The sequence below is a fragment of the Styela clava genome, chromosome 6 (assembly GCF_964204865.1).
Source record: "Styela clava chromosome 6, kaStyClav1.hap1.2, whole genome shotgun sequence".
NCBI lineage: Eukaryota > Metazoa > Chordata > Ascidiacea > Stolidobranchia > Styelidae > Styela > Styela clava.
The window spans coordinates 3,572,564-3,700,315 of NC_135255.1; the positions used below are offsets into that span (position 1 = coordinate 3,572,564).

The window sequence follows — 127,752 nt, forward strand, 5'->3', positions numbered from 1 at the left end:
TCGAACTTTCACGAAACTGCAAGGGAGTCATAGAGAACACGCTACGTTAGCAAATAAACTGAAATGGTTTTTATAAAATATTTATTAAAAAGTTATGTGTAAGCTGCTGTTTGAAACAGATTTATAAGTTGGGTTTGGTGTTGGGCATGTGTTTAAAAACGCTCAATTTTTTTCTGAAAATGTAGTTCTTTATCCGCTTGCTTATTTAAACTGTAGAAATAAATTTTCATCAGCAATTGTTGTTATCCTTTTAATGTTATAAAATTGGATATACCTGTTACATGGACATACCTCATGTCGGTTTCGAGGCTCCCTTTTTTGGGTTGGAATAATGTCCCGAATTTGGTCAAACTATAATATAATATATGATTTGGGTATGAAGTTCGAGACATGTCGGGTTGTTTATATAAATGATTTTAATAAATGTTCCAAATACAATCGTATCTACCACACATCACATTTCTTTGCAGTTCCTCTCCAACAACAAGTTTTATTACCATTTGCTAATGTTAAACAAATGCATTATGATGCAATAGCAAATTCTGTTAAGCACAAACTCAAATGAAAATAAAATTATTGGATTTCGATTTTTAGCGTTGAAAATTAGTGCCTAGCAGTGATTGGATTCAATTAGAGTTTAATGAATAACATTTAGGAGTTGGGTTCGGATTGATGACAAAATTCCTCTTGCATCTCCTGACTGACACGTTGAATACATATACAGGTGTAATCGAGTTTATAACAAATTTCAGAGTTCAGCATTTTTTCAAATGTTAAAAGTTAATAAACGTGTTAATCACATTACATCGTTGCAAACCATTTTTGGTAAAATGTTCTAGATTTTCCTAGTAAGGAATAGTAAACAATATGAACAGAAACTTGTGATTGGTATGTCATAGGCTTTCGCCTAAGTGCGGTATTTCCCAGTAACTTTTGTATGCTTATTGGAATTATGGGCAAGCGTCCAGAAATTTTGTAAAATTATGTGATTGATTAGATGATTCAAGCATTAGTAAAATGTACAATTTAATAATAGCTAAAGCGTTGATGAAAGCGATAGGGTGTATGTCTCAGGAGGATCTGGCTTCGACTATGATCATTTGTGGGTAAAATTGGATCTTGGTTAAATCGACATATTTGTATGTTCAATATAACATTTTTAAATCAACAATTGATGGTTTAATTAAATCCTTCAACATTTTTTAATCTATGGTCGATATTCCAACGCAATAGTTATCAATTGTTTTGGCTGTCGTCCCGATTATAACCAAAAATCTCAATTTCAGATGGGTAGGTTCAACATGACGCATTTTAACTGGTAGTGTTTTAGTTCAGTTTTTTGACAGAGTAAGATCATATATAGTTTCGACTGTATTTGTTACCGTTCAATGCTCTTAAAATTATTAAAAACAGAATTAAATAAAATTCTCGTCCTAAATATTGTCTGTACATAATTTTCATTTATCAACATATCATGTTTGATAAGGACTTATCGATGCAATATAATAGGTGGCAAGAACGTATGCGTGTGCCAGACACTTCCGTTTACAAGCGTGACATAAGATAAGGACGATATTTTAAATTCTAAAAATACTAGTGTGAGTATCGGAGAAACCAACAGTATCAGATATGTAGTTTAAATCACAGTTCTAATATATTTTAATGTTCTCATGGGACGAGGGGCATTGAGCGTTAAGGAACACAGTGTACAGATGGAACGTTTATCAGACCGACGTTAGAATAAAACAAATAAAAAAAAACATTAAAAGAAATACGAAAACATAAATGTTTTCTTGGAAGTAAATTAATGTATCAACATAATATAATTATAAAGCAACGCTTTCTGCAAAGAAACGCAGGGCATGGATAAGCAATTTACATTAACTTCGAACTTTACGAAAAATGAGGTCCTCGAAAGTGACTGATTGTTTTGCTGTATTTTATTCTCAGCACGTCATAAGTTGTATCAAATAACCTATTCAACGCATTGTCGCCAAGAAAATTCGTCTAAAGTCGATCAAAATATTTCCGAATTTGCAAACGGCGCATTTCTGACTCATCGTATGGATGAACATCTAAGACAGTCATAGAACATTTGTGATTTTATACATGGCCAATCATGAATCAAAGATACATAGTACTGCCTATAAATTAAACTTAGCACAAGTGAAAAATTACACATAGCACAGTCAGCCAGCACACGTTAAAAACAAAAATAGAGTTCAGATCGCAGAACAACGCGTTTGGCAACAAAGCACCAATGCTGCGTTAGCGTTTTATTGTGTTTTTAGCCGTTTATTGTGTTTTGTCGAGCTAGCTAAACAAAATAGACTAAACAAAAACCATTACTTAGTTGTAAAAAAATCAACTATAGTTCAGATGTATCATGATTGAATAGTCTAAATCACGTATGGCCAACGCATGTCGAAAATCTAGCACCGCGTATATATTAATTTAACTACAAGGAAATGCCATTGTTCTCCCCTTTCCTTTTGACAGTGTTTTCTCTGCTGTTCAAGATAACACCAACGCGAGAAAAAGGGAGATATTAAATTAATGCATGACATCGAGTCGGGAAATCAATTACAATTGATTTAGTTTAAGGCGAGGAGTCAGTGAGCTGTCACGTTTAAATATTATTTTAAATCGCGTTTGAGATTATAGTAAAGTAGTAAAGGCCAATTAAATATTCAATAGTGTTTTGACGTGATTTCATATTCTAAGATAGTACAACGTGTTAATCATAAACTAGAAATTTGAATACTGGATACTTTTACACCATCGGGACCATATCAAGAATAGCATGAGGTAACTTTATATTTCTTTATTGGTCATCTTTAACTGTCACATACTAACGGGTTGCATTTGTGTGATCATTTTAAGTTCGCAGATATAGGGAATGCTTGAAGTATCGCAAGTACTTTCGGAAGCTGGAATTACATGATAAACGCTTTACCCACGTCGTATACACCGTATAATCGCTTGAATTCAAATTTTGAAAACCTAACCATAATCCTGTATTGACCTACAAAACGCTTTCAACAAGCGAAAGTTTTGATATCATGCAATGACAAAGAGAAAACAATGGAAAATCGCCCGCAGCGAAATCCTACTCTTGGGATGAACATTTTATCACATATTATGTGAATTACGATGCGGTATTAGTCTGCGTCCAATTGCGTCTGTATTTGTTTATCTCATAAAAGTAATTGGGAGCGGCATTTTTACAGAGGTACTTTCTAATAGATATAACTGCAGTTCATTGTTCTATCCGCAGCATTGATAGTACGAACTCCAACTAATCATAAGTAATACTTTATAGCTAATTTAAAAACATGCCTACAAATAAAATATTCAATGATTTAAATATGCGAGTAAATGTTCTGGTATTTAAATCCAATGTTATCAAGAAAATTTCATGTTCTACTGTTATATTAAATGTTGAATTCGTTTGTATTTTGATCCCACATTTTAGTTAATGTCAATGCGCCGTATTCTAAATTAATTACTTCTTATTTATTCGGGTTTGCCGATATCTTAACGCTACTTTTTTACGCAAAATTGGATCGCCAATTAGCCAGCAACAGCACTTTGGTTTGTAATTTATGTAATGTTAAACTAGTATCTGCAAATTGAACAAAACGGCCGAAATATTGGACCAGCCAATTTGTTAGTAACTGGACATATAGGATCATGCGATACAAATTGTCTGAATAATTTCCGGCCTAGCCTGATTCACTTCCAGGTATTTGTGTTTTTCCTTGTAAAATCTTTTTTTAACAAAGTAACAAAATTGTGGAAAACTTGCAAAGAGTTCATAACCAACAAATAGGGCAATTTTTCAAGTTTTTCATCTGTTTTATTTAACTCTACAATCGCGGGGGTATAAATTGTTATGGCTTCAAAATATATAAGGGTAAACGCTTTCATATCAATATATAGCCATGATGTTTATGAAATAAAGGAAGCGTATAAACAGGTTTTATTTGCCATATTCAAATCCAATAATTACTAAGTTATATAATTTCTTTTCCCACTGTAAATAGATTCTTATATAACTGAATATCATTCTTTGTCGTGTTATATTTAAAAACCATGAACAAATCTTTCATAATTGCAATCTGGAATAAAATTCACTAATTTCGACTTCCGAAACACATTCATTATGACAGAGGAAAATCAATCGCAAAATGGAACGTGAAATGACTTGGTAAAAAATAAACGAAATAGAAAATTAATTCAAAAAAAATACTGAATGAGTTTGTGAACCGTAGGCATGTAAATTATAGGGACAAAAATCATCTTTTATCATGTATGTGTTTCACGTAATAAGATCGTTTTCTTTGATTCAGTCCCGATTGAAAATAAACCAATGCTCGCTTTATCTGTGATTTGAAAGCATGCCATTAATCACAATACACAAGTTAAAATTGTTCAGGGCATGTAGCCGCCCATATCAAACGTCATATGGTTCGATTTTGGCGCGTAGTAAATAAATTACGTCAGCGTTTGTTATTTTCTCGGCCATATTGTTTTGATAAAAAGAATTATTCGATATAATATACAAATTATCGATTTCTCCTCTGTTTTAGACGGGCAACATCTAAGCTGTGATTATGGTAGTGATATTTGTGACATATATCTGTGAAACAAACACATTATGTTGATAATTAATCTGGTACCTGTCAAGCAGAATGATAGTGACCACGATGTATTGATCAACTGCATAATATGTTGACGATACTTGGAAATATAAACTATATATTAACTATATTTTACTTCCCAGTGGTATTCCAATTATAAGATTTATTATTGTTGATCCAAAACTAAACCTAAAATTGTAGCCAAATTCATGGATGTCGCGAAAATATTTAAAATAATAAACTATTATTTAATTCTACGCAAGAATGAAAATAAATATATCATTTAATGGTATTGATTATACAACGTTTCAGTAAATGACAGAAAATATTATTAACGATGTGATATTCTTAGAATTGAGCCCGGAATATATTTTTTTTATAAATAATGAGTTTTGACTTTGCCGTAGACGATTTCAATTTTTCAACTAATGCTCAAAATCCAATTTATGAAAAAGGTGTTTCATTAATCATGCTGTAAAGACCTTTGAAAATACCGGTCATGTGAAGACGCTATGAAAATTTTTCACGTAAATACATATAGGATGCACATTTCGTATAGTCATCGTTGCAAATTTTGGTTTACATAATGACAGTTGATTGTAATCACTTGTAGTTGCAGCGAATGAACCACAAACCAAAATAATTACCGAGCATTCGCAGTTTTTTATAGTATATATTAATTTATAAAATATTGTAATTGGGAAAGTAAAAATGAACCTGGAATTATCTGAAGTGAAATATGTGCGAGTAACTATCATATAACATTAAATTCATTACTATGTATCGTTTGAGCACGTATTAAAATGATTTTATGGGAATGAATAATTAAGTAAAAAAACGCACTAAACTTGAGCGATATTGAACTGGTCAACGATTGTGTAATAGAACCGCTTTGTCAGTTTTTTTTCAGTTCTGATTTTTAATATATGCTTTGACAATTTAGATAAGTTTTCTCTGAAGAACTCAAGCACACTAATATAAACCTTTTTATTTGGCCTTCGCCTCAAGTAAACAAGTTCCGGGTCTACAAGCGATCGATATACAACTCTAATACAGACTTATCGATCGAGTTTTACTACGATTGGCGCTGAGACCATTACGAGTTCGACATTATTGTGGTGTGCGCAATTCAAATTGTGAAATATTGCATGTATTGAAACTTGAAACGAAGTCCATCTAAAACTGACCACACCTTTGACATAGGAGTAGCAAAATTAGCATTTTAAAGTGCTGGGGCGAGTTATGTCAAGATCGCAAAAATATAAAATGTTTTTGGTAATACATACTATCATATGTTAGAAAGTAGCTCCTGCTGATAACAAGCCATTCCCGTCATTTCTGAAGCCATTCAGCCATTCCTTTCCCAGCTTAAGTTTCAACTTCTGAAACAAATACATCCCGAATAGAATAATGAATCATATAAACTTCATTTTTAGGATTCTTGCACTGATGATCTCGATTATTTTCGTCGCTGAGGTGGCATCGAAGCTTCCAACATATTCTCTATGTGAGCTGACCGGTCCGCGAATAATAACATCCGCAAGAGGGCATATCACTTCTCCAAATTTTCCAAACAATTACCCTCGGAATAAAAATTGCGAATGGCAAGTGATTTCACCAAAAGGAGCTGGCATTCAATTGCGTATTGCATATCTCAACAACAAGGAAGTGTTTGACAACGGACAAGGCGATTGGTAAGTAAATAACATATATTGTGATGGAATTTAAGAAGGTGTGTGACCACGCCCCTTTTTGAATATTGCAGGTCGAAATGAGAAATAAAACAACAACTAGTTTTTGGCACATCAACGGACAAATTTTTTACGATTGCTCCGCTTTGCGAAAAATCTAAGATTTTGACCGAGCAAATCACCTATTGAATAGCACATATACGAATATCAGTTCACTAATGATTCAATGCAAGTGCATTTGACACTGTATTTTCAACAGCGTGTTATAATGTCAGAGATAATCAATATCACTAACATGTTTGATAAATTCTTTGTTATATAACAGACCTTAACACGCTCCCAAAGTTTCTCTAATGTCCTACCTTATAAAACTTTTCTATTGACGTCAAAAAACGATAGAAGCGTGCTTACTCTGTAAAAATTATTCTATTTTTGAAGATATCAATGCCGTGTAATCAATTACATTTAACGGGAATGCGGCATACATATTGCATATTTTTATTTAAAGTTTAGAGCAGTTTAATTACTGACTGAAAGTTGTTTTTTATTTATTTATTTTTTTTTTGCTGGAATACAAATTCCAAAATATCATGACTCAAAGCAATTGTTTTTTAAAAGTAAAACGAACCGAACAGCGTATTTTGATGTGTCATTTCATTATATGCAAATTCAGGCCGTTTGCTGTCATGAACGATAACGAATAACATATATGGTTTGAAATAAAACAGGCAAGGATTGACTCAACACCCCTGTGCGCTGTGATCTTAACGAGCCTCTATGATAATGTTTTTACACTCGGAAAAAAATTGCAAAGAAGCAATTTAACTTCTATAATTGGTTCGATTTTAAACCTTATGTTACCTTAAAACTATAGCGCTTAAAAACGCAGCACTTTTTAAAAATTCGTTCAATTGCAAAAATGTGTTCGAGTTCACACTAAAGTGAGGATTTTGTGACACGTTGCACAAACTTGCATTTCAAGAGAGCCAAAAAAGTCTGTATATTAGGACCTCCGATTGTTTTTAAACATGTTTACGTTCGAGCGCATTCTAAATTCTATTTAAGCACTGCCCTATAATGGAATATTGTAAAAATGCTCACTTCTCTCTTGTAACCTCGAGATTTTATTTTATTTTTGTAATTGATGAAATCAACTTTTCAATAATCCATGGGAATATCGCTAGGTCTTGAGTAAATGATTTACAAAGTCGATTATTTCACTAAATATTTAGAATTGTTAAATCTGCCATTTGGCGAAAATTTACGATATGGAAATTTGGTAAATAATTCTTCTTTCGCCAGAAACGTTTTAGCGCAGAGAAAATTGGACCTAAATGTTTTTATCAGTAACTAAAAATTTATTAAAACCTTGACAACGTTCACGAAAAAGAGATGAACGAAATTATTCTGACGTCTGTTACTAGAGTTGATTTGACAGGAATATTCGGTATTTTATTCGGCTACTGCCATAATATGTGAGCAATACTGCAACGCCGCAGGTAGTCAAAAGCAATATTACTTTGAGTTCCTATCTAGCCTGAGCGATGTCGTCATTCGATATATCAAGCCCATATCCCCTTCAAACGAACCCGATTCCAAAGTTTAATAAAATACGATTACTCCACGAACGTACAGGAAATATTACTTATCTTACAAAACCAGGAAAAACCTCAACTCTTGCACACCAGTCAGCATTTCTTTGTATTTGCATTCATAGTTACGACAAACTTCGTATAGCATCAGGAAAAGTGGGAGATTCGTTCAAATACATTGATAACGACCAACTTTGCGCTAAGGAGGTTGAAGAACTGAGAAAAACAACTTTTGAAATACCGAACAATTCTGCTGATGAAAGTGTCATCGCAAAGATAACATTCGTGTCTGATTACGCCGATGAGAACCCAGGATTTTCTATTTTCTTTCAAGCAAGTAAGGTGTTGATTTGTTCTAGACTTGGAATTTGCCTAAAAAAGTTGGTATCATTGAAAGTATATATTGTTTGTGTATAAAATATCATACCTGCATTTTTGTTTACTAGTCTCAGGAGGGTTCATAATAAATTGGTGTTTTGAGAATATCAGAAATTTGACTTATTTTATTAAATATCTAAAGAGTATACAAAGAGCGATAAGATTTGTTATGCGAAAGTCGCTGACTTCAGGAAAGGCAAACCATTCTTTTACTTCGATGATTGAGTATTCGGCTTGAAACAATTAGCGTAGCCTATTCGACAAATTAAATGAGAAAATTTTTAAAACTGTCATATCAGGCTGTTAATGCCAGTTAATACCAGTTATAATACCAGTTAATGATCGTATCTCGTGACGTAAACACTTAGACAGAATGCAAAATCTAACTTGTCTAAAGTAGCAAGTTCGTTTCGATTGAAAATGACACAAAGATACCTGGGCATTTTCATTGAATGGCATTCGGGTATACTTTGTATATGACCTGCCATCAAGGATTCAGGCTGGGCTTCTAAAATTGAGATTAAAGAATTGCTTCTATCAAAAATGTTATATTTATTATTATACCTTTTCGAAATTTATCATTTTATGCATTTACTCAGCTTGTAACCAAACTCAAACATCGGAATCCGGAATTATAAAGTCGCCAAACTACCCAGAACAGTATCCGCCTAACGCTGAATGCTTCACGGAAATTCGAGCACCATTTGAAAACAAAATCGAAATAACTTTTGACAATTTTAAAGTTGAAGATCAAGTTGCTTGTACAGCAGATTACGTTACAATCAGCGAGGGACCTCCAGGTAATTTTTATTATTTTTTCACTGTTTTTCATTTCTGAAAATGCTATGAGATAAACTCGTCTACTTTATATACAACCTTATGTGCAAATAAACATTTTTAAGTATTAAATTTTAAGTATTAAATTAAAATTCGATTCCAGCCTAGGTTTAACGTAAATGACGCACAACAATCACCTCATTCCTGCATTCAATGGTGGTTATTCAAACGCATGAGTTGAGTCTCCATGTAACACCGATATCATCCATACCCCATTGCAATTATTGCTTTTTGCATAGAAAGTCATTATATGTCGGTTTTGCAGCATTCACTGTTATGATTTGTTGCAGTGGCAATTTTTCTTTGGCAAAGTTTCAAGTTCCTAATATGGAAATGTAAAAATGGCTGATTAGTATTACCGGAATTTTTGGCAGACAATCTCATAATCATATGACAGTTGTGTTTTGTTTGTCTCAATAGGTCAGTACGGTGGTCGTGCAACTACTTACTGCAAAAATAACATCGGTACTATAACAATCGATTCAAATATTGCAACGGTAAAATTTGTCTCAGACGCAAATTTTGAGCAGTCCGGATTTCATGCGACTTGGAAAGCAGGTACATTTTTGATTATCGTGTTTAAATTTATTTTTATTAAGTTTTAAGCTTCAGACTTGCCTATAATTTGTAGGTGGGAATATTTATACGCTGTTATACTAATAAGGGCTTGCTTGATCAGAAAGGATTCAGTATATACAGAGATATGGGCCAATACCATATAAGAACGTAATTGTGAAAACTTATAAAAGAACTCTTACTTAGTTATTTAGGAATATAAATAAGTTTAAAAACAATTTTGAAAAAATACCCCAGAAAGCAGAAGAAATATATGGTACATAAGTATTGATAGTCTTAGCTTTAGGAGACTTATTATATCGCTGTTACGTGAGTCAGTCACTTAGTCACATGTCTAGTAATACGTTTGTGGAGGATTTCAAATTCTCCGATAAATTCAGCTTCAGTCGTTTAGAGAATTCTTCTACCTCAAAACAAAAGCGTCTTAATTGTAGCAAATAAAATCAATATTTTCCTAGTGGCTCCAACGACTCCTGCGCCAACTACAACCACACCACAAGCTACAACATTACCCATGAAGAATTGCAGTTATACTAACGAGAGCATAGAGTGTCAAAGATGGGATTCGAACACACCACACAAGCCAAAATATCGACCAAATAATGATGACATAAATCACAATTATTGTCGCAATCCTGACAATGACAAAATGGGAGCTTGGTGCTACACAACTAATAAAAATATCAGATGGGGGTATTGCGATCTGGATAACTGTAAGTTGGTTTTTATTGATACAGCCTATATAACAAAATTAGCACATTTTAAAATTTTGACCAAGATTTAATCTCAATCAAAGTGCAGCTTCAGCAATAGTAAGTAGAAGGAACAAAGAGATCAAAATACAGTTCTAGTTTTGTTGTAGAAGAATATACAGAACAGAATTAAATAAGAAAAAGTATTTTGCCTTTTGCGCAATTGTTTTATTTTACATTTATGCAACATTTTAGCAAACGAAACATTTTTTCATGGTTTAATGTCATATATTTGGGATTACACTTACTAACAATGATGTCATTTCGAATCAGAAAAGTATTTCGAAAAGAAGAATGGGTTCAAATCTACCTAATTTCAAAAATTAGGTCATGTGTTCAGTTATCAGAATATCTAACACGTAACCTTACGTCACTATATAAGAAAGTTCAAAGGGCGATTTAAATATTTACAAACACAAGATTGCCATCAGAGTATATTCAGTTCAGTTGAGGTCGGGAACAATGATAAAAAATATGCAAAGTACGAAATAAATGACACTGACATAACGCCCTATTTCAATGATGACGAATTCAATATCCTTTGACACAGTTAATTGTACGAGAATGCATCATTCATGTTCTTATGATATACGTAAGTTTGTAAACTGTAACGTTACATACTTCAGCCTTTTTCAAGAAATTTTTACATTTTATAATATCATACATCTGAATTACATTAATCGGTTGGTATTTCCCATGTATGTTTTGCAAACTGACAAAAATAATGGTCTCAATTCGGTTCTTATGCAAATAAAGAATTATTTCTAACATTGAACTTACAGGCGTCCCTGCAACTACTACTATGAATCCAACTATTATTCAAGAAAGTACAGTTCCTATTGAAACAACAGAAGTTATCGAACTAGCAGAAACAACAACAAACGAAACTAATGGTGTCGGTATTATTGACGGTAAGTTTCTAAGTCTGATTAAAAAAACATCGCTGCAATGTAATAAAATTGTTGGGCGAAGGATAAAAGCAATACATACGATACAATGCGCACTTTGGTAAATATCTAACACAGTATGTGCTCTCGCCCTCTCCCCGTCGCTGTATATATACCGGCACCAATGAGGAATTGGTTTTATCAAAATAAAACCATATCAAATTGCGGTCGACAATTAGATTTACTGCTTGGGTCCAGGCACGAAGTTAAATGGCAACTGACCCATTTATCTAGTATTTGTTGGCAATCGAGTCGTTTGTGTTACAGGTACAAATGCGATTCCGGAAAAACAGGTGGGAGATGAAGATGGATCTGGCCTGCATTGGTAGGTGTACATTTTTCCTTGGTTTTCATTTGATGCATTGCTTTTTTATAGCTATTGGTTTTGTAAGCATGTGTTTGTCAAATGTAAAATGATATACATAACTTAATTACAATCATGTGTAACATAATCAAGGAGTGAAAATTTCAATTATCGCTGTTGTAGTTGGCGTTGAATTTTGCATGCTAGATTCTTTTTGTCTGAAATAAACATGTAAACCATTTTCATGCGACGCAAGACTGATTTCATTTTGTAACTGGGGAGTTTAAATATTTAATAAAATCCTTCTTTATTTTATTTATAGGGCAATATTTGTTGTCATACCGATAGTGTTGATCGTATTGGTCATTGTCATAATTTTCATCCTGAAGCGACGACAAAAACGAAAGTCTGGAATGACAATAAGTGGACCGAATGCAGATGATACCGTTGCGTTCAGTCACCAGTTAGATCGAGATGATATGACGGAAAGGGTGAGCGTTTTATTATGCAATTTACGTCAACTTTTTATCCGAAGAATTTGAATTTCTTACTGGGTCCAGTGATTTCAGTTATTTTGCCTAATAACCAATTTACTCACTTTTCATGCCAAACTGTTTGGAAAGGTTTTTTCATCGATCGTTTTCGATCATATTATGTGTATTATCAAATCTGCAACAAATAATTATTAGAACTGATTCGACGACTTCCTTATTTGGATGTGCGAAAAACGTGACATGCGTCATAAGAGTTACTTTCAATGGAAGCAAAGTCCACCTCAGAATGTGATTAATCTAAGATATATTTTGCATCGCCGCAAAAAATTCCACTTCCATAAACTTTTGCAAACTTATTTTTGCAGACCTTAGCAAAACTGTCTGCATTAATGATGAATTTTGTTTTTGTGTGATGAAACCAATAAAATATCACAATGATATTCAAATCATACGACCTCACATATTTATCAACATGTTATTGCTGATCTAACGCCCTTCGACTATATCAATTAGAATTATTTTTAAGAAACTTTAATTTATTTAGACTAGAATTTTCCTACATATGAGTTTGCTATCTCGTGGTAAAAAAGTGCAAACTGTTAATCTGTGAACCGCTAAACAAGCGAATGTATATCAATCTATTCTAAACTTGAATTCGAAATGATGATTTTTTTATGCCCTCTCCCAAGAATTTTACTATTCATACTTTTGTTACAGCCAAGGGAAAACACATACGTGGAAATTCCATTCTTGGGCGAAATACATCCACAAGAAAGTTCTTCCAGGCGTGATGGTGAGTTTTATAAAAGTTAAAGCAAACATCAATTCCATGCAATACAATACCCCATGCAATTAAGATCAAAACTGATAAATCATACTTTATCCTAATGCTTTTGTTTGTTTGACTTAATCTAAAAACATTTGGTTTTGGGTTAATGTTATCTGGCACGGGCAAAAGCAACTTTTTAGGTTTGATGTTTCACGCCATATTATCAACTTCTATCAGTTGTGAAATATAGACATATGCTCTTAATATCTTCATAACAGCTTACTCTTAAATTTGTAATTTATTTTCTAATTAGAGTTAGTTAGCTACTTCAACTTGGATTGGATTTAAATAATAAAAAAAGTAAATAATTACTTCACAGAACCTGATGCTACTTGCGAAAAGAATTTTGTACTATTAAACAACAGAGGAAGTGTGTAAGTATTGGGAGTTTTAAAATAATAAAATTTTGAATAGCATATACTTTTTATATCAATAATTATTGATTACAAAACTATGACAATTTTCCAAATTCAACAGACACGGGTGGAAATACTGAAAACTGAATAGATTTTTTAAATTCCATTATGCAAGTGCCGAGCTGGAGTAATTTAAAGCTTGCTAAGCTATTCGAAATAGGAGTAGTACGGTGCATACCTGAATATATCTTAAAATTAAATTCTTCAATCTTGCTAACTTTTAACACAATTAGATGTTTAAATATTTTTGAATAATGTGATAATATTATTGTTTTCTTTCCATATTAGAAATTCTACTACATCAAGTAATGATTCAATTGCAATTGCGAAAGAAGCTGCCCAAAGAAATTTCTCAGCAATAAATCGTGGCGCAAGTACCTCGGATGCAAATCCGTACTCTGTTGCTGATGATGTGGAAAGTGGTACGAGAGGTAAAGAATTTGTCCTTCAGCAGGGTTTTGGCTATGGTGAAAGAATTACAAGCAGTCTAAATCTTAGTACTTTTTTTTTGGAAGTGCTACAATTGCTGTTACAGAAACAAAATATATTCACTCAACAGTATTCCGTAATATATAAATATATATCATTACAGAATAAAGTTTGGTAGTCCTTGAGACGTGTAAAATGATTTCAATTATACCACCTCTCTGATCTACCTATTTCTGGTGATTAATTGGTTTATTTGAATTGTATTATTTCAGCGCTTCCAGTATCTGAACAGAAAGAAAACGTATATCACTCAATTTTGCCAGGACAAGAAAACAATACAGGTAATAAATAATGGCTAATAATATGGTAATTTAGTGAATATCAGGTTTAGGCAATGTTACACATACTCGACAAATATTTATGACTATAATACTAGACTATGAATTTGAAAAGCTTTCAATGTATTAGTGAATGTAATATGTTATATTTTACCAAAAATATTCCGCATTTGAACTATATCATTTCCAATCGTGACATTCAAATATTATTTTACCGAAGGAAAATCTAGCGGAAGCTCATTCAGTCGAACTCCACTACCACCGACTCCATTTGAAAGAGCGAACAGCAAAGAAATGCAAAGGGACCAAGATTCAGAAAATAAGAAAGGAAAGGGTTGGAAACTCAACTTCACTGTTAAGAAAAACGAACCTGTTAAACCTGAAGGATTTGCAAATCCGTCATATCGTGAAAAAGATGCCCCCCAGCAAGTTTTTGACAGCGCGGATGAAAATCCTTTCGATACAGATGGTATGTAAAGCATAGAGTAATAGGTACCTGGTGACCCAAAAAAGAAACGAACCCAGTCCATTTGGAACATATTGTATGGGTTCCGTTTTTTTTTTTTTCCGTCGCCCTGTATTTGTTTATCATAACATTATATAATACCCATTGTTAAACATAGACAGCTTTAGCATTCTACGTTGCATTTTCTTCAAAATAAATGTTCTTGAACTTTTTTTGTACATCCATCACGGTAAAAAGTATACCATTGTCATATATATCTAACTTTCCAGACGAAACTACAACAAGAACTCCTCCAGTTATGCCAAGAAAGAAACGATCAACGATTGAATCACATGAAGACGAGAGCAATGTATACAATGCACCTTCTGTGATACCTGCACCGCCAGTTTACGAAACCACCAAGGATCTAAATGTGGCTACTTCCACATCACGTGGAATCGAATCTCCATACATGATGCCAAAATCGGCTTCTTCAAGTATATATTTCTTTTTAATAAGATCAGATTCATATTCTTTATGATAATCCAATTTTTATAGTGTTTTATGAAAATGTAAATCGGTACTATCTAGCATTCTGGAAAGGGAAAAAATTATCATTTTCTAGATAGTTTTGTGAAGAACGTATTTTCGCATATTACTCTCTGTGCTTAAGGTCATGACATTTGTCGCAAAAGAGAACTTGATTTTTTTTACTATATTACCTTTTCTCGTTGATGTGACTTCATTTCAGAAATACTCTTTATCGTTATTGATTAGTATGGCTTATATATGAATTACCAACTCACATAAACATATGTTATCCATAAAAAAATTTGAATTCTAATTTTTTAGGTAAAACTCCCACGACTACTGATATAGTTTGCATATCACCTGATGTGATTGATGATGATGAACAAAGAAAAGGTAAGAAACCATCAGTGCGGTTCTGGATTCTAAAAGAATATTCTCTCACCATCTATGCCTCGCCAAATGGCGACTAACTTTGTTCTCTTCTGAACAGTAGTTATTTACCTTCTGTCAATTTCTTCAATTACTCTCAGCAATTTCATGGTATCATGAAAATTTTTTCCTTTTTCCAGTTATTGACAGTGGATTTTCACTTTATTCATCCCCGAATCCAACGTCTCCGGTTTTTGATATGCCAGAGAACTTCATTTATGATCAGCCTTCCAGACCAGCGGCAACTTCAATTTCTAGCAAATCTGACAGTGATGCCAGCGGAACAGGTGAAGTATCACAAGCCAGTTCCACAAAAAGTGGAAGAGATAGTGGCAATGCATCCATGCTAGCCATTGAGTCAATTGGACAGGAACACAGCCACGGTGAATATTGCGTTATGAATAGCGTTCCACGCAGAAAAAAACAATGGACTTCCGAAAGCAGCGACAAGCCTGCTGATGAAGTATCAGAAAACAGACTCTCGCAAATGTACCTTAGCATGAAAGGCATCAAAGGCAATAGGAGAGAAAGTGAGACAACTTCGAAGCATAATAAGAAGCAGAAGACCAAGCCGCGCAAAAGTGTATGATAGGTGAGCGACTGCGTATTGGATGGACTGATTTATTCGCGTTAGCATAACGCCGAAAAAAATCAAAGCATACAACCGCTTTCCTAACTTGTAAATACGTACATTTTTGTTCAGACTGCCAGTTCTTAATTGTGTTTGAATGTAATAGGCCGAAAGGAAAGACCACATCGTACCCTTTATTCGTAATCAATGCTTGATACTTTACAAATACAGTTCAAAGCCTTTTTATTTTTACTTCAAACGTTTTGAGAATTTATTTTCAAGGAAATAATATCGCACTACGCTGTCATTGACTTAATTAATTCCACCATATTATGATTTATGAAATATGTATCGTCATTAAACAATCCAAACATAGCTACACGACATATTAGATAAACAACATCACTGTCAGTAAAACGCAAAACCGTGATAAGTTCATTTCATCGAGAAATTCTGCAAGAAATTTGTAGTTTCAATAGGGTAAAAAAGAATGATTCTTTTCATTACCTTATTACATATTATAAACCCGTTATTCCTCATTATGCCAGAAGTCCTTAACTAACTAAATAACTGGTGTAGCCTACTTGGTGATGTGTTCTATGAGCAGCGGTATAATTAGAATTCCAGAGCAAAGTATGCATCAAGTAGCAATAAGTCAACATGCCATGTGAATCATTTTTTCAAAATAATTATCTTCTTTGTGCTTTTTATCAATTTTTAAGTGTTTCATTATATTCAACTGATTTCAAAAATAAAACAAAATTACAGAAATGATTGTTTGATTTTTACCAAGACATACAAAATCTGTTTCTATTCTATGCCTCTCAAAATACAGCGGTTTCTCAATGTGCAATCTAAGACTAAAACGTAAGTATAGATCACATTTACGAGTGTCTGCTGTCCTGCAATCTCTATTTCATATTTTACATTATGTTTGGGTTTGATGACCAAGCGGTTAGATGGTGTTGCAAATATTAGAGACATAATACCATAACTTAAATTAGGGGAAGAGATCAAGCGGAGATCAATGAAAAACTCTGGTAATCTCTAATTTAAAACCGTTCTATGGTTAAAAAAACTACAATTTAATTGTTATGTTCAGTCTTGTACAATGTTATAAAACACATACTTTATCTCTTGAGTATTCATAAAATTTTGTGGAATGGCCAAGATTACTAAGATACATAGTTCTGACTTTATTGAAAGTTCTGTCGTAAAAGAACCTGACTTTTCTGATTTGTAACTCTTTTAACACTCATCACCATCCAAAACTTTTTATCAAAATTTTGTACAAATATTGCGTCTTAAGTATTGTAAATCTTTTTTATCTTTTTGAAACTCGTAAAATCATAGTTTTCAATATTAGTTTCACCTTCAGAACTCCTTCCACGGCTGAGTTGATTCTCCAAAACGGCTGGAGTTCATATGTTGGAAAAAGGAGTCGTTGGAATCGTTCCACCGCGGGTAAAGGCAGAAAAGACCAGTTTTAGTAGACTCGACGATTGCCTTTTTATCACATTCAGGGGTTATTCAGAAACTTTTTCACACTTTCTAGCATGAGCGTAAAATTCATGAGTAAATCTGTACTTTGATTCCTCGTCCATAAGAGTATTTACGACTTTGCATAAAGCTAAGTCATCGGTATTGAATAAAGGGACTACTGAAAGTATTTTCGTAATGTTATATAATCGACCTTCATTCTCCTCTGAATCCGGACAAAATATCTGATTTTTTCGAGTTAATATGTATAAGGTTCCGCCAAACCTGGACCAAAGTTACGGGAGTGTATGAAAGGACTGGTAATACTTAAATACTGTAAATACTCAGATAATATCCGAAGCAATGTAAAACTATCAATGCCTTGTGCTTTACGGGTAGTTTTTCATTTGCCTATTCATCCCTAAATAGTATTTTTAAATTGTGTCTGTAGTTTTAAGATTGCGTTTGTAGTTTATCAAAGTGAATAATAGGACCATACCTGAGCATGGGATGGTACCATAACCTTGGTTACCTTGATTTTTGAAGCACCTTCTCACACGTCTTACCATATAAGTAAATGCAAATCTATTGATACAATGAACAATGTGATGAGAAAAGCGTGGTAGAAGACTAAAAATTAAATTGATTTCGGATTGAGTCTAATCACAATTGTCTCAAAACAAAAACGATTACTGGTTTGAACCAGACAATTCGTACCTCCTGAAAAGCAGACTCAGTTTGACAAAATGAAAAGAGATTCTGCCTGATCACACAATCCTTGCTAGAAACCCAAGATAATGCCAAACAAGCAAACAATCTTTTTTTTCTTGATTTCGAACTTCCCTCAACAAACTAAATTCATAGATAAAAGAATGCTTTCGTGTGAATAAACGTTCAAAATCAAGCTTTTCATAACTTATCTAAAAGTCTCATAAAAGTCTTGAGTTATGAATTTCGCTAAGTTATTAAAAAAAAATTCTACATTGTACAATGCTTTATTGAATATCCAAATTATATAAACCGTTTCATATCCACCTTTGAAAATTAATTTTCGACCAATTATTTTTCCCATTTATTATTCCCATGACTTGTTGACACGTATGATCGGAAAACCTGTTTTAAATTCGCGCAATTCGGCGAACCCCAAACCCTGACAACAAATAAATCCACAGAGCTGACATGTGACTGGGTCCAGGAGTACTACAACTGTTTGACGCAATGTGATTGAGCTATTGACGTCATATCACTAGGAGAATAAGTCGTTTCAGGTACCAATATTGTAATCATATATTATTGCCATTAATGTCTTAGTTTTTGGAGCTTTGTAAGCAGTTTCTACGTCAAAGGGAAACTGTTAATATGATAGTTTCCTGTTTACTAGACAATCTGAGCCTATTCTGTTTCTTTCAAAAATATGTGTTCATCTGAATAGGAAACCATGAATTTGTTCATGGATCTTATAAAAAATCCATAGTCAAAAGTTCATAGTCTCATTTCGCAGTCTCACTTTCATAGTCAGCTACTTTCTAAATCAATTGAGTTTGGGCAATTGGAGAATATGTAACTTGTATAATACAGTGAAGATGCGAAGTTGGTTACATGATACCACTTCAAGACTGTATTTTGAGGTGAGGCAAAAATGTCTGTCAATCGTGCAGGTAAAATGAAGTCAAAGTGAAAAAATAAACTGTTATATCTGTTGTAAATTACTGAATAATTAAAAACAGGTAAATTTAATATAGTAGCACATTTATTTGGGGATTTTCTAATCATTTAACGCTTGGTCGTCGACTCATTGTATACAAGCTTTCGCATAATGAATGTCAGATTGCCAAATTCTCAATTCAACATTATCGTCTCTTAGACTCGGATACCTCATGCGGTCTAGAATACTGGTGATATTTTATATGCCATGGATAAGGATACATAATGAATAAACGCCTTCGTTTCTCTGTGATATTGCAGCAGAAGGAAAGTTATTATTATAAGAAATATGTTATCTCCTACTATTGTACTGCTGTTTGGTCTATATACATCATCGTCTTGTAATTTTGGGCCAAGAGATTATGGTCTTTGTTCCCAAGTTTATCAAATGTACGAATATTGCTCTGGACAAAGTAATGATGAAACTACAACCGTCGTAATAGGAAGGAGGGGAAAAGCTGGGCCACGCGGACCGCCTGGAATATCTGGAAGTCCTGGAGTCGTAGATGTTGCTTCAATAGACACAAAAATATCGGAGGAGTTTGCAGGTGAAATATAGGTTACATTTTTGTCATTATCTGTCAATTTTAATTGATTACAAATTGATGAAATATTCCGAGATATGTGGAAAAGTCATAATTCTTGGCAATGCTGATATATCGAACTTTAAATAAATTTAAATAAAGAAAAACCGATCCAAGTTTTATTTTTTTTTAAAGTTCGCAAAATATATTTGTGTTCAAATGATCATTTAAGTTTAAAAATTGCCTATTTTGCCTTCTAAACATTAGAAGACAAGCCCCAACGTCAGTGATAAGACGTTAAAAATATCTATTCGATTTTATTCGTTGATTTCCACAATACACAGTACACAATCTTGTAACTTTTATCTAAACTAGCTTTTCATTGAAAGATAATTAACGCTATATACACTCGATCATCAAACAACAAAATCATATAGAAGACGTGATCTCGTGATTCACGTTATAAACAGAAACTTATTTAATACAGGTAATTATGTACGTCGTACGGATGGAAACTTATATATAATTGATTATTCCCATTTGTGTTCAAATATCCTGAGGAAATAAATTTTAATTTGATAATAACTGGGCGAAACGGCGCTCTCGGTGAAGGATTTTATTCCCAATGAACTAGAAAACGTTTCTATTCAACCTATCTTGGGTGAACCTAACTGACTTCACTTTTTTAACTTGGAAATTGAATAAGTTTTTAAAACATCAAGCTGTAAATAATACACACATCACTTTTCAAAATCAAAAGCATGACTGACATGATTCTCGTGCGAGCAAAACTGTCTTTATTAAATTTACATTAAATACAAATTTTTCATTTGTGTCCAAGGTGCCAAATGGGTTATCCTATACTGGCTTTACAATTTGCGCACTTTTCCGGATTGCAATACATTTCTTTCAGCTGCGAGAATACATTATAATATCATTCCTTATCGTGTAAATTTGACTTGTAAGTAGTTGCGCATTATCGACTCTGTTTACAATTATTTCGACTCCGGGAGATATTGTGCTGAAGGTATGCGTTTGACTCGGTACGAACTTCGACAAAAAAAAAAGTTTTATCACACATAAATTTATATCGGTATTGATAATATTTATTGTCTTAAGCTATTTCAAAGACGAATGGATGGTTCAGTTGATTTTTTTCGGAAATACAATGACTATGTCTATGGATTTGGTGCAAAGCATGGAGAATATTGGCTTGGTAAGTTGCTGAAATACAACCGACATTTCCTGATGAACGATCATATTGACCAAGTCTTGCCTGTTGATAACAATCAAACTTCGAACGGTTTTTGTATTGGCGGATTTATTGATGGTTCACGCGGTGTCATTGGTAACTGTATCTGACATTGAAAATTTAGATGTCACTGCGAAGGAGCATTCGATTATTCTATTAAGCAATTGAAACGGAGTTTTATAATAAGAAATCCAATAAGACAAAAGAATTTGATTTAAATTACTGACGATCCACAGTCAGAAATTACAACATTTAGTATAGAAAAAACTCCGACGCCACATCGCTGCAGTAAATGTGTATATTTACGTTCATAATATTGTATCATGTTGAAACTGTTGTGTATATATTTAAAGGACTAAAAATACTTCATCTACTAACTTCATCTCGGGAGTATGAGTTACGAATCGACTTAGAAGACTGGGATGGGAACAAAAAATTTTCCAAATATTCGTAAGTTTATCATTCACAATTATGAAACGTTACCTAATTATTAGATGCCTTAAACATTATGCAGTTGCCCCAGTACAACAACAGCGCGTACATTATATGAAATGGTATCTTTTACGAACAGATTTGACACCCACAAACTAAAGTCAGTCAAGTTCATTTGTATAATAAATTTTCAGATTAGGAATAATCAATATTTTAATCTTTATCAGATCTTTCAAAATCGGAAATGCAGCTTCTGGTTATCAACTGACGATTGGGGGATACTCAGGCAACGCAGGAGATTCTCTGAATGATGGCAATGGCAGATCATTCAGCACAAAAGACAATGATTCCGACAACAGCTCGGGCAGTAGCTGTGCTACCGTCTATAAAGGCGCCTGGTGGTATAATAGATGTCATCAAGCCAATCTAAACGGATTTTACTTTGTAGGAGGAACACACAAATCATTCGCAGATGGCATCGAATGGAATTCATGGAAAGGATATTATTACTCACTTAAGTTCACCGAGATGAAAATCAGAGCATTATAACTTACTGACGTTACTGTATATACATATCTACTAATTTATTATTATTAAAATAATAAAAACTTCATAAATGATTCATTATGGAGCCTTGAAAGGTGTATACAAAAATTCGATTCTGCCTGAACAACTTGAGATAGAAATCAAAGTGATAGAGTGTGATAATATCCATGGAGTATTCATTACATTGACTTTAACAAAGCCCGGTAGTGCGGGCCGTCAATATGTAGGCCTATCTAAAAAAACAGACTGACGAGAAAACTTCGGCACAACTGCAAATGATTTTTCCGTATACGCCATAGCTTGTGCATAATGTTACCTTTTATATTGTAATAAAACTAATTACCGCAGCATGTGTGAACTTTGTTCAAAAAGCGTTAGTAATTGTTTTCCTTTTATGACTTATGTCGCACTTTAGCTCTGTCAAAGCTTGTCATTGATTTGTTGAGAGCAATGGAGACCAGGATCTTTACAATCCGATATGCAATGCAGCCTACCTAGCTTACTGCTTGCTCTATACGTAATTTGGACATACTATTTTAATTTGAGACAACAATCTATATATGTGTATAAATAGTACTCAAATAATACTCAATTTTTCCAAAACAGAAATAGCCATTCGTTGGAATCATTTTCTCCCGTGTGGCTGCTGGTTAATTCATGATCATCAACCTGAATAGACAACCATTTCAGAATGAGTGATACCAGATGTAAGAATATAGTTATGTACAACATATTTAGAAGAAAAAAAAACATAGTTGAAATTGAAAGAAATCGCAAAATATTCGAAAGCCCTAAATACTTACCAGTCAATCTTTGGCCATTTCACACTGTCGACACCTATATAGTCTATTGTGAGGTTAATTTGATCCAAACGTGATATATCAATGACCAATTAGTTCTTTCAATGGCGTGAATGTACATTTAATCATAGCGACAATGTATCAAATGGCGCCACGGAGCTAGGGATTTGTTCAAAAAGAATTGATTTAAAACAGGTGGTTTAAATCAAGTTTGCTCTGCCTGTTTCGTTTAAAATAGCTGTATTGTTTTGTTTTTTTATATTAAATAGGTTGAAACTAATACAAGATAAAAAGATGTAAAAACTTGCCAAGCGCTTCTTATTCGCAATAAACCATTCACCAAGCCACAAATGTCGATGACGTTGCCCATACATGCCTTCCCAAGCTGTAACGTAATGCGTCAGCGAACGTCGTTGGCGGAGGAAGACGCAATCGATAAGCTATTACGTGATCCACCCTGCGACGGCGAGGAATCCAGTAATTCTCTTCCACATTGTCACATCTCTAATGTGCATCGCACTGTACTGCCACTGACTTAATTAATTTCCCATCCCATCCCATAGCAATTATCCTGTATCATCCCATGGGATTCCCATTGAAATAAAATTCAATGAGAGTTGTTGAATTTAGGTTTAGCGTCCACTAAACTGGACTACATGTAAGAAGAGACATGCAAAACAACAAAATTTACGGAATTTGGTAATTTTATTATTCATAAATATTATACATGTGGCCATCAGCCCCTTCGCGAAGTATATTGTTAATGCTGAATATAAATTGCCATTTATAACTAACAAGAGAGCTATGCTCAAATATATAGACACGACATCCATATCGAAATTTTTTACCGTCATTTCACGGAAATCGTGCGATTTTTGTGTCCCACGTGTCCTATGAGAAATACAAATGTGTGCTGTCCCATCCCATCCCATGGGACGCTTCTCATGGACAAGCCTGCAAATATAGCTATATGGCATATTATATGGCAACTGATCCTATCCTGTTGGATCATTCTATCGTATTGCGATCGTATCGTTGTACTGTGATCGTAAGCTGAAAATAAATACATTGCCTCGTTAAAGTGTCTGACAGATTGGGGAATTAGTGCAGGTGCAACAGTTGCCGTTAGCCGTCGTCTGACGACAGAGGAAATGTCCTCCTACCAGTAAACAAATAGGTCGAAAAAATACTTTCTAGGCTATAGAATGATTCGGGTGTCTCAAAAATGTCGTGTCCCACTAGTTCCAATATCCCACTTGTCCCACGTGTCCCACTAGTTCCAATATCCTACTTGTCCCACATGTTCCACGTGTACCACTTGCCCCACATATCCCACTTTTCCCGCGTGTACCACTTGTCCTACTTGTTCCACTTGTCTTACGTGTCCCTCTTGTCTCACTTGTTTCCACTTATTCTCTCATATAAATTTCTATCAATATAATCGGAGATATTTGTTATCGATCAATTTGAGATTTGTCCAGATCAAACATTTTTAATGATAGCCTTTATTGTCTCATTCGGAGGATATCGATATTCAGGCACCCTGGCGTAATTCATCAAATTCCAATTTTATAATCTTTCAAGATCACAACAATATTAATTTAAAAATCTAGTTAAAAATATATTTCAAGCGTTGTACGTAGTTTGAAACAGTGGTCGGCAACCATCGGGAAGCAGTGCAATATCATACCGTTAGAGGCAATATATATGACCATGATATTTGCTTATCTTAAATTTGAACACGGTATGATGAAATGATATGAGTCTACGCAAAATAATAGTCAACATATAAAAATTTTCGTTGAATCAATATCGAACCTTAAAATTCGCCTGCGTTATACAGTTGAGTTGGAATTTCAAGTTAATTAAAAAAAGTGTTTTTGAAGGGCGGTGCGCAAATAAATTAAGATTCAAACTGGCCCGCTGATTGCTGACGCCTAGTTTAAAATAATCGATCGTTACATTACTTTCTGGAACCAGCTTCAATCCCGTATACTCATCAACGACGTGTGTATTACCCAATAAAAACTCGACCTGAGATAGCAATGCAGTACTAACAATTCTACATCGGAAACAGTAACAAAAATTTTAATTCACCTAACAGCAAGAAAGATTAAAAAAGTGCAAACCGCTCACATCTACGAAAAATCCGAATCGCTGAATTATATTCCACATGACGAATTTTTCAGACGTATTTCCTCGGTACTTTTTACAAATATTTCGCGATTTTTATAATGCGATTCTACTTTCTCGATGTTGGAATCATCCGGATTGAACGTGTAACCACGTTCCCACGTGGGACATGTGTTACACGTGGGAAACGTGGGACATGAGGGACACGTGGGAAAAGTGGGACACGACATTTTTGAGACACAGGAATGATTCATTTCATTGTCTTATTATATCCCAGTTATTCATTATTTTGCCAGAAGTCCACAACTAAATAATTAACTAGTGTACTTGGTGACATGATCTTTAAGCAGCGATATAATTTGAATTCGAGAACAATGCATCAAGCAGCAATAAGTCAACACGCCATGTAAATCATTTTTCAAAATAATCATTTTCATTGTGATTTTTATCAATTTTTGATTGTTTTATTATCTTCAATTGATTTAAAAAAGAAAACAAAATTACAAAAAGGATTGTTCGATTTTTGCTAAGATATACAAAATCTGTTCCTGATGTACCAAAATACAGCGATTTCTCAATGTACAATCTAAGACTCAAATGTAAACGTAGATCACATTTACGAGTGTCTGCTGTCCTGCAACCTCTGTTGCATATTTAACTCTATGTTTGGGTTTGATGGCCAAGTGGTTATATGGCGTTGCAAATAATAGAGACATAATACTACAACTTAAATCAGGGAAAGAGATCAAGCGGAGATCAAAAGATCAATGAAAAACTGTGGTAATTCCTATTTTGAAACCGTTCTCTATAGGTGGGAAAACTACACTGTCTTGTACAACATTAATATAATATAAAGCAGATATTAATATACAGCATATACTTTATCGCTGATTATTCACAAAATTTTGTAGTCAGAATCACTAAGATACATAGTTCTGACTTTTAAAGTTTTGTAGTAGTGTAGTAGGCTACACTTTTCTGTTTTGTAACTCTTTTTAACACTTACCACCAGCCAAAACTTTTTATCCAAATTTTGTACAAATATTGCGTTTTAAGAATTGTAAATCTTTTTCAGCTTTTTGAAACTCGTGAAAATATAATTATCGACATTAGTTTTACATTTAGAATTCCCTCCACGGCTGAGTTGATTTTCAGAACAACTGGAGTTCGTATTTTGGAAAAAGAAGTCGTTGAAATCGGTCCACCACGGGTAAAGGCAGAAGAGACCAGTATTAGGAGAGTCGATGGCATCATTCTCCAAAAATATTGTTGTGCCTTTTCATCACATTCTAGGGTTATTCGAAAACTGTTTTACACTTTCTATCGTGAGCGTAAAATTCATGAGTAAATCTGTACTTTGGTTCCACTTCTGAAATAGTCTTTATGAGTTTGCACAAAGCTAAATCATCGAAATTGAAAAATCGATTTTTTGCTCAAAGTAATACTGAAAGTATTTTCGTGATGTTATATAATCGACCTTCATTCTCCCCAAGATCTAAAAAAGACGAAAAAATATATAGATTTGCTCAAGATGATATATATGTATAAAATTCCATCAAACCTGGTCCAACGTTGCGTGAGTGTATAAAAAGACTGGTAATACTCATGTAATGTAAATACTCAGATATTATTCGAAACAATATAAAACTATGGATGCCTTAATTGTATACACTATGGGTAAACAAAAATTTAATTTTTTTTCCGTTTCCTTATTCGCCCCTAAAGAGTGTTTTTAAAATTGTGTCTATAGTTTCAAGATTTCGTTTGTAGTTCAAAGTCAAAGCCACTACGTTTTCAAAAGCATTTTTGGATACAATTTCAATACAGTAAGCAATATAAGTAACTTGTATTCGAAAAATATATAACTAGCATAGAAATATTGATATTGAAGAGTAAAAGCCTATAAAATTGTTTCAACACATTAATAAATGCAAATCGTGTGATGAAATCAATAATGTGATGTGAATGGCGTGGTAAAAGACTTGAAATGCATATGATTTTGTATTGAGTAAAGTCACAATCGTCTTAAGACAAAAATGATTCTTGATTTGAACCTGACAATTCGTACAAGTAGACTCAGTTTGACAAAAATTAAAATAGATTTTGTCTGATCACACAATACCTAGATAGCAACCCAAAATAATGCGAAAAAGCAAACAATTCATTTCTAGCTTTCAAACTCCATTCAATATATCCATTTATATATATTTATAATAAATTAGGAATGCGCGCGAAAGTTCAATATAAATTATAAGGTAATTTACACCATTACAAAAATTAACATAGATAGAAGAATACTTTTGGGTGAATAAACGTTCATAATCAGACTTTCTATAACTTACCCAAAATTTTCATAACAGTCTTGAGTTATAAATTTCGCTAATTTACTAAAAAACGAATTCTACATTGTTCGATACTTTATTGAATATCCAACCTATATATACCGTTTCATATCCACCTTTGGAAATTAATTTTTGATCAATTATTTTTCTCATTTATGGTTCCCAGGACTTGTTGCCACGTACGGTATGTTCGAAAATCTTGTTTTAAAATGGCACCACCAACAAACCCTGAGAACAAAAATACACAAAGCGTTTGATAGCCTCGCATTAATACTATACTACAACTGTTTGACGCAATATGCTTGAGCTATTGACGTCATATCACTTGAGAGAATGAGTCGTTTCAGGAACCAATATTGTAATTTGTAATCTTATATTATTACCATCAGTGGTTTACCATAGTTTTTAGAGCTTCGTCACCATTTTCTACGTCACAAGGAAACTATTGTTATGATAGTTTCCTGTTTACTAGGCAATTTGGGCATAATCTGTTTCTTTCAACCATATTTTCGAACTTTCGTCTACATACTTCATCCACGGTGTTTATCTGAATAGGAAACCATGAATTTGTTCATGGATCTTATAAAAAACAAGTCCGTAGTCTTATTCCGCAGTTTTCACTTTCATAGTCAGCTACTTTCTAATTTAATTGAGTTTGGGCAGTTGGAAAATATATAACTTGTATAATACAGTGCAGATGCGAGGTTGGTTACGTGATAGCACTTCATGGCTGTATTTCGAGGTGAGGCAAAAATTTCTGCCAATCATGCAGGTAAAATGAAGTCGTCAAAGTCAAAAATAAATTGTTATATCTGTTGTAAATTTCTGAATATTTACGCACGAACAGGTCAAATTAGGATAATCACGCATTTATTTGGGCATTTTTATTTTGTTTATTTTCTAAACTCTTAGTTGTCGACATTCAAGACATATCATCAGGCATACAAGCTCTCGCATATTGAATGTCAAAGTGCAAAATTTTCAATTCATCATTATCGTCTCCTATACTCGCAGGCCTCATGTGGTTGAGAATACTGGTTGATATTTTATATGCCATGCATAATGATACATAATGAATTAACCTGCGTTTTTTTGTGATATTGCAACAGGAAGAAAATTATCATTATAAGAAATATGTTATTCCTTACTATTATACTGCTGTTTGGTCTATACACATCATCGTCCTGTAATTTTGTGCCAAGAGATTATGGTCTTTGTTCCCAAGTTTATCAAATGTACGAATATTGTTCTGGACAAAGTACTGATGAAACTACAACCGTCGTAAATGAAAGAAGGGGAAAAGCAGGGCCACCTGGACCGCCTGGAATACCTGGAAGTCCTGGAGTCGTAAATGTCGCATTAATCGACACAAAAATATCGGAAAAGTTTGCAGGTGAAAAATAGGTTACATTTTTTGCCATTATCTGTTAATAGTGATTGATTACAAATGAATGAAATCTTCCGAGATATGCGGAGTCTAAATTCTTGGCAATGCTGATATATCACATTTTAGTAAGTTCTAATAATGAAAAACCCACTCGAGTTTTATATTTTCGAGAAAAGTCGAAAAATATATTTAATGTGTAAATAACCATTTGAGTTTGGCATTTTGTTTTCTATATTTGGCATTTTTTCTGTTTTGCTTTCTAAACTTTGGAAGGCGAGCTGGAAGATTTTTACTTTTAGAGTAAGTCGATTAAAATTACAAAAACCAAGTAAGCAGTTTATCCAAGATTATTTCTTTTTTTTTGAAACAATTTTAGAATTGGAAAAACAAAACAACAAAAGTTTAGAACAATGTCAAACCAAGCTCTCCGTCATAGAAAAACGTAAGTACAAAATTTTGATCGAAATTTTAAAAATTGAGATGGACCCGTCATTTGATCGGACATATTAGCGAATTTAACCGACGTAATATTAAAAGTATTGTTGTTATCAAATGCTTACCACAAGTTAAATACTTCCCAAATATACTGGGTTTAACCACTCCACAAGCCATGTATCCGTTTGTGATCAGCACTGACGTCAAAAAAGTCCTTTCAAAAAGATAAAATGTTTTCGTTCTTTGTACGTTGTTCCTTCACATGGAACAAACATAACATATTTAAAGATGATAATTTCGCTCTTCAATTTGTTCCGTTTATAGCTACTTTTTGATTCCCAGTTTTGTTTTTTAATAACATTGTTTTACACCTTAGAATTAGAGGATCTTCAAATAAATGACTGCAGCAAAGTACCCAGAGAAAAAGCTAGTGACGGAAGAGGCGGAGTTTTCAATATTTATCCTCTGGGATTTGAGAGAGTTGAAACTTACTGCGACCTAACAACAGACGGAGGAGGCTGGCTGGTAAAGGACTTTATTCCCAATTTACTAATAAACGTTTCTATTTGACCTATCTTGGGTGAACCTAACTGATTTTTTCTGACTTTGTATTTTAACTAGAAAATTTAATCATTTTTCAAAGAATTAAGCTATAAATAGTACACACAGACTGTGAAAATCAAAAGCATGACTGACATGATCTCATGCAAACAAAACTATCTTTTTCAAATTTCCATGAAATTTCACAAATTACATGATTTTCCACTCTTGTTCACCATCTCAAAAGGCCTAATAAACCTATTTGCTTAACAAATTTGCGCCCGTTTAGTAATTTTTTTCGTTTGTTTTTGTTTGCAATACATTTCCTTCAGCTGTTCGAATACACAATAAATTCATTCCTATCGTGTGAATTTGACTAGTGAGCAGTCGGGCATTATCGCATTTGTTTACAATTTTTTCGAGTCCGGGAGGTAATTTGCTAAAGGAGTGCGTTTGACCAGTTATGAACTTCGGCAAAAACGAGCTTTTGTCTCAGTGTCCTTTAAAATATTAAAAACTTCGAGTACTAAGTAATAATGAACAGTTTACCACATTCAAGCTATTAGTTTCAATCTACTATTGTACTAATCGATATTGATAGATAATATATATTGTCTTAAGGTATTTCAAAGACGAATGGATGGTTCAGTTGATTTTTTCAGGAAATATAATGACTATGTCCATGGATTTGGTGTAAAGCATGGAGAATATTGGCTTGGTAAGTTGCTAAAAGACAATATTTCCTGAGGATTGATCATATTGACCCTGTCGTGCCTGTTGATAAAAATCAAACTTCGAACAGTTTTTTTTATTGGCAGATTTTTTGCCTTCAGATTCCACCCCGAAGGAGCATTTGTTTATTGTATTAGGCAATTGAAACGATAGATTGTTTTTTGTAATATGAGATTCGATAAGACGAAACAATTTGATTTGAATTACTGACGATCGAATTAAGTACAGTACTAATTACAACATTTAATATAGAAAAAACTCCGACATCGACACTCTGCAGTAAATATGTATATTTACCCCCATCATATTGTACCATGCTGAAATTGTTATATTATTAAATAAAGGACTAAAACTACTTAATCGATTAACTTCATCTCGGGAGTATGAGTTACGAATCGACCTAGAAGACTGGGATGGAAACCGAAAATTCGCCAAATATTCGTAAGTTTATTATTCAAACTTAAGAAACGCCACCTAATTATAAAACACCTGAAATTTTTATACAGATACTCCAGTACAATAATACGATTACATGTTATCTCATGGTATCTATTACGTACAGATTTTAAACCTTCTTTATTTATAATCCACAAACTAAAGGCAAGTTCATCTATATAAGGAATCTTCGTATTAGCAATAATAAACATTTTAAAACTTCGTCAGATCTTTCAAAATCGGAAATTCAGCGTCTGGTTATCAACTGACGATTGGGGGATACTCAGGCAACGCAGGAGATTCTATGAATAATGGCAATGGCAGATCATTCAGCACAAAAGACAATGATTCCGACAACAGCAGCTCGCAAGACTGTGCTACTCTCTATAAAGGCGCCTGGTGGTATAATAATTGTCATCATGCCAATCTAAACGGATTTTACTTTGTAGGAGGAACACACAAATCATTCGCAGACGGCATAGAATGGCATTCGTGGAAAGAATATCACTACTCACTGAAGTTTACCGAGATGAAAATCAGAGCATTGTAACTTACTGTAAAAACGTATCTATTAGTTTATAATTATTAAATAAAAACTTCCTAAATGATTCATTGCAGAGCCTTAACAGAAGTATATAAAAATGCGAGTCTGCCTGAACCAATTGAGATGGGATGGGAGGGTTAATAATGTCCATGGAGTATTTATTGCAATGACTTTAACATAGTCAGGTAGTTCGTGCCGGCAATATGTACCCAATCTATCTAAAAAAAACAGACCAGACTGATGAAAAAAAACTCGACGCAACTGCAAATAATTTTTCCGTATTCCGTCACCTTTTATATTGTGATAAAACTAATTACCGCAGCATGTGTGAACTTTGTTCAAAAAGCGTTAGTATTTGTTTTTCTTTTATGACGTATGTATGTCACTTTAGCTCTGTCAAAGCTTTGTATAAAAGTAGTCACTGATTTGTTGGGAGCAACGGCTCCATGGAGCGTCGGGTATGTTTACGATTCGACATGCAGCCTACCTAACTTACTACTTGCTCTATAAGGGTGGTCCAAACCCAGGCCCGCGGACCACATATGACACGCAGCTTCACTATACGTGTCCCGCGTCGCATTCGGACAGTAACTAAAAAATCGCATATGGTGTTGTTTCGTCATAAAATTAACTAGAAAAATCGTCTGACATATTGTAACATTAATAATGTCATGAATTAAATAGTGTTACGGTTATCTGAGCCAACTAGCAAAGTTGAATAATGTGCTTGGCAGTCTAAAACGTTTTCTGGCTTTCTATATTTTTGGTCGGAAATATATGCTGAGAATATGGGCATCATAAAAAACTAAATATCGAATGCTGATTTTATTAGCCTAGGCTGGCTATACCTGAGAACTAAATATTAATGATAGGGCCTAATAATATAATTCATGCCGGTGTTTTTTTGTTTTTTTTTTGCAAGCAGCCCAAACAGAATTACAAAATATGCTGCCTATATGTCAAAAAATTTAGTAATTAGCCTCCTGCACTCAACATTTGGTAATCAATCAGTTCGCAGTTATTACTTATCGATCTTAAGATCGGTATGTATGTTGATAGGTATTTGTCTGTCCGCAGTTTCGATCGATAAGTCTTCGGTCTTCGACCGATATTCTCGTTTATAAGTTATTTTGTGAACATGAGTTTGAAAAAAAAGCTGACGAATTGAAACAGGTTTTTAACTGTATGTTGGAGGGAAAATACTACAATTTTTGCTTGATATGTCGGCAAGTTGTGTCGGTGACAAAAGAATATAATTTAAAACGGCATTTTAAAATCTTGTGAGCAATGAGCATTTTGCAGGGTTAAGATTTCGCTTTGAAAATCTAATCGATGTTCGAAAGCACTTACATTTGCGGAACACCTTTTTCGTTATGGAGAATTTGAAATCTTACACTAAATGTAGATATAGAAAGACTTTTGCATATATATTTCAGTAAGTTTTTTTTTTTTTAATGTTTTAGCTTGATAAATGATAATTCGTTGAAATCATTTTTCTCGTGTGGCTGCTGACTGATTCGTGATCATCAACCTGAATTGACAACCATTTTAAGATGAGTGATATCAGATATATATAAGAATATCGTTATGTACAACATCTTTATAACAACAACAAAAATATTTGAAATATCAGAAATTCGAAGAAATCGCAAAATATTCGAGATCCCAGAACTCTTCCGAAATTTACCAATCAATCCCTGGCCAACTCATATTGTCGACACCTATATTTGATCCAAACGAGATAAATCAATGACCAATTATTGCCTTCAGTGGTTTGAATGCATATTAAAGCCATCGTGATTATGTATCAAAGGGCGTCATGGAGAAAATAACAATAATTAGAATGAGTTAGTCATCTAATTAGGTCTATTACCGGTACCGCTTTTTAGTTCAGCTTGATAGTAAACATATATATATGTTAAGGTACTGTCATGTATTGGAAGCAGACCATCCTTGCCCTAATCATTGTGATGATAAAAATTGGAACATTTGATCACTTGCGTTCGAAGTAAGCGTGCCTTTTAAACTAAATTCCACTTTCATTACTCAGTTCATGGGTCATATGGAGCGTGTGTCATGTATATTAAACTCAGACATATCATCAACGCACGAGTTTACCATAGATTGGTAGCTCATACAGAACGGAAAGAATTTGATGACAAAAATAATCAAAACGTGATATGATCAGTAGAGGCAGCCAAGTAAATTGAAATTAATATTATGTTGCCTAACGGTTGTCTGAAGAGAACTACTCTACAACAACTGTTGATTTAGGAAATAACGCAATATGCATATTTTAATGTAAGTAAATTTTACTTTATTGCCATGGTATTTTTAATATGAGATAATCAGTTACATAAGCTCCATTGTATACAGTTGAAAGTTAACACTAGTGACCATTGAAGTTCAAATAGCTGTACAACATGAATCTGTATTTTCGGATGGAGAGTTGGTACCCCTCCCCACAAAAAATTCGTATACTTCAATTTGATGCTGGTTATATCATTCAACGTTCCTTCCTGGTGAAATTATTTTTAAGTTTATCAAATGCCATATGTATTTAGGTTTTTATGCAGCAGAATAGGAATTATCTTGTCACTTTCTTCAATGGTACGAGGAATTGAATATAATGTTTGTGATGATTTTATGACTCGTGTGATCGGAAATCAAGGCTTGATAGGTAGGTCATGCTTGGAGCTGATTTGATCAAAATATAATTAGTAACTTTTTTAATAAATATTCATTGCATATCAGTTGCAGTGAGGTAAACGAGCAGATTACCAAATTTGGCAGATTGGCCAACATCAATCATTGTCTAAAACCTATATTTTGTCGTATTTATGTTAACAGTTATGTTTCACACAAGGAAACTGCTATAAGAATGTTTGCTATTATCACCAACGACTGGTATAGTTGCATTAATTCAGGGAAGTCTTAATTATTTCGAAATTGCTCTTGTGACCCATTTGTTGTTGTTATTGTCCCTTTTACTGGACTAAATGCTTTATTAGTTATATTAAAATGATGACGCAATCACGTAAAATTTAAGGCCAGCACGCAGAGCAATTGCTTCAAGAACAGTGTATTTTTAAAAATAACCCCAAAAGAGAAAATGAAATGTTGATATGCAGAATATGAAGCGACGTCTTCAGTGAATCTACAATGTAAATGGGTCATCAAAGTTCCTAATCCAGGAAGAGTAAAGTTGGTATTAACGAAAATAAGCATTGCAGCAACAGATGTAAAACCAGGAGAATGGTAAGAACGACACTTCGTGTCACAGAAAGTGCATGCCCATGTTACATGTTAACAATTTTCTATCAAATGATAACTGCTTTTTTGTATAGATTTCTCAAGACTTCATTAAATTTATTTGTTTGTTTCCCATTTTGAGATACTTTTTTTTTATAACATTGATTTGGTCTTTTAGTTCAATGCAGAATCAATCATTGGATATAATTAAGAAACGAGGAACGAACATTTCGACACAATCTGTCTGTGGCCATTCAGTAGAAAATAAACCAAATCATACTTTCAATTTTACTCATTATGACGCGGAAGAAATTGAAATTAAGCTCAACTCCTCATCCGATGGCTTGAATACAAAACTTGGTTTTGGACTGGAATACTTTGTTTGTGAGTAAAAATATTTCAATTTAAAAACATACGTTCAATGTTTTTTGATTTGTATCATCCAAATGAAGTAATCAAAATATAAAAGATAGAGTTGCATATATATATCAACAAGAAGTACCCGTATGGATAGTGGGAAAATATGGTGGTGAAAATGCCCAAACATTATTTAGCATTTTTTCAAAATCCCCATAAATTCAGAGTGAACCCAAGAGCACCAGTGACCACAGTCATTTGGGAGAATTTATATCTTTATCTATGAAAATTTTAAAACGGAACAAATCGCTTTTATGGAAAACTAATGTAGCCATAGCCAACAAGTCAACAAAATAATTCACAGGTTTTTTATGCGATGAAGGAGCAGAACATTGCAAATAAATATAAAACCAGTAAAATATCTTCAATAAACAGTGGACGATAACTACATAATATAGGAACATATTACAATCATATATCAATCTTATTATGTATGTAAACAACTTAACTTTTTGTCGTCTAGCCTGCGATCAGATTCTCAGAGGAAAACGAGGTCAATTTCAATCTGTAAACTATGGTAAAGAAAATATACCAGGACTCGAGTGCGCCACAAGTTTCGAGGTTGATCCAGGAAGCCTCGTGGAAATATACTTTTCAGAAATTGACGTCAAATCAACAGATTCCTCCTGTCAACAAAATTACGTAGAGATAATTCATGACGGTAATTTTATTTTGATAATTTTTAGAACAATTAGTCAAGTCTCATATACAAAAAATTAAACCTGAAGCATTGATATCCCTACAATTACATCATGTGATTGGAAATGTGAAAAAAAAAATTGGATAATTAATTTTCAAAGTTTTGATATGCCAAAGCCATTTCGTTATATCTGTTAGCGAACGTTACAAGGACGTTAGATTTACGCATTTATGAAAAATATGTGTGCGTTTATAGGTTTATAGGTTATAGGTTATAGGTTATATATTATAGGTTTATAGGTTATAGGTTTATCTTTGCTATTGGATAGAGCGGTATTATTGTATATTTGTAGGAAAATCAGAGAGAATTTGTAACAAAAAGCTTCCATCAGGAAAATATTTAATTAACGCGTTGACGGATGTAATCAAGTTTGTCACTGATGATAGTACAGATGAAAAGGGGGAAGGATTTGTGGCAAGTTGGGTTACAGGTGGGCTTTCTGATACTTTCAAAATATGTGAAGATATTATAACTTTTGTATCTTGTTCTAAGAGAATAGCCAGTTGATAATAAAGCAAAGCAATTTTGCATAAACGTTCTCAATACCAAAATGATGCTGTGTTACTGAATTTGTTCTCATTTTGGAAATAATAACCAGAAAATGTTTGCGTTGTGTTTAGCAATGTTTCGAGAGTTTTTCGAAATTTTTGTTTGTTTGCTGAGGTTAACCTGTCGGGTTATTTCGACATCGGCATCCTGCATTGTACAAAAACCTAATTAACTGAAGTATTTATTATAGTAATACTGAGAAATAAATAACTTTTAAGGTTATTGTGACTTGTTACTTGAATGTAAATTCGAAGATTTTCGGCATTGTACGAGAACTTTAAACATAGAACTGTTTGAGCGTAGAAAAATTGGAAAGTAGAAAAATTAAATTCTACCGAGTGAGAGGAGAGTATGAGTTCATATTAATTAATAGCATTATATATGATTGTCCAAATTTAGTATCATATTAGATTGTATATTTGTAATAACAAAGCCATTATATTACCAGTTCCAAATCCAGATGTTCCATCATCAACCGAAAAGTCCAAAGATATGACCTGGTTGGTATAGCTATTATTAGAATATAAATTAATCAAGTAATAAGTTCTTGCTTAACAATATTATTATGTAAAATATTAAATTTTGCATTTCAAAATTTTGTCACATTTTGCATATTCCAGTTTTTATACGCTGTTACATTTAGTATATTTATTCAATTTGCAAGATTAAAATTATGGCTAAGGGATCTATTTAACAGTATGCAAAATTTGAATTGGACACATCAAAATATATTTCAATTTAGGATAGGCCTACTCATGTTCGGTATTTTTACATTGGCAACAATTTTTTTCGTGATGTTCTGGGCAAGAAGAAACCAAGTACAGATACCACGTACGCCAGACAGTCAAATTTCCGGAAATTCAGTTTTCAAGGTACCGATGTGAGTATGTCTTGCATAAGTGCTTTTTTAGATTGACTAGTTATGATTTTTCGTTTCAGTTTGATGATGAATATATACGAGGATCAATAAGAAGATGTGAGTTGCTTATTTATATGACCCAATGTTTCAATGGGACTGACAGGGAAGCATCATATTGGAAGATCCTTATCTGTTACTTATTATTTCGATGCATATACAAAGTAATAACCATAATGAAAAGTCGAATTCTGGCGTGCCAAATCCACAAACGAATTATCATTGTGACGGAGGGAGGAGTGGCTGTTAGGAAGCCTTTAAATCGGGTTATTATCAGTATCACGGAATGAGACGTGTTCCTTTTTTTTGTTTTGTTACTGTTATGGAAGTTCTCATAATTTAGTAACTGAGAAATGATTTAATATTGAAGTTATTGCTCCATGAAGATCAAGCTATATTATATTTTTCCATACTAATTCAGGTAATAGTGAAGGCTCTTCGGTAAGAGCTAGTGTTCGCGGCCGTATTTCAAAACGGAATAATACCAAATGGAACATGTAAGTTTACTTATACTGCTTGATTGTAGTAACTTCTATGTTTAATATGTAGTCAGTAATATGTTCGATTTTGCAGTTAACTGCGAAGAAGATTTACCTTATATTTTTATTCACTTTATATATGCCGGCGCTTTTTTCCATAATTTGTATAAAAAACGTCTATCGGAGATGAGAAGTATCGTATGTTGTGAATGAAAGAGATATTTTTGATATCAAACATTGCTATTCATATTACAGAAATGAATCGGCGGTTGCGAGGAAGCGTGCGTCAAATGCTTGTAACCGACAACTTAGCGACAGACATTCCACCCCTGTACATAAGCAAAACATATTCATTCCAGGTGCTATTTTACTTTACCATACTTTGGATAAAATCCAATTTAAAATGTGAAAATAGAAAATTTATAATAATACTAAATATTCACACTGAAAAAGTTCGGTTCTGTTGTTTATTTTTTATTTTATTGCAATGTTGATTTGAACTAGGATGCGATGTTTATATCAAATCAATATATAAGCTATAAAATTCCAATAAATATACAAGTTCACGAATTCATCTTTTATTCCAGTTGATAGATCGATGTCAGCAGAAGAAGGTTACTCTGGAGGGATCTCAATGTCACCTCCACCAAATTATGATTCGTACTTTGGTTTCTACTCAACACGTAGAGGTAAAACTAAAGATAATTACTACGAGTTATTTCGATTGCCAAACAATTTATAATAATTTCAATGCCATTATTTATCACTTTTACAGCGAGAGTAGTCCCATCGCCATGTCTCCCACCTCGTTCTGCTGGCTTTAGTGATGAGGGAATAGATTCGCCAAACTTCAACTACGATAGAGGTAATCAGTAGCGTAAAAATTCCGTTTTCTCGTATAGTATTCCGTTTTATACCAAAGCAAAAATAAAGCATCCATGATTCAAAGCAATGTATAAAAACTTCATTAACGTATTGTAAATATATATATATATATTTATAATAATACTGTCTTATACTTAAGAAGATTCTGCAATGAAAACTATTTTATTACGACAAAATCCATGCACTTACTTTGCAATTAACAGGCATCAGCAAGTCAAACCAGCAGTAGGCTATGTATAGAAAGAATTTAAAAATCAAATTGCCTCATTGCATTTATGAAGTTACAATTAATACTCTTAAGTATCATGATAAATATACTTGCAATAAGTCTGGAATAAGAGGTCTTTTATATCACAAAGTATAGACTGAATCTCATTAGGATCAAATGCAATCTGTCATACATGTTTTAATTGGAATACTATTTTATTACAGTGAACTTTACCTCAAGGCCCAACTCTACGGTATTTGACAGTCAAAGAATGTGGAGATCTACAGATAGTATACCCGATCGATGGAAACCTAAGCAGACTGAGGACGCTAGGTATATTCTTATTTTATTTGAGTAAAGCTACGTGACGTTAACAAACAAACTCAGCACCACAAAAATGTAGCGAAAGATGAAAAACAGTTTCATTTTGTGATTTGTGATGTGAAATGTGACATATTCTAGTAGCTAAGGAATTCTTTACAAAAGCAACTCATAACGATTTTCAAAATCAAAATGATCAACAAATATTACTTTTTTACGACATAAACAGTGCACAATCCCAATTCAAACTGAAATCAACATTGTAATTCAGAATTGAAATATCATGATAAAAATTAATATATATATATTGAAATAGTGCAGCCTAGCTTAAAATCTCCAATTATTTTCTCGTGAAGATCCAGAATAGAAGGCAAAGTGAACGATGGTTACGAAGTTGCTACAACGTCTCCGAACAAGGTAAAAGAAAATGAGACTAAAATCGAGCAACAACATATTAGTAACAAAGTGGAATTTGACACAAATCCTTCGCTGACCACCGGTGAAGTAGACTCAGGTACAGTTATTTAGAAAGCAATATAACAAAGGAAATACCGGTACATAAATTTCGACTAGTAAACTTTCAACCTATTACTGTTCACAAGCGAACATTTAGTCTTATTTGAAAAACAAAATTTTTATGCTGAACCAGAAAGATCATTTGTTCCTATATCATTACCGCTGCATATGATAAAATAGCTATTTATTGATAATGCTCCTGTTGCGTTAGAAATACGAGGATTTCCAGTAAAGTACAAAAATTAATAATAACCTCGTCCTTTCTGCTGAGACGACGAAGCAAATGAGTTCAGTATTTGCATTTAATACACCTGACATCGCGAATATCAGACAGAAATATAGTATATATACATAAAATTAATTTTAAAGTTTGCAGTGTTATTGAATAATCTATCATGAAAAATAAAAATTAAATAAAAAAAAATTCGAACGGAAATTCAGTAATTTATCATAATTCTACAGAGCACAAACAAATGAATGGGGAAGATTCAAATCGAATTTCGCGACAACTTGGACTTGATAATTTGATAGAAGTCAAAGAAAACACAGATGTTGAATATAGCGAGAAGTGATTCCAGTTTTGTAGACAATCCAGATCAGAGAATATAAATGACATCACTCATGAAATTGTAATTTCAGTTCATAAATAACTTGTATATATATATCTTATAACTAAAAAAAAATAGAGCTATTCCAAATCTCATTCATTACTGCAGCATCATGGATGTCTAGAACTACAGTTGATAGCTATCCTAGTATGACTAGAAAAATAGTATATGCTTTATATTATTTGACAGTAAGACACTGGATTTTTTTTGCAAAGGTTCGATATAAATATGCATATCACGCCAAGAGCATTCGTCTTGTTATGCAAATAGAATTATTACAAGTTATTGATGAAACGTCTATCTTTTGCAATGCCTTCTTTTATTTATATTTGTTATCAATTTTTTTTTTTTGTACAAAATACTCCTCATTCAGCTAATACAGGGTCGGCCAACCTTTTTGATCGAAGGGCCACAAGTAGTTCACTAATAATTGCGTGGGTCACTTAACATGGTAGTTATGTTCTGGTTTTGCTACACTGACTACAGGCTAATTAACAAACAAACAATCACCTCACACCAAGCTTTCACAATTATGAGAATACTGTAATGAAACTGTTGTTTCCCAACCATTGATGGCGCGCAATCAGTGGTTATTCCCGAAAGTTTCGCCAAAGACAAGCTAAGACGCTTGATCATTTTCATCAGAGCTCCCAACAAATCAATGCCTCCAGTCGTACCCTAAATAGGGACAATGGCTGCGAGCTCTTCGGTAATTTCAAATCATCATTAACTCCCCGCAAGAAGATCGCCAAGTTGCCAACTGAGCAGTAAACTTGTTGTCAGTGCTTTCGCCAAGGAATACGGTGAAAATTTACCCGCTTGTGCAATTAAAGTTTCCGCTATAGATTTCCCAGGCTCTTCAACACGAGTTATGGTCTGTCTTGACAGGCTATTTTTGCAAAAACCTCTTATTTCCGGACTGAAGACATTGGCAACCCGAACAATGCATATTATACATTCCTTCGATTGTTTTGCGATAACATCATATAGAGTAGTAAAAAACCAAGTGTGTAAGCGACTATGGCATCTTTATGTATCGATATCTTCTCCCAGTTGGTTTTGATTCAAAATGGCACTCATGGCTCGTTTGAAAGGGCTGGCAGAGCGCATTTCAGGCAAATAAACAAATCGTTTGTATCACATCTTTACTCAATTTTTTTATTCAATTCGGAGAATCACAGCGCGGGCCACTCTAAATGCTTAGCGGGCAATCTAAATAAATACAGATCAGAAGCAAGAATAGTCAGTTGTTGATTCCAGCAATTACGGGTAAATCAAGATCATATTTATATTCGTTTCTAATATACGCATGAAATTCAAAAACGCCTACCAGCGCTTTATACTGCGCATCAACATATGAATTCCCTGCACAGTAAACGAATAACGGTGTACCGAGGTAATTTGAACTATTTTCAACCGATTTGGCAATTTTATGCACACAAAATATTCCAAATATGGTGGTTTTAGCTCAATTGAATACCAGTGCTTTTCAGATTATTCAACTATTATTATTCCTTCACTGGAGATGGTGCCTGGTGGAACGTAGCGTATTCGCACATATGCAATATGCCTTCAACTTGCGGTGAACTGTGCATGCGTTAGATGACGAGTTGAACAAGAATATATAATGGATATTTGTAACCACATAGAACGTTCTAAATTTTAGAACGTTTTCATTCAGATGAGGAAGTTACATATAATATGGTTACATACGGTCTTACGTCAATTTCCGATCATCTCATCATCAGTTGTCGAACAAAAGCCACGAAAAATCACTTAATCAGATAACATGAACCAAACATTAAAATGCAGACGTACTTTGCAACGCTGTACTCATACATAGATAGTAAACATAGATCACAACCACGACGCTAAATGTGTAAATCAGGACATTGAAGTTTCAAATCGTAGCTTAGGTGTGGTTTATTAAAAGCCAATTGCTTAAAAAAGATAACTGTGTACTATGTACTTACTACTGTAAGATTAGACAACGTTATTATAAGTTTCGTCGATTGTTAGTTATATTTCTATCTTTTTGAACTTTTTTGAACAACCTGATTAGGTATCAACTAATATCCATAATATACATACATAGTTTGCAACCTAGATTCGACATACTGAATAACAAATATGATTACCAATTTTATTGAGTAATGTCACAATAGAAAAATATATTCAACAGACACATGAGGCAATTTTCAGACAGTGGCACATTGATCTAAATTTTAGGCAACTTGCAAAAATGCAATAATTTTTTCGTAAGTGTAACAAGAGTGATCAGTTATTTCCAGTTGATGAGCTTGTCACAGACGATTGTTGCAGTTTGTTCATGTAATATCCATTGAAATCCAACCTGAAATACAAAAGTTGTACAAAATAATGAAATACAATAGGCTTTTATGAAGATAGATTCAGAATATCACAATTCGGCGCTCCAGAAGAATGTGTACCAATATGGAGGTTAACTAATTTTATTCGCCTACTTCACATCAAGTTGTGTGAAAGGACGGAGGCCTATGGGCAGGAGGTATATTACTTGGCTAACACAAACAGTCCCCGAACTTGTAATAGAAATAGAATAAGGAAAATCAGAAAAAAATCATGGCCTAACCCTAACCTGGTTCACGTACTAAGGGAGTATCCATAATTCTTTGTAGTGGCCTTATCATAAAGATTTACAACAATTTATTCTCCAATTTACATTCATTTAAAATTCAAAACAACCGAAGTCTAGTGGAGGTGGGAGCACAGTGATAAGTCACAAGGTTTCACCAGTTTAAAAACAAAGTAAATATGAGAAAATATTTCTTTGCAGAATTGCATATGAAAGCCGAATATGCATTAATATTAGAGGTCACTCGAAAAGCGATCAGAATCAAAATTTAAAAAAGGTTCTTGTTTGTATCGAACTCACTAACAACAGGTTCCTTCATTTCAGAAAATCATGCTGAACTAATAGCAAGATCTGATTGGTCGATTATCACGATATTCCAAGAACGGATTCGCACAAGCCTGTGTGAAACTCCTGATTCCGACCAAGATATGAACCATGTATCTGCCTCTATACCAGGGGCAGGCAAGGTTTTTGGACCAGGAGCCAAAAATTTTGTCCACCTAGACTGGCAGGCCATGTCAGTGTGACGTAAAACGTTACATTTTATTAACAGAATGACAAGAATGCGTAAACTATGAACAAAAAAGAATGTTAAGAAAGCGTTACTCGAGGCTGCGCATGCAAAAGAAAGAAATGTGACAAGTTCGCCATCGAATCGAGCTAGAATACGTAAAGTTTTGTTAACGTCTCCATTCCCCATACAATGGAAGTCTATGGCAACCTAAATACAACTTACACAAACTGAGATCATAATCTAACAATGCTTTTCATCCTATATATTTCAATAACAACAGCTATGTAGTGCATGCAGAATTGGTTGAAGGAAGAGATTCATGGCAGCATCAGGCAGGCCAGATTTAATCACCCAACAGGCCGGATTTGGCCCGCGGGTCGTAGTTTGCCCATGTCAGCCCTATACCTATCTGTTCTAACATTACCAATCAAATCACAAAGGTTCTTACAATAACAAGATAATTTCTAATCATCCTACCTGTAAATGATGTTGTACATAACATGTTGGCCCTGCTCACGGCTGATGAAACTGACTCTGTCCAAGAGTTCAAGAAATTTTTCTGTGAAATTCTTTTCAAAAGTTCTAACAATTCCTTGATATTCTTCATTGGAAATTAATTCATCCAAATGACTACTTACTTCCTAGAACAAAAATTTTAACAGAATGTGAATATGCGGCCGTTGGAATTCAGATACAATTAATCAAACTTATTAATATTGGCATTAAACTACAATGAATAATGTCAAGTTAATGGAAAGGCTTTACACATAGCTGTTTGATATAAGTGTTTGAGCAACCAAATTAAATAACAATTTAAATGAGAAAATACTTTAATTATGTTAGTATCATAGATTGGAGCTTTAGTCTGTTCAGCCTGGTCACATGACGACTGTCTTAACAAAATGTAAGTTATTGGGAAGGCTATGCATGAGTAGAAAGATTCTGAATTTTACAATTCTTCAAAAACCAATATCTTCCTATGTTCTTTTGTTAATCTAGATAGCTAATCAGATAAGATACACCTGGTGCTATTTGAATGTTTGTATTCAATAAGTGTTATTGAACGTGTTTATTACTCAAAGATCCAAAAGTAGCATCTACCTTATTACCGGTACCTAATTCCCCATGACCGGTAATAACACAGTACAATATTCACTAAACATAGGAGTCATCGAGGGTAAAGGCAACTCATTCTAAAAATGTAAAAGGCGTCAGATTGATGTAGGCAACTGCAAACATTTCTAATAAATTTTTACCTTGCTAGTCGTTGCTACTTGTTGTTGTTGAAACTTGACTTCACTTTTAGTTGGCGGTCCAGATAATGTCGAATGCTCAAGTGATTCCTTCAACATCTTGCTATCGAGTTGTCTGTTGAGGCTCTAGAAAATGAAGGTAAAATAGTTAGTGTTTTCTACTGTCTCGGTGAGGTGCAAGCATATCTGGTAAGAAGATAATGTCGTAAGTTTCGACAATCAACATACATGTGGCGATGGTTGATATTGGACTGTATTTAATCCTTATTAGAGGATATGTATACCAAGTAGCAATAACGTTAGAGTCATTGAATAAAGTAATTTTAATTTACTCAGAAATATTAATCGGTAAGTAACAATGTGTTCTTTTGTTTCTACTTTAATAAATTTATTGTGGGGCTCCATAAATGATAGTCAAACTTCTCACGAGCTTCATATCGCTAGAAGTTTGAGAACCCTTGAGTTAGATAACAAATTCAATAACCGCTATAGTGAAGCTTTTACAGTAATCTAAATTTTCAGACAAATCATGTCTCAAGGTGCGTTATATTATAATAAACTAGTAGAGAAATAGCTAGATGTCCCACCTCCTGTAACAATTAACAGTCCAACTGTCCCATAGCCAGCTTGGACTAGTTACTCATGAGATGCAGTGGCTTACCACACAGCCATTTCAGTAATTTTTCTCTCCCGGGATTTATATTAAATATACTATCCTTATACTAAATATAAGTACATACCTGCATAAAATTGCAAAAGCTAACACAAAGCATCAGTAATTTACTCAATATTTTGAGCAGTTGTGTATTTGTTAGAAGACAATCTTTCAAACATTGCTGAAGAAAATCATTGTGAAAATCCAGAACTTCATCCACATTATGTGCCTGAATATTATTAGGATTGATTATTGTTATGAAGCATTAAACGAGTGTACATATACGCAATATCTGGCTAATAAGTCGATACTCTGGACCCAAGTTTATTTGGCGTGATTTCCTGTGGTTGACGCCTTATTGGCCGGCTCTGCTTATTTTCTTTTTCTGGGGCCTGCTTATTATTAGTTTAGGATCAGAAAATACCAGGAAATTGGGGGGAAAAAACATGCCTTTCCATCATGTACCATGAATCAGCATTCTCACACCGTGAAACTGGAACATCTCTGCTGTTGCCACAATTGTGTATGCATTATGAGGAGATGCAATTATCGATAACATCATGAGATATAATAGAAACTGAGGAAACAACAAGTAAAAAAAAAAAATTGGTATTTAACGGACCGGACCAATAGACAAAAAGTAACACAATTATTCTGCCTCTGTTTAGTCCTCATTTAGAGTGCTTAAAATTGGTCTTGGCTTCTTTGTCGGAATATACAATATTAAATAGTCGATTTCTAAGACAACATCACCATATCAAAATATATTAAGAAAAAAACATAATTTATCAGGTGTATTACATAAAAGTAACATGAAAAATAATCAGCTATACTTCTTGCTAACATGACAGAAAAGTCAATGCATGAAATACAGTAGAGCCTGCCTGGGGAATGCTATGTGACGGCTAAATTTTTAAAATCCACCAAATTTGAAATCAAACAAGCGAGGAAAACAGAGAAAATAGGAAACAATGAGGAGATTGGTTGAGTAGTTAGTTAGAAAAATGATTTTTACCAAACAACAATTCAGCAAGGAAATCTAAATAGGTAGGTATCCATTCTGTTACATAATGCATAAAATACATTTTCTGGTCTGTATTAAACATCCCTACTTGTCCACACTTGTTTTGTCTATTGTCTACATGAAAAGGACAAAACAATTTATCATTATTTCAGGAATACTTTTACGGACCTATTCTCAAATAAAATTCATCCATCGCTGTTGCCGGAGCCATAAGAAAGCAGGTTCTATTTTACAAAGTAACTTCTTTGTAAAAGGCTAATAAGCACATTCCCAGAAATATGATGTACTGTTTTGATCAAAAGTAACAAAGGCTCTAGATATATAATAAAAGATTCACATACTGTTTCAAGATTGCTTTCAAGAGTATACCAGTTAGGTTCAAGTACTTCAAACATCATATAATATTGAAAACTATAAATGAAGTGATACATTCGTTGTCTGATCATGCAAGCTTCCATGAACCTGGGTGAAACATAATCAATATGTGTTTTAGGTATCAGGAAGGAAAAAGTACAAAGCACAGACTATGAGAGTTTTAAATAAAAATTTGTTCTTACCATGGCTTGGAATATACATTCTCGCGTTTTGTATTTTTATAAGTCATCCATACTGAACTCAATTGACGTTCAACATGTTTGATATAAAAAAGATGACGGAACAACATCTAAAAATCAGAAAAAAATTATCGTCTTATTCCGATACATTCCAGAATCGACAATTTTTAACATGCATAATATGTATTCAGAATTGATTAGCTTTTTTCAATAATCAGTTCATATGAGGAAAAATTAAATGCTTCAAATTTACTGGCTATGTGGTAAAGTCATGTCTGGAAGTTTAAAGTTAGCCAAATTGACTTGATGATAAGTTGACCATTGCTCAAATTTATGAGATCACATCTTCGTTAGTTGAGCACTCACTCTCCAAATTCACCAATCAAAGAACCCACATTCGGTGCAATTATTCCACATTAGCAAAAGTTTGGGTCCAAAGGCCAAAATATTTAAAACCGAATTCAAAAAAATACACCTATAGGAATCTTACATCTTGAACTACATAAAATTTGTAAGCGATGGGACCAGTTGTTAGAAAAAACAAATTGTTTGTCTCCACAACAACAATTAGAAAGACTATTTTATATCCCTTGAGTGTCCAATAATCAATCCCCACAAAAAATTAGAATTTGATAAAAATTATTCCTAATAACAAGTATAACAAGCTTGACTTTACCTGATATTTTGTAAGTGATTTCTTAGATATAACCAAGGACCACGGCCATCTAACGGTGTAATCAAATGCAAATGATTCTAATCCACTCAAATTAAGTTCTGTTGGCCCCAAAGCTTTAATAGCTACAAAAAAAAAAAGTTTCAGTAACAAGCATGGATATAGGCGAAATAAAATTTTCAGATTTCCTACTTTGAAAGTATGTAATAAATAAAATGTTTATGTGTCAGTTTAATGAGATTCAGAAAATTTGAATGCAAAAAATAAACGTAATCACTTACTGCTTTCTTCATTAGTGTCAATAGATAAGATCCGAACCAACTGGGTGATCAGATCATAATTCAAAAGAACAATTCTGAAGGCAGAAATATCACAGTCAAATTGATCTAATTCTATATCTGCAAGCTCTCTTGCCAACCAAGTATGTTTGCACAATGTACCGGATTTTTAAGTGATTGAACATAGTTTTCTGCAGTGCTGCAGCACATTTTTGTGAATTTAATTTCATGAAATGAATTATATATTGGTTAAGCGCTGCTGAACCTGAAAGATTCCTGTCCGTTAAAAATAAAGTAGCTACACCGTCAGTGGCAACTCGTGCAGATCCTTGATTTGAGTGAAAAATGTATAAAAAGTATTATAAATTTGTATGGGAATCCAAGGATATGAAATTGATAACGATTTAACTTCTTTAATAAAATAATTAAAGTTTATAACCTATATATAAGCAAATGAAGTGCCACCCAAACACAGCGAAACAAAATCATTTCAGTCTAAAAAAAAGAAAAACTGAAGGCAAACAGGTGTGGTGAAGCAAATGAAAGTGTGAGAACTGTCAGTATATCACAGTTATGATAAAATGGATTCCAACAAGTCTTATGTTAATTACTTCATACACTTGATATGAGCCAACTTACCTCAGGTCATCTTTATATTGATCTTGATTGGCCGTGCTCATTCTTAATGCAAGTTCAAGGAGTGCTTCTAATCTTGTTGGCATTATGTCTGAATTCAATTTTTAAAACAAATAAAATTTGGCTCAAAGGATTGCTCACTAAGTCACTATGTTACATTCTAGTAACATTCTGGTTCGAATCCTATGAGAAATAAGTATACAAGAAAAGATTGCTGGATTCCTTGCCACCGTGAGGTGGTGGATGTAACCACCGGTTGGCTGGCAAACTGTTCCCATACCTGACATGGACTGGTGAGTGGTAACTGGACAAAACCCCACGATTAGCCATAAAATTAAGTCACCTTATCGACTTAACTGAAAATCACTATCAGAAATTATTCTTATTCAGTGGTTTGTTTTAATATTACTAATATTAGAAATTATACAAGAAAAATATTGGAAATGCATTTGAAGGTATAATAACTGCAAAACAAACATACTAGTCTAATAATTAATAATCAAATCACAATAATAACACAAACATATGGACTTTAAAGTAACAGTATCCTCCTCGTAAAAACAAGGTAGTCAAAGAAATTATGTCCATTCATGCCCAGTAAAATCCCCCTTGTATTCCATTACTTCCCTGAAATAGATTGTCATGTTACCTCCCATTGGCATCTTCATTTCATCTTCTGTAAGATCCATGAAATGCAGAAGAAAATCACCCTCGTTTAATAAGAAATATCGCTTCACAGACTTCAGTCTCCATTTCAAATTATGTTCTTGCATTAGAAGATCAAGCAGTAACTGACTTGCGTAATTGTGAGCCTAAAAATTTCCAAGAAATTTACAAAAATGATGTTCAATAGTATCGATTATTGATTGTTTTTTTTTTCATATGCCCTTGTGGTTGATGACTCAACTATAATGGAATCACAGGTTAAAATCCCACATCAGCAATCACAGCCAAAGTGTAATAAATAGGGTAGGCAATGCCTTCCCAGAAAAAATCCTGCCTTCCCAACCAGTGGCTACTTATGCAGGGCCTGGCTTGGAAAAAAGGAAGCATAAATATGGCATATAAAAATAATTACAGTGATACCTCGGTAGTCAAACATAATTCGTTTAGGATTGGTTCTCGACTGCCCATTTGTACCGTACCGAAACGTTTTTTTGCCATAAGATACAATGTAATTAATTAAATATTTTCCTACGCATTCCAAAATATACTGCATAGACTCATACGGGGTTCTTGGCAGTGCCATGGCAAGTGTGCAAACTAACACTTAGAATAATGTATCAATCGTAAATACAAAAAAAGTGAACCCTCTGAGTGCTCAGACCTGCAATGTCACTATACTTAGCACAATGCCTCCGGCACTTAGCCACCCAATGTAATTATTCTTCGAGTACTATCAAAACAAGTAAATTATAGAATGGTATGTCAAGTTAAACTTAGACATAACGATCACAAGAAAAAACCAATCTCACTTCTTCAATCTGTTGAACATATTCTTTCTTATTCATATTATAAACAATCTCTCTTGCACCTGGACAATGTACTTGTTTTCCACATTCTCGAACCACATTCAGATACTTTCCTGTACTCAGAATCTTTTCTGCACTCTGAAAGATGTTTGAATAAATGAAAATTATACAACATTCACAAATATGAATAAGTATTGAAACATTGCTTATTAAGTCACAACATGAATGACTTAGTAGATCTAGATTTTTTTATTTCATGCTTCATGTTTAGGTTTTAATCTCAAGATAGATTTTTTTAAGTGTTTTTCAAAATATTGTTCTGGAGAAGTCACTGGACAACCAATTACTCAGATAAGCGAACTTGTTTCGGGGAGAACTGTTTGCAATTCTGGTGCAGTATCAATTACCGTAGGCTATTTATTATGCCCGAGATCTCAGAGCTGCAATGAAATCATACCCAGCGCAGGGTGTTACAACCCAATGGTCATGGAATCATAGAGACTTTGGAATACAATTTTGTTGGGCTCAGAAATCAGATAAAGAGCCTTTCAAGTCCATACTTTCGAAAACAAATAACTGGCTAACTAATTCCATACTCGACATGGACTAGGAACCGGATGAGAGGTCGTGGTTCGCCATATAATTGGGCAGTCTTATCACCCTCCCTCTCCTCGGGGATAAGTATTTAAATCTTGTCCTCTTATCTAAATAAAATGTACTGAAATAATGCTTTACAAAGAGTTATGGTTACAAATAAAATTCCACACCTGAAGCAGAAAAACTGGTATCCTATCTCTGCATAAAGTGTATCTCATTTCCCAGTATTGGTCATTATATTCTTCCTGTAATTTTTCTTTACTTATCTTTTTGTTTTCTTCTACCATGAATTCACCATATGGATCATTGATTTGCCCCCTGTAAAAACCCATCATTTAACCTAATATCAAGGGTTATTGGTAGTTGGGGGTGCTGACTCCAACCATACAGTCGTATCGCTCCCCCATGTCTATACAGAAAAACTTTGCATATGTTGTTGTATAATTTTATTATCGTTGCACTTGCAACGCTCTCGTTTTCTGGTTGACGAAAAGTAAATCTCTCTCTCACGCTTGGCTCAACAACCGAAAGCGGAAGTATTTAATTCCCAGAGGTTTATGAAGGAGAGTAAGTTGAAACGATAACCATATAAATTTGGATTTATTGGGGGGATATAAGGGGGTGAACGCATAATTAAGTTTATAATAGAGTTTTTAGAGTTAGTCTAGAATCGAAGCTCACATTCCAGACTTTTTATTTGTCATAAATTTCGAACAATAACTCAAAGGTCATCATGTTGACTGGGCATTCTTCACATACAATCAAGGAAAGAATGCATACACAAAAGCTGTTGTTATCACAATTCGGTTTTCACAGACTTCGGAGCAGAAGTCGAAGTCTGAAGATCCCTCGACCCATTGGGAGTAAGTTGTCGTTTCTTAAATGGCTCGGAGTTCAAGCATTTCATGTAACGTAGAATAATGAACAACTGATTACTGATTACTTTTCCAGACACCACAGCCCTGGTAGATAACATGAGTTCCAGAAAAAGAAACAAACTTACCTATAAATCCATTTCTCCAACATTTCGAGGTATGGAACACTAGCAACTTGTGTTAAATAAGAACATAATTGTTCAGCAACTTTGTTTCTGTAAGAAAAAATAAACATGTTTGTTAGGGAATACTGAAGAGTATCAATGCTTATGAACACGTTAGCTGTCGGCCTATGTCAAAATTAAAGGCTGAGGTTCGAGATTCTGTCAGATCAGTATTTAGTCCAATCCCACTGCATGGAGAGAATGGGGCAAGACCCAATTAATAGATACTGTGTACAAATCAGTTCAACACAAGCGAGTGGAACACCTAGCGGGCCAGTGGCACAGGCAATTCAGTTTGTTATACATAAAAAAATGAATTTTACCAAAAAAAATTGGATTTCAATTTCACAGAATATCGATTACCTGCAACTTAAGAGTAAGGATCACTCGATGTTAGGATTTTAAGCCTTAAATTAGTAGAAAATTGAAAATTTCGGGATCAAACCCATGCCCACCACCTTAACTAGGGTGTAATAAACAGAGTAGGCAATGCTAAACCAGAATCATTCAAATAGTAACTGGCATGTAAACACCTGATGAAAAATACTAATTAAAGAATCAAATTTATTTTCAGAGAAGCAGAGATATTTCACCAGTAATACTAATTACTAACCCAATACTTGATAAAGTTTTATTATGCAAGAGAGAAAGCACAGATCCACCGATACAATGTCCTTTATCAATTGCGGTTGCAATTTCAGCAAGTTTTGACATTTGAGCAAGAGTTGGTTGGAGAAGAAACAGAAGACGTTGCAATGTGAGATTTTCATTTCTACATAAATCATCAAGCTGTGCTAAACTCGACCTATGTTCCTGTATATTGGTAATAAAATATAAGAAGTGAGAAAATACAAAGGCTAAACAGATGCTTGATATAAAATTTACAATTGTATGAAATGAGCCTCAAAAGATGTCGTGATAAGCCGGTTGTGCAAGTTGATGCACAGAGTAAATCCATTACGCAATTTTTTATTATCAATTTTACCTTCCAATTTCTCGGTGTTCCGTGAGGCGAGATAAAAAGTGTAGGTGTTCCGGGGCAAGAAAAGTTTGACAAACGCTGAACTAGACTATGATGGCACTGTAGGTTAAAGTCTTGGGTTTAAATCCCATGCCCAATACCTCACCCAAGGTGTAATAGTTTGGGTAGGCAATGCCGAGCTGGATTGGGGTCCTTCCAAACTATAATAATCCCCTTCGTAGCATTGGCTGCTTGTGGTGACCCTTGTTCGAGGCGAAAGGTGTATGAATAGGTCATAGATATAATATTTCTCACCCTTATTATTGCTTTCATAGCAGCAGTCAAAGCATGATTGACTTGGCCATACTCGAACCTTGACTTTTCTGTCAAATAAACAATAACGATTTCTTGGAGTAATCAATGAAACAATAAAAAAAATAATAATGAATAAACTGCCATGGATCGATATGAAGCATCATTCAGACATGTTTTATTAAATCATATCCTGTTATAATCTGAAGAAATATCTAATGCATTGCAATTTGAAAATATACATAAGAAGTTGAAATAAGGATAGATATATGGACTTGATCACCATTTCAATGAACTCCTTTGTAGAAGACTATTGGGATTCCATATAAAGAATTGATTCTTAGAACAACTATCCAAGACCTGTACTACTTATACTAATGAAATGCAATGTTTCATGAGAATACCAGGTAGATTTCTACCCGATTGTCAGTCGATAATCACTTCGCATTGTCCAATACGAGCAAAAACATACTCTACCTTCAATGAATTTGGTGACAATCGAATGAGATGAAGCAATTGGCAACAATAATTTCACCATCTCGGACAAAGATACATCTATAAAATAAATATATATAAATTATCTCGAAGACAATGAAAATTTGGGTGAATTAGTCTAAAAATAATAGTATTAACTTTAGGTCGGCATATAGATATCGAAGTGGGGAGAAAAGCTGATATAATGACTAACCATATGGTGGTCCCGGCCTCTTATCAAGACAAATTACAGGATAGCATGCATACCATAGGGAATTTGAAATAAACGTATGGTAATAGCCTTCTAATGGTTCAACCCTCCTTAATTATGTGTCTAAAATTTGAAATCAATTGATACATTTGTTGCGAAAAAAAGTGATTTTTTCCCAGCAACAGCAAAAAGAAAAATATCAACAATAATAACAACAACGATTTAACAAAACTACTCATAGGTCAATTTTGTATCCAATGAAATGGAAGACTACCCAACAAAAATATGAATACAAACCCATAGAAGGGTCCAAAATGAATCTCCTTGATCCATATTTATCTTCAGGAGGTCGAACAAGAATGTAAATTGCTTCAAATCCACTGAGAATGGCAATAACATCTTTTACTATTTCTTGCTCTTGCATATGGACTGAGAAATCATTCACAGGGACACTCTTAAAAGAAGTAATATATGAGAAACCCCTAACAAAAAAATGTAATTCCAATCTGCTGTATCAAAATAAAGGTGAAAGCTGGAAATAAACAAAATGTATATATTTGATTTTTAAACTTCTGCTAGTGAAGTGTGTTTTTTGATATCATCAAAATGACTGGATAAAGAATCAGAATATTACTACAGACAGAAGAGAAGAATGTAATACAATAAAACTTTGAAGATTGAAACTCACTGGATGTTGAGTGCTTGAGTCATATACAAAATCAGCAGTTAAATATTTTCTGCTATTATCACCAGCAAGCCAGTATGGTGATGATGGAATAGGATGTTGACGAGGTCTTCTGGCGTTGTGCTGTTCACGCAGTGTTTTCCTGAATGACTCTGCTGAAGGAATCAAACCCAATGCAGATGATGGTCCCGTGGCTTTTTCTAGAGTACTTCGCAACTGTAGAAACAAAATTTGGCGTCGGAAAATTTTATCAAGGCAAATTTCTCCTTATGTAGGTGAGGATTAGGGCTGAAATTTGTCTAGATGAAATATTTTTCATGGGTGAATATTTCTGCAGAAGAAATTTTCCCAGCACCCAAACATGTTATGTCAGTTTTGAGATATAGGATATGATATATTTAGTTTAAGAAAAATTAATAAAAAGGATTGTATTCATAGGTATTTAGAATCAACCCTTATAATTGATACAATTTCTAATACTATGAATGAATTATTCAACTCAGTATCTCCGTATGATTTGTCATAAAATCATGGTTTCAAATTTCAATGAAAAAAGGTGCAATGTAGCAAATTTACAGTAATTTATTGGCAATTTAATTAATATATACCAATTCAACTTCCTGAAGAAAAAATATGATTCCAATTTTGCCTAATTTTATTTGAATTAAAATAAATTGGAAAATATTCGCATTCGTGTATTTTTTATCACACCATATCTAATTGAAGTTCTGAGTCAAGGATGTTCGAAACTACTAAACGAATATTTTAACAGATTCAAAATAATTGTATTCAATATTTTAAATTCTTGATTTTTGAATAATTCAGAATAATTAGGGTTAATTATGAGCGCTGTGTCCTGTGTGTCTGGCCGGTATTTTTGTGCAAACGATAAGCTGTAGCTAATAATTAACACATGTTCATTGTTCACTATAATTCTGGCTTTTCAAGTTCATGGACTAACGAGATGAAAATGTATTTTAGTCCGCGGAGGGTAGGGTTCTTGGAATTTTGATATTCGACATAGTTGACTAGAAAATGGCAGGAAATTATGATAAATTTGGAAACTATCGAAGCTTTTTTTCGGTCACACAAAACAACTGAGACCCAATACATTTAGACCCAATACATTTAATTCTACAATAGTAGATATTATGTTTTGTGAATGTGAATATTTATTCACCCCTATTCTGTTATATTCAAAATCAAATACCAACATTGGAATTTCCAAAATAAATTTCACCTCAGATATTTCTTTTGGGGTTAATTTTGATCCAGATGGTGGAAGAGTAATATTTGATGTACCAAGGATTGAAGATGGAGAAATAGGAATCATTTTAGCAGCTTCTCCTCTCTCCTCGGCATTTTTTGTCAAGGTGGCATGCAAACTTGGTTTGTTATTCAGGTTTGATAGAAAATGTATCATAGAATCCAAGTTGCGAACACTGAACGAAATAGATTTTTGAAAATAAACTCAAACATGAAAACAAAAAACTTTGTCATTTTAAATCTTGTACTGCCATAGGCAACAGCTGCATAAGCAGCTAGCATAGGTGACGATTTTGCGCAACATACAAAGTTGCTCGGAGTTAATTTTACCGAAACATAAATGGGTTTAAGTCACGAAGTGATGGGGCTGGTGGTCAAAGGTCAGACATTACACAGTGTATTCTCCGACTGGTTTATTTTGAAAATCTACATCATTACGAACAAACTGTTGCATTAATAATCATATTGCAATTGAATTATTATATTTTGACCATAAGGTAGGAGTGAAAAATCTGGAAATTTCCATTTGGAAATACCAGTATGTGGTAAAAGGGTTAAGAAACTAAAGGTTTTTAAATTTGCCTAGACCTATTCTACACCACATTTATCGCCAAATGTTAATATTTCAATGGCCGCTAGTCAAACACAACGGCGTTATAATATACAAATTTTGAAACGAAAAAGTGTTTATTAGCATACTTTTTGGACTTCAGTTCTTCATACTTTTGCAAGAATTCCTTGGGTTTGGAAGCTTTCTCACAAATTTTGACAGCAGAACTATGAGTGTTCACCTTCAATAAAAGTTATTATTCTCTTAAATGATTAGAACAGATTATAATTATCAGAATATACTTCAACACCATGAGTAATACATACTTGTGTTGTGACAAAAGGTGTTCGACTTTTCAGAAGAGTTTCAGTGTGTTCTTCAGCCTTCCCTTTGTCGACTCTGAATGATGATTAAACATTTAATATGAAAGATAGTTTAAAAATAATTTTCAACCGTAACACCATGATTTCATAAAGCATGAATATATATCTTCTTATTACTCTTTTTAGACACAAGATATTCTCAAATTACAAAACACAGTAGATTTATAATGGTGAATTTCCAATGTTCCATTCTAAGATTTTAATATGATGTTGTACAAAATCCATGGATTATAAATTAAATCATTTTTCTGATAAGATGGCATGGCATTATTATATGGCAAATCACGATCTCTGATCCAGCTACCAATCCATGTCATATAAGAGAATAGTATACAAGTTATTCGTCCCATATGCATGGATTTTACAGAAGAAGTCATAAACGACCAGCAGTTATTTATGTGAACCAACTTACGACAGCGGAGAGTCAAGCAATTCCATCACACTGAATTATACTCCATAGGACCTGTGAACTAATGCAGACTAATCAGAGGTGCAATTTCAAGCATGTTCTTAACGCTTATCATAATGTGCCAACCACTTGTGTTAGAGTAAGTTCAAAATTAAAATTTAAACAAATAATCAATACAGACTTACTTCAACAATTGTAAGAGTTGGTTGACATTATGATGAATTCGAAACTCTTCACTCATGTTGGAAATCAGATTTATATTGTTGTAATTTTATTTAAATCTAATGTATGATTTGAAAATATTAGAATGTGAAGGTTATCAAGTACACGTAAGGAACCAATATGAAATTTCCAGCAGAACTTGATTCAGACGATTCATATACAGTATACACAGAAAAAAATCAATGTATCAAAATTGAGGATCACATATTAGGAACTATTCAGAAAGAAGAAATGGCTGTAGTCAAACACTAATAAAATCTAAGGTTATCAGAAAATCATATTTTCGTTGGAAAGACTGAAAGGCAACAGTGGGTCTAGTGTCCGTAGTGTGGTGTAGTTTTAGTGGGTGTAGCGTAACGATATTTGCATATTTCTGACCCCCACCTGACGTCAACCAAAAATTCTATCACTGCGACAACAACAATCGCAAGAAAGATAGCCAGCTTCAGTGAGTTCATTGTCACAGACATCCTTACGGGCCATCGATGCTATATTTTGGCAAGCTTGATTATGTGATTGTGATGTCACAGTGACATAATTTTTGAATGACATAGTCAAGTAATAAGGTAAGGGTCAGGAATGATATATAAAAATTTTTATACCATTCACACTAGAAATACTGGTGGCACTAGACCCACAGCAGCCGTTCCATAGTTCAAGCTTCGTTCAGGATATTGTTTTGGGGATTTGCGGGTAAAAAATTTCATTTGGCTTTCGTGTCCATAGGCTGTATTTCAAATTCTTTAAAAAAATTCCATGATTACAGTTCATTTTTTTTGAAAATAGATGATGGGCAGAGTTAAATTGTAAGCAATATTCTGGTATATTATGTGGAAGTGCATGCATTCACTTCAATGAAAATTATATTCATGGTGGACTCATATTGTGTAATGATAGATATTAGAATACTGCAAATAATCAATATAAAATGCGGGGCATTTGGACCATGCATAAATGAACTAAAAATATCTGGAACAATATTTACGATAGATCCACATCAAGCAAACGTTGCATATAGTCACAAACATGGCTTCAAAATAGCAATGTCACATGCCCTCACTCAGAAATAAAGTAGACTGATCTCTGAGCGAAGGTACTACAGTAGGCCAGTAAAATGCCAACAGTTACTGAGACTATAAGGAATTATGGTGTTGAATAGCTCATTGGCAAACACAATATTAGGGTAATCAATCATAGAAAAGTACCGTATATATTTTAAATCACAAAATTTGGTCACTGCATTATCATTAAAGAAAATAACAAAATTATAAGACATGAAAAATTAAACTGCAAAATGAACTGAATTTGATAGTACTAATACCAAACATACAGCTCTCTTAAGTAATATAAGTAATTTTCATTTAAAAGACAAAAAAAAGACTTGATTATTCTCTGTCATCACTCATCGGTATAGTTTTAAGTCAGATTCGGCCATAGTTAGCATATCTAATGGCAGCAGTAGCAATGGTCATGTTGGTCATAATAATGCTTTAATAATTTATAATCACTGTACAGAACTTTTCTAATCAGGACGAGCTTGTGGCATAACAAATACCTTGCACAAATTTTGCATGAAATAGAACTTGAGCACTACAAACTGCGTTATAACATCAAAATTGAGTACAAAAGTTTTTCTCACGGCATGGTAAAGTAGCAGTATAGAGCATTGGGATGAGTTACGGTAATTACATGGCAGAATTGTTTTACTTGCTATCTTGATTTATTCAATTTGTTATTCAAAACTGATGAACTAAACCACATAACTTTTAAAAAACAATAGTGAAATAAAAACAAACTCACTATTCTAGAAATAATCATTTGTAGACTATTATTGAGAAAGTGCACCTTTTCCCACTAACAATAATGGATTTTGGTATATCAATATTACTTGCAAAATATAGCCATTTACATTATTGCCAGCAATACTACTAGATAGGTAGAATTCCACAATACATGATTACAAGTTATATAAAATGTACTGCTTCACCAATTGAAAATATTTTCACTTGAACTTTTTGATAGGATCAAAATGAAAAAACATGTTGAAAAACGAGCCCCAAGAAAATTTTCAGACCCAAAGATTCAGAAAAACTGGTATATTGCACAAAATGATGCAATTAATTAGGATTCAAAAAAACGAAGTACCGGTAATATATTCTACTGAAATCCAACAAGCTTCAGAACCCAAACCCATTTGTTGGGGATTTCAGTTGGCTTGATGCTGTTGAGGTTTACTGTAATACCATTTGACTTGATGGGCTCCCATGGCAAAGATATTGAAGTGCCTAGAAGAGAAACCTTTGAGGTTTCAGCTACGGGAATCGCAGAACCTAAAGTCAGAGATCCAGATTCCGGCCATGTAAAAAAAAATGCATACACTGTTCCTGGCTTTGCTGTATACCTGAGAAGGAAAAGATAAAGCAAAATTATTTTTTATTCAGGGGAATTTCCGTTTGCTCAAATTTGAAACAAATATACTAATTATATATTAGTACAGTGGGAAGCTAATAAAACAGCCTAATATTGCGAACCACGACCTCTCGTCCGGTTATCAGTCTATGGCGGGTACAGGAATAGTTAAATAGTTTCAGTTTTAGATGCATGGAACTGATAGTGGAAAATGCTATATTTGACCATTGGTTATGTAAACCACCCCGTGATGACGAGGAGAGCAGCAATACAGGGACACATAATTATTCCCCATGGGATTTGAACCTGCAAACCCCACGAGGTAATCGGAGGTGCGATGGCAAGCGCATTCCTAACGCATAATATGCATATTATGCTGAGCTGAAATTTACTTGTTACTAGTTACGTACCAAATTCCCTTAGACAGAGTATCATTCTGATGAGTCCAAGGTGTAGAACCATACACAGCTTCACCGATAACACCGAGCCATTCTCCCATCTGCCTCAATCTTTCCTGATAGAGAGCTGGAATAGTTCCTTCTTTAGTTGGTCCAACATTCATCAGCATGTTACCGCCACAACTGATAGTTGTCACAAAAGTCTATATGCCAAAATATGAGGTTAACTTCATATTCCCAGTGGTGTTAATCAAAGTCAAAATTTCAAACGAAAACTCAAAAAGGATTGAGTAGAATAATCACTACCTATAGACAATCATATAGTCGACTTTCATACACACAAGCTTTTGTTAGGAATAAATCGCTAAAAAAAATAGGTGCTTCTGTAGTATGTGCACCAAGATGACCAAGATGACCAAGATGACCAAGATGTTCAGGTAGTGCTCCATCTTGGTACAGATACTCTGGGAGCACCCCAAAATAAATCCTCAAAAGACCATTCTGGGAGACAACATATATTTTTAAACTTTTGAAATGTCAGCCAACTCATACACTGCTAAGTTAATTGAGTTAGGTTAGAAATAAAGAAGTTAATTGTTGTGGAGCAAAAAGATTCAAGTCACAGAGAAATGTGGTAGTTTGAAGAGAATAGCGTGTATGTACTTGCTCTTACTCAGGCAAAAAATAAAGAGGGTTAGTGTTAGTTTGATCTGAACAGGCATCTCCAAAGATTAAAGCACCTTTTTATCAGCTGCAGCTTCTCATTTATGGCCATATTACAAGGTTCTATACAAGCAGTCACTGATATCGGGCAATATGTGAAGATTTACTATTATTTGGATGGGCTGGGATCTTTCTGATTCGGCATTGTCTATTCAATTTATTATTTCCTGGGTGCATGGGGGCATGGCATTTGAACCAGAGATGGGTAATCTGATGTCAAAACAAAACAGTTAAGTCAACACTTTAAGCGTTAGGCCAATGTGCCACCCATACTATGTGTCTTTTCCCAATTTTGTTCCTTGTCATATCTCATTGAAGTAACAAGACACACAACATGGTAAGAAGTCAGCTTTGATTTTATTGGGTTATCTTGTCAATTATTGGGCGCTCCAGAAGCATGTGTAACAATATGGAGGAAACTAATTTTGTTTGCCTACTTTACATAAGTTGTGTACAGGGACTGATCACTATGGTCTATGGGCAAGGGGTGTATTCACTCGATCAACACAGACAGTCCCCGAACTCATGATAGAACTAAAATAAGAAAATCAGAATAAAATTATGGCCTAACCTTAACCTGGTACACATATTACAGGGAGATTGTATAGAGGGAAGAAGCGCAAACGACACACTCTCCCATAAACTATTCATTCGTACCTGGATAAGGTTCTCAATGGACAAATAATCAGAAAACTTTGCATTTCTTCTGAAACCCCAAGATAATCCATCAATTGTCATAGCATTTTCCCACTTCCTTGGTTGCAGAACACCAGGATTGTATCGATCATTGCAAGTGAAAAATCCACCGTGTTTACATGGGGTCAACATACCCCATCTGTCATTGGTTACAACAGTGCTCTGCACAGAAAAATTAGAAAAGCTTTGCATAAGACATCATAAACACTGGCACAGTGGTGGCGGAGAAGCATAGGGTTGCTATTGCGAGCATGGTTTTCACAAGATGCTCAAATTTTTATAAGAAAGGGGAACTGGACAAATTACCGTAGATATTTTTATTTGAGCATTGTAGTACATTGGCTTACTGGCCAAGTTTTTATTAGAAATACAGTTTGAGAAAAAATATGGTCATTGCTGAATTGAGCAAAACTTCAATTAATATTGCATGAGACCTAATTACATGATTAATTATCCTGAATCCAAGAAGAATTAAAATATAAATTTCTGGATGCCTGAAAAATCAAAATAAATGCTGATATAGGTTTTCAGTTGGCCATCCTTTAAGTCGATTTTATACTTTTTATTTTATTTTGCAATTTATTATTGTAGTTTTTTCAATTGTTCATTTGTTGTTCTTACTACCGCTTACACCCACCTTGACAGGACTATCATTATAAAGCCATGCTAGAAATTCTGTGCTATTCCAATATTTATAACTGGCTTCCCATTGTCCATCAGACCAAATTACTTCAGGCTTGTATTTGTTAACAATGTCATACAGTTCAGGCATCGTCTTTTTGCTAATAATACATAGCAGAATATTTGAAAATGGAAAAATGAAAAAAATAACATTAGAGAGAAATATAATTTTTTTTTGTACTTTGAAACATTAAAAACATGTTGAAACTAAATTTGTGCACACCTTGAAAAAAGTTGAAACACTGTAAACATCACATATTAAAACCAAAAAACAGTAGCTTTCTGAGTAGCTGTTCAAAATGTAGACAATGATCATCAGTGTAATAAAGATGTCATATAATATAGCTTAGGAAATAAATATGAAATATATAAATCATGTCAATATATCAATAACTAGATATGATACCTGACAAAATCATTCGTTTTGAAAAAGTTTTTCCTATCATTCTGATACATTGGATTGAACCATTCAAAAAGGGAATGATAAAGTCCGAATCTAACACTTGTGTTCATTCTTATTGCAGATGCAAGTTCACCGACCAAATCTCGATGTGGGCCGACATCCATTGAATTCCAATTCCAAGAAACAGCTGATGGCCAGTTTGTATAACCTTCATGATGTTTACTGGTCAAAACAATGTACTTTGCACCAGAAGCCTAAAAATATTCACATTTAGTCAAGAACTTAACTAAAAAGATCAAAACAAGACAAGCATAACCATTACATAAAGAAATAGGGATAATATTATACACATAAACCTATTTCAGACAAGTGCTTAGAAAAACAAAAATACCAAAATGTGAAATGCTGAGGTAATTGGATATTATATGAATATATCCGACCGGCACAAAGTTGACCATGATATTTACCTCAAAAAGTTTGGCCCATTCAACAGCATCAAAGAATTCTGTTGTAAACTGAGGAGCAAAATCTGCATATTGAAAATCTGGAGGGTAGTTTTGTTTCATGAAATCAGTATGTGTTGTATAGTTTTCACCTTGCCAATACCACCAAAACCATTCACCAGCAGTTCCATTCACTGATGTTCCAAAGCTAGGCACGGAAAAAACTCCCCAATGTATAAAAATGCCAAGTTTTGCTTCATCGTACCTGTATATATAATTTCAATAAATTCATTATCAGATCAGTACAATTCTTCTAGATAAAATCAGGAATTTTCGAGTTGAAAAATATCTTGAAAATGAGAAACTCATAGTAACAATGATTGGTGGTTGTGTTTAATAAGCCCAACTATGCTTGAGTTCAAAGTTGAACATCTGAAGTTCAAACCTCCACCAGTCAACTACCTAACCCCAGCTCAACTACTGTGTTTACAACAACGGGTCATCAATGTCGAACCTAAATAATTTTCCAAATTTTCAATCAAAGATTCAAAGATAGTAGTAACAAGAAAAAACGGTCAAGACAAATACCATGAACACTAATCTACATATCCTGTATATAACTGAATATATTTAGAAACAGAAACATAGCATAACTTACCACTGAGGTAAAGGTCTTGCATCAAGAGATTCCCACGTTGGATCATACTTTCCAAGTGCTAATGAACAGCATACCAAAAGTAAAAATGCAACAAGAGAGGCCATACTACAAACAATATTTAGGCGAGTCTAGGATGTTTAAGAAAATCTAAGCAAAAAAACATTAGCAGTCAGAATCAGAAATAGATACATTTCACTGTTGGAACATGTAGCACAAAAAGGGGCCATTTCCTAATAAACAAAAGAATTTTCCAGATTCGAAATTGAGCAATTCTACATATTGAGAGTGAATGCAGTTGAACTTAAATGTTTAGATAAATCTGAACAGAATCATAATGTTCTATCCATAAACAATGGTATATCAGATAATGGAGACATATTAGGAACACAAGAACAATTGAATCAAACATTATATGATAAACATTCTCGGGTAGAAATGAAAGTTGAAAATTTGGTTTTAACAAATAATTCGAATTAATGAGAATCAAAAAGTGCATGAGCATTCGGACTACTGAAACTACTATCTTTTCTTGTAAAAAATCACAATTTTGCTAAGCTTTCGTAAATTTTGGATTATAAATCTATCTTAGATAATGATTTTGTTAGACAACATATGAACATTGAAAATTCTAATAAACTGCAAGGCCAGATTCATTAACACACTACAAAATTCATCCCTGTATTGATATCCCCAAATTCACCAGAAATAAACATGGAAAATTGTGCTTTGAGTTCAATAATTTCATTCTTTATACAGCATGCTTCATTTCTTTGTTTCATAATGGATTTCTTTAACATCTGTTTGTGAAATAAATTCCCATCCAGTTTCCTTCATATGGTAGAGATTGACAACACCTCCACTGTAAGCATCACGGTGTGTGGCGTGATAAATTGAACGTTTTCCCAGATCCAGAGCATCCGCAACTTCCATATCATATTTGTATCCTGAATCCAAGACACCATAAGCATACGTCGCTCCAGACCCAACTGAAAACATGTTTCCCTTCAAACGTTGCCCATCGCTATCAACATAATAAAGCCCGGGTCCTCGTTTGTCCCAACCACAAATCATTGTACCCATAGACAACCCCATTCCCTTGTAAGCGTATACCATATTTGCTAGAATTTTTGATGCAGCGGCCACTGAAATTCTCTCTTTGTTTCTCAACTCATAAATTCTGCATTGCTTTGCAAGAACTCTTTCCCAGAACATACAGTCAGCAGCCCCTCCTGCCATTGTTCCGAGGAGATATGGGTTGATTTCGATGACTTTTCTAACAGTCTGTGAAGCAATGTAGCTTCCCGCGGTAGCTCTTGAGTCGACAGCAACAACCACTCCATGTTGAAACTTAAATGCAAGAGTAGTCGTACCATGACAAAACTTAATTTTTTCTTTCGATTTTGGATCATTGAATTGCGCTAAATATTCCTGTGGATTAATGGCTTGAGGAATTTGGAAACAATCAATTGGATCTTCAAGCGTTTCAGTATTATATTTCTGGAATCCTTTCCAGTTGCATTCTTGTAACATGGCCATCTCAGTTATTATAAATGTACAATATATCACTATAAGAAATTGAATATAACAGTATAAGGTTACAGCAATTTATTCGACACATTAAATATGATAACATGGCTAATCACATTTTCCAAAATGGCAAACAGATCAACTTCATCGATCTAATTAATGCCGAAAAAAATTAAAGAACCGTGACGATATTTCTCACACGTTATCGTTCACTTGTCCCTCATAGCTCTGCGAAATTACACTAAAATGCGGCCACAAACAAGAAAGTTACAACCGAAAACCCGACCGTAGAAAAAAAAACGGACCATTTTCTCATGTCGCCAACTACCTACCCATTGTCGCATTAAAAAAACTTGAAAATCCATACAAATATAAGAGATAAAAAGATGAAACATTTTCATGTCTCTACATTTAAAGGAGGGGGGTGCGCATTTCCAATACGTCGATAATATCTTTGTCGGCCAATTTGCGACTACCGTGTTTTTGTCTGTTTGATTGCTGTGATGCGGTGCTTTGTATATAATTTGACGAATCTTGTTCGAAATGACCATGTTCTTGAAATATATGAAGGTAAAAATGCAATTAGAACCCCAATTTTTTCACGCATGGCTGTGTATCCTCTAGTCTCGACGCAGCAGAAACGATGTTTAAGGCTTGAAATCCGTGGTCGCACACTAGTCGTTCGGTCGCAAATACGTCTTCAGAGCAGTTAGCAGTTCACTATTAGCGCACTTTTTTGCGAAAATTGTGAAGCACTTTCGCAACTTTTTTTAAGGACTGCGAAATAGCACTTTTTTCCGATTTTGAAGAGAAATAGCACTTTTTTCCGATTTTGAATGGATTAAAAATTCAATGTTAACAAATATTTTCGAGTATTAAGTTGACAAATGAGTAACATACTAGTACTTTTGTAACTCAATTCTTCATATCATAACGATATTTACCGGAATTCTAACCTATGAGATGCAGACATAGGAGATAGAGCTTTTGCATTAACGGCAAAATTCTTGTTTATAATATGATTATTATACAAGCACTGATTCCGCTTCTCCCGCAAAAAACGTTCCCGGGGCGTTTCTTTGAAGGAGATTGGTCATGTGACTATTAATGATATCGATGAATTCAAAATGACTATAAAAGTGTTAGTAACGTGTTATAGTCACTTTGGATGAATTGTGACCAAACTGCACGATTTTCAAATCAGACGAAACTTTTAGCAGCATGTCACAGATTTGCAAAATCAACAAATTCACAAAATACCATTAAGTGCCATTTTATTGTAATCACAATGTTGAAAGGACGTGGCATTTTCCGGAATTTTGCGATATTTACACAACTATTTCTCATTGATATGCGAGGACGGGTGGGCAAAATTCAATATTTTTTTGAATCGAATATTTATAGGAGTACCGAATAAACGTGGTGGAAACATTGAAAAATCGGCAACAAAGCCTTTTTACTGGTTAATTCCGTTATAATCGCTAATTGTTCACCGATCGTTTTGGCGGCGATATCTAGGTTTTGGGTAATCTATATTCCCGCCTATATCTATATTGATTTGAAATAGTGATTGAATAATTCGGCTATAAAGGCATTTCTGCGTGGTCATAAGACGAGATGACGTTAATGAACAGCCCTTCTTTTACGGGATATTTTACGTATGCGACTTAATGCTAAAAAAATTGGGCTCGGGTGCTTTTTTTTTCGAGTGCTCGAGTGCCTAATTGAGGTCAGGCGCTAATTGTAACTAATTCCCTCAAGTTTCAACGTGTTTTCAACAAAACAATACCCCGGCGATAATTATAGCTGAAATGTTACCGAGCAATTCACAATTTTATTTATGGAATTTGCAAATTCACCAGTTTCTTGACGATTTTGATATTGTCACGCCCTAATTATTAGTGCAAAAAATACTCCCCTTCTTCCGTGGCGGTTTGACGGGTTCTTTGTTCCATTCTTTAGAAAGTTCTGACACGGGGATATAGAATACTGAATCGGGAGGGTTGAATCCCTGTCCACTTACTGGTGATTTTCCGTTTTAAAATGCGTGAAACATTCTCTATTTTAAATTAAATGACGTTTCGCGGGCTAGAGTTCTCCCCGAAAATGATGTGTTCCAGACGTTAGTTAGACGATAGATAAAACATTAGATTAATAATTTTCGTGACGCCCCGTTTTCGAAAATACAAAGTTATATCGTAAAAAATTACACCCGGTATCCGAAAATACAGTTGTATCTCGAAAAATGTGTTTTGTTACATTTAAAATAAAACATTTTTGGGATTAATTTAGATCATATTTTACTTTTCACGACACCCGTTTCCGAAAATACAAGGTTATATGGCGAAAATGTGTTTTGTTACATTTAAAATAAAACATTTTTGCGATTAATTTAGATCATAATTTACTTTTCAGGACAGCCGTTTTCGAAAATACAAGGTTATATCGCAAAATGTGTTTTGTTACATTTAAAATAAAACATATTTGCGATTAATTTAGATCAAATTTTACCTTTCACGGCAACCCGTTTCCGAAAATACAAAGTTATATCACAAAAAAATGCGTTTTGGTACATTTATTTTGCATTCCCAATAAAATACATATTTTCCCTAATTAAGATCGTCGATGAATCTGTTCCTGTCGTTCAAGCTCGACACACGTTTGGACGAGTGTGGGGTGGTTTTTTGGTCGACGATAAATTAAAAAGTTGCCACACGTTATTTGTATAACGATAATAACTGAAAATTAAGGTTTTATAATAGAAGTGAATTTGTCTCAAGATGGTATTTCACGATTCCGGCCCACAGAAAATAAACACGCTGACAGGCTTGGTTATAATTGATATTCGTTTAATTTATTTTACACTATTAATAAACGCGCCACACCAATTGCGACCATATAAATTGCAGTCGCATCGGTATGGACTGTATGTTTTTGGCGCTCTCACATTTATAATAATTTTCAACAAAACAAAGCCCCGACGGTCATTAAAACTGAATTCGTTACCGAATAATTCACAATTTTATTTAAGGAATTTGCAATTTCAAGATCTCACTTGACGATTTTGATGATGTCATGCCGTAATTATTACTGCTTAAATGCCTCAAAATACAACAAATATAATCATTTTCGACGATAACAGGCGCAACAATTCGTAAACGAACCGTTATAACGAAATTCGCGATTGATTTTACCTTTCTCTTGTTTACAATTTTAACATCCCGCCGGCCATGTATGGTCGAATAAAATGTTCACATATTCGAAATATGACCCGGCCAAGGATGGAAGGGATTCCTAAAAATCTAATAGAAAGTACATACCCGAGGGTATGATATTAATATCGAGAATATTTGTGAGCATATCACAGGACGGAAATATTTTGCACCCGGCTGTTTGTTGGCAGAACAACGATACGCTAAAGTTAATTGATCGAATACAGGGAAGTATTTATTTATCATCTCACTTGCGAACATCGAGGTTTTGGCGGAATTGTACGATCATGTTGTCTTTCTTAAATAATAACTTTTTCAATAAATGTTCATTTTACTTTTGCGTCTTTATTATATGTCGGGTTTTCATTTATTTTAAATTCGAAATTGTCCGAAATACTCCAACAGGTGTATAGGTACAATAATAATAGTACTTACCAGGGAAGTTTAATACACACGATGTGTAAAGGGCGTCGTAACTCCCGTTTATTAATTATAATTTTTTTTACATTCTGCTTAAAAAACAACGGCAGTCATCTCACGTAAATCTCGCGAACAAATCTTTTTTGTTTTGTATGGCATCGTCTTGGCGACGAATTTATTGCCGACTGAATTTTAATTGTGTTTTAGGATAAGTTATTTTCTGTTTGTTGGTTTCTAAACTTTACAAACTTGGGTAGCAATTACTATTAATGTGAGATTTGTGCATATGAAATTGAATATCGCGACTGGATGTCCGATATCTGAGAATGCGTAATTCTCTTTCAACATTAATTTTCAGGATATCAGCGTTAAGGATATCAAAGAGTGCTATTCATGAATGCTGAAAGTACATGACATTACTAAACATTTTGCCAATATATGATGTTTTCTGCACGATTTAAACTAACTCGCACGCAAACCAAGGCATGTCGACATTTAAAAATTACTTGTCTTTGGGTAAGCTCTGAAATAGTATAATATAAATGTAAATGAGAAATTAGGTCACGCTAGCTCACGAAACGGGAGGATTTTCAAAGTGATGTTGTGTAATATTTCGGAGAAAAAAGTTTGAAAGGAAAGTAGGTCAACCAATCTCCTAAAGCAGGGGAGTATCGTGTGTAATATTTCGGAGGGAATTATCTTTTAAAACAGCGGGTGGTGACTTTCAAAGTGGTTCAAAATCACAAATTAATAATTATCAGATTAGGTTTAGGGATAAATCGAAAAGTTGAATTTCCAGCGCACCTAACCCTAATTAGTTGATTGCTACTTATATTTGGGGGGAGGGGTTGCGGGGATTATTTTGCACGGGATTTGTACAAACGATCCACCCTGTAACTAATATGGTTTCCAGCCTGCCTCGTGTCTGTTAGATGGAAGGAGTAACAAGTGTGAAAGTCTTTGCTGTTTACGCGAGTAAGGACACCGTGATACATTGCATGAAAGTTTTGTCCACGGCAGGTGTTAGCAGATGTCATTTCGTTGCGATGAATTCGCTTGTTTTAATTAAACATGAATTCGCTTAAAGGGAACTGGGTTAACGAAAAGGCTCCTCCTTAATTTATAATATTAACCGGAGGAGCGCTTTTTCGAGTATCTATGCCGTTTTAAATGGGTTATATGAAAGGCTAGGGCACCTATCTTGTTAAAATCGGCAAAAGCACTTTCGCACTTTTTTTTTCGACTGCGAAACACTTTCGCACTCATAATTTGCTTAGAGTTAACACTGCTTCAGAGTGTCGTACTTTGGTGGTTTGTATAGCTTTAACCCCTGGTCGTAGAAAGTTAATTCGAGGTTCAGCGTGTAGAATAAATGCCAATGCACCTACGGTGAAAAAATTAACGGGTTAGAAATATTGGTTTCTGTTTTATAGCGGTTTGAATGAAATCGTCCGCTGACTGGCTAGGCTGACGGTTAACTCGCCATGGACCACTCGCCATGCGACGTAGGTTAACGGGTATGCCTGCAACTGCACGAAGGCTCTTTTTGTAATGGGAGATGGAAAGGTGGCTGTTTCACTTACAACTTCAATAGCGAGATTGTAGATTGTATACTGTTGATTTAGTGCTCACACAATCAATTAATATGGTGATTAGTGATATACTTAGCATGCTTAGATGAAAATGATAAGTTGAGACATCCTTTGCGTGTCGAGTACCGTACGGTACCGGTATGCCTTTCGGTACCGGTATATGAGCACGTTTTCCTGTCACTTTGTTATCTCTTGCACAGTATTCTAACCAAACACATTTGATTTAATATGTTTATCCTCGCTTTTGAAGTTGTAAGTAAAACAGCCAGCTTTCCATCTCCCATTACTGCATTACAAGAAGAGCCTTCGTGCAGTTGCAGGCATACCTGTTAACCTCCGTCGCATGGCGAGAAGGATAGGATAGGATAGAATTTACATATTTATCCCGGGGAGAGGAAATCCATGGTCCATGACGAGTTAGCCTCCACCCACTGGCTACACCACCCTAGCAGTAATTTATAGTCTAGATAAATGGATCATTACAATTTCCACTTCAAGCGATATTAGTTAGGATATTCAAAAGGTCATTGGCTCCCAGAATTCAGTTCTGCAGTTAGGCCTAGTTTCTAACTTACAACAGTACAACATTCCGACGTTAAACTACCGTATAAGTTAGACTATTTATCAGTTCTATATACAGACTACTCATAGATTCTACTGTTTTAATATATTACTCTTTCCACATTATTCTGTTTTACCAGTGGCAGAATGGATTGAGAAAATATGGTAAACAAGTAAACCTATCTGCTGCGCCGCAAATGTCACTGTCAGTCTGTCCGCACAAACTTACGGTACCGGTACTAAAGCATCGTCTTCCTGGTTCGGCATATGATAAACTCATTTTTTTATGATTCTACTGCTGTCTTTTCCCTCTGTGCTACATACGAAAACATTCTTTCGCAAAAAAATAAGGTACCGAGTACCGACACTCCTGACAGCTAACACAAACGTTACGAACGAAAAAAAACAAGCAGCTCGGTTTGAGATTGGAGGACGAAAAATGTATATAATATGACTAAGCATTATTACAATGCTATTCGCACGCTAGTGTTCCCAAATATATTTGCTAGAAAGATCAATTCAATTTGTCGGAGACAGTAGTTGGTGTGCTAATAGTAAAATACAATTTTTGTTTAATTAAAATGCATTCGTTTAATACATTAGACGTTATGAACATCTTTCTCAAGCTTTGCTCGTTATTTGAATTGTATATTTCAATGAATACAGTGGTTTCATAATTGTTTACTATGTTGTATCTATGTTCTGTTAAAATATATTTACGGTTGCATTGTACAAATTATTTGTCTGTATTAAATACAGAAATTGGTATGAAGTCGAAATGAACTCCAGCTCACAAATTTGCTTCCATATTCAATGTGTCCGTTGCAAAAAAAAAAGTGGTTCAGCCAGAAAGTGGCTCATATTCCGGTGAAGATGATTAGTCAAATCGTAAGGTCAAATACATAACACATTTTTTAAAAGTTACAAATAGTTTCATTATCAATAACAGAATTTCCACCACCCCCTAAATTTGGAAACATTCTCCCTAAAATAAAAAGCGGGGGGACATATTGTGCTCTGTCAATTTCGAACTAAATTACCACTACAGTTTTATGTAGCCTACTCTATATTATATTTGATGATGTCAAATTGGGATTATTCAAATACTTGTAAGTCAGTGTTTAAGATTGTCCCAATGGATATTGCTATTTTCCGATATGTAAATTGCAATTTTTATTTCACATTATAGTTCATTTTCACCTTTTTTCATTGGAATAATTTTTTTGATTGAACAAAGCTCAAATACCATTGGGAACATTTTTGACATGTGAATCAATTTTTGCAGCGTCATGTTAAGTACAGAGATGTGCTGTTGCATGAGTTGTAAAGTGCAATGTGTGTTAAACGTTCGCCCATACAGTGCCAGGAATTGCAGGACTTCGCATGTGATGTTTATTTGACTTGCGTGTTAGCGGATTGTACAAATCCTTACCATAACAGGTTGGATGTACAAATTAGATGAGGATACTGCACTAACAAATGGATATTTTTATTTACTACATACTGACATACACAAAGTGACAAAATGTGATATAAATATGAAACTTTTCTGTTGCGTTAGTCTTTGTTTCTTCTCATAGTGAACTGTGAGCATGATAGTCTGGTTTCAAACTATACCATACCTAGCAGAGCCTAACTCTATTGTGATTATTTACACAAATTTTCTAATTCACAGAGCTTGATTAGAGTATTGCAGTACTGTATAATTTTCTCTATAAAACATGCTAGTGGCACCAAAGTCTTGTATTGTAGAAGTTGATGCTCGAAATTTTGAAATAGTTTGGCCGAATTTACAGAATGACATGCGAAATGCCACATTTATGTCACTGGATACCGAGATGAGTGGACTGGGAAGTAATTCGCATATCTTTCAGAGTAATGCAGATGATCGGTACAAAGCTCTAAGACTTGCAGCAGAAACAAGATCCCTCATATCCATTGGTATTTCATGTTTTAAATATATAGGCAACAATGAGATGAATGAAACCGATTGTACGGAAACTTCAAACATGATTAGTTACCATGCAAATGTTTATAATATATTATTACTCTGCGATGACAGTTTTACAATAGATCCTAGCGCTGTATCCTTTTTGGTGAAGCATGGGTTTAATTTCAACTTGCAATTTTCTAAGGGTCTGAAATATAAGAAAGGTGATTTTAATCCAAAGAAAAGTCGTTCTGATGATTCACATTCATCAGCAAGAAAAATCTTCAATGAGATTATTAGGGTACGGAAACCAATTGTTTTTCACAACGGTTTTGCTGATTTGGTGTTCCTTTATCAATGTTTCTATGCATCATGTCCCAAAAAACTTTCGGTATTTCTTGCGGATGTCAGCGAAATGTTCCCAAGCGGCATTTATGATACAAAAGTTATCGTTCATTTGCTCGAAAAATTTAATTCATCATTTCTGGAATATGTATGTAAAAGTTATCAGACTTTGAATCACAGACGATCTGCAAAAAGTAAGCCACATATTTTACTTACCCTGGGTGAAAATAATTCCTCTATTGAAGAATTTATTGGTTTAGTGCCATCAATAGAATCGGAAGCCAAGGATTTCAAAGTATGTTTGAATTTTGCCAAATATGGATGGTGCAAAAATAATGAAAAATGCAATTTGAGTCACAATATTTCTGATATAATTGCCCAAGAATTAATTGGTAAACGCAAGAAATCTAAGAAGAGAAAACAATCTAATGAGAGTTCTGATGCGGATGACTCAACACCTTGTAATGGGCAAAGTGACACAAAAACCATGAAAATGAATGTTGAAGAGCAAACCTTAAACCTTGAAGATAAAACAGTTGATGAAAAGCATACCCAAGGAACAGTTTGTCATAGAGCGGGCTTGGATTCATTATTGACAGGATATTCTTTTGCAGTTTTTACTGCTATTCATAGTACCAATGAGCAAAAACATAATGAAAGCGAATCCTTGACGCCTAGCACATTTTCATCCATACTCCCACATTTATGTGACTCCTTCAAATCATCCATTAAAAATAAGGTATACTTGAATGGAAAAAATAACACTTTATGGATCACGAAAAGCCATTTTTCAAAAACATCACAGAGTCATGAAGATAATATTTTAAGAATCTTTCTTGAATGATGCTGCAGTAACTGTGTTAATCGCAAATATTTGAATTTTTAGTGTAAGCCATTCAAAATAAAATTAATTCGTATATCTGCCTACTCAAAGTTGATAGGTCAAACTCAAATAGATGCTTTGCTATTAATATCGCCTCCAAAGACCAAGTATCAAAAAAATTATGGTTTTGTTGTTACCAATTTTATTTCTGCAATGCTAATTTGTGGGTGTGTAGATAATTTCTAAGGGATAGAGATTACTTTAAACCCGGAATATGTAAGATGTTTTATGCTTTCACTTAGTATAATTCTTAACAAGGTTTTGGACTTCGATGCAGTTTGCATCTAACATGACTAGTAATATGGTAACTCCGTTCCGACCGTCGTCGGGTGCGGACGTGTCAGCTTGAAAAGACTAGTGAATGCTACGCGTTGTATGTTTCGGTATCTGTAATCTGTATCGCGCATTATCAACGTGAGCAAAGCCCATCCACTAGAATTAAAGAAGTTTATGAATAAAAGATTGGATTTAAAGTTGAATGTTGGACGATTTGTTACGGGTATATTGCGAGGTTTCGGTCTTTTTATGAATCTAGTCGTGTATGATGGAACAGAGCGTAGAAAAGATGGGATCACTGCACCTGTTGGAATGGCTGAATGGTGGTCGTGCGTGGAAATTCGATATTAATGTTGGAAGCATTGGAACGGATACAATGATTTTAAAGTGAACCAACCGAAAACGACAAAAGAACCCAACACCCCAATCCATGATTTGTGCATAGACTGCTATGGAACATCCAATCCATTTACCAAGCTTGTCTTTTAGTAAAAAAAAATTTGTCACTGTGTTATTTTTGCAATATAATTGAAGTAGGCCCACAACATCACCATTTTTCGTCAGCAAGTGTTTTAATCCATATATCTGTATAGGAAAAGCACATACACGTCGCACATTTTAATTTGAATTTATAAGTTGTTGCCCGATGTTACATCGTGTTTTTGTTTTATTCTGTTTTTGGGGGACGGGCACGTACTTGTGCGTATTTAACTTTTTTATTAAGTTATGCCCGTCCTCCAGGTCCTCTGTATTTTGTTTGTCCATTTGTTGTTGTTTTGTGTTTTGTTTGTATCAGAGTGACCGAATAAAATTGATTGATTGATGGTATTATCATGAGTACCTGTCTTCTCCATAAGTTTTAGTGTGATGCTGAGCGTCCCAAATGTAATAAAATGACGAGGGGAGGTTCGTCCGACCCTCACAACATAGACGAGACGTTGGATGCCCAGTCAAGTTTATTTTTTTCAGCCAGTAAAAAAAATCGCACACAAATTAGGTTGAAATGATATTTGCAGTTCTACTAAATAAGGGAGGCCGCGGGGGACCAAAACTCGCAGCCCAGGGTTCTAATATCTAATTTAACAGATTGGTAATTTCGGAGTTTCAAATTACCTATTAATGATGGTTATGTACCATATGAATTTTGCGAATTAGCCAACCAACATCGTTTATTAATTAATGTAATGTTTATTTATCAATTATTATTAATGGTTATTACTAGAAATTACACCGACGAATGAACGTGGATCCCCTCTTGTTGCATTTCCTGCGTGATTAATTTCAAACCACCTTACGGGGCTGCATGTACTAACTCTTTCACGTCGATGTTGTTTCAAAATACTTAATCAGTTAAACTTAAAAAACACCGACAACTAAATTTAGAGTGGTCTTTTTTTTAACCTTTGCCAGACAATAATCGGAATACCCGATAATGGCGAACAACCTGAACCCAACCTGGTACGCATACTACACATACTGTGTTCATCTTGGTGCACAAACTACAGAAGCACCAAATTTACTAGGAAATAAAATCAATAACTTTTAGGTATTCGTTGAACCCATATCAAAAATGTGAGATCAACATAGAGGACTTGCACGGGTCACGTGACATTGTTTACTGGACGGCAATAAAACAAAAACGTCCATTTGGCTCCTGTCAGTTGCAAGTCGGATTATTCGTTTCCGTTTTGTTTGGCTGTTGAAAATGGTTATTTCGTATTGTTCCGCTGGCTGTACGTATAGTATAGACAACGAAATGGATCTTCAGTTATATTCCACTGTTTTCAAAAGATCCGGAACGTCGCGCAATGTGGATATCATCTATTGGCAGGACTGCTTGGTGTCAAGTCGAGAAGCCATCTCACTTGTGCTTCACTGTTTGCGGACAGCACTTCGTTGATGGTGAGTCATAATGTGCCGTTATCAATTTTTTTAAATATTCATACGCTCCCTCATTTCAATGGAAAGCAGATGACAAACTACTGTTATTGGTAGGCCGAGGCGTAGGCCTACTTGCAGACTTGACTCGTGTAAGGTTATTAATCAATAATTGCCATAAGGTATTGTTTCGCTAGTTAGCAGGTAATCTATTAGTAAGTGTGAAAAGTTGAATAGATAACTAAAGTTTGAATTCTCCATCTAAGAATACGCTCGCCACCGCATCTCTGATCCCCCTGGGAGTTTCACAGGTTCCAATCCCATGCGGGGATAGTTATGTGCGAGGGGATTGCAGCTCTCCTCCCATTGAGGGTGGTTCACACGACCGCTGGTCGATTACCACATCCCCCATCATCAAGTCCATGCTTCTAAAACAAATAACTGGCTAACTAATCCCGACATAGAATGGTAATCGTACGATGTTGCACCTTGCAATCTGTCCCCAACCACAGATAAATTCTATTCTAAAAACCACCCACATTGGTAGGCATAGTTGCATTTTAAATTGAAAGAAATCTTCATTAATGGTCACTTCTGATTGTTGTCTGATTGTTTTATTAGTTAGCAGGTAATTTATTACTGATCTGCTACACAAACTTGGCACTGTCAAATGATGATTAGTGTTTAATTTATTTTCAGGAAAAAGGGAAGATAACCCTTTATCAGCTGCTTATATGTCCCATCGATATTTGAATTTTCGCCATCTCCAGAGAAGAAGAAAATAGTTAGAAAAAGGGGGGTTTTGAAGAAAGGCAAAAGGCAGGATCATTTCAACAAATTCTGTTAACTGCAATAATACTTTACAGTTGTTAGCATAAACATTTAATGTGTCTTTCAACTAGACCTACCACACATTAAAAGAAGCCGCCTACACCCCTTTTCACTAGAACCATAATACTGTAAAATATTTGATAGAAATTACCCCCTATGCATCATATCTTCCATTTGAAAGGGCCGTGGAGGCAGATACATTTTTCACTCTAAATTATGGAATGTTACTTCCAGGTTATCTTATCCTTGCCTATAGATATCTTGAGGTCAGTGACTCCAACTGACCCATGCATGCCACACTGAAAATTCTCTTGTGTACCGATAAAATTAGGCTGTTGGAGCCTTCAGACCTTGAAAACAGTCGAATCTGAGCACGATGGATTCATGTGAAACACGTAATATGCATTTATAGGCAAAAATATCCCATTCTGAGCAGCACCGATCCACAACCTCTCGCCTATGGAATCAACACGGCGGCGGTGGTGTGGCTCAACGGGCTAAGCGTTAGGAATACGCTCGCCACCGCATCTCTAATTACTCTGCGTGGGTTCGCAGGTTCGAATCCCATGCAGGGATGGTTATGTGCGAGAAGATTGCTGGACTCCTCGCCGTCGTTGGGTGGTTCACGTAACCGCTGGTCGGTTACGGCTTCCTCCACCACCAAGTCCATGCTTCCGAAAAAAAAAACAATACAGTAAAAAACTAATCCCATACCCGACTTGGAATGGTAACCGGACGAGAGGACGTGGTTCGCCATATGGATAAGCCGTCTTATCGGCTTTCCTCTCCCCCGGGATAAATATGTAAATCCTATCCTATCCTAACACATTAGACAAATTGGTGTACTGTGCGCATTCACAAATCTTTGCGGATCAAGTGTGCCTTTTGACTAAAGAAAATTTAGCATTAAAATGGTCAATCTCAATATCAACCTAGTATCTGCAGATAAAACCAATTGTTTTTTAAAAATATATTTTTGATGTGCTTTATTTTTCAAATATAATTCATAATCACTGTAAAGTGTGTGATACATTTGGTACCATGAATACCATTTGCAAATTAGCTTGGGTTACACTCCTCTCAAATAAAAGTTTAGACTCTTAAGTCATATCTCATAATATTCTTTAAACAAAATGTTGCGGCTAGTCGGCTACCCATCAGAATTTTCTTTCAGATCACAAAGTCGCAATATTACGCCTCGCTAAGTTGCAGTGGCAACTGTATCTGGTTGTAGTATCGGTGTCCAACTTTAGACTGAAACCTTCACTACCAGACCCACCGAAACAATTTTTTTTTCTTGATAGGGTCGTCTTGAAGTTGCTTTCGTTAGAGCACAATGGACACTTTATCTCCACCAATCCACCAAGCACCATTAGGATAGGATTTATCTGGGGGGGGAGCCAATTATTTGTTTCCAGAAGCATGGACTTGAATGGTGGGGAATGGTCGTAACCGATCAGCGGTCATGTGAACCACCCTCGTTGGGAGTAGAGCTGCAATCCTCATGCACATAACTATCCCCGCATGGGATTGAAAGCTGTGAAACTACCAGAGTGATCAGAGATGCGGTGGCGAGCGTATTCTTAGATGGCGAATTCAATTGAATTCTGGTTATTATTAATTCCTTACACAAGTCAAGTCTGCAACTGCAAGTAGGCCCACGCCCATGCCTACCAATAACAGTAGTTTGTAATCTGCTTTCCATTGAAATGAAGGAGCTTGTGAATATTTAAAGAAATTGATAACGGCACACTATCACCACATTATCACTCACCATCAACGAAGTGCTGTCCGCAAACAGTGAAACACAAGTGAGATAGCTTCTGGACTTGACACCAAGCAGTTCTGCCAATAGCCAATAGATGATATCCACATTGCGCGACGTTCCGGATCTTTTGAAATCAGTGGAATATAACTTAAGATCCATTTCGTTGTCTATATATTATACGTACAGCCAACGGAACAATACGAAATAACCATTTTCAACAGCCAAACAAAACGGAAACGTATAATCCGACTTGCAACTGACAGGAGCCAAATGGACGTTTTTGTTTTATTGCCGTCCAGTAACAAAGTCACGTGACCCGTGCAAGTCCTCTATAAGACTACAACATAGTCAAATGTGCTGTATTTACGATATATATAGATTACAGGTTTACCAAGAAGCATTAGGCTACATAAAAAATGGTAAAATAAAGATCAATTCAGCAATATCTACTTAGGACTTGGTGATATGCATCTGTTGATGATTTTATGTGTTTGTTTCGGAAGTTTAAGGACAGAATTAATTGTCGTTGTTGGGGATGTTTTAGGAAAAGGTTGATTGGAATAGGTTTTCATAAAATGGAAAGGTTTGAGATTAGTAGAGAAGTAGGAAAAATACTTCCATGTTGTCTTCATTTGACAACCACGCCACAGAACTTCTCCGATAAATATACGCAGCAAGGAAGAGATTATACCTATCTACACACTTAAAAAACTATGTCACATGAGCGTCATATCATCGAATATCAGTAAAGGAATAGTGCAATGGGAAAAGACATATAAGGCATAACTTTCCGTAATTTGCAATCAAATAATCTTATTGTAGACTATATATTCAAAAACATTTCGTCACGCCAACCGCAGTCCAAAACTTTTTGTCTCTGGCTGAGCTTAGATACCAATTGACACTCATGTAAACTGGTAAGAGGCAGGTTTCATATATTGAAACGCCACGCGATGGAGCAGGTAATATGGGTATTCATCCCCCAACTGTCATTTGAGTGGGTACTGCTGTTTTTATTATTGCAGATGATGCTGATCTTACTGTATTACAGATTTACTGGCAGCACCGATTTAAGGATGTCAAGTGATGGATATAGATCAGGGGTTCCCAAACCGCGGCCCGCGGGCCAATTACGTTCATCTTTGTGCGTCAATTGTTAGATGCCGTCAATTGTTACGTCATTACCACAATTCAAGCCCGTGTATAATCATAAAAATTCAATTATACCGGCACCCTATATACGTACCGGTATTATAGGATTACGTACGGCAGTATTTTAGTTATCAGCCCTATATTAAGAAAGCTTAAAGATGTCACAAAAACGGAAACTAGACACTGAAAACAGACGTTTTTTGGATAAATGGCAGCGTTCTTATTTCTTTATTGAAAAGAATCAAACTTCAGCGATTTGTCTTCCTTGCCAACAAACTATTCCTGTTCTGAAAGAATACAACATCAAGCGCCATTATGAGACGAAGCATTCTTCAAATTATGATCATTTGACGGGTGAGCGGCGTATTTCAAAATTTAATTCATTGTTAGATTCATATAAAAGTCAAACGAACATGTTCAAAAAAAGTCAAATAAAAGTGAATCCACGTTATTGACCAGTTATATTGTAGCCCACAACATCTCTAAAAAAGAATCGTCCGTTTGTTGAAGGGGAATTTTTCCGCGAATGCACGCTGCAAGTATTGGATGCCATTTCTAACAAAACAAACCATGATTCGCTATCTGGGGTCATCTCGTACAATCTCTGTGTCATTGGATAATATTGGTAGTTCAGCTGCCTAAGCCGTACTCACCAGAGATACCAGTGTTCTAAAAACTTCAACTACAAACTTAATTAGATATCAAACCTTGGGTGGTGCTGCTTAATAATCAGTTCCTAGCGACTTTGCTTCCCAGTAAAAATGTGTGTCAATTTTACTTTTCTTCCTAATTTTGTTTGTTATTTTTACTGGATGGAAAATTAAACTTGACTATGATATGAGTAGCCATTTATACGAAGCCGTATTTCAGATGAGCAAGTAACTTCATTAGTAGCTATCAGTTGCAAATCCTTGTTGAAAGTCGTACTTGGTATTTCTCGGGTATTCTATCATCTAACTATTATACTTATTAATTTTATTACATAACAAACTGCGATACTGCGTGTATCTAAAATCAATCTTGCGGCCTATTTTGATGCCCATTTTTCAAAAATTTTTCAGGGCGCGTTCAAACGCCAGCCGTTACGTCACGCTCTTTTGGTCACTCCCCTTCACTGGCCCGCGAGTATCCTCGTCTTGAAATTTTGGCCCGCGACTAAATGAGTTTGGAAACCCCTGATATAGATAAACAAGTTGGAAACCAACACGCAATATTACAAAACTTACTTCCAACACGCGGTTTGAATGAATGAAAAAGCAGAAACTAGTATTCTTTAGAACAGCATACAAATTCTATGAAATGAAATCCTACACAAAAGCTCGTCAAATCCTATAGGTCAATGAACAAGTGGAATTTGATACATGTGCACAAAAACGTGCGCATTACGTGCAACCGAAGCACGCAGGAGAATGTGTGTGATGTTCTAGTGATCAACATGTTTGACTCAACTATGTTGGCATAACAGATGCACATCTCGGTTTCGCATACGCATACCTTCTATCTCCACAAGGATATATTAATTTGGCCAAAGTCAATGTTGCACCTGAAGAGTTCCGGTTCTTCCAAAAGAAAACACGTTACACATCGTTAGATACCAGTGAGTGGTTTTACATGGCTTCGTCCGGAGTGAAAGTGGAGGTCGAATATTCCAATCCATTTCAACTACTAAAATGTTTTCTAAGTCCTTAACCTCTGAGCAGGAAAACGAAATGCCCGAAGCAACCCAAATGCAGTTTCAAGAGTGCAAAAGAAAGTGGCTAGATGCTGTCGATGGGTCTTGGCTTATATCGGTGAAATAACCTACCATTTATTCTACTAAAATTGAATTTCTGACATTGTAAGGAGATTTAATGTTACTATGTATCCAAATTTAGCCCATGTAGTCATGAAATAATTGTTTATATTAACAAAAAGGTGCTCCCGAAGTATCCGTACCAAGATGGCGCACAACCTTAACATTGTAGTGTACCAGATTGAGATCCAGGATGTGCTTCATCTTGGTACGAATACTTGAAAACACTTAAAAAAAAATTGTTCAACATTATATACTCCACACCCATCTGGGTATCATTAATTATGTCATCGACCTTATATCTTAAAAATAAAATTATGTCCCAAAACAGTGTTAAGGCCCGATTCATACGGACTGGAAGCACCATGTATTTTTTCGTATATTTTCTATTTTACTACAAGGAGAATTTTATTTGTATAAGTATTTCAAAGCTTAGAGATAAACAAAGAATCCGTTGTTATTTGAAAGCGAAGTATTTTAAACGCGCGAGCAACCGCGTTCTCCGGAATATTAAAAACTTTTTGAAACTTGTTTTTTCACAATTTAAAAATGGCTTGAAATGAATAATAGTACAAAATTGTCGAGGCTTGGGGCCCGCCGTCTTCTGCCTACCTTACTAAATGATAATGATGAATCCGACCTGCCAGCAGTTTTCGAGGAAAGAATCCGCGTGGTAAACTAGCGGGACTTTGGATGAATAAAATAGAATACAGGTAGGTAAACAATACAAAAGAGTTTGAATCTATCAAGCTATTTATTGATGATAAACATATTTTTAAACTATTACCGGTACAATACTCAGTATTTCACAGCCCTAGGTTCGTTGATCCCGTGACGTGGTATCGAGTTAACTAATTTGACTCCAGATTGATTTCCAACTCATCCACTACAAAAGTTATCGCGTTGGTATTTGTGTGGATATCGTGCGAATCATCGTAACTCTGTTCTATTCACCCCTAAGTGACAAACTAGATTAACCTATATATATCCATTCTTTTACAATATTTCGCGTTCAAGATCAGAATTGTGGGAAACCACATCCAAAGTGTCCCTGTCATTGCGTGTCACAGGGAGGTGATATTGCCGTGACTTGTTATTTCGGCGCAATCGCCGTCCACAGATAACAATACTGGATACACCAAATGCAAATGCGATGACTCCCGGCCCAATAAGAGCATACAAATACGTTGCGGCTCCTACTATTATCGTGATTGTTCCAATAGCAGCGAGAGCAATTCCGAAACCAATACAATATTGTTCCCGTTTCTCAAGTTCCCGGGGAGTTACCGCTTTGCTGCGTAGTCTGGAAAAGATAAATTTCATTAAAACCCGATTGAATTATGTAGCCTACGTGATCGGCCATAGCCTAATAGACTACAAAACTAGCTTTTCGTTAATTCAGGCTGCTATGAGCGTTTGGGGTTTGCCCAGTTGAAATAACCTTTTTGTAACTGATAATGAAATGAAATGTATCGAAATTCGAATAAATCATGTGATATATTTTTTTTATTATAAATAAAAATTGAAAAAAATCGTGGTTAAATTACAATGAGACGACTAAAGTCCTCAAATAACAATAAATTAAATAGGGTTGGGTTGAAAACAGAGAAAATTTCGCCGCATTTCAGGCACTTCAATTTTACTTCATTTGAATTAATGGTGGCACATTTTCATACTGCAACGTAGAATAATCATTTTAACCAATGTTAGGGGAAATTTCGCTTTCAATAGTAAAATAAGGCCGCACAGAGTACAATGTTAGAAAATTATTTTTTTATTCCTAAATATAAAATCGAATTAAACACGTTTCGCACGACGGAGCATATTTTCAGTCAAAATCAATAGTTGTTGTAACGGACGCGTCAAATTTGACAATTGCTTCATGATCCATCCCCTCGACAATTTGCTGTATATGGAAATAGCTGTCCGCGAGGCGCTAAAGCAATCATCATTGAACCTAACAACAATATCCTCCCACAACTAATTATGTTTCTGTATATTCAATATTACTAATACTCATCAATATATTATTACTCGTACTGTATAGTGTTATTAGGTATTGCTGCCAATACGAATCCCCCAAAGACAACACCATCACTTCAGATCAAGTGTTTGAAATAATTAGACTAAGTTTTTCTAACTTACCCATGAAGTAACTCAACTTCTACCATAATATCGCTTGGTACTGCACCTTCTTTTTATACCCCAACACTCCGTTTTGTCGGTATTTTACGCCAAATACTATTTCCAAGTTTTCAATTTCAGAAATTAATGTCGACTGCTTGCAATTATGTAGGCTATATCACTATTACATCCATCACATCAAGAAGTACAGAGTGTGAAAACACTTACCGCATTCATGATAATCGACTTTGTTTGGCGATCTACCTTCTACAAACAATATTGTAAATAGTAGCTATTGTCATCTGAGATAAAAACTAACAATAACTCGTGTCACCTCTGACGTAGTTATATATATATTTACAAACTTACCTATTAATAAAAATAAATAAAAAAGTAATAAAAATACAATATATTGTATATAAACATACAATTTATAATAAGAATAATGCAAAAGATTTAGATTGCAAAACGCACGATGAAAGTATACAGCTGAATATCAAATTTTTTGTGGTAAACACTTCTGTCAACGTTTGCTGTGCGAGCGACAATGTATTCAGAATTGATTTTCATTGTTCACGATAACAGACACTTTAGTAGTATTCATAGCCGGAGTGGGTGAAAGTGCTTCGCTTCGCCGATGGCTGGAAGCCTACCTAGCTATTTTACTTTTAAACAATAAAGAGTGAAAGAGCCCAATTGTGAACGCATTAATATATCTATGTTTAATACTTCAGGCCAGGTATCTTACGATTTAGCTCTGTCAGATGAGTTCATCATTTAATCCACTACCACTCACGTAGTGTAACATAATGAGTAGTTTATGTAGCCTACGATATTCATTCAAAATAGCTCGAAATTGAAGTGGAAGAATATTTAATGCCCATTTTTACATACAAAAAGTACAAATTCATGTGTCTATCTAGTTATAGATTCGAGATGAATGCTTTGATTCTTGAAAACATATGACTATGGCCTAAATTACTCTAAATAAACTTCGAAAATTATCGAACCTGACAATAAAGTTTTATTTCCAATTTGTGTAACCTGTGACCGATTCGTACGTTGGAGGTGCTGCATTGGTACCAGGACTGGTGTATCCATATGGCGGTGACACCGGAGCGTTTGGATCAAAATAAGAGGATGAATTGTCTCCGTATTGATTTAACCCTGCATTTGTGTATGCTTGAGGAAGCTGCGTTTGTCTTTGAGCCTCCGCGTGACTTGTTTGTGGCGCCCTTGAAGCATTGACGTACAACTGATAGTACCTAAAACTTCCACATCCACATAGAACACTCCATACGATTAATGTAGTTCCAGGTCCAATGAGATAAAATGTTCCAAGTACGATGGCCACAATTATCATAGAAATTCCACCAACAATGAACAAAATGGCAAATAGCAGGCAACACTGCTGGCGCCGGAGCAAATTTTCCTTGCTTAGTAGTGATACGTTCACTCTGAACGAAAACAATTACACATTTACGAGTTGACAAATTTTTACGCCATTGTCGTGCGGATAGCAGTTGGTAATAAACCTCAATACAGGGGAGGGTTAGTGAAATAAAACGTGTCATAAGATAAGAAAAATCGCACTTCAGAAGTGTGTGCACCAATAGGAAGGTAACTAATTTTGTCCGCCCACTTTACATCAAGTTGTGTAACGGGACTGAAGCCTATGGGCAAGGGTTATATTCACTCGGCTAACACAGACAGAACTTGTAATAGAACTAGAATAAGGAAAATCAAAATAAAATTATGGCCTAACCCTAACCTGGTACATACACTATGGGAGTACCGAAAAATCTATTTATGTTCAGCTGCTTACCTTCGCCCCGTCCTTCGCACCATATTGAAGTTTTATCCGATTCGATCCAATTGTTAAAGTGTGTTTTCTGGAAAACTGAAGAACTAGCAAAAAAAAATATAACATATTTATGTATTATATGGGCCATCTTGGAACTCAAATATTGCGTTTATGTAGATAGATCAGATATTTTAGTTTGAACTTCGCCATGAAACAGAATAATGATTACAACACACAAGACGAACACATGGAAATTCGAGGAAACTGACAAAACACCGAATGGGGTTTGAAAACATGAGTAATCTTACCTTGTGACACTGAGTATAAGTAAACAGGACGATGAGGTACTCTAATCACACTTTAAATTTGTGATATGTTAACTCTGTGTTGTGTTTAACATGGTCTTATTAGACATTTTCTTAAATGAGTGAGGTATTATAACCTACCATGTTATTTGCAGATGGGTAATTGTTTTTGAGCATACTTTTATGTATGAATTTCTCAACTTCCCCATATAGCATTTGCTCACGGCATTTATAAATCTACAATTTTCTTGTTTGTAGTTTAATTCAAAATCATTTTGCAATATGTGCTTTGGTCAAACTTCATAATCTTATACTAGATCTCTCACGGGATTCTAGGTAAACGGCGATGATGGAAACTCGCATTATATAAACTACTATCGCAATATATTTCCACATGATATTAATTTTAAAGTTCGAACTTCATCTCAGGCATATTCGTCTTATACCGTATAATATAGCATACGTTGCCCATACTTGTCCCTCATGAACAAAAGTCCAATCGGTGACGATTCAAGTCCCGTGACCTATTGTTACGGCATGACAAAGCATAATATTGTTCATAACGTGATTTTATGAGTGAATCATATGTTACGACGAATACTTCAATTTCATGTGAAGATTTGAATACTGTTTGTACGTTTATTGCATTGTAACTACCATCAGACGAGTTGGCATAGAATAACATAACTGATATTAACATATAACACCTACTTCGAAACGCTTATAAGCTTATTTTCGCACTCAAGTCTTATTAACTGTGTTCGATAAAACCTCTACAGAAAAGGCCAACAAAATGGCGATTGGAATTATTTATCTACCCCTACTCCAACATATACATTATTCAGTGTGTCACATTAGTATTTAATAAATATCATGTGATTAAGAAGTTGGCGCCATGCTTTAAGAGTCGCATGATAAGCGGTATTTTGAACGAAGAAATATGCAACATTTTAAAAACATTTCACGTACCGCTGGCTCACAACTTCATATATCGTGCCTGCAAATTTCTATTCAAGTTTTGGCAATTTTCTGAGAGAATACTTAAATTGCAATCAGGCGATTTCCTTCAATGCGTTCTACAATTTAGTCGGAATGTTTTACTTAAAAACCTACAACTCATCTTTATACCGATCCCTATGTTCATACCTGTTAGGAAATAAAGATAGCGACATATGTTGAGAATGAGACTGATATTACTAGTGTAGAAATATTTAGGTGCCGATTTTTATTGAATGAGTTTACACGATGCTTGGCTCAAACACAATTCTAAATGAATTAAAGAAACACATATAATGGTACTGTACTGGTAGAAAAACGAACTAATCTGCACAACACGCACGATATGATTTGCATGTTTGGAATAAAAAGGACGAAAATAAAAAAGCCGAAAAAACTCATATTTTTTGAATAAAAAGGAATTTTTAATTAAATTGTATAATTACTACACTTACTTCGAAAAAACTAAAACAGCAGCAGCTTTTCAATTCAGACTCGTTTCCCCGGCGTACGTTCTGAACAGAAGTATGAGTCCACTTCGAATCTACAAATGCGAGAGAAGACATCCAGGGAGAACGCAACCTAGCCTACCGAAGACAAAAGGCGTCGTGATAATAAAGCTATTGTAAAAACTTTGTCCACTAGTTATAGAAGATAGAACTTGGCGGCTCATGTTTCGTTCTCGGTGATTTAAAATGGTAGCTTGACAAATGGCTGAATTTACTGCCCATTTCGCATGATTCAACACACGGGTATCGTGGAGAATGACGGGTATTTATTTAAAGAGCTTAGTCTGCATAGAAGAGACAGAGGACAAGCCGCTGTTGGGAATATGCATACGATAGACTTTTGCTGGGTGGAAATTAAAAATGAGGATTGCCTATAAGTTGACTTGTGAGAGCTATCGAACTATTTCATACAAAACAATCATGAAATTTGTGCGCACCTCTTTTTAGTCTTGTTCGTACAACTCATAATAGCAGAGGTTGGGACAGGGTGTTCAATGGAATGGACGCGCAAATCAAGTGCCAATTTAGTCCGAAGATCAGGCGTTCATAAATGCGAAAACTAGCCCAAGACTAGTGGATCCAAGTTGAGAAAAATAAACAGAAGTCAGACGCGCGGAAGTCCATGACAGTGCTACAATCTGTACTAATAGTTTTTTAGACTCATTATTAAAGCTAAAAACCAGCTTTTCATTGAATATTTATGGGTTTGCTGCAACTTCGAGTACCCTGCTATACATATGCCTGTCCGATCGTGCAGTTCATAAACAACGGAGTTGACAACACAGATTTGAAACTGGAAGAACATTATTGCTCCAACTGCCGGCCCACTGTCACACAGAAACATTTTCAAGGTGGCCACAAACCTATTAAATATTACTAAAGTTATTGAAAAATTTAGTTTCATTTGTGTCGCTATAGTTAAATTTCAATTGTGGCAATGAACTATGATGCTGTGTTTTGTTACTAAAGGGGAATTTGCATTCTAAATATTAAAGTGAAAGTGTCTAATTCTGTAAAACATCGTTTTTTCCCTCGCATGAAAAAGTTATTGGGCAACAGAATTTTTGTGCAACGAAAATGGGCCACGAAAGAAAAATAGGTTGAGAATCATGCGAACAAGTTAAGCATGTAATCATTCGAATATATAAATTATAGATGAAAGGTTTCGGGCTATACGTTTCATTCTATTTAAAATTTATATTTCTGTGTGTTTCAAGAGCAGTTTTATGAAATTCAGACATGGCTTTGAAAGTGCTGCATATATAACATAATATGGAGATTTTGTGTATTTCAAATTGAAACTTTAATATTTTCTACAAATCAGTCGGAATGTTTTAACTCATCTTTATACCGATCCCTATGTTCATACCTGTTTGGAAATAAAGATAGCGACATATGTTGAGAATGGGACTGATATTACTGGTGCGTAGAAATATTTAGGTGTTCTTATTAATTACAATTCAGGGGTGGGCAATTACTTTACTGAGTGGGCCAGTTAGAGATAATAGACTTGGAGGCTCAAAACTCAATATCAAAACTATGTATAAAAAAAAATCTATTTATAAAATCTAGTCCAACAGCTACGCTAACGTTTGTATAATAATGAGCACAATTTAACAATCGGGGTCATTATGCTGTTATTTTCATCGATATTTTCAACAAAAATTTATATCCATAAAAATCATGGTCATAATTTTAGCAGACACGAGTGGGCCGGATGAAACAATTTGATGGGCCAGATCCGGCGATTGATCCGTTTACATTCTGATTCACCTTCCTTTCTCAACTTCTCAATAATAGTCGGCATCTCTGCCTCGGTATTTTCCTACATTTATTCATTCTTTTTTCTTCTGCTACATTGCAATATAAATTCAATGTATTACTAAATATTTAGCCTTCAGCATATTATATCAATTTCAAACGTTTAGCTGCACCGCAGCACAGAATCAGAACATCAATTTTCACAAGTCGGCGAAAGTTTCTCTGAAGCAAATAACCCAAATTTTGCAAACAAACAAATGAGGTACATGAAAGGCCCAAGAAACTTTCCACTGTCTTCCAATTTATTGCAACTACTCACATCTGCCACCACATTCAGAGTACAGCAGGTTATTGCGCAAAACAAGTGACATTAATGAGCGAAAAAAGGAGACATAGATTCATTTCATTTTTGAAGCATCATCATACGAAGGTGGGGGTTCCGTTGGTACATTGCTGAGTGGTGGTGGCTCACCCAGCGTAGGCGTCAAAGTTGGATGAGATGTTGCTGGGCCTGGAACCCAGTACGTGGATGTTACAAATGAGCCTTGTTGATTGTGATATAATTCTGCAGAGCTAGATTGTTGACGTATTAGAATTGGCGGATGGTTTATGTACGGTGTGTTTACGTCAGTTGGGCACTGGAGGTTAGGGGTCGTTAACATTTGTCCCTCCGTCCTATTTGCTTCAAGAGTTTTTCTATGCCCTGCAAATATTAATAATCCGCCTGCAATAATCACCATAATACCAGGTCCAATGATAAACACAGCAGAGATAGCGCCAGCAACCAAAATTGCCAGTCCTATGGCGCTGAGCACTAAACCAATTGTGGAGAGTGTTCGCGCTCGTTGTAAAAGAATTTCTTTTGGCGGAAAGCTAAAATAAAAATAGAGGTATTTCAATAGCGACATAATGAAACAAATATAAATCTCGAAATTTAATACCGTGCCCACCATCTTACATAATTTGGCAATTCTGAGCCCAAAAGTTCACGGTACTTGCAATCTAGTAGATCATAAAGCAGTGGCCGCGTGTACAGCGCCTTAAACATTTAAACGTTAGGTATCAAGCAACTGAATTCTCACGCTAAGATTTTTCAACCCATGTTATTACATTACTTTCACTGAAATGAATAAACTCACCCAGAATAGTTTACATGTCCGGTATGCATCTGGAGTTCAATTTCCAAGCATGAGCTAGGTAGGTTAAATAACGTCGGCTGGAATAACTATAAATTATTCTGCAAATAACTGTAACTGCAAAAACGGCAAATAATTACCAAAATTAATATGTTCAAAATAGAACTTGTTTAACACAAAAATAAACCCGGAATCGTACATTATAACTTAGTTACGATTCATATTGACCAGATGTTCTACCAATCCGTTAAGGCATTCTGAACTGAACTGATCAATGTACAAATCACAAGTACATACTTCGTGACTTGGTTCTAGGCATGTAGTTGCAATATTTTATTAGATTATGGCTACCTTGTCTCTATTGATGATTACACATAACGCTGGTTTTATAATTCCAATACAATATATTCAGCTATTTAGCAATCATTTTCCAATGTTTAAACTTGGTACGGAGAGAGTTACGAGTCATACGGATTTAGTAAACGCATATACGATATATGCTTCAACCATGTCTAACAAGATAGAGATCGGAGACCGCCGACTTATCGATCTTCCGCATGTTCGTTCGCTCTGACTCAATAGCGACACCGCGTGTTCCATCACTAATTAAATATCAACTCACTAATTATACGACATAAGATAATTCATCCAATCAATTAGGAGCAGATTCAACCTCGCTTTCGTGAGATATCGCGTAACATACGAAAGTGTCTAACAGACAGACACACAGATAAATACCTATCAACATACTTACCGATCGAGATCGATAAATAAAAAGCATTCTTAGTACCTTTAACACTGTCAGTTGACATACAAACAGGCATATCTTATACAGTTAGACGCTGATGTATATAATTTGTATGAATCTTCCTTTCTCCCTTTTCTCGATACTGTTCATATTTGTGATTTTTCTCATAATTGATGTCATAATTTTGCCCTCATTTACAAAGATTTGATCGAAATGGAAGATGTAGCAATACTTGAATAGCTTTCACTTTTTCATCGACACTAATCACATTGAAACCTAACCCCGATTCATGCATAGTCCGCCGACAATCACCTTGTTAAAGCGTACGTGATACGTATTTGTTGTCGGTTCGTTTGGTAAACCTGTCGTCTGCATTAGTTACTAGTTGTCCACATGCCTGTATCGTTCAGATTAGCTTTCACGCGCATCAAGTTCCGTTCCACACGATCGCTTGCAACGCAGCATTGAATGTGCGCTCGTAAGGTTTCTACATATTTGTAATCGCACGAACTCGACTTGTGCTTTGGCGCGCGTTTGGCTCAATCATTAAAACCAATAACACGTTAAATATTACCTAATGCGCTTCCATTGGCAAATCAACAGGTATGAAATTGATATTAGAGCACTCAATCAAAAACGAAGCTGAAAGGAATATACCAAAATGTTGTGATCTGTGAGTGGACGAGTTCGATTCCTGTTGGGATAATTATTTGCGAAAGGATTGCTGGACTCTGGACTTAGTGCTCCAATAAGTTGTCAAAATCTGCTATGTAGTAAGAAAAAAGATATGTAAACTGAAATTTAAATATTAGGAGTATCAAAGCAAAAGCAATTATTAGTCTGGTCCCATTCCAGCTGCAGTCAATGTCAACTATTTTGTGAAGGAATCCACCGGAAAAACGTGAAAGCAGAACTGGATGACGATAACAACCCCAGGGCACGTAATACTATAGTAACAAATACTAGAGAATTTCAATACATTTCGTCACCTTAAACTTCACTGTCGAAATTATCCAATGTATTATGAGTTGGCGTCCTGCTCAAATTTTGAAAGGAAATCATATAATTACTAAAAGACCCTAGTTATATAAGTTTATCCACAACACATTGTTTATGTTCATGTAATCAACATTTTGTTATGTTTATCAGACTAAGTGTTATTTTGGTATGACGAAGCGTTAGTATGTAACAAGACTCATGAGCCACCTATACAATACATATGTAAAATAACACAAAACTACATAAGCAAACTCAAAAATATTTTTAGGTTTCCAAGCGGGCAGAAAAATTGAAATAAACTATACAATTAAACATAGCCCGCCATCATCGACGACATGCTGCTATATGGACTAAAAAAATTCCGATTGTAAAGAAAGTTTCCACTAAATATATTTGATCGATTCAAACTAAGTTTGACCTATTCACTGGCCTGACCTATACTATTTCTCTGTGACTACTCAACTCCCTGAACCCGGTGTCAATTTGCTCTGCACTTGCAATTTTAAGAAATCACCAGTATATTTGACTGTTAAGCATCGAAAGGATGTCGCTGTTTCATTATCATTGTTTCATTACCATACGTCATTTTGAGATCATGTATGCAGTATTTTTATCCAGTCAATTGTGCTTCTATTTTATCTAACCCAGTGCTCTTCAACAGGGGTTCCGCGGAACCCTAGGGTTCCGCAATACATGCAGTGGGGTTCCGTCAGTTTATAGGGTTTTTTAGGGGTTCCGCGTTTTTTTTTAGGGGGAATCATTTCTTGCTTCAGCATGTTGATGCGTCGTTGCAAAGTTGTATAAAGAGTGTAGACATGAGTATGAGAATTCAAGACTATTGCAAAGGAAATGCAAGAACAACCTAGTCATTAAATTTCACGCTTGTTGCCTTCTTTCTGTTCCGTTGTTGAAGTAGAAATATTTGAATTATAAATATTTCGTGTTTTATTTTAATTTTGTTAATTGGGGTTCCATAAAAATCGAAAAATTATTCAGGGGTTCCACAATGACAAAAAGGTTGAAGAGCACTGGAGACTCTAACCTTAGTAAAAAACGTGAATGGGATACTCAATGTATATATACAACTAATTACTATCCGCTTTCCCATCCCGTCTCAGTCCGTTATAGTTGACATCAATCCCTGTATTGTTTGACTTAACATTAAGTTCACTTTTGAAACAGATTTTACGTGCACTGTAGCTTGCCTTGAGCAGGTGGGTAACAAACATTTTTAAACATATATGATATATCCGATTGGCAATACCATTTTTTCAACGAACTGCCAATTTAACCCAAATAGTAAAGTTTTGTCGTTCGAAATTCATGCGTACCTACCGGCGGGGCTGTGGAGTTGGTTAAAAATACCAATGCTTCCGGCTATAGTTCCGGAGCCACAGCATATTTAACCTGTGGCTCCAGCTCCGAAGCTCTATTTTTGCAGCCCCGGCACCATACCATCGATGTTTTTTGCTATTAAAACTACAATGAAGCCCAAGTTGTAAAATCTACATATAGTTTCAGGTATACAAATTCAACTTGAAATATATGTTATAAATTTAAAGCTGAAAAGGATAGATTTCGATACTCACATAGCGCATTACAAAGTTATCAATGTGAAAAAATAATTTAAATTGTTGGCAGCTGGAGCCACTAAAATATCTGACATCTAAACTCCATCTGTTATAGCGAGCTCGGCTACAGATCCGCCAAATAGTCACGGCTACGTGTTTTCATCTAATTTCGGGGGTTTCTGACCGAGTTGAAAATGTTGAGACTGCCATTATTCCCCATTCCATCACGTTTTTACACCTTCGCTCAGACTGCTTTGTAAAATGAGCCACTGATAAGTGATAATCTACTACCTTAGGAAAGACCGAAATCTTTTTACACCTTGGGTGAGGGGTGAGTTTGACCGATGGCGCAAATAAACAAAAGATTGGTCTTGACCGTTAATTTTATTTCGGCATTTATGTAAAGGATGTAGGCCTAGTTTTGATGGAACATAATAAATGAAGGAGGACATTAATAAAAATAGGAAGATGCAAATAATATTTACACTATAAAAAGTTGGTCATGATTTTCTGATTTGCAAACCCGAGTCAAGGTAAAATCGGTACTCCTGAAGTATGCGCATCAAGATGTTGGTGACCTGAACCCTATCCTGGTACACAACCCCAGTTCAGGTTGTGCGCATACTTCAGGAGGTCCGTAAAATCTAATATCTTTGGATACCAAATGATCTCTTTGGACTTTGGAAGACATAATATGCTTCGCTAGTTAACCGGCAGTTGAACATCGTCTTTAACTTAATATTCATAGACCTATTATATTTCATTTAATGTTCCCGATCATATGATGGCGGTAATTTTGCCTTTCCATTTGTTGTTACATGTGAGCTTTCTGATTGCTCGTCAATCTGATCAACGTTGGCTAGTATTTCAGGATCACCTACTCTCTGATACGATGCATCGACTTCTGGGGATTCCTCCATTTCAGCTTGTCTAGCGTCAGACTCCTCGGCGTACATTCTCTTTGACCGCTTGTACTTGTTAAATGCAATGCAAGTGCTAATCATTGACCATATAAACATAAATATTCCGGGTGCATAGAGCGTCCCAATTCCCATGAGCGCAGACGATATTACCATGACCAAACCAATTCCTATTGATCCAACCGTCATAGCTACAAAACTCCAAGCTTGGCAGCGCACTTCACCAGCGGTGGTAGTCCTAAAATTGAATAATACGTTTAGACTCATTAGATATATTGCCATTACAAATACCAGAGTACGAGAAGCATAGGATGTTGAAAACAATTTTCGTTTTCATATGGTTGAACCATCGCCACTCACATTAGTAAATGGCGTGTGTGTAGTATTCTGACGTACGCAATATAGTAAGTGATAATTATTTTTGACGAGTTATCCATATTGCGAACGAATCTATCACATGAGTAATATAGACCAGCACATTTCCACCGCCTCGAGTATTCAGGTAGTATTATATTGCGACACCAACTGAAAGAGTTTTTTGTAGATATTTCGATGTAGATCGAGTATGCGTTAAAAACACCGATAGATCAAATGCTTGCTGGAAGAAATGTGTTCCACATTGCCATGCAAGCAACAATCACCAAAGAAAAATCACAAACTTATTTACGTTACAACAAGATGGCGGACATCTAAACATAGTATGTCTACCAGGTTAGGGTTATGCCATAATTTTATTCCAATTTTCCTTATTTTAGTTCTATTACGAGTTCGGGGACTAGCCAAGTGACTCCCGTAGTATTTGTACCTGAAATGATGGCCTAACTCTAACCTGATACACATACTACGTTCCGGTGTCAGTCATCTTGTTGCACATACTACGGGAGTACAGCACAAACTATATCAATTCATTGGTTATAATTTGCATCCAACATGGAATAAGGGATCATAACTTACTCTTCGTCATCTAACTCATCATTCTCTTCAATCTCTTCTAAATGATTTTGATTTTCTTGTTGCACCTCCTCCTCTTCATGATTAGGCGAATTCTGATTCGACTGAGAATTTACTTTCGATTTTGTGGACATATTGTACTGCTTTTTCCAATCAATGATTTTATATCAGTTATTTTATTTTGCCTTCTTAAAACTTAAAAGTTCAATTTTTTATCCTGTAAAAAGCAAATTCGTTTTTACAAAAATAACATTATTTGATATTGAGCAATATGATAATAGTTTTTTCAATAGATATATACATATATTATATATAAAACATATATATGTGACATGTCAACCTATATCTGTATACAATTTTCATCGCATCATGTCAGGTAATGATCGTAAAATATTTAATATTAATACGTAACAAATAAAATGTTGGTTAAATATGAATGTTCATTCTGTCTTCGAATTGGCTCAAGTTTAGTTGTAGTAATCAAAAATTAGTGCCGGAAAGACTGTAATAGACAAGACTTGATCCAGTCATCTGTATGTTTAAATGCTAAGTGGTTAAATACTTCAAATAAGAATAATGTTTATGAATATGCAAACAAACCAGTGAAAGCTTTATCTCACCAAAACACTTTAAAAGTAAGCAATGATAAAGCACAAGGAAATTTTTTCTGAAGTTAAGGGTCTGGGAATACATTCCCATTTTAGTCTATTGTCTTGTATCATTTTTTAGCAAAACGTAAATTGATGGAGGAAAATGATGACACGAATATTGCTAACTAATGTATCAAACAAGCCGGTAGGCGTCCAGGATCTCCGCTGACACCCAGGCCCGCGGCATACAGTATATCGCGAGGATCCAATTCATTTTAGTCTCTGTAGCACTTTAGTGGTCGGCCTAACTTCGTTCAGATTTAAATCTTTTTAATTTGTGCGCTTGGAAGTGAATTCATGAAAATTTCCTCGCAAGAAATAGGCGAGAGGCGAGTAGGTTTTGCACTAGCTGACGATTATTTGTTGCGGGGCAATGACGGCGTATTTCAAAGATTGTAAACGTGATGCAGAATTCATAGTTTGATTCGGATATAGAAATCCTAATTTATAGACCTAAATAGTTAAAAAAACTGTAGCCAGCGTTTAGGTGAACCACCCACTAACAGCGAGAAGTACATCAAATCTCAAGCAAATAATAATTCCGTATATCAAGAACACCTGCACCGGCTCACCAGTTCCGTTGAGTTCATTTTGAACGCTGCGCGTTCCGTTGACATACTCACGTGACTGATATACTGTGACTAAATGGGGAAATTATGTTCACTGAAATCCCTAAGGTTTCTCCAGTTTATGAAGTATCGGGACCAAAGACGACTTATTGGAAAGAGTACTTTGCCATGCAGAAGGAAGCGCTCTTGGAATTTTAATTTTCGACTTGGTTGGCGAGAAAACGGCGATAAACTGTGAAAAAAATAGAAACTTCATAACGATCGGAACGTTTTTTGTTGTTACCATGGAAACGAAACATTTATCTGGACTTTCTATAAAACGCACATTACTAGGGTGACAGGATAACCCATGTGAAAAATTTCATCCAGATTGGTCCAGCCATTAAGACGCTACATCTAAACAGACAGACAGACAGATACACAGACAGACAGACAGACAGAACGACTGATAATAAGGGTCTCCTATAGAGCGGAGATCCAATACTTGACCAAATGTACGATTCATGTTCGCGACTTCAAGCTGTAAATATCAATATTCGACTCGGCGATGTGGCGCATCGTGCTAAGCGTAAGGAATACGCTCACCACCGCACCTCTGATTACTCTGCGTGGATTCGAATCCCATGCGGGGATGGTTATATGCGAGAAGATTGCTGCACTCCTCGCCGCCGTAGGGTGGTTCACGTAAGCGCTGGTCGGTTATGGCTTCCTCTACCATCAAGTCCATGCTTCCGAAAACAAATAACTGGCTAACGAATCCTATACCCGATATGGACTGGTAATCGAACGAGAGGCCGTGGTTCGCCATATGATTAAGCCGCCTTAAAAGCTTTCCTCTCTCCCGGGATAAATATGTAAATCCTAGCCTATTCTAGTATATATATCACAGACTGAAAAAACGTGTAATAACATTGCTCATTTGGCTGTTTTTTTTCTTCTTTTTTCGATAGGCATACCCCACTTGGTTTTCATTAGGCGATTCCTTTTTTTTATCTCTACGTCGATAGGTTGTTTCACAATGCATTATGAAAAAAGTGATTCGTTATTTGAAATCATCAGTTTCATGAACTTTTTCATTAGATTCTGTATCATTTTGTGACGTATCAGAAGTTTGAATAACGACGTTATGTAATGTTTCAGAATTATCTTCTTTTTGGTAAGATACAGCCGGTTCTTGAGTTTCTTGTTCTTGAGTTTCCTCATATTTAGTCACAGAATACTCATTATACTTCATAGCAAGAAGACAAACAAAGATCAACGACGAAGCAATAATCATTGCGGCAGGAATTATGATTGACATTGTTATTTTTGTAATCCCGGTTGCTAACAACGCGACACCCAGAACTATTGCACCTAGTGAAACTATAATGAAAGTGCACATTTGCCTTACAAGATCATTTGCTGTCGGCGGAGGACTGTAAAAAACAAACAATTACGTTAGTTTTATGAGTTAGGAATTCCATATGTAAGATGAAACCACATGTCATGATTTTTTCAGTACAAGTTTAGAATCATAAACATTCTTATTCCGTCTACAACTAGTAGTACGGTACTCACGTACATTTGAACCCATACATTTGCACCCGTATATCCGCGGGTTCAATCTATATGCGGGTGTTAAAATCCATGGGTTTGGGTTAGTATGGGTTCAAATATCCGTAGGTGCAATAGTATGCAGGTGCAATTGTCGTGAGTTCAAATTACCGGCAGATGTACGTGGGTTCTAATGTAATGGAACCATTTCATAACATTAATTTTTTTGATCATATAGTGTTATTTATGTACTCCCGTAGTATGTGAACCAAGATGGCGGACACCGGAACGTAGTAAGTGTACCAGGTTAACGTTAGGTCATAATTTTATTCCAATTTTCCTTATTTTAGTTCTATTACGAGTTCGGGGCTAGCCAAGTGACTCCCGTAGTATTTGTACCTGCAATTATGACCTAACCCTAACCTGTTACACATACTACGTTCCGGTGTCCGCCATCTTGGTTCACATACTACGGGAGTATCGTTATTTTGAATACTTTGTAATATATATTAGAGTATATTCGAAGACCTTGTGGTTCACAGACTTACACATGTGCTTACTATCTTAAGAGTGGTGGTATATGGCATGACATCCTCTTAAAAACATTTTTCTTTTCGCGTGAAATATCATATATATACATTAGAAACGGCATGAACTTACAGATCTTCATTTTCCCCGTTTTCACTTAGATCTTCTATTTCTTCCTCATTTTGACTCGCTTCTTTTTCTTCTTCTAAAGTTTTATCATTTCCGTATCCTGCTTCGTTGTTTTCCACCGATTCCACACGTTCCTCTATATCCACTTCAATTACATTGCATATGCCGGCGTTTTCCGTCATATTGAAAATAATTTGGTAGTTAAATCTCTTTTTCTATCAAATTTTTAGCGTCGAACACCAAAGTATAATTATGTACTTTTAGATTACGTCACATAAAATTTAGTTTAAAGAGGATAGCTCAATGACCACAAGTTTGCTTGCAACTTCATACTTAAAACTAAAAAAAAAAACGTTATTTTTTTTTCTACCAATTTAATCACTCAAGTATTTGAAATAATATAGGTTTTCGGATATTTTTATATATCTTTTTCCGAAATAAACCTTTTGTCATTTGATAATAAAATTATTTTTTATAAAAGGACACACCGAAAAGACTAAATCATTCAATAATGATTTTTGTGTATGGTATGAATATTTTAGAATGACGTAGTTATTGGAAAAGGCGACGATTACATAAATCTTGCCAGTCAGTCAGTCTTCAATCTCTCTCTCTCGACTCAATGGATTTTTTTCTAGGCTTTATAACAGTTGATATTTTGTGGCGTGATGTCAAGTGTTTTCTTTCGAGCTTTAACTTTAGACTTGGGAAATCCGAAACAATTTGTAAATATATCTTTAATGCAGGCCTAATCCACCTAGCCCGTACAACCTTTTCCGCTCGCCTATGTTGGTGCACCGCAGCTGCTTTGTTACGGAATGGCGAGAAATCGGCGTAACATCGCCACACTGCTCATTTTGTGAACAAAACAACCTTATTAAAACCAGGAACGTTGGGTTCATGACTTCGACGTTACTTCTTGTTTACGTTACTCTCATATCCACTCCTTTCAATCGTTTTTTTTTTTTCTCGTTTTAGTTTAACTCTCGTCAGTAGACAGTAAGTGCAATACCTTTCAATTCAAAAATTAGCGAGTTTAGTGTCTCTGCATCTTTTATTTGAACTTGCTAGTCCATCTATTTTAACTACTAAGATGACTCACTGACTCCAGATTCTAATTGTTCAAACTTTTCTTTTCATAAATATACGTAAGCGCGTGTTGGTCGAATATCATCATAACAGAAAGAATGTTTTTTTGCAATCCGATATTCTCCGGAATACGAGAAAATACATTTTTTTCGAATCCCAAATGATACGGTTTGGCATGACAATAGCGAGGTACTTACTTTCCAGTGACTTGCTTTCTAAACTTAAAACAAAGTACGTACGCGCTCTTGTCAAAACAACTCGATAATAATATTTTAGTTCGCAATTTTATAGCGGAATCTATATATAAATAAACTTATTTTCTAACTTTCGTTTTTGACTGTTAAAATATTGCACAGTTGATCAAAGATGAATGCATAAATGGCATCGTTACATTGGTCAATCAAGCGAATATGTGTTTGAAAGCAATCACACACTATGATATGACGAGTTCAGGATATTTGCGAGGAAAATCATTTTTTCGTGATGTATATAACGAGTGATTATCACTAGAGGCAACTTAAAATTTTCGATATTCCGTTTTTGGCTTAGAAGCTTTTCAGATTTGAAATTTAAAACTCGTGTCACAAAGGAATTGCCCTATTCCTGCCCCCTATTCGAGTGTTGCCTTCATCTAACCATGTCAGGTGCGGATAAAACGCATCTCAGTAACAGTCATTGAAAAAATCCGTACTGAAAACATGTTCAATGTAATCCTGAGCCAAATACTAGCTCAGGCGAGGACAGTATTTGAGTCACATACTTTATTGATTCGTATCTATTGTTTAGAATGATTCAAGTATTGGACGACGACATGATGGTCCATGATTTCCGCAATGGGTTTCATTGGTTTTCTTTTTCTTAGTTTAGTGATTTTGTCAAATATTCTATTACCAGTCTGAACTGAAGATTCTAATTAGTTTACAAGCGAAACTCGATACAAAATCCGAAGTTCATGAATTGTGGCAGCCTTGCAATCCTTCAGTGAGATTGCTTGCAGTACTTGCAGTACATATATATAAATCATTTATGTGTTTAATGGTAATTTAAACAACGACGTCAGTAATTGGTCTTTTCTCTACTTTCGTTTTGACGCGAAGATAAAAGTGTTGCAATGAACTGCGCATGAAGTGAGCTTTTACGTGAATGCATTTTTGAACACGAAGTGGACGCATAGATCGTTTTGTTGTTATGTTGTTGTTGTTCTTCTTCTTGGTAAAATCGCTTCTCTCTTCGACTACTAGACCGATAGCTTTGACATTTTCAGTGACGGAAGATTGTTGTTGTCACTTTTATCTATTCCTAAATCCTATGATATTTTATAAATCCCGCTCTTTTATCTTTATTCCGCTATGAGTGACGTCAGGTTTGTCATCCGTTTCTATTTTTCGAAGTCAGTGCTCGCTAAACGGAAGAATAGTATACGGTAGACGACCAAGGGTCTAATGTAGTTTAGTACAAGTACTTCCAGTGGGCGCTGCGTAACAGTCTTGCATATTTGATGTTATTCCTGACCCCCCAACTGCCTACGTCATCCAAAAATTACGTCACAATCACGTGAGGTTTAATAATTTCGTTGTCGCAGACGCCATTACGGGCGATCGTCGACATAATTTGGCGCACTGTATTACGTGATTTCGACGTAGCAGAAGGGCTGGGCGTTTCGAAACACTGATATGTCGAATCAGCGCTGTTTCGCCATTCGAAATGAATATTATGGCGTCATAGAAAATGCAAACTGAAATTCGTCAAGGTATCAGGTTTTGACTCAATAAAAAATATGTCAACGTCATCACTTCTGTCAATATTAATTTAGATGAGTATGACGCTGGTTCAGAACAATATATGGCATCGGATAAGGTAGCAAATGACCCCAACCACTACTTGAGATTCTATGCTACTAACATTAATTCACTTACATGGTGACGTGGTAATTAAATGCGCTATCCCAATTTGTCACAGCTTGATCTTAAATATCTATTAGTTCAATCAAACTCATCTGGCTGTTTTTGAAGGGAAGTGCTGATTTATGTCTGCATGACGTAATTAATTGCCTGTAAGTAACGCCTCTTAACTCTGAGAAGCTATGAAGACGACAAATACGTTCCGACCGAGTGGGTCGGCTTGTAGACTATGTAGCTGGTTGTTTCCCCAAATTTCTTTGTCTCTCTAATATGATTGCCACTGACTTGTAATATATTAGATTTAGAACCCGCTAGGTGCACGATATAATTTTCTCCAGGGTTGAACGCGAAAAAAGTGAACAGTTACCGCGAATATACTTTGTTGTGACAGAACATCTATCGAAGGGTGTGCAACAGGCGGCCGCGGGCCACAATCCGGCTCACGAAGTCATTTAGTGTGGCCCTTGTCAACTCTCAGATTTTTCCCCAGCAAGAATAAAATCTTAATCCAATAGTTTATGTTTAAAGGGCGCTCACATGGGTAAAACTACACAATGTTTCTTTGCTGTTGTCGCTGCGGAAAATCTTTCGCCGTTTTGCCTAGTGCATTTATTACTGTAAAGCTAAGCGATAGCCGCATCATTTTCTCTTGCCTTTCCCATTGAATTTTTTGTTTGGCCAAGCTAGACGTCTGAAGTTGATTAGGCTATAGGGCCCACCGAAAAAAATGTTGCACACCCCCGATCTATATCCTAGATGCGAATAATGAGAAGATTCATTTTTCGTCAAAAACAACGAAAGACGTGAAATAGAATGAAAAAAATAATGATTGACACGAAAAAAAATTTTTACGTGTTAAAACGAATGACTGTTTACTCGACATAAACTGGTGATCAACGACGAAACGTCGTAGATCGAGGGTCGTATAGTCTCAGCTTTTCCTTACCCATGTCAAGATGAACACCTCACTCTATCATATTAATAACATAGTGAATATTTAATAAATACACCATTCGGTCCCTAGACGATTTGCCCTCATTTTATCATCAAGTCAAGTACGGAGCCAATGTCAGATTATTGCAAAGAATGCATTTTCCTCATCCACTAGAAATAATAATAAAAAGAAATAATATTTCTCATCAAATTCCTCAACACGATGTCTTTGGTAGAGATTTATAAAACACATATTAAAATTTATTGGAAATTCACATACATTCATCTCAATTATTTTTCTGATTTTTTCATTTAGAACTATTGCGTAGACGTTCTCATAGATTTTCTTTTTTGTTGCGTCAAAGATTTATCATTGGTCATAATTTTTCCTGATCCCACCAAAATTCTGGCGCAATTTTGAAAGTCTGAAGCATAGCAAGATTCATCATCAACCCAAGAAACGACTTTTTTTAATATACCATTGGCTTTTCTCGAATAAACACAGATATACAAGATATATTATAGAATAAGTTATCAATTTTATCACGGGAGAGAGCCAAACCAAAAAGACGGCTTACCGTAATTTGCGCAAAAAACGCAATTCCAGCCTTCGGAAGTAGAAAATTTTAGCCCAGTCTATCGCTTTTGAATTAAGATTTTTATTCTTGCCACTACAATATTATACAACCTCTCAGAAACGAAAGGATTATCGAGTTGTACAATATATAGACTACCTGAATTTCAAAAACACACATAAAATCGAAGATATATGTCAACAAAACCACGAAAACTCATCGCCATACCTGAAAATGTGTCTCGCAGTGAAAAATTCTAATCAACAAAATATCTTCAATAGTTTCCGAGATAATAATGCTCAAACATGGATAAGGAATGTATTTTGGGCGTGAATATCATAGTATTTTATCTGAAATAATAAAAAACCCCAAATTTAACTTGGGGCAGAGAATATTCCTCTAATTGAAGATCATATCTAACACTAGTAGGCTACATTTATTGACCTTGCGTTTCTTCGAGCATTTGCGAGATATTGACTGTACGGCATGAAGGTGTTGAGATACTTTGTGCAAAGTAATTGAGCTGCATTCAATGCCGCAGTAGATTTCTCTGCTATAAATTGCAGAAGTGGGGCATGTGTTGCGTTTCCCAACCCAAACTGACTTGAAGATTCTCAAATAAAAATGACTGAATTTGCATAAATCAAGATTGCAGCAACGTTTTTTTTTTTATCTCGTCGTATCTTGTCTATATTTTTATTATTAATCAAGAAAGGAATATAGTACGTGCACTTAGTGCAACTAGTTGAAAACGACAGCGCTGTGCGTCTACCTCCGATGTTCACATGTGTTATTCGTGATACTTTAGTAAGCTATTGTTCAATATTTCCCGTTCAGCTTTCTTGTTCAGCTTAAAATTCTGCATACCGTGTACTACATTCAAGTTGAATACGTTTCCCCACATGAATGAAACTTTCTTTTTCACCCGCTCCAACTTAATTGATCCGACTAACTACGATGACAAAGACGACAACATTTTGGTTAATGTGAATGATAATCTGCCCTTCTGTCAAAATTTAATCGCGTCACTTCTTTATTGACGATAATATACACACATTCAAAGTGTTGCTAAAGGGCGTGTGCCACGAAGCCTTCAATCTAGATTCTAGAATCAAATAAACAGCTTTTGTTACCCACGCGAAATTTCCCAAATGGTACTTTTAAAAGCAGCTTAAATACAATAACGGAGAATATATCTCGACCTGCGTCAACCTACGCTAGGTGGCGATAAGTAAAAAAGACAGAATTTCAATTTAAGACAAATGTTTCAAAACAAATCTTTGAAAAAATCCCCAGTTACCATCATTGCAATAGAGTTGGTAGCCATATTTTACAAATAAATATGAAGATTACGTTGAAAACGTTTTGTTTTTCACGAAATGCAGTGAGAGTCTTTTAATAATATTATTTATTTTTTTGAACTCATATTACTATTATAATTTCTCTGATTTGAACTTATAGTACACATATCAAATCGAAACAATATCAGATGTAGCTGGTTTAATAAGCGTTGTTTATTACTTATTTTTCTCCTATATTGATATATTTATTTACTGTGTTTCCTTGCTCCACAGGGAGGCCGAACCATAAAACTTGGCATAAGTAGGTCAGCGAAGAGAAAATGAATACATCAGTGAACTCATCAACATTTTAGTGTGTCCAATGATTCGGTGTTTGAGTGTGTGAAGCACTTCTGTCTAAATATCGGTACAAATGAATTTCTTTATATTAGTGAAAATTTGAAAGTATGGACTATTAGAAGTGCGAGTGCGTTTTTGGTAGAAGCAATTGAGTTAGACTCGAAATTCAATCGTGTGGTAGTTTGGGGTCAGAAACAAATACCACATGAACTTATATTTCCATCAAGGGATATTATACGAGGTTCGTATAATACGTAGCCTATAGGCTTAATCTTTTACAGTTAAAAATGACTTTACTTTACAAATACGAATTTTTCGTTTTGATTATTACGAAAGTCACGGCTTCGGCGGTCTATGATGACTGTTTGGTTGTGGCAGGAGCTTACAAGTGCCAAACAACAGGACTTACTGAAATTCCTTCGGAATTATATAACGAAAATCTGAAAACTCTCGACTTGAGTGACAATGAAATCAGCAGTCTCAAATCGTTGACTCTTTTTCGGTAAGTGTCTGATCCATAAACTTCATACGTGGTTGTAACATTGTCTAAATTTGATTGAATGGATGAATTAGCAAAGTAAACTCGAGCAATTCGGAAACTTATGAATTTATATCAATATATGTAAATTAGTCTGTATCAAACTTCTTGCTGTGCTAAGTTGATCACCAGATGCAGAAGATCGCTGGCGTTCGGGGTGCTGAAAATATTTCTGATCCGGTTCGAACTACCAAGTTCTTACACTCTGGGTCATATGTAGGCTACGTTTGAGGCCGCAAGGTAGATTACCAGTGATATCATTCAAGTTGACACTAGCTACTAGGCTAAGCCAATGCATCCATGAACAAATTACTTGATTTTTTTGTTATTAGATAATAATTATATATAAATATATACTGTATATCTTTTCACCCTAAGACCAGTGACACGTTTCAAAGCACGAACGTCATCTAGTATATATATTTGAATGAATTTTGTTAATATATTTTTTTGAAGTGATTCTTTCTTCTGTTTTAATGTTGTACCCCATTTTCAAACAGTGTTCGCTCATAAGTCTGGGGTGTGAACAAGCCTTTAGATAGCAGTGCAATTTGTATAATAGACAATTTGTATCACGCAACAGTGAAACTATTGTTCTATGTTTCAGAAATCTCAGTTCCTTTCGGGAGTTGATATTTCGCATGAATCGAATCGAAAACTCTTCCTTGCTTTTCTTTCTTGGATTTAATCAACTGAAAAAATTGGATTTGTCGCAAAATAATATGTCTGGATATGTTTCAAAGTCATACTTCAGTGATTTAATTTCGTTGGATTCTTTATCGCTTGCTTATAACAAAATAAACTGTTTAGAGGTGAGATTACTACATTTTTACCAAATCGAGTGCAATTAAGTACTTGCTTTCCTATAATGGCAATTCCCTTCTATAACACCAACCATTCAAAGTAAAAGGAATTTGTGTTCGGTTTAAAATCGTGTACGTTTGAAGGTACTCCCTCAATGTGTGTACCGGGTTAGGGTTAGGGCATAATTGTATTCCGATTTTTCCTGATTTTAGTTCTATTACGAGCTTGGGGACTGTTAGCCAAGTAAATATACCCCACGCCCATAAGTTTCAGTCCCTTTACACAACTTGATGTAATGTACGAACGAAATTAGTTACCTCCACATTGGTATCCACACTTCTGGAGCGCCCGTTTGAATATACCACAATTTACTCTTATTTAGGAATACAGTTTGGCTTCTCTAGGATTTTTGACAGAATTGGACATAAGCTACAATGACGTTGCAAAATTTGTCAGTTTCCGTTCTACAAACTCATTATTTCCTTCTCCACAACAATGTGTTTTTCGACAAGAACTTTGTCGTTTACGTTCATTGATTGTTCTGAGAATATCGGGAAATAATATATCTGATGCATTTTCTGGTATGTATTGAAAGCTGTCAAGATAATGATGTTGCAACATTCCATTGCGTTTCTCGAAGCTGTAGTTTTAATTAGTAGATTACTTCGCACTTATGATTCTTCAAGTTTTATTGCATTTAATTAAACCTTGTCGTCTTTTTACTGCTGTTGTTGAGTAACTTGAGAGAATCGTGGATTTTACCTTTTTTCCGAACTAACAGGAGCATTACATCGAATAATTTCTTAGCTTAAATTTAAAATGTTCTTTTCTTAAAGTTTGGTATTTACTGAAAATATCTTTCATTGCCAATATTTTTATGATTATTTTATCATTAGGTATGTACCAAAACTCGTTTGACACATCTCCACATCCCGGTGGGTTTTTCTCCTGCTTGGCACAACTGACACATTTGCAAGCTTCCAATTGTGGCATAACCAGCATACATCGACAAACGTTTCACGGCTTACGCCATTTAGCGAATTTGGATCTTTCCGAGAACTTTATCAAGATTTGGGATACAAGAACACTTGCAGGATCCAAGTCCCTTGTCTTCATCGATCTCGGAAGCAATATGCTCGAGCACCTTCCTGAAAATTCTTTTGCAGGTTTGTCGCAAGGTGGTGTTAGGGAGCAATGATTTAGAACCGATTCGTGTTTTACGACTCTAAAGCAGAGGTTCTCAACCGCCGGTCCGCGACAACCTTGCTGCCGGTCCACCAAATATATTCCAATATAAATATATTAATGGCAAAATACAGAGTACTGACTTCATGTCCATTAATTTTATGATTTTTTAACTCTTATTGATTCGTGGTACCGGTATTCTTCTAACAAGCAAACTTGGTGAGAGGTCCTCTGCCCATTTAAGCCCTCAACGGCTGGATGTTTGTTAAGTCTATGATCTCATAACGGCGTCTAACGTCTTAGCGGATGAGTTTAATAGCACATCAACTTGCATGACATTAAAATCACGTATTTATTCAATGTAATATCGACACATAAATATTAGAGCATCTAGGGCAGTGCTTCCCAACCTTTTTTATATCGCGGCACACATATCACAAAACACGAACATTTTCTACTCATAAAGAGTGCGATAGTCGAACGCGAACAAATGGTTAATAGTTACCGATATTACAACTGTTTACTTACATTAATGTAAACGTGAGCGACTTCGGAGCACCTCACATTGTTGTAAACGTTGCGCGACCGCACGGGTAATACGTCGCCTTCAAACGTGCCGCCGATCACGCGCTTGGGTTTTGCTCGTCGTTCCACGTTACGCCCTTATTATTATTACATGTATTGTCAATTTTTCACAACATTTTTGTTACAATTCAATAAGTTTCTCCCATTTCCAAGATCATTCAATAGTGTTATTGTCGGTACTTGCGAGAGAAATGAAAGAGGCAGATAAACTGTATTTCATTACAACAATTAATTATTATCGCTAAAAACACTTAATAGGTTTAAAGTTGTTATAAACAATTTTCACCGCTGGACGTATCTTTTCACGTTATGAATTTCGTGCAAGGCCCGGGCATAATTTGATGGCAAAGATCATAGCATTTACTATTTCGAAACGCTTATTCGACTTTTCAGACTGCAGAAACTACACGAAAATAATAACCGTTTTTGTGCTCGAGATGTGAAATAATCGTCGATTCCACCACGCTGCAATTTATCAAATCTATGAAGGTTTTATTGAGTTTCATTGCATCAGTGTTTGGACTACCACGCGTTTCGCCAAATTGCTGGCGTGATTACAGATCGGGTGGGCAAAATAGTATATTTCCATCGAATCGAATAATTTTAACGAATTGTCGAATATCGGGTTGAATTCGGGATTTTATTCCGATGTTTATCTTTTTGGATCAACTTCGATCTTTTTGTCACCGTTTGTAAATTAACTGTCTTAATTTTGAGCAGAAAATATTATCATTTCTGACGCCGGTATGCGGATATTTTTAAAGACGATAGTTGACCTTCTGATTTTACTTTTCTATTGTGGCTGTTTTATTTTCGTATTAAATAGTGAATAAAAACCCTGCAAAGTCATTGCGTGAATCTTGAATGCTATTTTGAGTTCAAATTATGATTAAATAGGTCGGCAATAATGACAATTCTACTAGCCAAATAATAATTCCTTGGTAAAATTCCGCACAATAATTCCACTTAGTCTGACTGACTCAAACTGTAAGCGCAAATGGCTTTTTTTTTCAAAATAAGTATCAAAAAAAATGGTATAACCTACAATTTGTGAGAATATCTATATATGGATAACAAAGACATAAAATCCCAGGATTTTTCGGAAACAATTGCGGGATCGGGATTGAAAAAAACAATCCAAACCCGGGATTTCCCGGGGTCCCAACCCTACATAGTACGATACCTGATTGAAAAATTCTCAGTTCGCACGTTCCGTAATTTGACAGTAGGCCTATAATTTAGCGAGGTTTTATAGTAAAATGGAGGCAAACAAACAGCAAAATATTATTCAGTTCAAACAGCTCTACTTCGCCTTGCAGAAACTTCATTAGAACAGCGTTTAATATTAAAAATACAGCAGCAAATTTCTCATTAAATTGAATTGTCTTCTTTTGCACCGCCTACTTTTGTCCTAATTGCATTCCTTTGATTATGTTTTGTGTTCATGACATTTTTGGTGAATTTTGAAGGTCCGCCGGTCCGCAAAAATTATTTTTAAATTTTACCGGTCTGCGAACTGAAAAAGGTTGAGAACCACTGTTCTAGAGAACAATAGTTTTGAGCATTCAAACTATGCATATAAAAATCGTATGATACGTCTTATATTCAGAATAGTTGTTCATAGCAAGGTAACACTTTCCCTACTTTGCTACCACCTTGTATTATATTACTGTATTATGTTGAAAAATTAAAATAGCCAGGTTCTTCTACGCAATTTGCTAATAATGGGATCGGTATTTATTGGCTGTTTTTATGTGTGTTTCTGTCTATGCGCTTCCATTGTAACATTAACATTTATTAAGATTCTCAACATCTTGCCTACATGAGTCTGAGAAATAACGAATTACAAACAGTTAGAGTCGGATGGCTAGAAAATTCAGCAGAATACAAACTTCTTAATCAGGTGAGAGCTAACTAACAAAACACCAGCAACATATGCTTACATAAAAACTAACACATAGCAGTTTGCATGGTATTGATTTTTGATGTGGGAATGAATTGAACTAAACGAGCATGTATTTCTTACATGGAATATTTTTGCTATTGGTTTTTCAGTGAATCTTTTATTTTTCAGGAATCAAAATCTGACGTTGAGGTCAATTCTCAGACATGGCTGAAAATGCTTTTTCGCGCTCGTAGACATTGGATTGATTGGAGTGGTAATCCATGGACATGTGATTGTGAAATAATACCTTTTCTAAATTGGCTTTACATTAAACCACACCTGGAGCTGTTTCAGGCCTTATCTGGATATCATGATATTATCTGTTACAAACCTCGGCATATGCGGGGTAATAACATCTTGGAGGGGTATTTCACTGGTCCGGCTAACTCTGCAGCCTTACATAAGTTGCAAAATGTATGCGAAACTAAAAATCCAATTACATCGGATTATGAAATCCACGCGATTACATCCGATACCGTAACTGAAACGAGTACCGGTAACGAAACTAAAATAGCATCTTCAATTGTTTCCTTCACTGCCGTTACAAAAGGATATACTGACCGGATAACCGATTATACAGTTGGCACAGATACTACACCGACCACGGAAATAAGTAAGCTGCACGTGAGTAACCTGACAATAACATCAAGAGAAAATATCAATCAAACCATAACGTCAAATCAGTTCGAAAATGCTACATCGAGAGCGGCGAATACACGCAACGATAATTCTCCACCATGGTCGCTAAAGAGCAATGAAACACTTGTTGGTACAGCGATCATTTCGACGGACCAAGCAAAATCCTTTTCTGACAATAAAAGTGAAGTCTTGGAGTGGCCAAGGTGGATGATTGTTGTATTTGTAACAGCAGATCTTATATTATTTGCAGCAGCAGTATTGATATTCAAAAGGTGCTGCCTTGACGGAAATACACGAAAAATCTCCCCATTTCCAAGGTCGAGTTCAACAAGAATTTACATGGGCGAAAACGATACGCTTGATTTTTAAACACTGAGGTAAATCAGGCTAAACAAGCAAGTCCAAATTTAGCTCTTTGCAGCTCCGTACGTCGAAGGTGGCCCGTGTAGATTTTCTTCAAAACGAAACGCTTATGGGTCACCGGCTACAAACAAAACTCTTCCAGAAAACTCGATTACTTCATGAATGTCATAGGACAGTCTTTCACCCGTGGTAACTCACGCGTTGTCTGAAGTAAGACTGCTGTCGCCAGTATGGTTGTAGTTTACTCATCCATGCAATAAGGAGTATGGAGTTGGAAAACGTTGTTTTCTAAAACGTTGTTTTCTAACTCCAGATCAGAAAACTATCACTATATAAAATGTTTGGTTTTTTCAATGGGCTAAATGAGGTAAGGCATAATATATATTAGGTATATTTAGAAAACCTATAAGATTTTGTGTGGAATAGTTTTGTTTGTTATTGACTTATGTTGAAACTTTTAGCATAAATATGTTCTATCTACGTATAATTTCAAAAAATAATGGATTTCCCATAACAAAAATTATTATTTTGTGTGTGTGTGTTGCTTTGAATAATCATGAAAAGGCAAGCAAAATAATAATGCATTGCAGAATTTGTGTTTGCTAAAATTGTATTGTTGTTGCCTGCGGTTTCTACTGTCTGGCTGTGATAAAATCTCTCTTACGGGCATTTCAAAAAACGAAGCATTTATGTCAATGCTGTACTTTCCTACATAAATATGGGATCACGTTAGTGGCATGAGATTTCAATAAACCAATGTAAAATTGTGAAACCGTGCGTTTTTTGTTGGTTTTGTTTTTTGCTGTTTTTAATTAATTTTCCCGCCAAAAACATTTCTCTATACTGCACAACGTTCGAGAGGATCGGATGACTACTCGTCAAGTTTATTTTGTCAATTTATGTTATATTTCCAGACAGGTTGCGACGTGGCCAGGTTACTTTTGTCTGTACCGATCTACCTAGGTGAAAATGACTCATAATATAGTCTGGTTTACGGTTCTTGAGTTTGGTTTTTCTTAGCAGGCGAAATCTCGCTCCCAAACAAAGTGGAAAAATACTGTGTTACTCATCTTTGTAGTAAATGTTTTCAATCTGAAGCCTGGAGCTTGCATTTCCAAATTCACTCAAGCAGAAAGTAGTCGGGATTTTTCGCGTAAAAATGGGTTCCGAACAAATTTCTGCTCTCTCATTGTGGTGTATGTAGTATATCGGGATAAATCTAAAATTATCTTATGCGGTTAGTAGCTTATATAAAACCTTACCATAGTTTGATAAGTAATGCACGTTTTACAAACGCACAAAGGTGTTCAAGCGCTATCGCGAATTTCAAGGAGCCTGCAAAAAGGCTTAAAGTGCTCATGGATCACCGAAGATTTTCGTCATTTTACGAAAAATAATTGGAAATAGAACGCTTTTCCACGAGATCAATTTTTAATAAATACCCATCGATTTTAGGAATTCCAACCAATCCTACTAAGATTCCTACTAACTTTAGCTTTTTTTAGTTTGATGTTTTATTTCCAAATTCAGAATAATAGTATGATAAGCCGCTTCATATATTTTCGTGTGGCCATGAAATATTTAACTTTGTGTTAGTGATATACTGTGCTTTTTTCAACATTGTTTATATTTTCTATTATAGGCTAGGGCCATTGCGTTTAATTCAGTTAGAGAATGCGACTTGTTTTGTTACGGATCTTACCTTGAAGCTTTAAAAAATTTTAATCCTTACAAACTCGTCGTATCAGACGGTAAGGATAATAAATCTTGTCGAGCGTTTTCCAATCTGAGAGAATCTAGTGTAAAAGTTATTGCAGACTGATTTCTCTATTTTGTACAAAAACATGAGACTTTACGTGATAAAAACTATTTTCTGAGTCACGTGAATATATTGGCGGGAACTCGTGTTGCCTTTTTATTCGCATCGCATCAATCAGTATGAAGACGACGATATTTTATGCAAGACACCGATTATCCATTATCTTCAGTGGTTCATATAGAAGCGATTTGACGCGTATCAAACCGCATCGCGGGCTACCTGTCACGGGTGATTCACACTTTTGGAACCGCATGAAATAATCTCTTATCCAAAGCTATTAAAATACCGAAGACTGATAACGACTCGTAAAATTTGGTAAATATGGTCCTGGCCCCATCGTGAAACAAGGTTTAGTTCCAAGTATTACCAAATGTTAATGCTTAACAGAAAGTACTTACAAATATGTTTCGCATGAACAAGTTTGTTCATATGATAATGATAATCCTTAAATTTCACTTCGTATATGGGTGATTACACACGCGTGATACTGTTTACAGCAACATACAAAGTAAATAAAAAATATTTTCGATGAATGACCTAAGTTCCACTAATCTTATTGAGTTAGTGCTAAAAATAACTTCTAACCAGAATCTTGTATAGTTGATCTTGAAATCGATGTAGCGTGGAACATCAATAGCTGCATTTTCCACATAATGAATACGATTGCAGGCCATGGGGTATTGGCCTAACTGTGTTAGTAAGCATCGAATGTTACACACATCGGGCTCATATTCACCAATCTCCTCCCCGCCATCTCGCCCAGGGTATGGTATCGAATGAAGAAGATGTATCGTGTTTCCCCGAAAATAAGACCCAGCCTGAATATAGGACCTGGCCTGAATTTTAAAAATGATTTTAATATAAGCCCTCCCCTCAAAATAAGACCCAGTCGATGTTAACGTGTTATTTATAAGTAAATGGATATCGGTTTTCATATTTTGTATATTTGTAAATCTCGTAATTCTCTACTTTACAATTTTGTTTTTGATAAGTGAAATTAAAAGACATCCTCTCAAAATAAGCCGTAGTAGTTATTTTTCGAATAAGACCCTGTCTTATTTTCGGGGGAACACGGTACGAAATACGACCGTTCAAACGCAGAAGCTCCAACAAGAGAGTAAAACGATGCCATCGTACAATATTCCTACTCACCGCCTTTACTGTTTAGTATGTATATGTCGCAAGTAAGGATGTAAGTTCAAGAATTTCGAAGCGGTTCGAATCATATCAATTCCATTCGATTCTCGGCAATTTCAGAAAAATGTCTTGATCTTATTTGAAAAAAATATAATAATTTAGATAAGACGTGGCGATTGCACAACATCGACTTCGAACAAAAGCATTCCTTTAGTTTGCAGCTTTTCCGACTCGTAACACTCAGAGGGTTGTTATATCTCATATGGGTGCCTGCTTCAAAGGAACCAATGGTTTCGGTCAATTTTGTTCGATTACTTCCAATGTAAGAAAGTTTACAAATATGTCATTATATAAACGTTTCTTTAAATTATCTATATAATATCATTATAATACCAACATTATTACATCATTAATTAAAAACATAGGTCTGCGATGTTTCCCTTGCAAGCATTACTTCTTTTAAAACCATGGCGCAAACGGAACTGACGCAATTCAACTAGCGTTTTATCATTTGGATGAATTTCAAAGATCAATTTTAGAAGAAACGATCACTATACATCCGGTATTGTTTGCTAACATAAATTTATGTGATAAGTAGATATGTAACTGAGTGTATCTCTATGTAAAAAAATGAATCTTCTCATCCCTAATATATCAGGTAGTTGATGCGTTCACTGAATGTGTTTTTCTACTATATTCATTCTTTACGTTCATCATTGTCATTCAATCACAATTTATAGTCCAATATACTTCTTCAAATTTAAAAAAAGTTAACGATAATATGATGTCATATAAAATGGAGTCGAATTCGGAAATGTTCGAAGGGGAACATTCTGATTCGAAATTTAATTCGAAAATAAAACATTCGAAACTTAAATCCCTATAGTCACAAGCATTTTAATCAGCTCACATGTCCAACTTAAATTAATTATTTTTATTTTACTTCTGAACTGATAGTCACCCCCATTAGGATGCTCATAGAATAGCCGCAAGCAAAGGCTATTTTAAAGACTAATACTCATTATTATATGACATATAAAGCGTTCAATTCTATATAATCATTTTATTGCAACCACAAATGTGGAAACGACCCAGGAAATTGCACCGCAACTTTTAATTAGCAAATGATAATTAATCGCTGGTATGCGGTATCTTTCTAACTGGTTATTATCGGGTTTAGAGTGAACTTTTAACCAAGTAGCTATTACTGTATTAGCAATATGGTCAAATTTACGCGACATTTCACAGTAAAGCAATTGAGGATTTGTTAAAAATGCAGTGACGAGTGCGAGCACTTATGACTCTGCTGATACCAGAACAATATTCTAATCTACGATATAACGTGTACCATGCGTGGGAATAGGCAAGATATACAAGTATTCAAAATTACCCATAGTCGCAATTAAAATTTCTGATTATTTGTGTATCTTTCAGAAAAGAGAAATGATGTTTAGAAAGTCGGATTTGCACGAGTGCATTTCCCTTTCTGGTGGGATTAGATGTAACAATATTTGAAAACAGTGTTTTTAAATCCCCTTGGAATTAATTGTATACAAATACTACATTACAGAAATTGGTTCCGGCACCAACAACTAAATCTCCCACGATCATTACAACAAACAAAAGATTTGTGTTTAATTGAATAATTGTGATGGATGAAAATCTGAACGTTGAAATAATGCGGCAAAATATAGCCAGCGATTCGGATTTTGTTTAGAAGATTTTATATGGACCACGCCATTAAGAATGGATTTGAATTTGTCCAGGCTTTTTTGACTTCTCTTTAGTTTGATGCCAAATTATCCCCACACTTACAATTTCTGATAATTTAGCAATAATGTCGTATTTGCGACCTGTTGATGAGCAACAATTTCGATTTTATTTAAAACATAATTCGTGTGATTTGTTGTTCACACGTCTCAATTATGAGGACAACGTTACTTTATGACGTAACACGGCATGCTTTATAAAATATGTGAGCAACCACATGGCTCATAAAAAGTACAAATCAGTTATTTCCACATACCAAATTATTAATATTATTATAAAATATACTATCGTACTATGTATTCATTTCACACATTAGAAAAGACGTGACGTAACGGTTATTTAAGTCACATTATAGTCATATCACTGATGCCCTTTGAAAGCGGGACACGCCCCTATTTTGGTTAACACGACCTTTTTCAGAAAAATTGTCTGAATTGAGTAACTTCATGATTCCTCTTATTTCACATAGAAGAGAGTGGACATTTACAGAAACTTATACGTGGAGCTTCCTTGCTTGAAACACACTTGGTAAGTGTGCAGGGCCGGATTTAGACGGTGGGATACCCCTAGCGCCTAGGCTATGTTATTTGTGAGGCCCCTCTATTACAATGACGTCATAAATGATTTATGAAATCTATTATGACGCCATAATATCCTTGCGCTGTTACCAATTATACTGCTGAATAAAACATTGATAATACCTAAATTTGTCATTCCATCTTTTTGAATAAACAGGTCTGTAATAAAAAAAAATCCTCTAGGCCCCTCTTTTACAATGACGTCATAAATGATTTATGAAATCTATTATGACGCCATAATATCCTTGCGCTGTTACCAATTATACTGCTGAATAAAACATTGATAATACCTAAATTTGTCATTCCATCTTTTTGAATAAACAGGTCTGTGATAAAAAAAAATTGTAGGGTTTTGCGAAAAATGAAAAAAAAAATGAAATTCGACCACCATTCTGTAAAGTTATATTCATGTCGCCAAACTACAATGACTATTGCTAGTTTTCCGTTAATTAGAAGAAAATAAAAAGGTTTTCTTACCTACGACATTATTTATAAAAAGACATTGGCTGACTTCTACAGGCCCTTATCGGTTGAAAAATTCTCACGTATAAAGAAATTTGGTGGGGATTATATTTTTGCAGAAACATGTATTTCAACATGAGTATCAAATAAACAAATATAGATGCTTAGTAAAAGACGTTTATTTGAAGGCTCTAATGAAGATCTCAACAAGCAATATGACTGGTGATTTTCAAAAATTGTTCAAGTAAGTTGGTGCACTTTTCTCATTAGAATTTAAATATCAATGTGCTTGTATTTTAGATCAAATAACACCACGTTGATTTATTCTACTGATAGTAGTAGTATATAGCGAATCTAGAACGCAAAGTGCGCTCATTGAAACTTGCGCCCCTCAGTCAACTGTGGCCGCAATGTGGAACGTAAGTAAGAAAAATAGCCACCCCTAATCTAAGGTATCGAACAGGGTTGTAAAGTGAGCTGGGAAACGAAGTCAATTTTCTTATCCCGTACACCTAGTCTGCCAACTATAAGTCAACGGTATACTTGTCACTCCCGATTGTAGGAGTCGTATTGTTTGGGGATTATTGGTGACGTCAATTGGTATGAGAAATCGTGATATATCCGTTTTATTATTTAATCACGTTTTGTCTATACCGCTATATTACTGGCATCTTAATCGAGCATTTTCACGTCCCCGATGATGATGTTTTAAAACGCGTGATGACAATAGTTTTGCGTCGTGAACTGACATCTTGTAAATTACAATGTACATTTTATGGTTTCACATCGGAAACTTGTGAAGAAATTTTGTGAACTTGTGATTATGATATTGTTGGTTAAGTAGAGGATATCATTATTTTAAAACATATTTGTATTATTCTGTATCACATTCGGGTTGTCGTTGCTCGGTGACCAGATTCTCTGGTCCATGATGACTCTTTTTTCATTAAATATTTCGCAATTATCTACAGGTAAAACATAGCATGGTAGGAAAATCAAATGAATGAAGGAATAAATTTTCGCATGAAATTTTATACTAATGCTTTTTCTTCTGATTTTAGTTTTGTATTCTTCCATCAGGGCTGATTTGTTGACCACATTAACTTGAACTGCATTAGAATTCTACGAACGATTTGGCTCTTATGAAAATTATACCCAAGATGTATATTTGGAATATCGTTATGTTGGTATATGCAGAAAACCTAGCTCCACGGCAGCGCGTTTTTCCTGGAAAGGTAATGCTGCTTATATAATATAAAACATCTCTACTTTAACATCAAATGTTACTCCACGTGAACAGATGGAAAAGCTAAGAATCAAATCACATCAACAAGAATGCGCTACAACAATAGCCCTATCTATAGCTTCACAGAAAAAGATGTCATGCGAAACGGTCCCATCTGCCCAGCACCCGTAGGTTTTTGACGATTTCCAGGCAATAAAATGACATAACAGCGCACAGCCCGTATTGAAAATTCCCATTGTTGTTGTGGATATGATTAATCGGAAAACAAATAAAGTATTACCGATAAAGTCTTCCTCAATTTGTTGAGCGTAGCTTACCTGGAAACGCATAGGTAGGTGGGTCACACCTTTAGACAATGCCAGGAAATTGGTACCGCGCAACGTATTTTTGTATCGTTTGTATGAGATAATCCTATATACAGTCGTATAGGTAGATAGAAAACCGGGCATTTAATATTAAATGCGTTGAACAAACAAACAAATATCTGATCGGTTTAAATATAAAATTTGAAATTAAATCCCAATCCGACGGTTGGAAATTGAAGTCTCGCTTTTCTTTCTTGATCAATAATAGAACAGAGATAATTATGTAAGTTTTGTATATACCCCTTTCATGATTACAGAAAATACAAGCTTAATTTTAGTCACTCCACCACAGAGCGTAAATGTTTGCTGAAACGGTGGAGGATGGTACCGATAAGTGTCAAAAACGTTGTACATTTATCAGCATTTATTGATATTTCTGAACCGTATGCATATATTGCGTGTCATGTTTTACGCGGTTAAACAGTCAATAATTATTATTTAGAGAGTCCGGAGATGTCAACGGAAATTTTTCATGGTGTTCGAAGGGTTTATACCAAATAATTATAAATCTGCCAATAAAATGATTGCATTTTACTGTTATCCATGCGTTCTTTACAGCATAAATTTTCATCTCCTACTAGTTGCACTATGCTTAATTTGTAGCAATTTTAGTGTTGGTAAATAGCTCTGCGAAAATGCACATACATTTAGAAAATTGAATTTTAAGAGCTGTACTTTATGAAAGTATGAGTATATGTGCATATATTAATATTGAAATGCTTAAATTTTGCAGACTGTTTATACCAACTAGCTTATTGCACTGAAGAAACCGCTTACGGGTGTTAAATTGCACAGTTTGCGACTTTTATCTTGTGTTTGTTATTGACACCGTCGCAAACCGTCGGTACTGCGGTCTAGCAGATATCTATCTATTGAAAACACTTGCTAGTTTGCTCACGAGCCACCTTTGACCGCAAATCCATTAGCTGGTTCTCAAGTATCACGCTTACTCAGCAATTTGAAACTAAATGATAAAATTGCATAAACATCAGCTTTGCAATAAACAATTTTGGCTCGACTGTCTGTTTCACTGTCGGTATGTGTACGTATGATACGTGACGTTGGCTAGATTCGCTTATTCCATTGAGATATAGCTTTTTACCGATTCTTCTTTGCTGGTAGTGCCATTATTTTACATCGTTTAAAGTGAAGGAAGTTCACAGCATTACTGTCCGAAAATGTTTTAATAGAAGTTGAAACTTCTAGACTTTTTTAATGAAATTGCAAAGTGCGTTGTTGCTGCAATACACTGCGCCGGCTGCCTATGTATCGATTGAATTTGCCGCTTTGAAATTCGGAAAATGCGTAAATTTTCATTTCGTCTGCTGATTACGATGTTGTAATTTCTTGTTATGCAGAAATGATACTTTTTGTCTGATGAGTAAAAGATGCAGGAGGTCCATTATAGACATCATAATACCGGTGCAATGTATTAGCTTCCATGATATTAACCAGAGGTTGCGGGGATATGGATTCTCGGAATTATAGCTAGGGACACAAAACACCAATCAAGAACTGTCATACTGTATGGGCCGAAGAAAACCAAATGGATTACACAGAGATCAGGCGTATTAATAACGTCTACCACACAAATCAAACCGTGAGAAAACTACAGCCAGCATGATTATTTCATCCGAATCACTGCCTACGTATGAACATAGGTAGCTTCGTCAGTGCATTTCACAGTTACCCAACATGGCTGAGGATAACTAGAGAAACCATAACGTCAGTTTGCTCAATGTACGATTCCAAATGATCCAAAAGACATCGGTAATTTGACGTTTGAGAAAGAGCATAAAATGTCAGTTGACTTCAATCGCCTAAACTATATAAACGTAATTTTATCCATTGCTGTTAGGTAAATTTGATCGTGAATAAATTACCATCTGAAAGGAGATATATGATAGTCATGTGATCAATTCCAAAGCTCGATAGCTGTATATTCATATTACATTTTCAAATAATCCATTTTGCATTGAGCCAGGAAACATATATATATATATACAATAACAATCAGGAACCATTGCTTGCTATAAACAGCTCATATTGATAAGTACATCATGGTGTTAGGTGTTCTGATGTGTGCAAATATTTTATATCTGTAATGAATAGAATCGTGGGAATATTGTACCCGATGCATATTATTAGTAATTACATGAATAACCGACTTATTTTACACGTTGTATTGCACAGGTGAACCAATACATTTGTAGTATGATGTTGATGCTGCCTTTACATGTAATATTATTTAATCTAGAGTTAGACCCGATCCATGACAGAGGATAATTCAAAGGAAAATTCGACGATCAACAACCAACAAACTGAGATTTTTTTTTTGAAGAAAAAAAAAAGGTTCTGAAACGGGATGTGCATATAAAAATTTCTTTCTTGATTTCTTGAGACTTTTTTTTGATGAGGTAGTTGCACGAAATATACGGATAACAAAAGATCCGCATGAAAGCACAGACCTTGGTTGAATCCCAATTGCGTACACCATGAATCCCACCAATGCGTACACGGCTGTGGCCTCTTGCATACAAGAGTTTATCATGAATTACAGTATAACTAATTTTATACAATACCACAATTAATAAATTTGATTTGATGATATAGAGTCGGAATAGTAACCAAAATAAATTGTAAAAATTATGTGTCTACTGTCTATCGAAGGGTTAAAATTACGCTCGATGGCTGAAAAAAACTGATAATTGAATGATGATTATGTAGCAAGAAGTATAAGGAAAACTTTTTGAATGAATTTTACGTCTTTTATACTCAAATACCAATTGGTTGTTATTAATGTTTGCATATAGTTATGCGACAAGAACTCACTCAAAAAAAATGTTACTAAAAACAATAGTCGAAAATAGTCTGGTCATTTCCAGTCGAAGCAATTGACTTCTCATGAACTTGAAACTTGTCCCTCACTTATTTAAAATAGTCATGTGTCTCAAGTCTTGCTAATATTTGGGTTTAATGTAATATAACATCCCTCATCAAGTCAGGACTGCTGGATGTTAGATCATATCCTTCCTTCTATATCATCACTTCCGGACATTCGACATACACAAATATTGAGTTCCCCGAAAAGTTTGAATATAAAGCATATTCATACGGTCATTATAATATCTGATGTACTATCCTATCTAGCATTCAATCGTAAAACCGTTTCCATGATATGAGTTTCAAAATATGATTGCTTATTGCATTTGAACACATGAAGATTTCCTTTGTTGTTTATTTGAATTTTTGCTCAATACGAGATTACAATCACATGTCCGAAGAAACCACTGGAAAACTAACAACAAATTATTTGGTGATAAAGCAGCTGGAATTTAGATTGATACGACTCAAATTTTGAACTCTAAAACGAAATAATTATTAATTTTATTGCTTGTAGTATACGCACAAAAGCTGAAATAAATTAGTCAGTTGTTTGGCGCTTATCATCCTTGGTAATGTGTATGTGATCTGATAATAAAATGTAAAATAAATAGATGACATATGTTAATATTGTTCCAAAAATTGTTCTCTAATGTTAATATAGGTCCGACCTCGACCTGAACCTGACTAATAAATTTGATCCGAATCACAACTATTTGAAATAATACATTTAGTGAAGCATAATTGAAATCATTTTCATTGCTATAGGTGAAAATCCACGTTCATGTTCATAATGTACATTAACTGTGGCTTCAGCTAGAAAAGTTAGCTCATTATCGTTTCCAAATTTGATGACATATTAATGCGTCATTGAATAGCAATAACTCTTCAGTTTGAACAGCCGTTTTTGACAACCTCGAAGTTTATGTTTGTTTTCCGCTAAGTAAATCTGTTGAACATAATAGTTCATTGTTATCGTCGACGCTGCAAAATGCCGAACCATGTGTATGTACATCTGCCATTTGTATGCATTGAACTATTTGTAGTTTTGTAAACTCAAAATAATGTTTTATTTGCATAATGAAGGAAATTGATTGTCATATTTTCCCGCTATATTTCCAGTCTCACTTATCATTTTAACCTTATGTTCCTCTTGAACCTTTTTATTCTGTGTTGTTAGATTCAGTTTATATAGAATTAATATATTCATTGTTTATTTTAATTCTCCCTTTTTAAGTGTGTCACCTCTTTCCTTGTAAATCGTGCAACGCTGTACACTACAAGTACAATACCTTGCAGAGTCAGCGTATGGACATGGGTATATATCTAAGTTTACTCCAAGAAGCGTTGTACTAATTATTTACTCAAGCATGATCATTCCGTCATTTTTTACTGGGGTTGCAATCCAATATATTTAAGCAAAGTACTAATGGTAGCGTATATGAATTATTCAACAATATTAAGTGTACAGAAGTTTGTTTGTTTTTCAAGTTTTTAATATTTGCATTAATATAGATGCAGCTGTTTATAGTATTTTTGTTTGTTATCGGTCATATCCGAGTATCAATTACGTCACGCTGCGAAAAAGGATAGGCTTAAAATTCAACCTGTCATGTCCTTCCCGTTCATGTTGTGCTTACTGGAATAAACAACATTGTTAAACGCTGGTAAATGTAAATCAGTTCGCATCAACTTTTCCACGTCGTATAGTTTTAATATATTTTATCACGGCACAATCATTGGTTAGGGGAATTGAAGAGAATCAATGCTTTTGATCCATATGGCTTTACATTTTGTATATGCACACACATTTTAAGATATCACTAACATATAATATTTAAAAGTTAAAATAAGCGATTCGCACTAAACCAGTAAAACCATATTTATAGCATTGAGTGTTATCCACAAGCTAGTGAATGAACTGATGAAAGATAATAACGATATGTGAAAAACGCCAACGATATTTTTTAAGATTTGAACCAAGTATTTTTTCACAATTTCGTAAAATATTTCTCCTCAATTGTATTTCTTCTCAATACAGTATCAGAAAAATGTCTTATATGTTTTACATGATAACATTTTCTTCTTATAAATATTTTACATTTTGAAGTCATAAGTGAATTATGAATATTTCGTTTTCAATATTGATAATTATTAAACTCTTTTAACAACTGTAAATTTGTAACATCTTCTGATTAATTTCAATAGTACGACACCAATTTAAAAGCTTTACATATGAAAGTTCTCAATTTCATGCCGCAAAATTATCGGTAATTTTGCATTCAAATAATTTGATGAATGGGATTCACTGTTAATTCTAGCAATATGTTAATGGCATAAAATTGTTTCAGGAAGCAATACTTTTTATTTAAGTTTTTGTTTACATTCATCATTTCCTCCTATCTACCATGGTGTTATATGTTTTACAAGAATACCACAAAAATATATATATGTGTGAATATTACTTGCGTCGTTTTTTTTCAAATTGGAATTGTCTCAAAGTTTACTTGTGAGCTTTATAAATCAACATACTCAATCGGTATCTCAGAAATCGTTTACAAATTTGACCCGGAAAAATTGAAATAGAAAAACTCACAGTACGTCACCAAAATATATCTATTTATAATAGCATTTCTAGAGTATATTAGGATTACTGAAAATGGATTGACTTCAATTCTATAAATATAAACAATGCATATGTGACACGCGTAAAATTAAGTGGACAAACTCAAACATTCTCAGTAGCATGAACACCAACGTTTTACGCGCCTCTTTAAGTCTCGGTAATTATCTATATTTTATGTTCGTTGTCAGGTTCAGTTATTGGTTGGTGAACTAAAACCGCGAATGATTTGTCTTGCTGGCTCGAAGTCAATTAGCGCATCTTATAAAGGTTCTTATTGGCAAATATATGTATTGGTTAAGAAGAACACTTCACCGTAATACTTGAAACCAATAGATCGCAAAGTAGTTTCACTTTTGTGCAGCAGTGTTTCCATCAATTTTCTTATTCTCAAGATGAGATTACTTGAAAATCCGATTATACCGGGTTGTATATAACGCGATTTCAAAGTACGCGTTATCACGCTCTGGTGGGTTTCATCAAAAACGATGCATTTAATAGTATTGGATTATATTTCTTCATGCACGCAGACATTTGTTTCGTGACGAGGAATCTTTCCCAGTACTGACAGTCATCGATTGCGTCTCCTGATCAGAAAATAAATGAACGAATAAACAAACATCTCGCCGATAAGTCTCAAAGGCACTTCAAGATTTGATTATTCCCACGCCGCCATAGGCCAAAAAAACCTTCAATAGATTATCAAACAATTATGTGTTTGTACTGGAAATCTGTAAGTATTGCCTCATAATAACTTCCCATGGCATTTGCAATTGAGATGTCAAATAATTTTGTGACATTTTGAGAAAATCTTGTTCAGGATTAAAGGGAAAGTAAAAGCTTTATCCATTAAGTTATTTCCCTCAGAAACCATAAAAAATTGTTTACGACATTCGCAGTTGAGCAAGCCTCTTGTCTATTGAATATTCTGAACCGCTGTAGGCATACGACCCCATTGTCGGCTCGTAAACAACCGGATATGCTCGTTCCATTATCAGAACGCCGCAACTAAGGATTCATCGTTCGCTTTCGCAGAAAATGACACCAAATGCAGTAATTGAATTGCTCGTGTCCACTGAATAGCTTTTCACAACATAGTACTGAATTAGGCTGCAATGAATGATTGCCAAAATATCTACTTGCATAAATGCTTATTGGTAAAAATAAATAGTTTCATGAATGTAGCTTCAACATATCTAATGTTTTACTGAAATTCTTTTAATCCTCACTCGGAAGATTCTTACATGCTGCATGAAGTGATTCGTGTATGCTGCAAACAAAACAAATATGTATACCTGTTGTACTGGGGGTTGAGTCACCTTTACAAACATTGAGTTCGCCGCCACATAGGAGTTGTTTACTACGCTGGGAAGATTTGACACAAATTCCTTTCGATGTTTTCAATTAATGCCAGGAATGGCACCATATTGGTGAAGCGCTCAAGCCCTATTTCCATATTAAAGTTGATTGCCGATTAAACATGTTATATTTCCCCGTCATAGGCTATGTCAAAAAATTCATCAGAACTTTTAAACAGTTAGAGCCACAATGTTGGATTAGGAAATATATTGTTCTCACATGCAGAAATGCCATGTCTACGCCAAACGCAGGGAGGTTGGTTTACTACGCTAGTGAAGTCTCCGTGCAACATGCACGCGTGCAGATTAGTTCGCCGTAAAAGGAGAGAATGGAGCCACCACGACTTCGAAAAGCGCGGGAAAATTTGATGCCGTCACAGCTGTTTACGCAACTCGCAGGCCACAGAAAAGTCATCGAGGTCGTACTATATTTGCACGATTATTCACACAACAGTTTGCACAAAACCTAGAAAATAAGAGATCGCGCTTCGAAAAAGTCGAAAAAAAAACCTTATACGTTTTACATGTAATGCATGTCGATTAGAAAGATCCAATCATATCAATATAAAAAAATGTCCAATTATTAGCTGCTCGTCCCAATTTCAATGAAAATATGAAATTAAAATTGATCACTTCAAAAGTATCGAGGCTGTCGTAGCGAACTGTGTTTTGAGATGTAAATATTGAAAATACTATATGTTTACAATTGTCGTTACAAGACATTATTACTAACTCATTCATGTACAGACTGCTTATTTTCATTATGAGAAAGTACTGAGTAATTAGTTGTCAAATGTTATGCCTTGGGCTATTTTGTCGCAACATTGGTGACCAATTAAAATAACGAACAAACCATACCACGTAGTAAAAACATTTCTGCCGACATGCTAGTACCTGGCACGCTTCATTTATGTCAGTTAGGCTTAGTAGATATTTAACGCTACTTGTTGTTTTTCCCTTTCCAGAGGTGACTCATTTTTGACGATAGTCATAATAAACCTGCTCGCGTGTCCCTGTACTCATGTTAAGGATGTAGTTACTATTAATAAAACACAACGATTACTTACTCTTCCTGACAGATTATAGTAGTATTCTGATGAAATATTAGAAACAAAATACGCAATGTTCAGTTTACCAATCCATGCAATAACTTTTTGTGATATTTCGTGCCGAATAATAATCTTGGCGAAATACAATGATAATTGAAGTTAAACATTAGGTGGTCACTTGATCGGTAGATATGATGTTTCATCAAATAACCTATACATTTGAGTTCATCCATGATCGTTTTCGTTATTGATTCTGTTCAGTTTAAACTATTATTGAAAAAAATGTTTGCGGTGCATGGTGACAACAAATTACCTTACGAAACAAATCCGCTTTTTCTACTTTGACATCGTCAGCAAAGTTTTGATCACGATTTTTTGGGATTAGCGACTTGATTATTTTTTGAAAAAATTTCCTTGAATCACCCGCATATTTTTTATTGGCCCTCAAATTGTATATCCATCTGCACATGTAGAATAAAAGTTCAACTTTATTTGATTTCAATTATTTTCCCATAAGTTGTTTTAAAACTTTGTCGTGATCAGCGAGACTCCCAGGGGTGTATTTTAATTTTAATCATAACATAGTGCCATTATAAAAATTGTCCGTTTATATTTGGCTACCTGCCATATATCGACACGGTCCCAAGAGATTCTACACGCTATATTTAGAATAACTGACCCTCGGCCTTTGCGTACAAACAAAACCCCAGTTTACAATACATTTATTGTTACGCTCACTGTAACAATATATGATGAATTTTAGTTTTAGAGGCTTTTCTAGTTTATAAGACTTTTATTGTTTCATACTACGTTTTCCACGAAAATTACATAAGCGTAAAAATGCACGGTCGCCAGTATGAACATTTTTCGCTACAGGAAATTGACAATGCAAATTTTTCACTGATTTCATTGCTACCAAAGTCATTTATTAAATATTCCATCCAATAAAATGAGAGTTTGACATATGCAACTGGTGCCAATTCGATTTGAGTGAAATTTATAACATACTTAGTTTCATTGCAATATATAGCTTCATACTAAGCGTTCATGATGATTGCTTTCCGGGACGTGCGCGGATTGGAATTTAAACTATTAATGAGATATAAATCGGAAATACTGATTCAGTTTAATCCACTTTTGTACATATTTGCAAATTAAAGTTACAGCTATTTAAATAAAAATGTATTCATCACTACTTGCGGGCTTAATATTTGCCACATATATTTGTTTTGTCTTTGCTTTCATACTGCATATGTCGTTTGCATGTTAAGTCTGGCACGAAGGTGCTACTTCAATATAGAGTAGCGAAACGCTATGGGATACGTTTGTCTATT

At 34.9% G+C, this 127,752-nt stretch overlaps 13 protein-coding genes and 1 long non-coding RNA gene across 15 annotated transcripts; 7 read left to right on the forward strand and 7 right to left on the reverse strand.

The window, feature by feature from the left end:
• The first annotated feature begins 2,596 nt into the window (after positions 1–2,596).
• On the forward strand, positions 2,597–16,990 carry LOC120331122 (uncharacterized). Its single transcript, XM_039398159.2, has 17 exons — positions 2,597–2,808; positions 6,080–6,337; positions 8,052–8,263; positions 8,904–9,104; positions 9,562–9,699; positions 10,176–10,430; positions 11,252–11,380; positions 11,684–11,741; positions 12,043–12,211; positions 12,932–13,007; positions 13,363–13,417; positions 13,748–13,890; positions 14,161–14,229; positions 14,447–14,695; positions 14,962–15,168; positions 15,524–15,595; positions 15,772–16,990. Exons 1-17 carry the CDS (start codon positions 2,804–2,806, stop codon positions 16,218–16,220), a joined length of 2,745 nt encoding a protein of 914 aa, XP_039254093.2. The 5' UTR covers positions 2,597–2,803; the 3' UTR covers positions 16,221–16,990.
• Positions 16,991–19,463: 2,473 nt separating this feature from the next.
• On the forward strand, positions 19,464–22,479 carry LOC120331777 (ficolin-2-like). Its single transcript, XM_039398924.2, has 4 exons — positions 19,464–19,933; positions 21,029–21,125; positions 21,515–21,611; positions 21,821–22,479. The coding sequence occupies exons 2-4, from the start codon at positions 21,044–21,046 to the stop codon at positions 22,140–22,142; spliced, it is 501 nt and encodes a 166-aa protein (XP_039254858.2). The 5' UTR covers positions 19,464–19,933; positions 21,029–21,043; the 3' UTR covers positions 22,143–22,479.
• A 6,025-nt stretch (positions 22,480–28,504) lies between these two features.
• Positions 28,505–31,587, forward strand: LOC120331438 (microfibril-associated glycoprotein 4-like). The gene is made up of 6 exons (XM_039398520.2): positions 28,505–28,807; positions 29,178–29,243; positions 29,613–29,761; positions 30,398–30,494; positions 30,853–30,949; positions 31,172–31,587. The coding sequence occupies exons 1-6, from the start codon at positions 28,549–28,551 to the stop codon at positions 31,491–31,493; spliced, it is 990 nt and encodes a 329-aa protein (XP_039254454.2). The 5' UTR covers positions 28,505–28,548; the 3' UTR covers positions 31,494–31,587.
• A 1,925-nt stretch (positions 31,588–33,512) lies between these two features.
• LOC120331372 (uncharacterized) lies at positions 33,513–41,882 on the forward strand. 2 transcript variants are annotated; one of them, XM_039398444.2, is made up of 16 exons: positions 33,513–33,788; positions 34,052–34,167; positions 34,619–34,745; positions 34,918–35,123; positions 35,620–35,817; positions 36,149–36,286; positions 36,854–36,905; positions 37,148–37,277; positions 37,345–37,381; positions 37,743–37,818; positions 38,056–38,159; positions 38,388–38,489; positions 38,576–38,665; positions 39,118–39,226; positions 39,571–39,728; positions 40,193–41,882. In XM_039398444.2, the coding sequence occupies exons 1-16, from the start codon at positions 33,775–33,777 to the stop codon at positions 40,300–40,302; spliced, it is 1,767 nt and encodes a 588-aa protein (XP_039254378.2). In that variant the 5' UTR covers positions 33,513–33,774; the 3' UTR covers positions 40,303–41,882. The 2 variants fall into 2 exon arrangements, with proteins under 2 accessions (XP_039254378.2, XP_077970253.1); XM_078114127.1 differs by lacking the exon at positions 33,513–33,788 and having other exon boundaries at positions 34,066–34,167; positions 34,537–34,745.
• A 364-nt stretch (positions 41,883–42,246) lies between these two features.
• Positions 42,247–57,195, reverse strand: LOC120330641 (gamma-tubulin complex component 2-like). Its single transcript, XM_039397517.2, has 22 exons — positions 57,084–57,195; positions 56,433–56,505; positions 56,256–56,347; positions 55,531–55,732; positions 54,294–54,506; positions 53,903–54,059; positions 53,398–53,475; positions 52,924–52,991; positions 52,261–52,460; positions 51,612–51,698; positions 50,779–50,926; positions 50,015–50,149; positions 49,189–49,351; positions 48,543–48,630; positions 47,907–47,980; positions 47,629–47,750; positions 46,956–47,062; positions 46,740–46,860; positions 45,460–45,603; positions 44,723–44,845; positions 43,944–44,107; positions 42,247–42,691 (listed from the first exon to the last, which is right to left on the reverse strand). The coding sequence occupies exons 1-22, from the start codon at positions 57,137–57,139 to the stop codon at positions 42,616–42,618; spliced, it is 2,691 nt and encodes an 896-aa protein (XP_039253451.2). The 5' UTR covers positions 57,140–57,195; the 3' UTR covers positions 42,247–42,615.
• Positions 57,179–63,672, reverse strand: LOC120330642 (alpha-L-fucosidase-like). Its single transcript, XM_039397518.2, has 7 exons — positions 63,532–63,672; positions 62,898–63,138; positions 62,434–62,684; positions 61,984–62,128; positions 61,308–61,508; positions 59,940–60,130; positions 57,179–59,521 (listed from the first exon to the last, which is right to left on the reverse strand). Exons 1-7 carry the CDS (start codon positions 63,633–63,635, stop codon positions 59,278–59,280), a joined length of 1,377 nt encoding a protein of 458 aa, XP_039253452.1. The 5' UTR covers positions 63,636–63,672; the 3' UTR covers positions 57,179–59,277.
• A 5-nt stretch (positions 63,673–63,677) lies between these two features.
• LOC120330644 (proteasome subunit beta type-5-like) lies at positions 63,678–65,101 on the reverse strand. The gene has a single exon (XM_039397519.2). It carries the CDS (start codon positions 65,065–65,067, stop codon positions 64,294–64,296), a length of 774 nt encoding a protein of 257 aa, XP_039253453.1. The 5' UTR covers positions 65,068–65,101; the 3' UTR covers positions 63,678–64,293.
• Positions 65,102–72,522: 7,421 nt separating this feature from the next.
• Positions 72,523–74,037, forward strand: LOC120330904 (target of EGR1 protein 1-like). The gene has a single exon (XM_039397889.2). The coding sequence runs from the start codon at positions 72,565–72,567 to the stop codon at positions 73,960–73,962; it is 1,398 nt and encodes a 465-aa protein (XP_039253823.2). The 5' UTR covers positions 72,523–72,564; the 3' UTR covers positions 73,963–74,037.
• Positions 74,038–75,924: 1,887 nt separating this feature from the next.
• Positions 75,925–76,978, forward strand: LOC144424350 (uncharacterized). Its single transcript, XR_013476639.1, has 2 exons — positions 75,925–76,179; positions 76,855–76,978. It is a non-coding gene; the product is annotated as an uncharacterized LOC144424350 (long non-coding RNA).
• Positions 76,979–82,505: 5,527 nt separating this feature from the next.
• LOC120331092 (uncharacterized) lies at positions 82,506–87,610 on the reverse strand. The gene is made up of 4 exons (XM_078114011.1): positions 87,383–87,610; positions 85,648–85,730; positions 83,844–85,279; positions 82,506–83,001 (listed from the first exon to the last, which is right to left on the reverse strand). Exons 2-3 carry the CDS (start codon positions 85,668–85,670, stop codon positions 84,847–84,849), a joined length of 456 nt encoding a protein of 151 aa, XP_077970137.1. The 5' UTR covers positions 85,671–85,730; positions 87,383–87,610; the 3' UTR covers positions 82,506–83,001; positions 83,844–84,846.
• Positions 87,611–89,244: 1,634 nt separating this feature from the next.
• Positions 89,245–90,495, reverse strand: LOC120330993 (uncharacterized). Its single transcript, XM_039397998.2, has 2 exons — positions 90,337–90,495; positions 89,245–90,070 (listed from the first exon to the last, which is right to left on the reverse strand). The coding sequence occupies exons 1-2, from the start codon at positions 90,363–90,365 to the stop codon at positions 89,596–89,598; spliced, it is 504 nt and encodes a 167-aa protein (XP_039253932.2). The 5' UTR covers positions 90,366–90,495; the 3' UTR covers positions 89,245–89,595.
• A 3,552-nt stretch (positions 90,496–94,047) lies between these two features.
• Positions 94,048–95,694, reverse strand: LOC120331258 (uncharacterized). Its single transcript, XM_039398329.2, has 2 exons — positions 95,526–95,694; positions 94,048–94,809 (listed from the first exon to the last, which is right to left on the reverse strand). The coding sequence occupies exons 1-2, from the start codon at positions 95,654–95,656 to the stop codon at positions 94,416–94,418; spliced, it is 525 nt and encodes a 174-aa protein (XP_039254263.2). The 5' UTR covers positions 95,657–95,694; the 3' UTR covers positions 94,048–94,415.
• Positions 95,695–97,783: 2,089 nt separating this feature from the next.
• LOC144424444 (uncharacterized) lies at positions 97,784–99,113 on the reverse strand. Its single transcript, XM_078113784.1, has 2 exons — positions 98,935–99,113; positions 97,784–98,156 (listed from the first exon to the last, which is right to left on the reverse strand). The coding sequence occupies exons 1-2, from the start codon at positions 99,111–99,113 to the stop codon at positions 97,784–97,786; spliced, it is 552 nt and encodes a 183-aa protein (XP_077969910.1).
• A 5,994-nt stretch (positions 99,114–105,107) lies between these two features.
• Positions 105,108–113,270, forward strand: LOC120331795 (uncharacterized). Its single transcript, XM_039398946.2, has 6 exons — positions 105,108–105,571; positions 106,215–106,419; positions 106,794–106,992; positions 107,308–107,577; positions 109,984–110,084; positions 110,256–113,270. The coding sequence occupies exons 1-6, from the start codon at positions 105,357–105,359 to the stop codon at positions 111,132–111,134; spliced, it is 1,869 nt and encodes a 622-aa protein (XP_039254880.1). The 5' UTR covers positions 105,108–105,356; the 3' UTR covers positions 111,135–113,270.
• The last annotated feature ends 14,482 nt before the right edge of the window (positions 113,271–127,752 follow it).

Bases quoted from the DNA above. Each gene is read 5' to 3' on its own strand.
- LOC120331122 (XM_039398159.2), top strand. The intron at 10,431-11,251 runs GTAAGTTGGTTT...TTGAACTTACAG, and splicing joins GTATTGCGATCTGGATAACT to GCGTCCCTGCAACTACTACT. The intron at 14,696-14,961 runs GTATGTAAAGCA...CTAACTTTCCAG, and splicing joins AAATCCTTTCGATACAGATG to ACGAAACTACAACAAGAACT.
- LOC120331777 (XM_039398924.2), top strand. From the start codon at position 21,044: ATGGATGGTTCAGTTGATTTTTTTCGGAAATACAATGACTATGTCTAT. The intron at 21,126-21,514 runs GTAAGTTGCTGA...ATATATTTAAAG, and splicing joins GCATGGAGAATATTGGCTTG to GACTAAAAATACTTCATCTA. The intron at 21,612-21,820 runs GTAAGTTTATCA...AATCTTTATCAG, and splicing joins AAAAAATTTTCCAAATATTC to ATCTTTCAAAATCGGAAATG.
- LOC120331438 (XM_039398520.2), top strand. From the start codon at position 28,549: ATGTTATTCCTTACTATTATACTGCTGTTTGGTCTATACACATCATCG. The intron at 29,244-29,612 runs GTAAGTACAAAA...TTTACACCTTAG, and splicing joins GCTCTCCGTCATAGAAAAAC to AATTAGAGGATCTTCAAATA. The intron at 30,950-31,171 runs GTAAGTTTATTA...AAACTTCGTCAG, and splicing joins CGAAAATTCGCCAAATATTC to ATCTTTCAAAATCGGAAATT.
- LOC120331372 (XM_039398444.2), top strand. The intron at 34,168-34,618 runs GTAGGTCATGCT...GTTGATATGCAG, and splicing joins CGGAAATCAAGGCTTGATAG to AATATGAAGCGACGTCTTCA. The intron at 37,819-38,055 runs GTAAGTTTACTT...TTCATATTACAG, and splicing joins AATAATACCAAATGGAACAT to AAATGAATCGGCGGTTGCGA.
- LOC120330641 (XM_039397517.2), bottom strand. From the start codon at position 57,139: ATGAGTGAAGAGTTTCGAATTCATCATAATGTCAACCAACTCTTACAA. The intron at 56,348-56,432 runs GTATGTATTACT...CTTTTATTGAAG, and splicing joins CACCTTTTGTCACAACACAA to GTGAACACTCATAGTTCTGC. The intron at 50,927-51,611 runs GTAAGTTTGTTT...GGGTTTTTACAG, and splicing joins TTGGAGAAATGGATTTATAG to GGGGCAAATCAATGATCCAT.
- LOC120330642 (XM_039397518.2), bottom strand. From the start codon at position 63,635: ATGGCCTCTCTTGTTGCATTTTTACTTTTGGTATGCTGTTCATTAGCA. The intron at 62,129-62,433 runs GTATCATATCTA...ATGTATTATTAG, and splicing joins AAAACGAATGATTTTGTCAG to CAAAAAGACGATGCCTGAAC. The intron at 61,509-61,983 runs GTGGGTGTAAGC...TTTTCTGTGCAG, and splicing joins ATAATGATAGTCCTGTCAAG to AGCACTGTTGTAACCAATGA.
- LOC120330644 (XM_039397519.2), bottom strand. From the start codon at position 65,067: ATGGCCATGTTACAAGAATGCAACTGGAAAGGATTCCAGAAATATAAT.
- LOC120330904 (XM_039397889.2), top strand. From the start codon at position 72,565: ATGCTAGTGGCACCAAAGTCTTGTATTGTAGAAGTTGATGCTCGAAAT.
- LOC120331092 (XM_078114011.1), bottom strand. From the start codon at position 85,670: ATGGTGCGAAGGACGGGGCGAAG. The intron at 85,280-85,647 runs GTAAGCAGCTGA...GTTTTCGTTCAG, and splicing joins GTGCGAAGGACGGGGCGAAG to AGTGAACGTATCACTACTAA.
- LOC120330993 (XM_039397998.2), bottom strand. From the start codon at position 90,365: ATGCATACCGGACATGTAAACTATTCTGG. The intron at 90,071-90,336 runs GTGAGTTTATTC...TTTTTATTTTAG, and splicing joins GGACATGTAAACTATTCTGG to CTTTCCGCCAAAAGAAATTC.
- LOC120331258 (XM_039398329.2), bottom strand. From the start codon at position 95,656: ATGTCCACAAAATCGAAAGTAAATTCTCAGTCGAATCAGAATTCGCCT. The intron at 94,810-95,525 runs GTAAGTTATGAT...ATTCAATTTTAG, and splicing joins GATGAGTTAGATGACGAAGA to GACTACCACCGCTGGTGAAG.
- LOC144424444 (XM_078113784.1), bottom strand. From the start codon at position 99,113: ATGACGGAAAACGCCGGCATATGCAATGTAATTGAAGTGGATATAGAG. The intron at 98,157-98,934 runs GTAAGTTCATGC...TGTTTTTTACAG, and splicing joins AACGGGGAAAATGAAGATCT to TCCTCCGCCGACAGCAAATG.
- LOC120331795 (XM_039398946.2), top strand. From the start codon at position 105,357: ATGACTTTACTTTACAAATACGAATTTTTCGTTTTGATTATTACGAAA. The intron at 105,572-106,214 runs GTAAGTGTCTGA...TCTATGTTTCAG, and splicing joins AAATCGTTGACTCTTTTTCG to AAATCTCAGTTCCTTTCGGG. The intron at 106,420-106,793 runs GTGAGATTACTA...ACTCTTATTTAG, and splicing joins ACAAAATAAACTGTTTAGAG to GAATACAGTTTGGCTTCTCT.